Source organism: Sorex fumeus, unplaced genomic scaffold, assembly GCF_029834395.1.
Source record: "Sorex fumeus unplaced genomic scaffold, SorFum_2.1 ptg000006l, whole genome shotgun sequence".
Classification (NCBI taxonomy): domain Eukaryota; kingdom Metazoa; phylum Chordata; class Mammalia; order Eulipotyphla; family Soricidae; genus Sorex; species Sorex fumeus.
Window position 1 is genome coordinate 40,844,008 of NW_026606063.1, and position 142,076 is coordinate 40,986,083.

Genomic DNA, 142,076 nt, shown 5'->3' on the forward strand with positions numbered 1-142,076 from the left:
CCCAAGCACCACCAGGAATAATTCCAGAGTGCAGAGCCAGGAGTAAGCCCTAAGTATCATTGAGTGTGGCCCCCCCAAATTTTTTTTTTTTAAATCAGGATGCTAGATGAGAAGCCAAAGACTATGTATGGAATGACCACATAGATACAAACTCCCAGAGAGGGAAATTATCTGCAGTGATAGAAATGCAGGTCAGTGGTTGCCTGAGATGGGCTGGCGGGGAGGAGGAGGGTGGAGGACGAGGTTTGTCAAGGCTCACCAAGCTGTACAGCTAAACCTGAGCACTTGTGTATACTGTGTGTTGACTATATTCAAAACACCTGAAGACTCTGAAGGAAGTGGGCCGGGGAAATGGTTCAAGGGCTGGTGGCCCGTATGCTTTGCAGCACCTACGCTGGATCCTGGACTCTAATGGGACCTGGACCAACTTACAAGGGGTAACCCCCAGTACCAATAGGGGTATGCCTACCCTCAAAAAAAAAATTGCTAATGAAAAGAGAAATGGAAGACAGAGGGAAAGGGAGAGGGAAGGCCTTAGCCTTTGGGCGATTAGATGGGAGTCAGACAGACACTCTCCCCTGCTCTCGGGCCCCTCCAGGACCAACGGTAGGTGGCCACACGAGGCCTAAAGGGGAGCGCGACGGGGCGCGCGCGTCCGCCCAGCGTGCAGTTGCTCCTCTCGGGCGCCAGGGGGCGGCGTGGGCCGGGCCGGGCCGGGCGGGCCGCGCCGACCCGGGAAGCGGCGGGCTGGGGGCGGGCCCGCGAGCGCGTGTCCATGTGGGCGCCGGCGCAGCGGGCGTGGAGCGCGGGGTCGCCATGGCGGAGGTGCAGCAGCTGCGGGTGCAGGAGGCGGTGGACTCCATGGTGAAGAGCCTGGAGCGCGAGAACATCCGGAAGATGCAGGTAGCGGGGCGGGGGCGAGCGGGCCCGTCCAGCCGCGCGGGGCCCCGCGTCGCCCCGGGGCCGCCCCGCACCCCGAGACGGGGCGAGCGGGGTCGGGCGCACCGGCCCGCGGTGGGCCGTTTTCTGCTCCGGGGCGAGGCCGGCCCGCGGGAGGCGTTGGCGGGGGGCGGACGGCGACCTCCCGCACCCCACCCCCCGCCCGCGCGGAGCCGCCCCCTCTGCAGCCCCGCAGCCGGGGCCCGCGAAGGGCGCTGCCAAGGTGAGAGGCCAGGAGGGCGGAAGCGCGGGGCCACCGCGGCGGCCGGGTCCTGCGGACTTGCGTGGCCCCGAGCACCCCCCGCTGCACTCCGCGCGCCCTTGGTGCCAAGCCGCGTGCGTCCCCTCCTGCCGGGGCGTGGGGGACCCCCTGGAGCGCCCCCCGGAGTCATTCATTCCTGCCCCGCCGGCCCCCTAGTGGCGTGCAGCGCACCGGGTTGACCTCTGAACTCGCAGCGCTGGCTGGATGACGCCTGGGCTCGGCTCGGCTTGGAGGAGTTGGCTTTCTCGAACATACCACGCTGCCAACCGGGCAACAAGTGCCTCCTTGCTTTATATACTAAGCAAGGAAGCCGTGAAACCCTGCGGGGCACCAAGGATAAGCCCCCTGCCCCAGCCCCCGACCCCGTGATTCCAAGGGCCTGATGCATTTCTGATTGCAGCGCTCGCTTCCCTCACGCCCTCCCTCTGCCTCTCTCACCCCAGAGTGTCATGTTCCGGTGCAGTGCCAGTTGCTGTGAGGACACCCAGGCGACCATGCAGCAGGTGCACCAGTGCATTGAGCGCTGCCATGCACCACTGGCCCAAGCCCAGGCCCTGGTGACGGGGGAGCTGGAGAAATTCCAGGTACTGTGTAGCGGGAGAGCGGACACTTGTCCTTGATGGGGCTTTTATTTGCAGGCAAGAGCAAGCCTTGGTACAGACCGCTTGACTTTCGTGTCTTGGTTCCTGTAACATGTGTTATCTTATGACCCACCCATCATTTACAGGGTTTGAAATGTGGAGTGGGGAGGTGGGAATTTGAGAGCTCTATTTCTTAGAGAAGGAGGGAACCAGAGAAGTAGATCCAAAGGCTAAGCCCAGAGGCCTTTATTCTACCCCTTAGGACGTGCCTGACACAGAATGTCCCCTCACCAACCCCCAAACTTCCAAGCCCAGATCCAGCCCAAAACCAAAAAACAAAAACAGTGATGTCAGAGAGAGAGAGTTACCAAGACCTCTATGCTTGGGAGTGGGTGTAGGGGGGAGGACAAGCAGAGATAAAATACACTGTATATTGTAAAGTATTTTTGTTTGGTTTGGGGGCTATACCTGGCAGTCGCAGAGCTTTACCCCTGGTTCTGTGCTCAGGGATCAAACCTGGTGTGGCTGCCCGCAAGGCAAGCAGCTTACCCACTACACACTCTCTCCTGCAACAAATTGAGTAATTTTTCTGTCACAAAGACAAACCAACATGTTTGTCAGTCTTTCTGTGGCTGTAACCTCTAGTTACTTCTCATGTCCTGGAAGGAGCTTTGGTGCAATGTAGTATATCATTCACCAACTGTCTCTGAGCCTTCCGAGTGCACTTTTTGCTTCATTCTGGCTAATCTTGATTCATTGCACTAGAGCATCCCTTGGCTTAATCAAGGTAAATGACAGCCAGCCCAATTATATAGCACGGGGGCTGGCACACGATAAGTACTTGATAAAAGGAAACCAGCATCTGAGCCTTTGCTCTCACTTCCTGCTATAGGACCGCCTGGCCCGGTGCACCATGCATTGCAACGACAAAGCCAAAGATTCAATGGACGCAGGGAATAAAGAGCTTCAGGTGAAACGACAGCTGGAGAGTTGTGTGACCAAGTGTGTAGATGACCACATGCATCTCATCCCAACCATGACCAAGAAGATGAAAGAGTCTCTCTCATCCATTGCAAAATAGAAGTCTGTGTCCCAGGCCATGGAGACTAAGGGCAGGAGTCTCTTTGAAAGAGAGAAATGGGAATGTTGGTCTTTTTAAACCGTGTCAACAAATGAAGAAAAAAAGGAAGGCAGCAAGTTTAAGACTGGTTACTTGCCTCCGGATACTGGTTCCTTTATTTTTCTAGTCTTAGAAGTGAAAAAGAAAAAAAAAAATTGGTGCTTAAGTTTGGATCAGAGATAACACAGGAGACATTTGAGAACCTAAATATCTGTGGCAACTGCTTGTCCTGGCTGTAGGATCTCTCTACCAGACCATAGTTCTCCAATGTGCCAACTGCTTCTTACCACTCAGTTGGGTACCAGGAAGCTGGCAGGTTCCTCTCATCTGCCAGTGATCTGACAGAGAATGAAGGAAAGTGTTTGTTCCAACCTCCTGTTGACCATAAAGATCACTACATTGTTTTTTATAAACCGGTAAAGCAAAAATCCATGAGGTCCCTATTTAGGGTGGGGGGAGGTATTGGGGCAAGGGGGAGAACTGGGTCTGTACTTTGCTTGGTTTTATTTTATGTGCAAGAGCAAGAAATTGGTTTAAGGTACAGAGTTGGGAAACAAAGATAGTTTAAGAACTTTGAAGTTCTTTGTGTCTATTTGTGGCCATTACAATGTAAATGCACACTACTTGAAGTTTTCCAGCATTGCATCTTTCAGCTTGAAGACCCTGCAGAAACATGACAGGCAGTATTAACAGTGAGTTTAAGGCGGAGCTTCTCTCTTACTGGCTGCCAGAATGGACCCAAGGCTCTCTGCAACTGAGTGACAGGGTAGTATTGAGACATTCTCCCTGGGAGAGAGAGGAGAATTGGTTGGGTGTATACCAGTATACAGGAATGAACATTGATAGAGCAACTTTCCACTGTTGAGTTTTACAGGATCTAGGAAAACATGGCTTTCATGGGTAGAATGCAGTGAAAGCCTAAACTCAGTATTGTATGTTGTGCACTGGCCCCCTAAAATAACAGAGCCCTAGGGAAGCAATCCCTTGGCAACAGAGAGAAAAAGCAAGTAGCTAGAGGTTGGCAGGAGTTGTGACTCCTTTAGAGGAAAGGAAAACAACCCGTTTACCAAATACACTTTTGCCTGGGGCTTTACATCCTTCATCGTCCCAGTACCAGCACCTTATCATTTTGATGAGGGCCTTGTCTTTTTACCAATGTTTTACTTGATATTATAGCCTGTCTGTTTGCTGTTCAAGATTGTGATATATTTTCCTAGTGGTTTGGTTCTAAAAAATAAATAAGATTTAAGTTTTCCTCCACTATTGTGTTTCTTTCCTTATATAAGGACAGCAAATCTATAACTAACCAGGATATATCTTTTGGGCTTAGGGAGGATTGTTGTTTGTTTTTGTAGTGAGGGGAGATTTTACCTGGGGCCTCACACTTTCAAAATATACTATACCACTGAGCCACATCCCAGCACCAGGATTATTTGTAATATATGGAAACAAGTTTTATTTTTCCTTTTATCGTGTTTGGGCCATGCCCAGTGATGCTCAGGGGCTACTCTCACCTCTTGGTGATGCCTGGCATGGAACAACCCAGTCCTCCCATATGCAAAGCATGTGTTCCAGCCTGTGGAGGCAACATGTCAGCCCCTCCGCTGAAATACATTTCTATAGAGGTTGAGAAGAGGGAAGGAGAGACAGCTCAATAGGCTGTAGCACCTAATTTAATATGAGGGAGGCTCAGGTACAATATCCAGCACCACAGAGTTCCCGCCCCACCCCAAGTATTCTCCAAGCACTGAGAGCAACCCCCAAGCAATATCCCCAGGCCAAGAGCCATCCCTGAGCAATACAGGATGTGGCTTCAAAATAAAAAAAAAAAAATCCAAAACAGTGAAGAGAGTTGTGTGTTCCAGTTCAAATGCACAAGTGATTTAGTAAATGGGAACTCAGGGGAAGCTAAGACACCATAATTTTTGAAATACACTAAAAAAGGATAAACCGTGTGAAATGCTTTGTTTTGGGGTCACACCCATTGGTGCTCAGGGTTTATCCAAGCCAGCCATGTGCAAGGCAAACGTTCTACCCATTGTACCATTTCTAGTCCCTGTAAAATGTATTTTTCTTTATTTAAGTCACAGAAGATTTTGTCTACAGGATTTAGCTTAGATGGGAGGGAGAATTGAGAAGGTTGTTGGGATGCTGGTGGGGGGAAGCAGGCTGATGATGGGTATGGTATTGGAATAATGTGTGCAGGGAAAAGTATATTAACAGTATTGTTAAACCTGGTACTTCAATTTAAATGGTTAAATATAAAAAGTCAATGACTCTGGAAAAAAAGTATCCATGACCATTCTCTGGCTTCAACAAGATGCCAAATATAGTTAGATCCCTCTAAAGAAAATGCAGTATCTAGAATTTTGAATACCAAAAGAATTTTTGGTTGGCTCATTTATTTGGGCAACATCTGGCGGTCCTCATGGCTTATTCCAGGCTCTGTGCTCAGAGATTACTCCTGGTAATCTTATGCTTAGGGGACTATATTTGATGCCCGGGTTTGACAGCTCAGAGCAAGGCAAGCTCCTTACCCCAGTGTACATTAACATCAGTTCCAAAATGAATTTAAATCATTATTACCATTGGGATTTCAGGGTAGGTTCCATTCCTGACACCCCATATGGTCCCTGGAGCCTGCCAGGAGTTATTCCTGAGTGCAGAGCCAAGAGTAACCCCTGAGCACTACCAGGTGTGCCCCCCCCCCCCAAAAAAAATAAAGACGTCAAGATTTTTCCCCCTGCTGCAAATGGAACTCAAGACCTAACACATAAAAGACACGTATTCTACCACTTGAGCCACATCCCGGGCTCTATGAATTGAGTTTTAGAACTCAATTCTCTATCAAATTATCAGAGCTTCTCTATTTTGATTTCTTAACTCTTCTATAACCCTCATTAGCTTCATAAATGTGGATTCTCCTTCTTAAAGATTAAATTGAAAATCAGTATGTCCTATTAAGGATGACTTTCATATATTGGAGCAATGTGCAATTAAGTTTGCTTCCGGAGACAGCCGCCGGATCAGTGAACAGGGAATCATTTCTGAGCCGTATGTTGCAATTCTTGAAAACAGACATCGCACCGCACCCCCATGTAGAGGTCACTAAATTGAGTTATTATGACAAAGGCATATTCGGGGTTCACTTCCCCCAAAGCATCCTGAGATAACTGAGAGATGGGTCAGGAGTGACAGAGGAATTAAGACTCAAGGCGTGAACTCGGCTGACAGCGGTTTCATTCCGGCACCACCACACCTGGTCCCCGAGCAGAGCAGGTTGTGAACAACAACAACAAACAATCGACAGGGATAAGGCATTAGTAAATAAGTAATTAATGTATGTGTCTCAGAAACCGTTAATCACGCTACAGAGGAGGAAACGGAAGTGTCCCAACAGCACCTCCCACCCTAGCCAATCGCTGGCGCCGTAGCCGGAAGCTGGAGCCCGGCCAACTCTCGCAGGTCCCTAAATATCGCGAAGCCAAACGTGAACGCTGCGACCCCTGATTGGCTCGAGGGGTGGGTGACGTCAGACGCGAGACTCCTGGCCTACGGCGGGAGCGCGACAAGAGTCCTCGAGGTTTCGTCTTGGAGGCGTCTGTGAGCCCGCTGCGGAGACACCATGAGCAAAGCTCACCCCCCGGAGCTGAAAAAGTAAGTGGGGACGCCGCGGGCCGCGTGCTCGGACTCCTTTCGCGTCCGGGGACGCGCCACCTCCCGCGCTCGGGGGCCCGCGGCCGCCTCCGCCCCGAGTTCCCGCGCCGTCCCCCGCTCCTCTGCGCTGGGACGTCTCGCCGGGCCTCCTTTGTTAAATGTTTTGAGTACGCGTCCTGCCCCAGGTGGCATTTTTAAGCATTTTTAATGCTTAAAAACTGGGAGAGTTTGCAAGTGTTTGATAGTAGGAGGAATCGGCCAATTCTTTGAGAAATCCCATCCTTTTTTGTTTTGTTTTGTTTTATCCTTTTTAGTGTCCCGTGGAGACGATGTGATAACATTACTGTGCTATCAAAGTTGTCTGGGGATTTTTGGTTGGGGGCGGGCCGCTGGCGGCCACACTGCTGTGCTCGGGGCACAGCGCCCCAGAGTCATTCCTGGGAGGGGCTGGGGGGCCGAAGCCCGTCTGCTGCGTGCAAGGCAAGCGCCCTCCCTGCTGTACTCTCCTCTCCAGCCCGGGTTTAACATCTTAAATGTATGTGCCAGACAAAGGCTTTTGCTTTGTGCAAAATATAAGCAAACCTATGAAAAACGTAGGCAAAATTCTTTCGTCCCCCAAGGGAACTGTTCAAAAAGGGAACGGTGAAAGAGATTTTACTGTAAAAGAGTAAATCATGCTGAAGCTTGGTTGTATACAGACGCTGTAATGAGCATCACTAGTGAATGTAACTCATTCCTTATCTGCTAAACAGCCCTTAGGTTGCTTTAGTTTGAAGTTTAAAAAGCCTAGCATTGTTCCTTCATGTAGCCACTTAGTAAGGTAGATATCCTACAAAATCTTTCACTATTGTTTTGAGCAGCTCAACAAGTATTTCAAATAAATTCTCTTAAGGGGGGGTGGGACGTGCTCAGGCCTTACTCCAGGCTTTCCTGCTCCAAAATCCTGACTGCTCAGGGATATGCAGTTCCAGGGTTTAAATCTGGGCCTTAAACTATACCAGGATGGCGTGGTTTTATTTATTGTTTTAATCTCTTTTGGGCTGGAGCGATAGCACAGCAGGTAGGGCATTTGCCTTGCATGTGGCCAACCCGGGGTTCGATTTCCTCTGCTCCTCTCAGAGAGCCTAGCAGGCTACCGAGAGTATCCCACCTGCACAGCAGAGCCTGGCAAGCTCCCCCTGGCGTATTCCATATGCCAAAAACCGTAATATGTCTCACAATGGAGATGTTACTGGTGCCCACTCGAGCAAATCGATGAACAGCAGGAGGACAGTGCTACAGTGCAAATTTCTTTTAGTTTTAGGCCACACCTAACTGCTGAGAGCATTATCCTGGCACCAAGCTCAGGAATCACTCCTGGTGATGCTCAGGGGACCATATGCAGAGCTAAGGATCAGACCAGGGTCAGCTGCATGCAAGGCACTTGCCTTAATCTGCTGTACTCTCTCCAGACCATGTTTGCACTTAAACGCCCTTCTGGTTGATGTAACTCATTGGTTCCTGGTACTTAGACTTGAACCAGGACCTCACACATGCAGGGCAAGGGCTCTGCCTCTGAGCTGTATTCCTGGCTAACTCTGGTTCTTAAGTAGTGGCCAGAATTGTTTCTGGCAGATCCACAGAAAAAAGGGCAGTCCTGCTAAACTTTCTAAACTGCATTGACATTCCTCAGCCAAGAAGTAATTGTCCCAGCTGCCAGTCTTGCTGGCAGAGATACCCTGGCCTACCCTCATTCTCTCCACCCCCCTTTTTTTGGGCCACACTGTTAAAGCTCAAGGATTACTCCTGTCTCTGCAGTTGGAATCACGGGGGGGGGGGGGGCACGCACAACTGTATGGGATGCAGGTGATCAAGCCCTAGTCAAGCACCACAGTCCTATCACTTTGGCCAGCCCTTCCCTCCCTTAAAAGTCACTGTCATTGTAGTCTTACCAAAGACTGACTCTAATCACTGCTTTCTGCATAATAAAACCCAGCTTTATTCAAGACTATCCACTTCCAGACACCAAGTACTGCTAACATTTGAGTATTCTAATTTCTAACTAAAACTGAACCATTTCTTATCTGTATGACTTTGGACATATCTATACATGTATATTGGGGGTGGGGGGTGGTATTTGTTTTGAAGGGATCTTGGTGCTTCCAGAGATCTATACCAGGCCTCATTTGTGCTCATCCCATCGTGATGTCTGTCCAGCACTGATGTACATGTTGTTTGATTCTTTTTGTCAGACCCTGTGTCTTTGTAATCTTTCCATTTTCTTGACAGTTTACAAATTAAATATAAGTGAGATTTATATTTTCTGATTATTGGAAGAGGTAAAATCTAGTTTGACTAGGGATGTGACTCATTGGTAAAATACACACCGTGTTTGGGCTGGAGAGATAGTACAGTGGGTAGGGCGTTTGCCTTGCACACAGCCGACCTGGGTTTGATTCCTAGCATCCCATAGGGTCCCCGAGCACCGTCAGGAGTAATTCCTGAGTGCAGAGCCAGGAGTAATCCCTGTGCATCACCGGGTGTGACCCAAAAAGCAAAAATAGTAATAAAATAAATAAAATACACACCGTTTATGCAAGAGACCTGGGTTCAGTCCTAGTACCACCAACACGTGCACACGCACATGCATGGGTGTACACACAACTGGCTTGATGATGTGGCTTAATGAGATTATTTTGGTTTGATTCAAAGTTCTTATAGCTTCAAGATATGCGTTTATTTTTGCTAGAATACAGTGTTGAAGAATATCTTTAACACTTAAGATTGTTGCTTAAGGAGCTAGAGAGATGGCACCACACAGATGTCACATAGCACTGCTGGGTGAGACCTAGACTCTTCTTACCCCAAAAAAGGAGAGTGACACTTTTAATATTAAGCAACACTACTCTCAAATAAAATACCTACTGAAATGGATGTGGTTTGATTGCTTCCTGGCTTTGCTTGGCTTCAGAAATAACCAAAATGAAACCAAATCTCTGAGGACTTTTTAATGACTGTTAAGAATTCTGCCAGGGGCCAGAGTGATAGTATAATAGGGACTTGCCTTGTACTGCATGCGGCCAACCTAGGTTTCATCTCACAAATCCCATAAGATGGTCTCTCAACTACTTCCAGGACTGATTCTTGAGTGCATAGTCAGGAGAAACTCCTGAGCATTATCCCCACCACCACCACCTCAAAAAATATTGGGGCAAAAATATTATGTCAGATATTAAACAAGAATGTTTTAGCAATTAACTTATGTATAAAGATTTAATATACATTAGTATGTTCCAAATTCATTCCATTTTTATTCCATCAAGTACTAAGATAGCAAGGTAGACCACTGCCGTCTTATCCTTTACAGCAGTACAAAGTACTGTTTCTGTTTCATTTCTCTTTAGTAAGTCTTAGTAAATCATATTGACTATAATTTTTTATGTATTGTAAACTTATGTAAGATTTTAAAGTCACACCTTTTTTCTTTTTCAGATTTATGGACAAGAAGTTATCATGTAAGTTGTTTTAAATCTTGTTGCTTTTTTATATATGTCTGGTTAAAATAGAACATTTTAACTGATTTTATGAAAAAATTCAGAGCAGGGGCTCGAACAATAGCACAACGGGTAGGGCATTTACCTTGCACGCGACAGACCCAGGTTTGATTCCCAGCATCCACATGGTCCCCTGAGCACCGCCAAGGACAATTCCTGAGTGCATGAGCCAGGAGTAACCCCTGAGCATCACCCACTGAACCAGAAAAGAAAAAATTCAGAGCAAACAAGAATCTCTTGATTTATATATGCTAATTTTTTTATTCGGGAGACCACCCTGGCAATGCTCAGGGACTACTCCCAACTTTCTGTTTTGGAGTTCGTGTGGTATTGGGTATTGAACTTGGTTTTCTAAATGTGAAGTGTGTGTGCCAGCCCAGTTAAGTCTGTTAATTGGGCTTATGAAAATCCTTAATAGATTATCTTATCTAATTTTGGTATTTAATAATTTTCTCTTATTTTTATTTTTATTTTGGGCCACACCGAGCAATGCTCAGGGCTTTTTCTTTTTTTTGGGGAGGGGGGGGTCACACCTTGCAATGCACAGGGGTTACTCCTGGCGGTTCTCTGTGAACTATGTGGGATGCTGGGGATCAAACCCAGGTTGGCTGCATGTAAGGCAAATGCCCTACCCACTGTGCTATTGCTCCAGCCCCGCTCAGGGCTTTTTCTGGCTCTAAATTCAGGAATTACTCCTGGTGGTGGTTGGGACACCATATGGGATGCCAGGGATCAAACTCAGGCTCTCCACTGCAAGGAAGCACCCTGCCCACTATACTTTTTTAGCCCACACTTAAATTCTTTTACAAAATTCATTAGCATTTTTTATATTTACTGTGATACTTGGAAATCAGCCCCTTTTTCCCCTTTAAACAAAGGAATTAAATAAAAAACAGTTCTGACCTGTATAGTATGGTAAAACTTTGGCTTGGGGATGGAGCAATAGTACAGTGGATAGGGCATTTGACCGACCCAGGTTCAGTTCCCAGCACCCCATATGGTTCCCCAAGCACTGCCAGGGGTAATTCCTGAGTGCAGAGCCAGGAGTACTCCTGTGCATCACTGGTGTGATCCAAAAATCAAAAAAAAAAAAAGGAAAAGAAAACCAAAAAACTTTGCTTTACAGACCAACAAGATAATACAGTGGGAAGGGCACTTATCTTGCATGCAGCCAACCCAGGTTTGATCCCCAGTATGTCATGGGGTTCACAGAGCAGTACAAGGAGTAATTTCTTAAGTGCAGAGCCAGGAGTAACCCCTGAGCACAGCTGGTGTGGACCAAAACTAATTTTTTTTAAGTTCATACTCGGCCTCCTCGTAAAAAGTAAGGATCCTTGGTAAAAATCTACCGTATATTTGTAGATTGTACCATATATTTATGAAGCCCTGAATTCGGTCCCCACACCTCTGGGAATGTCATTACCTCTCCCCACCTTTACTAGGATTGCTAGAAATTTAAATATGAAAATAAACATACTGATGTCTAGTTCTGCATCTGGCATTTAAGGGTAGTAGATTATACTTCCAACACCCTAAAAAAAATTTTTCAGGTGAACAGTTGATTGCTACTGGTCAATTTCATTGAAATTTCCTTCTCCCTTTGTAAGAGAAAGGGATGGGCAAATAGGGGTCAGTGCTTCAGTTATAATATGCATGCCAAGGTAGCTGGGGTGACTCCACAATGTGGAATATGGGAACACCTGGGGGAAAGTAGATGCTAGTAGAATTGATATTGATTATTATATGACTAAAACTCAGCCATCAACAACTTTGTAAATCACAGTTCTTTATAGTTGGTTTTAAAAAAAAAAAAAACATTTTTCTAAACTTCTTTTTGTATAGTGAAATTGAATGGTGGCAGACATGTCCAAGGAATACTTCGAGGATTTGATCCCTTTATGAATCTTGTGATAGATGAATGTGTGGAGATGGCAACAAGTGGGCAACAGAATAATATTGGAATGGTGGTATGTAAAAAGAGCTAAGATTTCTCTTAGAGGGGCTGGAAAGATGGTATGGTAATTAAGGCACTTAAGACCTTGCATGTGGGCTGAGGGGTGGGGATGCTGAGGACATTGGTGGTAGAAAATGCAGTGGTGGAAGGATGGGTGTACCATCATTGTATGACTGAAACTCAAACATGAAAGCTTTGTAAGTGTTGCTCACAGTGATTCAAGAAAGAAAAAGACCTTGCATGTGGCAGACCTCAGTTTGATCCCCAATGCCAACTGCTCCCCAAAGCATCACCAGTATGGCATTTCACCCCCACCCCTAAATTTATCTTGGGACTGGATAGATAGTACACAGGTAGGACCAGGCCCTGAGCTCCTCCAGGTGTAGCCCAAAACAATCTGACTACCACCTCACCCAAAAATAAGAAGGGTATCTTAGAGATTTGAAGGGCTGGAGCGATAGCACAGTGGTAGGACATTTGCCTTGCAAGCATCCAACATGGCCAACCCGAGTTCGATTCCTCCGCCCATCTCAGAGAGCCCAGCAAGCTACCGAGAGTATCTCGCCCGCAGGGCAAAGCCTGGCAAGCTACCCGTGACGTATTCGATACACCAAACACAGTAACAAGTATCACATTGGAGACGTTACTGGGTCCGCTCAAGCAAATCGATGAACAACGGGAGGACAGTGACAGAGATTTGAAGATTGGATGTCAGCTTTACTCCTTACAGAATCTTTTATTATGTTCAAATATGATTTTTTTCCTTTCCTTAATTCTATGTACTTTTTTACATTAGCAAGAATTTCTTGTCAAAAAAAAAGAATTTCTTGTCAAAATTTTCAAGATCAGCTAAAATGGATCTTCATAAGTCTAGTTTTCATATCTGTCCAGATTTGTTTCCTACATTAACTCATACTCTTGAACTGACATAGTCTGCTGTACCTCTTTATTAATGTGGGGGGGGGGCATTTTCATTGGAGACCTGCATTTTATATATTGTGAGGGTATTGGAACTTCACAAGCAATGCTTGTTGCCCTGAGTTTGTTTTTTGTTTTTTCAATTTTATTTTCATAAAGTTTTTCACAGTAATTGATTTTTCAACACCAATCCCACCACCATTGTTTATCCCTTCCCTCCACCATTATTTCGAATTTTCTCACCAGTACTAAAGCCTGCCCCACAGGCAGATGCTAAATTATTTAGTATTGCTTGTTATGAATAGTATAGGATTTCTAAAACTTTAAATAACTGGGGTCCAGAGACATCTGTTTCGAGCTGCCTTCTTCAGGGATTCAATTGTGAGCCTCTGGATCCTGGCCATTAATGCCTTTAAATGGCACCCAGAGGCAGTTGTGGGCAGGGAGATGGGGAGGGAGAGCCCATGCCCACCTCACATGTGGCCTATAGTTTTCAGTCACTGGTCCCATGTACCTGGGTTTTTCTTCTGGAGCCTTGTGGCCATGGGGGGTTGGGGGTGGGTCGTCGGGAGTAGGCAGAGTGCCCGAGTAAACAAAGGGCCAGAGAGATACTACAGGGGAGGTGCATGTGACTGACCCCACTTTAATTTTCCTCACCATAAATGGTCCCCTGAGCACTGCCAGAACCCAGTTCCATAACAAAAAAAGGTGCAATGATCAGTGATGTCTTAAATGAATTGTTTTCAGATTTGCTTTTCTCTTTCTTTAGGTAATACGAGGAAATAGTATCATCATGTTAGAAGCCTTGGAACGAGTATGAACAGAAGTTGTTTAGAAGTCACGTGTTTCCATGTGTTCCCGTTATTGCATCTTTTTACTAATATAAAATTGGATAGTGTACATTTTCATGAATGTTTTTGTTAAATAAATTTTTGTAATATTCAAAAATTTTGTCTTTTTTATCGGTAACTGTTCTAGAGTGGAAGAGAGTTTTGTGGGCTGGAATACAAGCTTTGCATGTAAGGGATGGGATGAGCAGGATATATGTTTGGAGCCACACCTAGGGCTACTCATAACTCCTGACTCTGCACAGGGGTGAGTCCTGGCAGTGCTTGGGGAATGCTGGGGATTGAACCCAGGTTAGCTGCATATAAGGCAAGCACCCTACCCTCTATGCTATCATTCCAGCTTCCTAGGAGGCCTAAGCTTCCCATGTGATCCCTGCTACCATATGAGGCCTTTGACACTAAAACAGTATCCCCTAAGCACTGCCAGATTTGGTTAAAAAATGGAGAAGAAAAAAAAGTAAATTGGATTTCTTTTGAAAAAATAGTAATAATTCATGGTTTTTTTGTTTTTTGGAGTCAAAGATTGAACCCAAGGCCCAAAAGTGTAAGGCAAGTACTACATTGCTGAGTTATGTCCCTACCTAATCCCAAAATTCTCATGAATTTGATGTTCCTTGACTATTCCAAGTATTTTTATATTTAAAGTATAGTAACAAAATTAAGACACAGCAAGTGGTGATGTAGTTTATTTTGAACACAAATGGGAAACAATTTTTGAAGATTAGAAATACAGTTACAGAGAAACATTCCAGTGTATTGTTGCTTTTTGTGGAGAAGATACTGATAATGCTACCCACAATATATTCAGCTAGTCATAAATTATGATACAAACCCTGATGAGATAAATTACAGATGGCTGTAACATAAAGCCTATCATTAAGAAACCTAAGAAGCAAATACTTAGGCCTGTTCTTTTCCTTTTTTTATTTTTGATCTGCTAAAAAGCATATAAATCTTGAGTTAAAACTCCAGAGCATGGGGTATAAACACAAGTACATACTTTGAAAACAATGCTGGCTTGTGTGTATCTCAAATAGTACTTCCTATTTATCAAAAAAAATGTACAACAAGAGAACAGCTTAGAGGAATCGACTAATCACAGGAATTAACATGAAGTCCAATACATATTTATTCAGCAGCTCATGTTGATATTTACAGGCTTTTGCTGATTTGTTTTGCAATGCTAGAATCAAACCCAGGGCCTCAGAACTGCATCTCCTGCCACAAACTTGCTTTTTCACACATAGAGCTAAACTATAGAATTGGTACTCTCTGATTCCCAACCAACCAGCATCACTCAGGAACAAAAAAGCAGTTTTGTGTCCAGCTTGAAATCTTGAATATTTTGGACATGAGACCCAGAGAGGCTTAACAAGCCTTTCAGATGATGCCAATAAATAGAGTTTGGAGAACTACTGGAAGAGAACTGGATTTCATCCAGCTCCTGCATGTTTGTCTTCCTGTAAAATACCTTGAATGGTCTGCAGTAAGATGCTCTGACAGTATTCTTCAAATAAAAAAATAATACTGTAATTGCAATAAAACTAGTACCTTTTTTTTTTTCTTTTGGGATCATAACGGGCAATGCTCAAGGGTTACTCCTGGCTCTGCACTCAGGAATTACTCCTGATGGTGCTCGGGGGATCATATGGGATGCAGGGATGGAATCTCGGGTTGGCCACATGCAAAGCAAACACCCTACCCACTGTAATATCGCTCTGGCCCCCAAAGTAATACTATATTAAAAGCCTGGTTTGCTCTTTAAGAAAACAATTACAGATACCCTGATGGTAAATAATCAACAGATCTGACATAGAAGCAACGTTTTAAATTGGTGTTCCTTTAAATAAAAATATATTCCACTATAAAAAGTTTATAGGTGACAAATGAACTATTTCATTAGTACTTCCCAACCTGTAGCGCATAAAATAAGCCATATTCTTCACATATTTTCTTCAATCGTAAAGGAAAAACAGCAACACCTCAAGTACTTCTTAAAGCTAACTGGTAAACCATAAATTTAATCCCTTCTCTACACAGTCTTGAAAGTTTTATTGGCATATTAATATTCACAACAGAATCATTTTAAGAATTAACATTCTTAGTGTTTTGCTGAAACAGCTACTGGTGAAATAATCGAGAAAAAATTTTAACAATACATCATCTTGCCTGCAATTTTTTATTTTTGGTGGGGGCAGGGGGAAATTTTACTTTGGTAGGTGGGAAAACATTAATATTCACAACAATCATTTTAAGAATTAACATTCAGTGTTTTGCTGAAATAGTCACTGGAGAAGTAATCTGGAGAAAAAAATTTAACAATACATCATCTTGGCTGCAATTTTTTATTTTTGGTGGGGGCGGAGGGGATTTTACTTTGGTAGGTGGGAAAATGTCCTGCTGGTATCCAGGGAACACGTGGTGCCAGGATCAAACCAGGGGCAGCCATATGCAAAGCAGGCACCTTAACCCCCATACTATCTGGTCCTTGATTGTAATTTTAAAGTTCACAAGCTTTTTATCAGTCACTCATGCATGCTCTTTAAGTAGCAATTGTAACTTCAAGTTGGGCTGCATCAGAGCCATTTGGTGAAGCATTCCAGTGTGCAATGAAAGCTGAGAATGACGGACTGATGCAGCAACCAATTTGACTCAAAATGTCGCGGTAGCTTTGACACATTTAACTGCTTGAACAGTCTTGAATCACAGCAGGCTGCCATTCTGAATATACTACTCTAGCATCAACTGCTCCAGAGTAAGGTATAAATTGTCTGCTACTAGACTCATTACATCTTGATAATATCAAGTGTGCTACTGGAGTTCTCACTGAGAATTTCTTCACAAAAAAAGTCCACTTTGACAATACAGTTGTGTTTCTTGGGACTTTTAAGGCACTAAAAACCTTTGGAGACTTTTAAGCCCTGTATCATTGATCCTCAACTCAGGTTATAAACAAGGACCTTTGAAAAAAACCCACAAAGTTCCGAGGTCTTTATTCTCAATCTATTACATCAGATTCTCAGGATGAAAGGATTTTGGGGGCCATACCCAGGAGTGCTTAGGGCTTACTCCTGGCTCTGTGCTCAGATTCCTTCTGGCAGGGCTCAGGGGATAGAATGTTCAGAGGATCACACATGGGTTAGCCATGTGCAAGGCAAGCACCCAATTCATCATACTACCTCTCCAACCCCAGTTTACTTTTCTTTTTTTTTTTTTCAAACAACATAGGGCTTTATTTTTTCTTGTGGAACAATAAGGCTAGAAATAGGCAGCAAAGATTTTCATAACACTATCACAGACTTCCTGATCTATCTCTATATTCTGTCCAGCAGTCTTAAGCATGTGGTTCTTGTTCTCATGCCTGTCGCATCTGTGTTCCAGGAAGGAAAAAGGGTATGGTGAAGGGAAAAATACAAGTTCAATGAGTTGGCTCCCTTATTTATTGTGATGATTTGACAAGAGAATGCTGATTTCTTTTTTGTTTGTTTCTTGTTTTTTGTTTAGAATGCAAACGTCTTGATCAACAGACTCTATTTGCTTCTTATTTTTCTTGAAACTTTTGTATTCATATTAAAATCATATACTATTAAGACTTCTGAATTTCAACTCTAATAAATTCAAGACAGAAAGCAATCAAAAGAACATTCTGAAAGTCAAGGCTTTGGGCATCTTTACTTTGAAAAAAGGATATAAATTATCTTTCATGTAAAAGATACAGACCTCCACATTTATCTGACTTTAAAAAGATCAATCACTGTCCACTTGTGAAGTGCAAATGTAGTAGTACCCCAGCCAAGAGTACGTCTTTAAATTCTTCAAGTGCAGTTTAAAATGTTCGAAGCATTGGTTCAAACTCCAGGGTTCCACCTTCAGACCTTTTGAATCAAAAAATCCAGAGAATTGCTCTCCTGGTTTATAACCGCCAGAGAAGCCAGAGAATCCTTACATCTAACGAACTCCAGGTGATTTTTTTGGTTTGTTTTCAATTTTGTGGTCCCTTCTGGTGGTGTTCAGGGACTACTCCCAGGTTGGTGCTCAGTGATCATTGCCGGCAGTGCTCAGGGAACCATGTGGTGCTGAGAATAGAACATGAGAAGCTTGAGCTCTAGCCTGCTGACCTAGCATCTCTGGCCCCTCCAGGTGATTCTTATGATCAGACAAGTTTGGGAAATAATGCTGATGAATATTAAAAGAATTAAGTTTTTGGAGATGGCCTAAATCTACTAGTTACATCTTTATGCTCAGTTTAAAATCTTGTGTGTTCTCATGACTTGCTGGGATTACCTTTGTTACATGATGATGATGATAATGGCAAAACATCAGATTGCAAATCAACTCTGCTCAGACTGAATTATTTTCTTGCCAGTGATAATCCATTTGGAACCAACACGCATGGAAAACAGTGAGACGGAACTTCACAGTTCTACTTTAAGCCTCTCATATAACAATTCTTGGTCAATCATGTCTTCGTACCCATTCCAGCGGTTATAAACCAGGAGAGCAATGTTGTGGGCTGAGATGGCACTCATTTCCATGGCACTAGCCGCACACTCGATGCTGTTGAGGTAGTAAACGTGATCATGGAGGATGATGGAGGGACATTTCTGGGGAGGTTGATAGCGAGGATATGCAAGCCACGGCTGCTTTGAAGCATATATGTAGCTATTAAAGAGCCTTGCAATTTGATGTTTAGTCAGAGTCTCTTGGGCAAACATCTTCCAAATACCTGACCCATCTTTTGATGGTTGGATATAACTCGGTTCATATACAGAGGTCACAAGTCCAATGCTGTTGACAAGCAACTTTGATTTGTCTGTTGTTAAGATGGTACTATAGCCAAAACCATCTCTGCACTTGGCACAAAACAAATATGTGTTCAACCGCCCCTTCACGAAAGTTGTCACTATAGGCTGGTACTGTTGCTGGAATTCCTCAATTGGAGGATCAAAGTTGAGAAAAGTTATATTGGCTATTTCTGGAATCAAAGGAGTGGCCACCAAGATAACTTCATAGGTGTCTGAATAAGTCTCAGACCCAACTTGGTAAACCACTTCATACGTCCTTCTGGGATCTCCTAAAGGAAAGAAGGAAGCAAACCTTCTATTTTTACACATTCCATACCTTCAAAAATAATTCAGTAGCCTCAATAGTTTATAGGTCTAAATAATTAAAGAAATTATATCCTTTAAATTAACTCTCCCTGCATTTGATACTTTGAGATCATTTCCTATTCTGAAAGAATACATTGTCAAAAAGTACAAATAGAAAATGTTTACCCTTTTGTCTTTGTTTGTTTGTTTGTTTGTTTTGGGACCACACTCTGTAGTTCTGATCTACTCCTGGCTCTGAGCTCAGGGGTCACTCCGGGTAGGGCTCAAGGGACCATATGTGGTGCTGCAGATCAAGTTCAGGTCTCCTGTATGTAAGGCAATCACCCTATCAGCTCCACTATCTCCCTGGCCCCCAAATTTTTTCTTTGTGAGCATAAATTTTTTGGTTTTTATTTTAATCCAGAGTCATACCACTATACAAGAGCACAGCTGGGAGTAATTCAATACAGGACAATACACACAATTCAAATTCCATTATCTGAAACTGACAAGTGCTAGAAGATTCAACAGCTTTTTGCTCTGCAAGGTCTTATTCCCCCGATCTTCTCCAAATTTTAAATAAGGAATGCTAAAATAGCAGTTCAAGCTCACCTGGATTCCTTTTCTTTGTCTTATCCTCTATGAACATTACTGAGCCACGTATGAGATTGCTTTCAGAATTCTCAAGTAGCCCTGAGCAAACAAGTTTGTTGCCACCTTCCACTGACCAAAGGCCAGAATCAGTAGAAGCCATTGACACCGCTCCTGTCATTGGAATGGAAAACCAGATTATTTTCATTCTCCACTCTATTTCACTCTAGGGTATAGTTAGAGCACCACCAGGAATTCGCTCTAGTCACTCTCCCTTCCCAGGAAGGGGTTCTGCTTCAAATGTCTGCAGGCACCAACAAATGGCCCAGGGGAAAATCTTTCCCTAACAGGCATGTGTAACAGGCATGCACATTTCTCCCCCATAAACATGCAACAGCCACATATACATAGTCAACTATGACTATGTATGTATGACTATGTATGACAGATAATGGAGCATTTGTGTAGTGAGGGGGAGAAAAAGGAGGGCTGGGGGCTGGAGGAGGAGGCCCACTCCTGGTGGTGCTCAGGGGCTATTCCTGGTTCAGTGCTTGAAGGGAGCTGCTATGTGCAAAGCAAACACTCCAGCCTTTTAAACTATCTCTCCAACTTATGGCGTGAATTCAGAAGCCACTGAAGCATTTGATAAACCCCTCTGTGAACCAAGGTCAACAGCTGTTTAAACCTTGACTTACCCACAAAGCCATTGATGCTCGTGCTTTGACCATAATTGACCCTCATGATGGGAGCAACAATTTCACTGATGAATTTCTGATTGAAGCCAGCTTTCTGCAAGGTCTCATTAAGTGTCTGGTTAAGCATTTGAAGGAAGTCATCCCCTCCTAGAGAGTGTAGCAACTTTTCTACGCTACTAAAGGCATATTCGTGGGATTGGTAGCGGTAGATCCTTTTGAAAAGAGAAATGATCATTAAATACCAAACAGGATGAGGGGGCGGGGGTCGAGGGGGCTAGGATGCATAAAGGGAAGAGCACACTAACTTTCAGGTTTCCAGCTGATGGGTCCCGTGAGACATATCTGTCACCACTATTCTCAGATCTCTCCCTCCCTCCTCTGGGAGCGGATTGTCCCTCTTACTCTCTTCTGCATGAATATGCTCATTAGAAGATACAGGGGCTAAGACACTTAGCTTGCAATACAGAAGACCCTGATTCTACCCCTGATACCATATATGGTTCCCTAAGCACCACCAAGAGTCACTCCTGAGCACAGAGACAGGAGTAAAGCCCTGAGCACTGCTGGTTATGGACCATCCACCCCTCAGACATGGGTGTGTTGGTGTGTGTGTGTGTGTGTGTGTGTGATTAGAACATTAGAAAGAGCCTTTAATGAGGTTAACAAAGTTGGTGTGCTTTCTTCTCATTCACTGTTTATCTTCCAGAAATACTCTGGTACTATAAAATTAACTTTTTTTTTTAATCTTCCCACCACATTTAATTGTCTCCATCTACATACCACCCCTCCCATCCCAACAAAAAACAACAGGGCATTCCTAACATCCTACATATTACCCTCACATTTTATTTCATTTCTTTTCTGTTTGCTTGTTTTGGGGTCACACCAGGCAATATTCAAAGGTTATTCCTGGCTCTGCACTCAAGAATCATTCGTAGTCACACTCAGAGGACCATATAGGATGCCAGATATCAAGCCCAGGTCAGCTGTGGGCCAGGCAAGCAGTAAACCTGTGGGGCTCCCTCTCCAGCCCCTCATTTCATTTCAAATTTTAAAGACTTTTTTTCTGCTCTCCTTCTGTTTCTTCCGCCCATCCAAAAAGGGGAAAATGTCAGTTTTCCTAATATCTCTTATTATTCCATTATTCATTACTCTTCTTGGGTTTTTTTTTGGGGGGGGGGCGGGTCACACCCGATGATGCACAGGGGTTACTCCTGGCTGTGCACTCAGGAATCACTCCTGGCAGTGCTCAGGGACCATAAGGGATTCTGGAATCGAACCCAGGTCGGCCACATACAAGGCAAATGCCCTACCCGCTGTGCTATCACTCCAGTGCCAATCACTACTCTTTTGCTACTCACTCTCCTTAAGTCAGGATTTATATTCAAATAACAATAACAAAAAAATTAATCTACCTGCTTCTAATTTTTCTTTGAAAGATTTATGAATCCCCCAAAAGCCTAAAATTACCTTTTATTTTGTTATCTATTCACTTATTCAACAAACACCTTATTAAACACATTTTTGGGGGACTGGAGCAATAGCACAGCGGATAGGGCGTTTGCCTTGCACACAGTCAACCTGGGTCAATTCCCAGTGTTCCATATGGTCCCCCGAGCACTGCCAGAAGTAATTCTCAAGTTCATGAGCCAGGAGTAACCCCTGCATCACTGGGTGTGAGCCAAAAAGCAAAAGTAAATAAATAAATACATTTTGGGGGAGAGGGGTCTACTCCCAATGGCGCTCAGGATTTACTCCTAGCTATGCTTAGGAATCACTCCTGGCTGGTTCAGGGGACCATATGATATGTCAGTGGTTAAACCCAGGTCTGCTATGTGCAAGGCAAACACCTTACCTGCTGTACTATAACTGAGGCCCCTAAACAAGTCTTGATGATAGCTAGAATCTGGAAAAAAAATGAGTGCCCGAGAACAGATGACTGGTTAAAGAAACTTTGGTACATCTACATAATGGAGTACTATACAGCTGTTAGAAAAGATGAAGTCATGAAATTCATATACAAGTGGTACTACATGGAAAGTATCATGCTAAGCGAAATGAGTCAGAAATAGAGGGACAGACATAGAAAGATTGCATGCATTTGGGGAACATAAAGTAACAAAATAGGAGATTAACACTCAAGAATAGCCAAGGTAAGTACCAGGAGGATTACTCCATGGCTTTGAGGCCAGCCGCACACGCTAGAGGAGAAGGCAGCTCAGATAGAGAAGGGAGCACCAAATAAAGGGTGTTGGGAGGTTCCTCTCAGGATGGGAGATGCGTGCTGAGTAGACTATAGACCAAACATGATTGCCACTCAATGTCTCTTTTGCAAACCACAGCACTCAAAAGGAGAGAGATAACAAAAGGGAATGCCCTGCCACAGAGGTAGGGTGGGAAGGGGGGATGGGGAGTGGGAGGGATACTGGAATCAGTGGTGGTGGAGAATGGGCACTGGTGGAGGGATAGGTATTCAATCATTGTATAACTGAAACCCAAGCACAAAAATTTGTAAGTCTACAACTGTACCTCATGGTGTTTCACTAATAAAAATTTAAGGAAAAAAAAAAAAAACAAGTCTTGATGTTTGAATAAAAGGTAAAGGTAAAGGCCCTCCTGTTGATCGTCGATTTGCTCGAGCGGGCCCAGTAACGTCTCCATTGGAGACTTTGTTGTTACTGTGTCTGGCATATCGAATACTCTCGGTAGCTTGCCGGGCTCTCCGAGAGGGGCGGAGGAATCGAACTCGGGTCGGCCATGTTGGCCGCTTGTAAGGCGAACGCCCTAACCGCTGTGCTATCGAATAATTTAAAAAAAAAAAAAAGAGGGGCTGGATCAGTAGCACAGTGGGTAGGCATTTGCCTTGCATGTGGCCGACCCGGGTGCAAATCCCAGCATCCCATATAGTCCCCTGAGCACTCACTGCCAGGAGTAATTGCTGAGTGCAGAGCCAGGAGTAACACCTGAGTATCGCCAGGTGTGACCCAAAAAGCAAAAGAAAAAAAAAAACAGAAAGCCAAAAAAATACAGCTGTTAGGGCACTTGACTTGAACACTGCCAAACTGATTCTTGGCACCCCATATAATTCCAGAGGACCACCCTAAATGCAGAACCATAAGTAAACCCTGAACCCTACCGGGTACGTCCGCAAAACAAAACAAACAAGGGGGGGAAAAAAAGTCCTTGGAACTGGAGCAACAACACAGCAGGTAGAGTGTTCGCCTTGCTTTCAGCTGACCCGGGTTCGAGTCCCAGAATCCCATATGGTCCCCTGAGCACCGCCAGGAGTAATTCCTGAGTGCATGAGTCAGGAGAACCCCTATGCATTGGCTGTGTGTGACACACACACACACACAAGCCAGTTTTTAGAATCAAACTCACCTAAGTGTGTGCCTAAGAAAATAGGCTGGAGGCTAAGGCACTACAGGTCCCCAACCTCCAGTTCAGCCCACAGCACCGCAGGATCCTCTGAGTACCGCAGAGAGTCATCCCCAACCAGAGTGGGGAGTAGTTCCCAAAGTGGTCAAGCGTGGCCCAAAAATAAACTCATATACCCACATCAAGTCTAACTTCATTATTCTGATTGCAAACAGATAAAATAGAAGGGCTGGAGAACATGCCTGCCACGTGGGACGCCCCGGCTTGCCCAGCACTGCCTGCTCGAGAACAAACCCCAAGCACCACACCAAGAGGAGCCCCTTCCCGGCGGCTGAGCTGCTTCTCGGCCTTCATGGAGCTCTGGTTCCCTATCCCTGAAGCTCTGGGGAGAGGGTAGGAGTGCTCCTGCTGGATGGCAGCTGTGTCGGCCTGCCCTCTCCCAGGTACTGCCATGGTTTGCACCCTCACCTCGCCAGCTCTTCACCTGGTCCTTCTCAGGGGCACCTTCCTTCACTAGTCTACTTGGTTGGGGGAGTATTTTGCAACCATATCAGCTCCAAGCATTTCCAATCTTCTTTTTCTATTAGTTTTCTTTTTCTTTCTTCTGAGATACCAAACCAGGGTCAGCCATGTGTAGCAAGTCCTTATTACCTGTACTATCTCCACAACCCCTTTTTTGATTTTGCTCCTTTAAATCTAGCTTGTAATTTACCTGCCCTTATCCCTTATTTACTTTTTTAATCTATTTTTAATGTTTTAATATTCATTTGTTTTTTTGGGGGGGGGTTGTTGTTTTTTTTGTTTTTTTGTTTTTTTTTTTGCTTTTTGGGTCACACCCGGCGATGCATAGGGGTTACTCCTGGTTTTGCACTCATGTATTACTCCTGGCGGTGCTCAGGGGGACCATATGGGATGCTGGGACTCGAACCCAGGTTGGCCACGTGCAAGGCAAACGCCCTCCCCCCTGTACTATCACTCCAGTCCCTATTCATTTGTTTTAAAAGACTCTTTTTTTGGAGCCAGAGAGATAGTACAGTAGGTAAGGCCCACTGCACTATTGCTCTGGCCTCCTGACTACGTTTTTCGCAACTAGTTCTTAACTACACAAATATCTGTAATATTCACTTCAAAACGAATTTATTCAATTAATAATATAGCCCAGAAGTAGAGAGGTGTGTTTTTATGGTTAAGGCCCTGAGATCAAAACTGGGGGGATTGGGGCTGGAGTGATAGCACGGTAGATAGGGTGCTTGCCTTGCATGCGGTAAACCCGGGTTTGATTCCCAGCATCCCATATGGTCCCCCAAGCACCACCAGGAGTAATTCATGAGTGCAAAGCCAGGGGCATTTCTGGGTGTTACCCAAAAAGAAAAAAAAATTGGGGGGGGGGGGGGCGAGAGGCTGGAGGAATATTACATCAGGTAGGGCATTTGCCTTGCACGCGGCAAACCTAGGTTCAATTCCCAGCATCCCATATGGTCCCCTAAGCACTGCCAGGAGTAATTCCTGAGTGCAGAGCCAGGAGTAACCCCTGTGTATCACTGGGTGTGACCCCAAAAAGCAAAAAATAAAAAAAAAATAGGGGAGGGGCAAGAGAATAAAGCAGTACAGAGATTAAAGTGATTGCACTGAATCTGACTGCAGCCACAAACCTGATTCAAATGCCCAGCCCCACACAAGGCCTCACAGCATGGCCAGATATGGTCCCTGGGCACAGAACCAGGAGTGAACTCCGAGCATTATCAGTTTGGCCAACAACAACAAAAAAAGGGCCAGACCTTGTTCTGTGTAATCAACCCAGTTTAACTTTTGGCACCACAGACAGACTGCCCAGCATTGCCAAGAAGCCAGGAAGAGCCACTGCGCACTGCCAGAAAGAGCCCCCAAATAAAAACATAGAAAAAACAAAAAAAAAACAGAAATCAATCCCCAGCCATCATCACCCCACACCCCCCAACCTCTGTGAAAAAAAAAAAGTTTCTAAATATGTTGTTCTTCATTACCCAAGTCATTGCCAACACTTAGTGTAAGCCTATAGATTATACAGAATAACAACAAAAGACATACACACAAGCAGAACTACCCTTGATGCTATTTGAACTTGATTTTCCTGTTGAGCATGCAACATGTTTATAGGCTGGGTCTGAAAGTAAGTGGCATTCTCAGCATAAATTTGTTTTGGGGTCAGAGAGATAAGACAGCAGGTAGGGCACTTGCCTTGCACACAGCCAACCGGGGTTCAATCCCCAGCACCTCATATAGTCCCCCAGGAGTGATTCCTAAGTGTACAGCCACACCCAGCTGTGCTCAGGGACAGTACTGGGGGAACCATTATGTGGTACCAAGGGTGGAACCTGGGTCAGCAGGATACAAGGCAAGTATCCTTACCCCTGGACTATCTCTCTAGCCCCTGAAGTCTTCATTTAAATTGTTGGGGCAGGGATTCACCAGCCCTGCTCCACCAAATCCTGACTCCCAGGAAATGCACCTTATGGCAGCACTGTACTCCACAGCTAAAGACCCCAGAGCGCCCATGGGAGGCAGGCAGGCGAACACCTGCCAAACCAAGGTTCACGCAGCAGTAACCATCCCTACCACTACAGCTATGCCAAGGGCTCAACGCCACCACCCCATGAGTATTCTCTATAGAAACACTGATCTCCAAATAATTTCAGGTAATTTTTTTTTTGTCTTTTTTGGGTCACACCCGGTGATGCACAGGGGTTACTCCTGGCTCTGCACTCAGGATTTACTCCTGGTGGTGCTCAGGGGACCAGATGGGTTGCTGGGGATCGAACCCGGGTAAGCCACGTGCAAGGAAAATGTCCTACCCACTGTGCTATTGCTCCAGCCCCCATTTCAGGTACCTTTGAATTCTGGTGTTTTTATTCAGAGTCAGGGTGGGTAGCCTCTCCCCAGCCACCATCTTTCCTGAAGTCCCAGCAGTCCTGCCCACCACCCATGTCTGCGGCCTTGTTCACTCTTTGGCCAAGACCACAGATCTGGAAGTGTCTGGACTGTGCAGCCACAAAGGTGACACCTCCTGACATAACAAAAAGCTTAATAAATTCTTAGAGGGGGCTGGAGCAATAGCACAGCGGGTAGGGCATTTGCCTTGCACACATCCGACCCAGGTTTGATTCCCAGCATCCCATATGGTCGCCTTGGACTATATGCCCTCCCACTTCTCTCTCTCTCCCCAAGCTTACAGTCTTAGTTTATATAGCAATCACGTAAGGCAGTGACACAAAGGTGGGTTGAACATTGACAAATCAACAATAAGAGGTAAGACCACTCCTCCAGGAGATTAACTCAAGGACAAAGTTTCATCTAAAGAGATTACTCCATATTACTAGGAGATTTGCACAAGGGTGGGATCCTAACAAGGGTGTGTTCTTTCCTCAGCTAGTAATCTACTTAAATAGTTGTAATAAATCTACTTCTAATATTTCTAGCAATGTCATTCTGTGTGAGCACAGTAAGAGATATAAACTTGCAGTCTAGTTCTTTCTGAAAATATCTCACTATACATTCTGCAGTCCTCAGGCCAGGTTAGTCTTCCTAGCCCCAGCAGGGTCCTAGTATCGTCGTTACTTACTTTTGGATCATGACAGCATTTGTCCATGATCATGCCCTCAACTTATAGTTGAGTATCGTGGCACTTTGGCCTGGCCCATTTCGATGCCAGGGTAGCTCACAGCTTGCCCTGGGTCCATTCAGTCCCTCCTTGGGACCCTGCTTTTGGGGTGCTAGGAACTAAGGGCAACTGAGTCAAGAAAGCAGATGCCCAGGAGTAAATATTATTCGGAGTCAATCAACTCCCAAGTTACAAAGCATAATATTAACTGTTTTCCTGTGTCCATACAGAAAGGACATTGCTTTAAGGTAAACTATTCAAAAGACGTAAGGAGAGGAGAAAGGCAATATTAACTTATAATACAAGTTCAGTGCCCTGGGATGGGTATGACCTAAGCTACCTGAGGAAGGACAAAACAGTGTTATCCTACACCCTCAGCATCGCTAGGGGTAATTTCTGAGTGCAGAGCCAGGAGTAACCCCTGTGCATCGCTGGGTGTGACCCAAAAAGCAAAAAAATACAATAAAAAATCAAAATAAATAAATTCTTAGACAAGAACCTACCAACCCTGCAATCAGATATAACAATGTTCACATAAATTTATTTTCTAGATCTATTGATTTTAATATTGTAACTTTGTTATCTAATCAACTTTAATCCTAAAATTGTATCAACAGTTGCTGGTTTTCACTACATTAAAAAAAAAATACATTCTCGGGGGGCTGGAAAGATAGCTCAGCGGGTAGGGCGTTTGCCTTGCACGCGGCCGACCCAGGTTCGATTCCCAGCATCCCATATGGTCCCCTGAGCACCGCCAGGAGTAACTCCTGAGTGCAGAGCCAGGAGTAACCCCTGTGCATCGCCAGGTGTGACCCAAAAAGCAAAAAAAAAAAAAAAAAAAAAAAAAAAAACACCACATTCTCGAGGCAGGCCTGGAAAAACAGTGCAGTGGGTAAGGCACTTGCCTTGTACTTGGCAGACTGAGTTCTATCCCCAGCACCCCAGATGGTCCTCTGAGCCTCACCAGCAGCTGTGATCCCTTTGCACTGAACCAGCAGTTAAGTCTTGAGCACTGCTGGGTATAGCCCCAGAACAAAAACAAAATTGTTTAAATAATAATAAATCCTTAGGGCACAGAACTTCTGGGTAGGTACTGGCTCACTGAAATAACACGCTACAATGAATCCTCCTTCAAGTTTTCAGATCGGGGCTGGAGCAATAGTACAATGGGTAGGGCATTTGCCTTGCATACTGCCGACCTGGGTTTAATTCGCAGCACCCCATATGGTCCCCCAGCACCGCCAGGAGTAACCCCTGTGCATCGCCAGGTGTGACCCAAAAAGCAAAAAAAAAAAAAAAAAAGTTTTTCAGATCCCCTAGAATTGTGGACGAGTTACCACAGTCATATACACAACACTAGCACAGTACAGGGATTAGGAGTACAGACTCTGGATCCATCATGTGGCTTACTAGTACTGCACATGCCTCCGATATGCTCTACTTTTGTGTGATCTACTATTGGCACCAGTACAGGTGCAGATTTTACTTTGAAAGATGTAGCCTAGGGGCTGGAGCAATAGCACAGTGGGTAGGGTGTTTGCCTTGCATGTGGCCAACCCGTGTTCAATTCCCAGCATCTATATAGTCCCCTGAGCACTGCTAGGGGTAATTCCTGAATGCAGAGCCAGGAGTAACCCCTGTGCATCGCCGGGTGTGACCCAAAAAGCAAAAAAAAAAAAAAAAAGATGTAGCCTATTTCGATGGGGAAGCAGGTGGCACTATGACCATGATCTGTGGCCACCAGCCAAACCTGGCAGTGCTTTAGAGGCCATGGGTGTAGGAATTGAATAAAAAAAAAAGACCTCACACATTAGCTAAGCATGTGTTCTACCACCTGAGCCACATACCTAACTATAGGTTCTAAACCCAGCACTGCACACACCAAAAAAAATAAAAAGGGTATAGACACTGGAAGCAGCTGTCTGGGTAAGAACCCCAGTTTACAACCTTTCGAGTGTACCTTGAGTAGATAGATATGTACAAGAGTACATGTGAAATCTCTCTATGCCTCCACCTTCCACACCTATAAAGAGCTGAGAACAGGGCCAGAGAGATAGTACAGCAGGTAAGGTGCTTGCCTTGCATGTGGCTCACCCTAGTTCAATCCCCAACATCCAATATGGTCCTCTGAGCCTTACCAGGAGTGATCCCTGAGCACAGAGCCAGGAGTAAACCCTGAGCACCGCTGCATGACCCTCCCCCCCCCAAAAAAAAAACAAATAACAACAACAACAAAAAAAAAACCTGATGGGGGCTGGAGAGATAGCACAGCGGGTAGGGCGTTTGCCTTGCTTGCGGCCGACCCGGGTTCGATTCGCAGCATCCCATATGGTCCCCTGAGCACTGCCAGGAGTAACTCCTGAGTGCAGAGCCAGGAGTAACCCCTTTGCATCTCCGGATGTGACCCAAAAAAGCAAAAAAAAACAAAAAAGCAAAAAAAAAAAACCTAAGAACAGTACCTACCTGCGAGCTATCGTGTGAACTGAAGGTATTAATATGTCGATGACTAAGGGGGTCTAGCAGCACTATACACATATTTACAAAACACATTTTCAGAGGTAAAAATCAACTACCCTTTCAATTTCCAAATGGACAGTGTGTATATTTTCTATATAAAACATCTTGTTTACCATTCTTAAAAACAAGCGTTGTGGTTCCAGAGGACCCGATCCAAGAAATTCATCCCTACCAAAAGATCTAGTTAAATGGAAGGGGGCAAAGAGAAGAATTACCTCATAAACTTGTCTAATACATCTTCTACCCACATATGCATTCGAAGGGACTGAAGTCCATAATGCCAAATTAGTTTAAGAATGTTCACTATAAACCAGGAGCTCTCCTCAAACACCATTTTCTCTCCATTATACACCCCTGTGACGCCACCAGAGAGTTCAAGAGTCGGGAGGCCTGCAAAAACAGAAAAGAGGACTAAGAGAGTGGCTTCTATGATAACTGAATATTACTGGGGACACTATGAAGTTAATGAATTCTAGGCACAGGCCCACTTCTCAGAGACTACTAAAGGAGCCTTATCTTAGGGCCAGAGCCATAGCACAGCAGGTAGGGTGTTTGCCTTGCACACAACCAACCTGAGTTTAATTCCCAGCATCCCAAGCACTGGGGCACTGTAGCACTGTCCTCTTGTTGTTCATTGATTTACTCGAGTGGGCACCAGTAACGTCTTCATTGTAAGACTTGTTGTTACTGTTTTTGGCATACCGAATACGCCACGGGGAGCTTCCCAGGCTCTGCTGTGCGGGTGGGATACTCTCAGTAGGTTGCCGGGCTCTCTGAAAGGGACAGAGAAATCATACCCGGGTTGGTTGCGTAGAAGGCAAATGCCCTACCCACATGTGCTATCACTCCAGTCCCCCAAGCACTAGCAGGAATAATTCCTGAGTACAGAGCCAAGGGTAAGCCCTGAGCGTCACCAGGTCTGCCCCAAACTACCCCCCCACACACACACAAAATCAATAATAATTAAGGAGTCTCTTGTTGAGAATAGAGTATTGAGAATAGAATAGAATAGACACACTCACTATGCTGTCTAAAAGCAGATGCTGAAAGATGACTATGTGGGTGTAAACACTAGATTTGGCTTTTAGGGATTGGTTTTTGTTTTTTCAGGTTTGTTTGGGGGCCACACCAGTTTGGGGGCCAGCTACTCCTGGCTCTGTGCTTAAGAGTACTTCCTGCAGGTGGTCTGGGACAAAATTTTATTGAGGAATATCTCAGAGTTCTGAGGAGGGACTAAACCCAGGCCTCCTGCATGAAAGACAATGGGGGCAGGAAGGAAGGGGTGTGGGGGGGGGAGGAACATGATTGAACTCGACATAAAGACTGAAATGTCAGACATAAATCTTTGTGTGGCAGAAATGGTTCCTCAATGTGGCCAGAGAGATAGATAGTGCAGCAGATAGGGGGTTTGCCTTGCACGCAGCTGTCTGGAGTTCCATCCTTGGTCCCCCAGATGGTCCCCTGAGCACTGCCAGGAGTAATTCTTGAGTGCAGAGCCAGGAGTCAGCCCTGAACACCACCAGGGGTGGCCCCCAAACCAAAATGAAATAAAATAAAATAAACTGTTCCTGGCAAACAACTGTCCTCGGGGAGGCAAGGGAGCATCCACTGGGAGCGTGAAGGGCACTGGGGGAAAGTGTCCCATACAAGCGCTATTTCACATAACCAGATATTCCAGATAACTGGAAAGCCAAAATGACACATGTTCCCCAGGCAAAGGGCCTGCAGAGGCCTGCCACACTTACCTCGAACCTGCCCCACAAACCCGCTCACACAGAAGCAGTGGCTTAGTTCTCCCAGGTTTGCCTGTGGCTGTGCGAGTTGAAACCAGCCACTTCGGGCCTCCTGTGGGTCTCTAAAGGTGGAAACTGAGCCCACCAGCTACCTGTTAACTCAACCTCCGGATTCTTCAACAGAAACCCAGAGGTTTAGGAGGTGAGCACAGCAGTCACCGCTGCCACCCGCACGCCCGTGGCTGTAATTCCAGCTAACCGAAGCTACAGATACCCCATGTCCATTACAACAGAGGTGCCTACTGAACAGTGCCCAGGCTAACAGGAAGGGGTAGCAACAGCCTCACCAACTTCTCTATAAAAGGCAATTAACCAGGCAGTTTCAGTTCCCTCATTGACAGGGAGTCGGACAACTCTGATGATCCCACAGGCATTTGCGTAGCTGGAAAACCAAATTACATACCCAAGTCCTTGACAAAGCGCTTCATGTGCAGATTAAGAGGATGGATGACAGCGCCTCCCGCCTCATACTCTTGCCCTTGCACAACCGTGGTGGCCAGACGGCCTCCCACCTCTCCTCTCTCAAACACGTCAATCTTCACACTCCTGCCAAATTTCTGCCGTAGATAGGAAGCTGCTGATGTGCCACCAATACCGGCTCCAATGATTGCTATGGGAGAGGCAGGTTAAGAACGTGAGTTTTGGGGTTTTTTTAACTCTTGGTCCAGTTATGAGTGTTTTGTTTTTCTATGGAAGCTTTTCGAAGGGCCCTTACCTAATAATCAATTTAAGACTATCAGTAACAACTTAGGCATGCCTGGAGACTGGGAAGCAAAGAAGAGAAAACTCAAAATCTGGAGATGTGGCCCCAGATGACATTCAATTAAATTACAAATTGGCATTAGTTGATTTTCTGGAGTTTTTTGGGGTTTTTTTTTTTTTGTATTTGGGATTTTTTAAATTTTTTTTTTGTTTTTTGTTTTTGCCGGATGCCCAAAGATTTCCAGTTCTTTGCTGACGCTCCACTGGGCCTGCACATCCTTCTTTGTGCCCAAAGCATGCAAGAGCGGGGGTGGGCCTTCCCAGTCCGCACTGCAATGAAGGGGACGCCATGTTTGCCCAGGATGGTCGTCTTATTAATAGGGCCAGGTGAAGGACCCTCAAGCACCCAGCTCTAAGGGAGATCAAGCAGAGCGAAGCAAAACAAACTGGGGGAGGCGGGAGAGGAGAGAAGCTAGGGAAGGACCAGGTGCCTGGGGGTGGGGGGGGAGGGGTGGCTGCGACCCCGTCCGCAAGGCCAGCCCCTGTGCCAGCAGGCCTTGGTGCGCAAGGAGACCTCGGCGGGGTGGCCTGGGTGGAAGGGGGTGCCAGCCCCGGCCCGGCCAGCCAGCCCCGCCGCGCGCGCATGGTGCCCTCGTGCGCCTGACATCTGCAGAACTAGCAGCGGCCCAACAGCTCCGGATCCGGGCATGAAGGCAGATTAGAGCCGAGGTGTGGCCAGTGAATAAGGGGCTTGGGCCTCCCTGGAGCCCTGGGCCTCCGAGACTGGGGCTGCAGGGTGGCTGGGTGTGTGCGTGCGTGCGTGCGCCAGCCCGCCCGCGGCCTCCCCGCCACGGCCCATTCCACAAGTGGCATTAATCTGCACGCCCGGGGAACGCACGGTCTCCGGGGCTTGGAGAGGGACGCTGGGGAACCGGGCACGGCGAGACCGGTGCGGGGCTCGGCGTGCTCCCCAACAGCGGCCAGGCTGCGGCCAGGGCTGCGGGGCTCATGCCCACCTCCACCCCTCCCGCCCACTTCTCTCCTACCGATCTTCCGCGGCGGGGGCCGCCGCTGGGCATTCCCAGGGCACCCCCAGCTGCACAGCAGCAGCAGCCCCAGCCCCAGAAGCGACGAGAAGAGCGGCCGGGCCGTGCGCCCCATGTCTCCGCCAAGCGCCGCAGACGCACCCGAGCGCCAGACAGTGGCAGGGCCGCGGCGCATCTGCGCGCTCCGCCCGCCCCGCCCCCCGCCCCGCCCCCCGCGCGCCCGCCCACGCGGGTCTCGAGCGCCCGCGCCGCCGCCCCGCCTTCCCTGAGCTCACCACCGGGCCCCCACGGACTCCCCCACCCCAAACCCAGCCCGTCCCGCCGCGCCTCCGAAGCCCACCCCGCTTCGGGCAAACCCCAAAGACACCCAAGAGGTCTCTTCCCCAGCTCTCTGGGGGGAACACCTGAAGTCTTCGCTAGCCCCTTCCTTCACTCGCTCCCTCTTGCAGAAGGCACGCAGCTCTAAGTATTGTCAGAAAAAGAGTCCTACCATTCCAGGCACAACTGTGCAAATGGCACTGGCACTGCTGTGTAAATGATAAATGGTGCTAGATGAAAGAATAATGAGGAAGAGTGGAGAGATGGGGTGTTGCAGATTGAGGGAAATGGAAAAGCAGGGATAGGTAGGATTAAAAGCTGTGTCCTCATGTCATAAGATATGATATTACGCAAGCATCAAAGAAGAATGTAGGATCTCTAATAATTGTCCTAGTATGAATGGATTCTTTTTTTAAAAAAAGAAAATGGTTTCTGGTTGATGCGGATTATATGATTACATCTCTGTGGTTAAAATATTGCATCCATGTGCCCAGGTTGTAACTTACGTAGATTCCTAGTATTAGGTTCTGGCTTGGATGCCTCGCATTATAACAACAACAAAAATATTCCACCCCAAAGGGGAAAAAAATAAGCTTATGAACATAAACAACAATACATATAGAACAAAAGTAAATTAGGCTGAACTTGGGGAATTAATGTAAAAAATCATTAATTCATTGAGCAAGTATTTAAGTTCTTTCCAGATCAGAAAAATCAGTAGCAGAATTTTTTTTTCTCCAAAGTACTGGGGCAGAGGGTTCGATTCCTGGCATCCCATATGGTCCCTGGAGCACCGCCAGGAGAAATCTCTGTCTGTAGAGTCAACCCCTGAGCATCGTAACCCAAAAAGAAAAAGAAAAATACAGGCCAGAGAGATACTACCGGGTAAAGCTCCTGTCTTGCATGTAGCTGATTCAGTCCCCATAACTACAAATAGTCCCTAAGAACCACCAGGAATGAGTCCTGAGCGCTGTTGAGTATGGCCAACAATTTTTTAAAATTATTTTTTATTAGTGAATCACCTGAGGTCCTGTTACAAACTTACAAACGCTTGTGTTTGCCTTTCAGTCATACAGTGATCAGTTACCCATCCCTCCAGTGCTCATTCTCCACCACCAATGATCTCAGTATCCCTCCCACACCTCTACCCCCTCCCCCTTCCCTGGCCAGTTCTTTAAAAACACCAAAAAAAACATAAAAACATGAACTCTCCTTTTTAGCAACACCTAGAAATTACAAAAGAAATCGTATATATATATTAAATAAAAGATATATATATACACATATTTCTTTAAATTTTTTTTGAGGGTACTTTAAGCTACCTCAACACACTTAGCTTAGTAAGTTCTCAATAAACAATTCTTGATAGATTAAAGTTGACTGTGTTACTGACCTTGACACAGGAGTTATTTCTGCTACTAAAACCTAGAAAAGATTTTACCAAAAACCTGCTCAGTGAAGAGACAGCACAAAAGAGAAGCTGGAGTGATAGTTCATCAGGTAGGTCACTGGCCTTGTACTTGAAAACCTAGGTTTGACACCAGGTACCACATGCATTCCACCAAGCCCTGCCAGAAGTTATCCCTGAGCACAGAGCCAAGAGTAAGCCAGGAGTAACCCCTGAGCTCTGCCAGTAGAGCCCAGTGGAGCCCTAAAGCAAATTCAAAGGCCCAGTCACTTCTGTATTGTACTTGAGTTCAATTCATACAGAGCTTTCCATATTACAATATTACTGGCCACTGCAAGCAAGCACCCTGCCCACTGTACTGTCTTTTTTAGCCCTCACTTAATTTTTTTTACAAAATTCATTAGCATTTTTATATTTATTATGATATTTGTAAATCCCATGGCAGAGCCTGGCAAGCTACCTGTGGCATATTTGATATGCCAAAAACAGTAACAATAACGGGTCTCATTCCCCTGACCCTGAAAGAGTCTCTAATATGGCAACATTGGAAAAGATGAGTAAGGAGAGGCTGCTAAAATGTCAGGACTGGGACGAATGAAGACGTTACTGGCGCCCACTCGAGTAAATCGATGAATAATGGAATGACAGTGATACAGTGATAAAGGTAAAGGTAAAGGTAAAGGCCCTCCCGTTGATCGTCGATTTGCTCGAGCGGGCCCAGTAACGTCTCCATTGGAGACTTTTGTTGTTACTGTGTTTGGCATATCGAATACTCTCAGTAGTGATTAAAACTTCAACATCTATATTTATCTTGGACAACACCCAAATCTATAATTCTGCCCCAGAAGACAGAAACCATCTGCTGATGCTCAGTTCAGTTCAAGGGAAACAGCACTCACGGAGGAGCAAGTGCAAATGTGTTGATTTCAGAAGGACATGAGCCTCATGTGTTGATTCCATTGTGCAATTCTAGAGATGGGGTTGCTGTCAAGTAATCTTTCTTTGACTCACAATTTCATTGGTGGCATGTGCTAATACAAAGAGCTTTAACTTCAAACATTATTGGGCTAAGACGAATGGTTATGATACAGCAGAAAAGCAAATTGTCACCATTCCTAAGGGCAACAGCATCCCCCAATCCCGTCTGTTCTGCAGTATTCAGCAAAGAATGGATAAAGCAGGGTCGTGATAATCTGAACCCTTATTAATTTCTGTAGTTTATCTTTTAAAATGTTCTTGTCTTTCCCAAACTCAGGAAAGTAGTTGTGATTGGTACAGTACCCAACAGAAAAGTGGTGAATGCACTAGGATACTGCTGCGAGTAATGGGAGAGATTTGGGGGTCACTTTATATTAAAATGTATGCTTACTTCAACAACAACAAAACTTTTAATCTATAATCCTGCCATTATTCTACTTTTCTTTTGAAAGGACTTTATGCTGAAAAGAGGTGAAGTGACATGTGTAATGCCCTATCAATAACAATATGGTCAACTACGGTGTCTAAAAAAGATGAGGGGAAGAAAAAAAAATAGTGCCTGCCATGGAGGCAGGCCTGGGTGGAAAGAAAACTGGACACATTGGTGGAGGGAAGTAGATATTGGTAAAGGGACTGATGCTGGAATAGTGTATGCCTGAATTATACTCAATCATGAATAACTTTGTAATTCATGGTGATTCAATTAAAAAAAATTTTAAAGAAAGTACCTTAGTGAAATTTATTTTCATACCTTCTTACTTATTCGTATCTCAGTTCTTACTGTATACAGTCCAAATTCTCAATCAACTATATAGTCTCAGACCTGACTATAGAAAAGCTGAATACCACTGATCTGGCGGCTCTCACTGCCTGTTGGTGGACCAGTATGTAGGATGGGTACCGAGGCTCAGACATCAAAAAGTTAAACTCTTGCTTCAGTGATATCTTCAGTGATATCTTACACAAGTGAGAAAATTCAGAAGTAATATAAGTGAAGCTAAACATATTGCCTAAATAAATTTAAAACATCTGTAGATGGAAAATATATTTTAAAAATGCATTACAGGGCTGGAGCAATAGTACAGTGACAGCGCGTAGGGCTTGCACGCAGCCAACGTGGGTTTTATCCCCCATCCCCGGGATCCCATATGGTCCCCCAAGCACCGCCAGGAGTAATTCCTGAGTGCAGAGCCAGGAATCACCCCTGAGCATCGCTGGGTGTGACCCAAAAAGAAAAAAAAAGCATTACAGTATTTTTCACTTATATGACAGAATTGTGATTTATTATAAAAAAAAATAAAAAGAGCTCTATAGAGTGATGAGATTGAAAAACTTCATATAAATACAGATTAGATATATAAATAGGTCATTTATAAAGAGAAAGTGCCAATGGCAAAAGTAACAACGTGAAGAAATGCTCAACTCTGGTAATAGGTTAGACAAATAGAAGAAGGTATCGTTCTTCAACTATAATATTGGCAAAAATTAGTAAGATTACATTATGAATGCCAGAGGAAATGGGATGAGGATGGTGGAGATCTCAAGTACTGATTTTTCTGTTTTAGTGAAGCAAATAATTTATTTAGAAAATGTGGGGTAGAGAGAGAATCACATAAGGGGGTAAAGTGAGAGGGAGAGAGAGAGAGGGAGTGGGAGAGAGAGAGACAGGGAAACAGGGAGAGAAGGGGAGAAAGAGAGGGAGAGAGGGGGGAAGAGAGGGAGAGGAGAGACAGAGAATCCCAGAAGAAAGAAGAAAGTTAAGCACTCCATGTGGTGGTCAAGCAACCACTGAATAAGTCGCATGATTCCCCAGGGAGGCATTTTGAGGTAGTAGTTTTCCAATATTTGTTCAGGGTATCAATGACTCAGACCTTCTCTATTTGTTTGTTTACATTTTGAGATGCCTTGGCTCCAACCCAGGGTTTCCTACGTGCAAAACATGTATTTTATCAAAGCCACCTGCCCAGTCCATGAATGTTCAATACCTTTAAAAAATACTTATCTACATATAAATATACCAACATAGATATGTTCTATTTTTATCAACATAGCTATATAATTTAATACCATGTTTAGTAATCCAACAAAAATTAAAATATCAATTCATAAAGATATATCCAAGATGCATATATTATTATTTATAATTAAAAAAGAGTAATCTAAATATCCATCAATACTGTTGTGGCCATTTAATCAATTTGCCATTTAACAAATTATGGCACATTTGTTTTATGGCTTATTTTGCGTCTATTATAAAAAATTCAAAAAAAATTCACTGATCTGTTTTAGTTGAAATGGAAAACATCTTATGATGTACATTTAGGTGAGAGAAGAAAGTAGCACAGTAACTTCCATGGCATAACTAAATTAAAAAATAATAAAAGGTCATAAGTCCTCATAAACATATGTAGTCATAAACATTTAAAAATAAAATGAGGAAGCTTTTATACTAACCTGTTAATATTAGTTATGTCAAGAAGGGGAGGATGAGAGAATTCCAATTTTTTTTAATCTATGTTTAGTTTGTGAGTGATATATGACACTCAAAACAAAAATGTCAATAAAGTTTTAGTAAAATTATAAATAAATGTAATAAAGATAAATTTTAGTAACATTAAAAAAATTTAATGATACATGTGCTATATTGATAAAATAGAATTACATTTGGTGAAAAAAAGTACTTATATACTCTACTTCATAGAACATAAAAAGCATATTGTTATATGAAAGAAACCACATAATATGATTCCATTTATATGAAATGTCTAGAAAGGGACAAATCTATAGAGACAAAAAGATGATTAGTGAGATGAATGCTCAAGTGAGGTGAATCAGTTTTTCTACAGGTCATGAAATGTTCTTACATTGATTACAGTGATGTTTGTACATCTCTGCTATAAAACAAAAATGGCTCTTCATGGGTGAATTATAAGATGTGAAATACATTGCAAAAAACTCTCACATTGTTCTGGGCTGGAATGGACTAAGTGGCAAAGTACTCATCTGAGATTTGGGTTTAATCCCTGGCATCTCAAGATAAAAATACCGTCCACTGCTAACAGTTGTCTTATTCATTCTAAAAAGACGCTTTTAGATTTCTACTATCTCTGAAGAATGTGTCACAGACTTTATAAATAGAAATTCAAAGTATACCATTCAGTAGAGGAACTATTTCAAAGATTGTACATTCTCCTGTGTTTAAGAAGTATTTCTCAAAGAGCTGGCAGGAAACTGGGGGATCCAGCTCACAGAGCGGGGGTGAGAACATATTTCATATAACAAATGCACGTTGAACCACACATCAAAAGTTCTGATTTTTCCACCCTTCGTAGAGGAACGAAATTTATCGATCTGATTCATCTGGTTTTCTGACTTCTGATTAACTTCCATTTATATTTCTTAAATGCTTCTAATGTACAGGCGATATACCAACGAAATACATTTAAAAAATAAATGCGGCAAAGATCTAGAAAAAGCTTACTGGCTCTCAAAAATTTGGATAAAATAAAAAAAAATCAAAAAGGAAAATTCTCTTTGGTGAGACCTCTATTTTTAAAACATCATACAGGGAAAAAACGGAAGAACATCCTTTCAACTATATTTGGAAGAGAGAAGACAAAACTGTTTCTTATGGCAAAAAAAAACAGATTTAGTTTGTGAATAAGAATTTAATTTCAAATAAAGCGTTTCATCCAAGAGCAAACGTGTACGCTTGTTCTTAGTCCTAAGTCTTTTTGCCCAGCCCATTCCCCAACCGCGCCGCTGGTGTAGTGGTATCATGCAAGATTCCCATTCTTGCGACCCGGGTTCGATTCCCGGGCGGCGCACTTCGCTTTTTGACTCCAGAAACAGACAAAGAAGATAACCACTAGCCTATGAGTACATTTTCCTCTCCAGAAACACTGACAACTTCTAATTTCCACGCAACTTTCTTTCATTCTAAGTTTCATTATCTCCCTCCCTCCACCCCCCGCACTTGCAACAATTGTACTCCAGCGGCCAGACAAAAGTTGACCCAAGGTCCCGAAAGAGTTAACCCTCGCGCCTGCGCGCTGCGACCGCCGCCCGGCGCCGGGTGGCAAGCGCGGCTGCGCAACAAGTGAACCTATGGCTGGAGGTGCAGCCTGGCGGCCGCGAGGCTGAGCCTGCCGGACGGTTCTGCGCCTGCGCAGCCCGGGTCACTCCGCGGGCTGTTCCGAGGTTCCCGGCTCGCCGCCATCTTGCACTGGGGCTTCATTGTTCGTGCCGGGCCGGGCGCTTTAGTGTAATTGCCGCCGACGGAGGAGGCGGAGTAACCTCTGGGCGGCCGAGCCACCCCGTTATCCCGCAGCCATAGCCGTTCAAACGAGGTGGGAGGTAGCAAAGGGTAGGGAGCTGGACCCGGAGGCGCCGCCGCGACAGCCGCAGCCATGGAGGACGAGATGCCCAAGACTCTGTGAGTCTGGGGCAGCGAGGAGGGGGGCGGGATGGTGGTCGTCCCGGCGTGAGGCCTCGGCCCCGCGCCGCTCCCCCGGCCCATTGTTCTCCGTGGACGCCGCGACGGCGCGGCTCCTGCCCGGCCCGAGCGCGCTTCTGGATGGCTTTAATAAAGGAAGCGCGGGAGCCGGGCGCAGAGCGAGGACGAGGTGGAGGGAGAAGGGGGCTCAAGCCCCCCCAAACGAATCCCTGCATCTTCACTGCTCCGGCGGCATGGCCCGTGGCCTCGCCCCGGGCCCTCCGTGGTCCTGGGCCTGGAAGAGAAGAGACTTTTTCATTCAAAGCTCTCGGTCAGGAGTCGGCGAGCCTTCGGTCCTCGGAGGTCCCAGGCGCTCCCACTTCGCCCCCTTTTGCCCGCCCGCAACCCGCCTCGGCTCTTTTGGCGCGTGTCCCCCGCCGCCGCCGCCCGCCAAGGTGGTCCTGGGGGGTTTCCGCCCCCCCCCAGGCGCTGCCCAGCACGTTTTCTCCTCTTCCCTAGGCATTTTTCCCTTCCCCCTGGAGACGGCTCCTGCTCATTTTCAGGAAGCTAAACTTTAGTCCCGCCGTTGCCAGCTGGAAAAGCGCCAGATCTGTTTCTCGACTCGACGCAGGGGCTGCCTTTGGCCCGACCCAAACGCCCCAAAGCGGGCGCCCAGGGTTCTGGAGACCCCCTGCCCCCACCCCACCCTGGGCGACACCTGGCAAAGCCACCCCCTACCCCCCCACCGCGAGGGCTCCGTGCCCGGATCGAGGAGGGGCGGCCGGGCACTCGCGCCCCGTGGCCCCGCGCGGCCTGCCCCGCTGATTGACAGTCCGAGCGGCGGACCCGGGTCCGGCACGGGTCCGGGTCGCTGCAGAACCTCAGTCACCGCCGCCCCTGGCGAGTTTCTGGCCGGCCCCGCTCGGGACGTTTCCTTTGTGCCAAGTGCGCTGGCCGGTCCTCCCCCGCCCCCGCGTTCTCCTTTGTGTTCCAAAGTCTCGAAGGGGGTGGGGGGCGTCCTGTCTTTGTTCCTTTTCTCCCAAGGAAGAGGAGGAAGCGCCTTGAGTTTTTGGGTTTTTTTTTTTTTAATCTTTTCTCTTTTTTTTTTTTGACAGCTTTTCGATTTGATTCTTACTAGACTGGCCCTTTCTCTGGGAGGTCTGTGCGTTAGAAATAAGAGATTGAGGGTTTTTTGGATTTTTGTTTTCTTTTGGAAAAAAGCTAGTTATTCAGAATAGGGTAATTTGTGTTTTCCCCAGCAAAAGTTTCCATTTTGTAATCTGGATGAGAAATCGAGGCATTTTTCTTTTCATCATGGATTAGTAAACTTTTGAGTAGTAGTCTGTTTGGTACTGTATCTTTTCAATACTGAACAACAATTAGTGCATCCCCCCCACCTTCATCCCCTGGCGGAGCCAGGGATCTAACCCAGTGTTTTGGCAAGGTTTCTGTCTGTAGACAAAGGTTTTAAAGAATACTGCTTTAAAAGCTATTTGTATGGTAAGAGATTGTGGGAACCTTTTTTTTTCCTCCTTTGCTAAAAGTACCCTATCCTGCCACATAGTGGGTTAAGCACTATTTTTCGTTTTGAATGTTTTGGAATTTAGGGTTTTTAGATTATTTCAAAGATTTTTTTTTTTGTTTTTGGAGGGTGGAGGGCACATGGCACGATGCTCCGGCCTTACTCTTGGCTCTGCACTCAGGCATTACTCCTGGCAGCGTTCTGGGGACCTTAAGGGATGCTAGAGATGGAATCTTGGTCGGCCATGTGCAAGGCAAACACTCTCCTCACTGTACTAGCACTCCAGCCATTATTTCAGAGTTTTTATTTCCAGAGACTGCCAGAACTTATCTGGAGCTCATTGTTTGTAGTGCACTGATTTGGGAATCAGTGAAGTCCATTCAAATCTTTTCAGGCCTGTCTGAAGCAAGGTAGTAGCAGTTTGGGGAAGGGGACCCAATTCCCAAGGGAGAAATAAAGAAGTTTTAGTCCTCAAATACTGAGTGAGTGCTTGGGAGGTGTTTCCATGCTACGTGCTTTATGTGCTTATTTAATCCTGCTCAGAACTATGAGTCTATCCATTTTGCAGCTGAGGAAAAACTTAAGTTTTATGAGTTTAAGCAGCTCACCCATGATCATAATACCTTTTTGTTCTTCATCCTGCAACTCTGCTGTCCTCAGCTCTTCTTTTTTGGAAGAAGGGGCCACACTCCATGGCAGGCTTCCTGGCTCTTTGCTCAGGGATCACTTGACTGAGCTAGTGGGCTTGAGGGGAGATGGAACAAATGGGGTGTTTGGGGAATCAAACCCAGCTCTGCCATATGCAAGGCAAGCTCCTTACCAGCTGTACTATCTCCAGCCCTAAGTCTTCAGCTCTTAACACTTAAAACTTATTTTGCCTTTCATACTCCAGAACATCCCACACAAGAATCTTTGAACCAAAATAGACCTGCTTTAACATTTCCTTACAGTTTCCTGTCTTGCTTCAATTTGCGTCAACCAAAACTTCAGTTCGTCCAGTTAAACCAATCTAGATTAATTATAAGCAGCTACTAATCCCTGGATTTTACCAACTTTTTTTTTACTTTGGTTTATTATAGTTTTATACATTGTCTGATCCATGGCAAGTGATCAATAAATTTGTTTTTAAAAACTGGTACAATTCCAAACAGTGTATCAAGACTCATTCTTGAAGGCAAAATCTGGTGTCAGTTTGAATTTCACCTGTCTGCTTAACCTGGTTCATGGAAATGCCTTCCTTGGTCACAAAGGAGCATTCAGCATCACCTTAAGTTGCTGATTGCCAGTGTTCAGTTGGAAACATTGTGAGGAGTGTTTGGATTCTGGGTATTTTTTGAAACTAGAGCAACAGGAATTACCAGTGGATATGGCATATGAGAAGGAAATCAGTAAGTAGGTTTATTAACAAAATATCAGTCATCTAAAATGTCAGTTTGTTGCAAAATAAGTACAACATGAGAAGTCTTGTGGTCATTGATGCCTAAGGATGTTTTCCTTCATAGTTAAATACATTCCGTTAGACTGGTGTAGAAATTACAAAGTCTGATCTACCAGTGCAGGAGGTATGGTAATTAAAGTCATAATTTGAGGGTTTCAGCTATGAGCAACAGACTACCTTTCCTGAAATGCACACAGTTAATAGAATAAGACATAAAATATTCTTTCTGAACTAGTCAGGAAAAATGAAGTAAATTGCAGTTGTAATATTAAAAGAAATTATAAGAGAGAACAGTGTTTATCTCTTTAACATATACTTACAGTACTTACAGTGTTCCATAGGTCGTGGACCCTATGAGTGAGCCTTATATAAGTAAAATGAATACACAAAATCTCTTACAGAAGTTATAATTACAGAAAAGCCTTTTCATTTAAATTTTCACAAGTCCTCATCAAATTTTGCTCTATCCCCCGCCTCTGCCCAGTTGGAAGGCCATACCCAGCAGATTATTCCTTCCTCTTAACTCAGGAATCACTCCTGACTGTGTTCAGGGGACCATAGAGAGTGCTGGAGATCAAACCCAGGTTGGCCATGTGCAAGGCGAGGGCCCTGCTTGCTGTACTAAATTTCTGCCCCCCAGATTTTGTATTTTTATGCAGACAATAACTCAAATACAAACTCAGTTCAGTATAACATTGAGCACCTTTTTTTTTCCTTTTTTAGCAGGAACCCGTGACCATACTAGGCCAGTACGCTTACAGCTGATTAGCATGTTCTTTGTCAGTTAAATTTAAGGTTTTTGGATTCCAGTTTTGTCGAATAGAACTTGGTTACCAAGCTTCAAACATCCATGTTAATAGAAAATGTAGTGCCTACATAAACTGTCATTTTCACTATCAGTATTAATGACCTTCCATTGAATATTCTCATACTTTTTATTTTGAAAATATAAAACCAAAGTTTTATATTATGAAAATAGCACTTTGAAGATTACAGTACTTTTACGTGGCTTTGCCAATTGCCAACATTTGCCTTATGTGTTCTTTTTTTTGAATTTTGGGTTCACACTTGGTGATGCTCAGGGATTTCTCATGGCTATGCACTCAGGAGTTACTCTTGAAAGTGCCCAGGCGGACCATATGGGATGGTGGAGATCCAACCTGGGTTCAGAGTGTGCAAGAAAAGTACCCTACCTGCTGCTGGACTACCTCCCAGTTACCTCTTTTTTAGACGAACCATTTGACTTTTGGTGGCTCTTTGGGGGGAGGGGTCACACCCGATGGGATTCCAGGGATTGAACCTGGGTCGGCCACGTGCAAGGCAAATAAGCGCCCAACCTGCTCCTGGCCTCTAGCTTTAACCATTTGAGAAGTCATCTTGCTTTACCACATATTTATCCTAATAAGGACATTCTCAGAGAACCGCAATCCAGTTTTCATGTTAAGGAAGCTGTACTAATACAGTATTAACCGACAAGCGGTTCACAGTCATAATTGTCTAGTTGCCCAAGAAAGGCAATCTTTATTATTTTCTTTAATAGTTAATTTATTCTACTCCCTGTCTTTACTTTCCAGTTCGCACAAGATTGGCACATGATCTCAGAGGTGACATAATAAATATCAACATGGACTGCTTCAATTCAGAGGTCATTGGAACAGCTAAAAATGGGATAATTTAATATTCCAAAAGAATTTTGAAAAATAAAAACTATATGTAAATGTAAGAAAATTGTGCTTTTGTTTAGTAGTCCAGTAGACATGCCAGGGAACCATGGCTTGCAACTGCTTTGTTTGTGTATTAGAATTTCCTTGAATGCAAGCAGCAAAGAATATATAAAAAATATTAAATATATATTGTATGCCCAGAATTTGTAAAAAGTTTATAGAACCTGCTATAGAAAATGTTCAGAAAAGAGAGACAACTGTCAGGCTCATGGTTCTAATCAGTCCATAGAACATCCCAGGAAGGATACTGGTGCCAAAGCCTCTGGCATTGAATTTGGGAGTCCACTAATATTTTCCACCAAAATTAGTTCTCTTCAATCTCTCCTTTAGCCTATTGTCCTTGTCCAGGACTAGTGTCTAATTGTCCTGGCCTATTTTATGAAGGCGACACTTTAGAGACTTTTCAATCTTAAAATGTCATAGAATGAGGATTTCTTTAAGTGTAGGAAAGAAATTACTTGGTAGCCAAAAGGGAAAAAATAATTACAACACGTTTAACATACATCCACATTTTTGATAGGAAATCCTTCAGATTTGGAAACAGATGTGACAAAGTATGCGATTAAGGAATCATAAAGGACCTGGAAAGATTGTATGCACAGTGGCTAGGCCACTTGGCTTGCATGCGACCAACCTGTATTTGATCCCAATATCCCATATGGTCCCCTGAGCACTGCCAGAAGTAATTCCGGAGTGCAGAGCCAGGAGTACCTTCTGAGCATCCCCTGGTGTGACCTAAAAACAAAATAAGAATCACTGAGCATTGTCTTGTCAGATAGATAGTATTAAGCCACTCATATGTGACTAACCTTTGTCTGTCCCTGGCCGCACACATGGTGTCATTCCCAATGCCACCAGGAAGAATCTGTTAGCACAGAGAAAGAGTAAACCCTGAGCACTACCCAGTATAGCCCCAAGTCTCCCCCCAAAATAATATAAAAATGAGAATGTTAGGAACTGGAGTTCCTAATACAGTGGGTACAGTGTTTTCTTTGTAGACGGCCAACCCAAGTTTGATCCCTGGCATCCCCTGTCCCCCTGAGCACTGCCGTGAGTAATTCCTGAGTGCAAAGCCAGGGATAATCCCTCAGCATTGCTGAGTATGTTCCCCCCCCCCCCCAAAAAAAAAGAATATTTAGAATATTCTGCAAACTATAACGCACTTTTTGCTCCACTCAAAGTATTTTGTATGTAGTGGGTAGGGCATTTTCCTTGCACATGTCCAACCCTGTTTTGACCCCTGGCAGTCCATATGGTCCCCTGAACCCACCAGGAGTAAGTTCTGAGTGCTACCAGGTGTAGCCCACAACCCCTACTTCCCTGCCCCCCCCCAAAATATATATGTATGTTGGGCTTTTGTCTCAAACCAAAGTTTTTATTTACAAATAGACTTGTTTTTAAATTTTGAGGTATGGGGCAAGGAATGTAGCTCAGTGGTAAAGTGCATACGTGGCTTCGCAGTCCCTGGTTTTGCCATTCCCTACCCTTCAAGAAAACTTAAACTAGGTATTAGTCATTAACTTCTTAATAAAGAGCAAAAAACAAGTCACTTTTTACTCTGAATTTTTTTATTTGCACACGTAATTTCATTTGATTTCTTTGATATGAAATCTTATTTTTGTAATTCTTATGTTAGAAATCAAGTTGTTGTGGAAGACACTTCCTCTCAAGCATTTCTCTGTGCTCAGAGTTCATTCAACGAGGCTCCAAGCTAGTGTAGGCTACTGAAAAGAGTTTATAGACTGTAATAGACCATAACTAGTAAGCAAATAGAAAGGCAATACGGACTCCAGTGCTTTGTGGGGGCTAGAAAGATAGTACAAGGGTTAAGGCTAAGCTTGCCTTGTATACAGCTGGTTGTGGTTTGATCCCTGGCACTACATATGGTGCTCTAGCTGCCCCAGGAGTAAGCCCTGAATATTGCCACTTGTAGCCCAAACACTAATCCCCTCCCTTCCCCCCACCCCAGTCCAAAAAAACAAAAACCCAAACCGTATTTTTTTTATTTTAGGGGGGGTGGTTTTTGTTTTGTTGGTTTGAGGGCCACACCCAGTGGCACTCAGGTCTTAATCCTTGTTCTGTGCTCAGGTATCATTCTTGGTGGAGCTTGGGGGGGACTGTGTGGGGCCCCGAGGATCAACCCAAAGAGGCCAGTGCAAGGCAGGAACCTTGTTCTCCAGCCCCAGTTGTGTTTTTTTTTTCCCCCTGGCTAGTTGGTTGAGGATCTTTTTGGGCAGTGTTAGGGAGTTCACGCTCTGCCAGGGACACATCCAGGGTTCAGGCATGCAGATATGTTCTCTAGCCCTTGGAGCTATCTGGTGGTGTTCAGGGCTTACTCTTGGGTCTCTGCTCAGGGGTCACGCTCTGCAGGACCTGGACAACCTTAGACAGTGCTGGGGATCAAACCCAGGTTCACTGTGCAAGGCAAGTGCCCCGTCTGCTGTACTCTGACCCAGTAATTTTTGTTTCCTTTGGTTTTTGGGCCACACCAGAGTTTAGTCCTGGCTCTGCACTAGGGGATCACTTCTTGCAGGGCTCAGGGGACCAAATCTGGGTCACCCGTATAGAGGGCAAGTCACCTACCTACTGTATTATCATACTGCCCCTCCCCCTTTCTTTTTTAAAGAGATCAACAAGTTTTCTTATATGATATTCTACATCTGGTTTTATTTTTTGGTTTTGGGGTCACACCCAGCTAGGGGCTTATTCCTGACGGGATTTGGGGTATTGACTCAGGTTGGCCGCATTCAAGGCAGTACAGCACCTTGCCCACTGTATTATCTCTCTGACCCCTAAGTTTTATTTAAGTTTTTGGTTTTGGGGCCCACACCTGGCAGTGCTCAGGTCATACTCCTAACTCTGCTCAGGGATCACTCCTGGCAAACTCAGGGAACTTTCAGGGTGGCTGGAATTGAATCCTGGTTAGCTGCTTGGAAGGCAAATGCCCTGTATCACTCTGGCTCCTATGACCTCTATAGCACTGTCCTCTTGTTGTTCATCGATTAGCTCGAGTGGACCCAGTAATGTCTCCATTGTGAGACTTGTTACTGTGTTTGGCATATCGAATACGTCACAGGTAGTTTCCCATGACCTCTAAAACTTTTTTTTAATAGTGAGACATCATGAGGTATAGTTGCAGACTTACACATCTTTGTGCTTGGGTTTCAATTATACAATGATCAAACATCCATCCCTCCACCAGTGCACATTTCCCACCACCACAGATCCCAGTATACCTCCCAGCCCCCAGCCCCCATCCCACCCTGCCTCTGTGGCAGGGCATTTCCCTCTCTCTCCTTTTGAGTGCTGTGGTTTGCAAAAGAGGCATTGAGTGGCAATCATGTTTGGTCGATAGTCTACTTTCAGCATGCTTGTCCCATCCTGGGAGAATCCTCCCAACACCCTTTACTTGGTGCTCCCTTCTCTATCTGAGCTTCCTTTTCCCCTAGCATGTGTGGCTGGCCTCCAAGTCATGGAGCAAAATTCCTGGTACTAGTCTCAGCCACTCCTGGGTGTTAGTCTCCCATTAGGTTACTTTACATTCCCCAGATGAATGCAATCTTTCTGTGTCTATCCCCTCTCTTTCTGACTCATTTCGCTTAACATGATACTTTCCATGTAGTACCACTTGTATGTAAATTTCATGACTTGATCTTTTCTAACAGTTACATAGTACTCCATTGTGTAAATGTACCAAAGTTTCTTTAACCAGTCATCTGTTCTCGGGCACTCAGGTTTTTTCCAGATTCTGGCTATTGTAAAGAGTACTGCAATAAACAGACAATTGCAGATGTCACTTCGGCTATACTTTTGCCTCTCTGAGACCTCTAAAACTTTTATATTCCTCAACCCCTGTAAACATACCTAAATTTAAGTTTGACCAGATTCAAATTAGACCATTTTTTTGGAATATTTTATAGGTGATATAATTCATATGTAGACATGTGTATACGACATCTGTACATTTTTTTGTTTGGGGACCACACCTGGCAGCATTATTTGCACACAGAGATCACCTAGCAGTGCTTGGGGGACCAGATGGGATGTCAAGGATCAAATCAGTCGGATGCTTATAAAGCAGGTGCCCTACTGGCTGTACTCTTTATCACTCTGGCCCCACAGTCCATCTTAAAGTGGAATGGTCAGAGTGGTAAATGCTCAAGACTCACTTTTAAGGGCATAAGGGTTTCTCCTTTGCAGTTGTTGAGTAATCTATGTGAAAACTTGGGCACTCTATTAATGATCACACCAACCTTTCCCCTAATGATTTCATCCATTAATGATTCTTGCGTGAGTCAATTATTTCAACAGGGCTTATGTTTTTTTGTTAATATAATACTAATTGTATAAATCTCTTGACTACCAGGGTTTTTTTTGTTTCTTTTTGTTTGGGGGGATGGGCATACCTGGCAGTGCTCAGGACTTACACCTGCTGTGAATTTGGGGATCAGTCTTTGTGGTATGTGGGTGACACATGTGATACATGTGGTATGAGGGTCTGAGGATAAAATCCAGGCCTGGCGTGCACAGGGTTAGCACCTTCTGTACTATCTGTTCAGCCCAACTATCATTTTTTTAAATTTATTTTTGTGCCACACCTGGCAATACTTAGGACTTACTCCTGGCTCCGCACTCAGGACTTTCTCTTGTTGGTGCTCAGGGCACCTTATGGAATGCCTGGGATTAAACCCAGGTCTGTCCTATGCAAGGCAGGTACCCAACCGACTGTACTATTGCTCTGGCCCATCAACTACCATTTTTTAATGAAACAAAAGCCTTTTCCTCTAGAGTCATTAGATCATATTTTATTGGATTTTCTATTCAAAAGGCAAGATAAGGTCTTAATTTTTCCCCTTACTGATTTTCAGAATAAAACCTTGGGATAATCAAAATCTATAGGAGGCCAGATCGATTGTACAGTTGGTAGAGCATTTGCCTTGCACACATCCACCCTGGGTTTGATCCCCAGCACTCGGGTCTCCTGAGCCCGCCAGGAGTAATTCCTGAGTGCAGAGCTAGGAGTAAGCCCTGACTACTGCCAGATATGGACTCCAAAAACCAAAATCCACAACAAAAATAATAATCTTTAGTACGGGCATAAGTGCTGTTGAATAGCTTACTGTTATTTTTGAATACTGTTGTCAGTTATTTAAATGTGCATGTTCCTTAAGAATCAGCACTAGTAAGCCCTGTGCATCTCTGGGTGTGACCCAAAAAGCAAAAAAAACAAAACAAAACAAAAAAAAAACAGCACTTCTGGGGCTGGAGTACAATGGTGAGGGCATTTGCATTGCAAACAGCTGACCCAGGGTTAGATCCCCGGTATCCCATATCGTCCCTCCGTGCACAGCCAGGAGTAATTACTGAGTGCAGAGCCAGGTGTAACCACTGAGCATTGCCGAGTATGACCCCAAAAGAAAGAACAAAAAAGAATCAGCACTTCTCCCTTGACCTTTTGTTTGGTTTTGGTTTTGGTTTTTTGGGACATACCAGGCTTACTCAAGGATCACTCTTTGCACTGCTCACAGGACAGTATATGGTGCTCGGTTTGGACCCAGTTTGACGTGTGCAAGTCAATCTACCCTACCCACTATACTGTCTTTCTGACTTTCCCCTTGCCTTTTTAACCTGTTCCAGTTCCTTTGTGGTAAGTGTTGTGTATTTGTTGAACAAGTGAAAGGAAAGAAGGAAATGAATCTAAAATTTATGGCTTGTGGGGTTGGAGCAGTAGCACAGCGGGTAGGGCGTTTGCCTTGCATGTGGCCGACCCTGGTTCAATACCCAGCATCCCATGTGGTCCCCTGAGCGCCGCCAGGGGTAACTCCTGAGTGTAGAGCCAATAGTAACACCTGTGCATTGCCGGGTGTGACCCAAAAAAGCAAAAAAAAAAAAAATTGTGGCTTGTGTTGATGTTTTGAGATAAGAGTTCATGGTCTCCAGAGTACTGCTGGGTATGGCCCCCAAACAAAAAAAAAAAAACAAACCAACCCTTAAGGACCAAGGAAAGGATAGCTTGATGGCAACAAATCTGCCTTAAAAGCAAGAGGCGAAAGTTCAATCCCTGGCACTTTTCCTGTATGCCGTTGTGATCTGACAACACTGCCATTTGAACCCCCAGTGTCACAAACAAGTGTGTGCAGCAATTGTCACAAAAACAAAGGGAAAAGAAGGGAAATTTTTTTTTTTTAAAAATCAATCTTTTAAGTAAAGGGCATATTGGTAGTATGGGCTTATAAATTCACTCTTTGTATAAATCAGTCATAATTTTTAGGGCTGGGGAAGTGATTCATATGGTAGAGAAAGTTGGTGTGAATGTGCAAGACTCTGCGTGTGCTCATTGCCACCACATGTACTGCACACCCCAGCATCAGCTCTGCTGACTTGCATAGAGTTCAGCTTGCCCAAGCACTGCATAATGTGGTTTTCACAGTAATAAAAAATGTGAAAAGATGTTTATTGTGTAAACCAAAGTCTGCCTGAATGGGACAGTGTTAGTGGAATTGTGTGAGTTAAAAGTTGAAGAAAATTTTATTTGCAGTAATAAGAAGTTGCAACGCATGAACCCAGTCTGAAAACAAGATTGCAAAGCTTTCCTGGATTGGTTATATTAAAACTTCTGTATAAGTACAGCAGTTCATAAATGTGTCAATGTTTCACGCTTATCTTCCTAAGAAGGACAAGTTAATTTACAAAACCTTGACAAAAGACAAGCTTCCAGGGGAAAGGAAAATAATACAGCAGGAAGGTCACTTGCCTGGCAGGCAGCCTACCCAGGTTTGATCCCTAGCACCAAGAGTGATCCCCAAAGCACTGTCAGGAATGATCCCTGAGCATCTTTTAAATCCCGACCCCCGCCCAACCCCCAAGAAAACTAGCTTCCCCACTACTATTTTGAAGTTTTGCCAAGAAAATATATTTTATTTATATTACTATTATCATTTGTAATACCAAGGATTGATCCCAGGACCTCACACACAAGGCAATACCTCTACCACTGAGTTCCATCCCCAGCCTTTGCCAAACTTTTCAAAACTATAACCAACTTGTGTAAGACAAAGATTGTTTTCCAGTAAACAACTTTTGGGGAATTTTTTTAAAATTTTATTTTATTTGGAGATTGGGGGGTTGGGGCCATACCCGGTGTTGGCTCAAGGGTTACTCCTGGCTCTGCACTCAGAAATTCCTCCTAGCAGGCTTAGAAGACCAGACAGGATGCCAGGACTCAAACCCCAGTTGGCCAAGGCAAGCACACTGACCCACTGTACTCTCTCCGGACCTTGTTTCGTTTTGATTTTGGGCCACACCTAACTGTTTAGGGCTTCCTCCTGGCTCTGGCTTCAGGGATCACTCGTGGTGGGCTCAGGGCACCATAAGGGATGTTGGGGATCGAACCCAGGCCGGCCACATGCAAGGCAAGTGCCTTACCTCTGTACTATCGCTCCATCCCCTTCAGTTTAAAAAACCCTGATCAAAAGGGGCAAATTTTAAGTGGTAAATTGTTTTTCTTTGTGTTTCAGATATGTTGGTAACCTTTCCAGAGATGTGACAGAAGCTCTTATTCTCCAGCTCTTTAGCCAAATCGGACCTTGTAAAAACTGCAAAATGATTATGGATGTAAGGGTATTTAGTTAATTTTCTTCTTATTTATATTTTTTGAATATGTATTTATAATAACTCAAATTATAATTCTAACATTTTAGGGATTTTAGTGAGTTTGTAATGATTCCTTTTTTTGGTGACTATTAATCTGTTTCTAAATAATGAAGAGAATAGAGTTAATTATTGTTTTAAGATGCATTGAAGCATCAGCGTTGTCTGCTAATTGTATTAATCTAGAAATTCCGTTATTATAGTTTTATTAGGAAATTACTGTTTTCTTTTGCTATGTTGGGATAAAACTCAGGGTGTCGTTTGTATGCTGTCTCTGGTCCCTTTTATTCTGTAGGGATACTTGAGCCACAGGCTTACTCAGGCTTACTCAGGCAACCATCTGTGATGCTGGGGATAAAACCTGGGTCAGCTGTATGCAGGGCAAGAGCCTTATAACTGGTACAGGCTCCCCGGCTCTAAGCTTCATTTTTAAAAGACATAATTCCAGTTTCATCTTGCTTTGGGCAGTCCCCAGTATAGAAAAGTAACTTAGGGTCAGAGAGATGGCTCAATCAGCTGCTTTGCATGCAGGAGTCCTGGCTTTGATCCTCAGCAGTATCAGCAGTGATCCCCTTCATACACACACACACACGCACACACACAGAAAATAAAAATTTATTTAATTCATCGACTTGGTTTTAGCTATAAACTGTAATATGTATACAAAGAATAAAGGTTTTTGGTTTTAGTCACACTTGACAATGCTTGGTAGCTCCTCCCGGTGTATTGCTTGTGAGACCATGCGGTTCCAGGGATTGCACCCAGGCCTCCAAGCATGCGAGGCACGCACACTAGCACTCTGAGCTATATCATACCCAGCCCAAAAAAGACTTTTTTTTTTTTTAATGAAAAGACAGTGCTAAACAGAAGGATATTGGGACAGAGCTCTGTAGCACTGTCCTCTCATTGTTCATCGATTTGCTCAAGCAGGCCCAGCAACATTGTGAGACTTGTTACTGTGTTTGGCATATCGAATACGTCACAGGTAACTTGCCAGACTTTGCTCTGTGGGCAAGATACTCTTGGTAGCTTGCTGGGCTCTCCGAGAGGGTCAGAGGAATCAACTTGGGTTGGCCAGGTCAGCCTGCCCACTGTGCTATTACTCCAGAGATAGCTCAAAAATTGGAGTGCATGCCCCCCTCGTGGAAGATACGCATCATGATTTACAATGTTTTGACACCAGTCCCATCACCAGTGCTAACTTCCCTTTGGGATCCCCATGTTCCAGGCTTCCATTCGCCCCACAGTGTGTCTCCCTGACAGGCATCATTTTAAGTTTGGTTCTTGTCTGGATCTTATGCTCACAATGTCGTTGATTCTTGACACACACACATATTCCCCCTCTAAACTACAGATGTGCCCAAGGCCCCTTGTCCCTGTCTGTCTCTTTGAACGCTCTCTCTCTCTCTCTCTCCCTCCCCCCTCCCTCTCCCTCTCCCTCTCCCTCCCTCTCTCTCTCTCCCTCTCTTTCACGCTCTCTCCCTCTCTCCCCTACCTCTCTACACTACCAGTGTGCCTAGGGCTTCTGGCCCCTGTCTGTCTTTTTGAACCTCGATTTCTTTCTTTCCTTACCCTCATTCCTATTATCCGAGGTCCAAGGTAATCTTGGTATTTCCCTTTGATACCTTGTATTACCTTGTGCTTTTATCTGTTTACCACAAGATAAGTGAGATCATCCAGTATTTGCCCTTCTTCTGACGTAAACATAATATTCTCTAGCTGCATCCAAGTGGTAGCGAATTGGATGGTTTCATCCTTCCTTGCAGCTGCATAGTATTCCATTGTATTATATACCACACCTTCATTATCCACTTATCTGTTGGATTCCTGGGTTGATTCCAAGATACACTTTTTTGTTTGTTTTGTGTTTTTGCTTTTGGGTATGCCCAGAGGAGCTGGTGTTGGGGGGAGAGAGGGCAGTAGGCACAGTTACTCCTGGCTGTGCACTCAGGAATTTTCCTGGTGGTGCTTGGGGGACCCTACAGAGTTCTGGGGATTTTTTAAATGCTTAGATTTTAATTTTTTGCTTTTTGGGTCACATCTGGAGATGCTCAGGAGTTACTCCTGTTTCTTCACTCAGGAATTACTCCTGGTGGTACTCAGGGGACCATATGGGATGCTGGACATTGAACCTGGGTCGCAGCGTGCAAGGCAAATGCCCTACCCATTGTACTATTACTCCAGCCCCTGTTAAGACATCCCTCCCCCCTTTATTTGGAACTTGGTGTTTTTAAATTTTATTTTAATTGGAGGTCACACCTGGAGCAGTGGCGTAAGGACCCTCAGTTGGAACCCACAGTTCCAATATATGCAAAGCATGTATTGCAAGCCATCTCTCCAGGCCTAGAATTCAAAGTGATGTCAGTGAACCCCACGGGTGGCTCACATGAGTGGGGAGGAGAAAGATACTCATTTTCTCCCAATCTGCCTCTGCCACCTGGGATCCAGGGTTATTGGGTTCTTGTCTCGTTTGCACAAAGGAATTTCAGGAGCAGACAAGCAGTGAAGTAAAACAGATTTTATTTGGAGGGTTTTTTGAAAGTGGGAGGGGGAGGGAGAGAGAGAGAGACATAGAGAGAGAGAGCTACTCTAAGGGTGGAGAGAGCCCTTATGCACATCCCAGCATTAGATAGGAAAGCATGAAAGTACACATCTCACGAGGGGAGATGCGGGTGACACATGTGGTCAGGTACCACATGTACTCGGTTGCAAGCAGCACATGAGCTCAGGCAGCTTGTGCTGCTATTCCTTTGTTCAAGGTGTCTTTTATAGGCTCTTGATCCTGACGAGTCTTCTCAGGGCTGGATCACATTTTAATCAGATTAAGGTGGGGGGGGGTGTTGAGGAATTTTATGGGGAGGGGTCCAACCTCCTCAGAGTCTGCTGAAGGTCTTATCAGGTCTGTTTTCAGTATCCACAGGGTGGATCAGTCTTAGGATTTTCCTCGCAGAAGTTCTGTTGACCTAAGTTTCCTTGCCAAGGGCCTTTCCCTATCTACCTGCCTACATCAAAAGTAGCTGTTTAGCCTGTTCACTTTAATTTGTCTTAGATTTCATTTTTTTTTTAATGTAGGAGTACTACTATTTATTCAGCCACTGATTAGGCTGATTGAATTGGGCATGAACTCCACTGTCTTAGATTTAATTTTAAAATTAAACTTTAATTTTAAAATATCAAACCCTTTTTCTGGTATAGCAGGGTCACACACAGATTGAACACCTGTTTTTGCCCATTGTACAGTTTGGTGTTTTTAGGCCACACAGCAAAGCTGAGGAGTTACTCCAGGCTCTGTACTCAGGAATTACTCCCTATGGTGCATAGGAGACCATATGGAATGCCAGGGATGGAATCCAGGTTAGCTGTGTGCAAGGCAGGTACCCTACCCACTGTACTATCTGTCCAGTTCCTGCCCATTGTACTTTTTAAGTGTTTTATTTGCATACTTAATAATCTGTATGCTTTTTGATAAATGGTGTGTGTGTGTGTGTGTGTGTGTGTGTGTGTGTGTGTAGGGGTGGTGGGTAGGGTGTAGGAAGATGGTTCAAAGGACTGTGGTGCATGTTTTACATTCAGGAGGCCTGGGTTCAATCCCTGGTGCTGCGTAGCACTACACACTGCTATTCTCCTTTCCCTGTCTGGGTCATTCAAGATACTTGCCTGGTAAAGATAAGCAGGTAAGGACCAGGATAGGAGCTCAAAGGGCTGGAGCACATGTCTCTCATCCGGAGGGCATACGCGTGCGCTCTCTCTCTCTCTCTCTCTCTCTCTCTCTCTCTCTCTCTCTGTCTCTCGTGCATGGGTTCCCAAGCACAGCACCACTAGGTATCCAAAACAAAATCGCTTCCCAACATTTGATGGCCTGTGACCTACAAAAGACTCTTAGGGGCTGGAGCAATAGTACAGTGTGTGAAGCCAACCCAAGTTTGATCTCTGCATCTCATTATGGTCCCCTGACCACTGCCAAGACTGATTCCTTTGTGCAGAGCCAAGAGTAGCCCCTGAGCATTGCCAGGTGTGGCCCAGGAGATTCATTATGTAAACCTTTGCCACTTTGTATTAATTTTGGTGTTTACCTTTAGTCTTAGCTGATAATTTTACTGTTTATTAAAGTCTAAATCCCAGCCCTTTAAGTACACTATTGTACTTAAACCCATATCCCATATTTATGAATTTGATTCTCTGGAATATAAAGTTGGCAATGTGTATGATTAAGGTTTTTTTTTTTTCATTTAAACATAAAAAGTACTCTTTTTCAATTTTGTGGCTCCAGGCATGGAATCCAGAGTCTTACAAATTCAAAATGCAAGCAGAGAGCGCATATGGGTGTGCATTCGTGTGCATGGGTGTGTGTGTATGCGTGTGTTTGTATGTGTTGGTGATGCCAGGCATGAGCCCAAGGACTTATCCTTGAAAGGCTTTCTATTACTGAGCTGTCTTGGCAGCCTTAATTATACAGTTTCAAAACCATTATTATTTCCTGTTTTAAAAATAATTAAAGCTGTCTAGGAGCCAGGGAAATAGTACAAAAGGCAAGGCTCTAGGCCTTGCACATGGCTGATCCTGGTTTAATCCCTGGTACGCTTATGGTACCCCCAGCACACCAGAAGTGATCCCTGAACACAGAGCCCGAAGTAAGCCCTGAGCACCCCTGGGCGTAGCGCAAAATAACAGATAGATATGTCTTAAGTATCATCACTTTTTTGTTTGGGGGTCACACCTGGAAATGCTCAGGGGTTACATCTGGTTCTGTACCCAGGGGTTACTCCTGGTCGTGCTTAGGGGACCATATGGGATGCCGGGGATCGAACCCAGGTCGGCCTCATGCAAGGCAAACGCCCTACCCACTATACTATTGCTATGGCCCATAAGTATCATCACTTTTGTGATTGCTCTTTGTTCTGGTATTCTAAAAAATTATTATCAGTGACTTATTTTAACTTAGTTGTACTTAAGACAAAGTGTTTATTTTAGGATCATCTAAGTTTTCAATTAGTCTCCTGTTTGAATAATTCTGTTTTGGAGATTTTGCAGAGAATTTTAAAAAGGACAATAAAGTCATTTGCTATTTTGCATAAATAGATATAAAATGTTGCGTGTTTGGGGGCCAGGAAAATAGCTCCAAGGGCTAGAATGCTTTGTATGTGTAAGCCCAACATTTGATCCTTGGCACTTCAGGGTTCCTGAAAAACCACAGAAGAACCCTCAGCACTGAGCTGGGATTAGCCTCCAGATCCCTGCAGAATTGGCCTCAAAAACAAAAAGAATTTTCTTATTATTAAAATAAAATACTGAGTATTTTTTCTGTTTAATTACAATAAAACATCCAGGTTTGGGGCTGGAGCAATAGTACAGCAGGTTGGATGCTTGCCTTGCACACAGCCAACTGGGTTCGATTGCCAGCAGCCCATAATACCCCCTGAACCCTGCCAGGTGTGATTCCTGAGTACAGCCAGGTGTGACCCAACAAACAGAAAAATCCAGGCTTCATTTAAGAAATTTTAACTGCTTCGAGTTGGAGAAATAGTACAGTAGATAGGATGCTTGCCTTGCATGCAGCTGCCATGGACTTGATCCTTGGCAACCCAGTATAATCCTCTGCCCCTCCAGGAATTATCCCTCAACACAAAGCCAAGAGTAAGTAAACCCTGAGAATAATCAGTTGTGGCCCCAAAGCAACAAAAAAGCCCCCAAACTTCAATTACTTGGCATGTCAGCAGGAAAGGGAAAAAATCTTAAATACGTCAAAGCTGGCAAAATATTGTTTTCGTATGTTAGAAAGTGCACACTTATGGAATGGGAAGATAGCTTATAGGGCTAGTGAGATTGGGACCAGAGAGATAGTACAGCAGGTAAGATTCTGCTTTGCATGCGATAGACCCAGGTTTGATCCCTGCCATCCTATATGATCCGTGGGAAGCCTGGTTCATCTCTAGCACTTGATCCCCTAACACCAGCGGGAGTTTCATCTGAGAACCACTAGGTATGACCCACAAATTAAAAATGGTGTCTGTGAGTGGAGTTCATGCCTAATTCAATCAGCTAATCAGTGGCTGAATAAATAGAAGTACTCCTACATTTTTTAAAAAATGGTGTCTATGGGGCTGGGGTGATAGTATAGTGGGTAGGGCATTTACCTTGCATGCGGCAGACCCTGGTTCCATCCCCGGCATCCCATATGAGTGCAGAGCCAGGAGTAGCCCTTGACCATTGCAAGGTGTACCCAAAAAGCAAAAAAGAAAAAAGGGTTTACCTTGTATGCTACTGACATAGGGTAGATTTTCCCAGTGTCACTTATGGATCTCCTGAGCGCTGCCCAGTGTGGGCCCAACCTCCCTCTCCCACCCCAAAAGGGAAAGAAGTCAGAGACTGGAGAGATAGGACAAAGGTTAAGGTGCTTGCCTAGCATGCAACTGTGACCTCAACCCTGGGTTCTAATAAAGTTCATCAAGCACCACAGACCGAAGTGTGGCCTCAAACAAAAAAATCACACAGCCAAAACAATTTCACATTCTAAAACCTTTCAGTACTTTTTATTTTTCAGTGTTCTGAGCCTGTTCTCGCTGTACAGATTTAAGATGGCCTGCGAGAACAGGGATTCAGCTCAGCAGTAGAGCATGTGCCTTTGCACCTGTGAGCTCTGGGTTCTATCCCTGGCAGCAGGCACTCAAAAAAGAGGACTGGGGCTGGTGTCAGCTCAGTCGAGGACAGCGGGGACGAGATGGTGGATGGTCAGAAGCCTGCATTCAGTCCCCTCCTGTCGCCTTAGTACGACAGCACGGTTGCTGCCCTCGTGGCCCCAGCAGCACTGCTTTGTGCTTGCAGATTCCTTCATCTTCCCTAAGCATCGAATCTCCGGGCCCGGGAGGTTGAGTATCCTGGAAGCGACCCCAGGGCCCTCTGAACACTGCACCAAAAACTAAGCAACTGAGACTTTCTGCAGCTTTGAACTTCAGCAGCGTATATTTATAGTCAGGGAGACAGCAGAGTGCTCAGCGCTGCACGCAGGCCTTCAGCATGTAAAGGCAGATACCCTTGGAGCTCTCTGCTGACCAGTATACTAGTAACATCAGTAAAAAGTAACCTAAGATGCCGAGGACCTGGGTTCAACCATGAGCACCATTGGGTTTGAACCAAAAATCAGACGTAATAACTTAAAACAGGGAAGGGACAGAAAAAATCATTAAAAATTAATACCAAGCCATTGACGCCAAAGGAGTTTAGTCAAATTAAGCTCTGTGGCTTTAAGATATGGTGAGAAGAAATTATGCAGCGTTACATAGCCACGCGTAGGATACTTACTCATTGACAAGATTAAATTATAAACTGGAGCAATAGCACACTGGGTAGGACACTTGCCTTGCATGCGACCAACCTGGGTTCGTTCCCCAGCATCCCATATGGTACCCCAAAACGACAGGAAGTAACCCCTGAGCACAGAGGCAGGAGTAAGCCCCGAGCACTGCTGAGTGTGACTCCTGAACAGAGAAAACCTGGCAGTGCTCAGGGTTACTTCTAGCTCTGTATTCAGGAATTATTCCTGGTGGTGCTTGAGGAATCATAGCGGATCCTGGGGATTGAACCCAGCCAGGAGCATGAAAGACAATCTCTCCAGCCCCTGAAAATTAGTTTTTCTCTCCCTTTCCCTGCCCTTTGGGTTGTTGTGATGACAGGGTCACACACTCCAATTGCAGTTAGACACACATGATAGCAGTGCTTCTGAGATCACACTTTTGTTGTGGCAGCACGGATATTGAATGAGAGTACTAGGGCCAGAGAGATGACTCATAGACCATCAGAGTCCATGCTCTACATGCTGGAAGCCCTGGTTTGATCTTTAGTACCTCATCGTCCCTCCAGTGCTCCCATGAGTAGCTACCGAGTATCACTGGGTGTAGCAATAAATAGAGAATAAAATATATATGAGATTTTCAAATGTCAGTGCAGCCTGGATTGTACCAGATGTGTAGGCTAATGCCAGGGATTGTACTCATGTGATCATAGCTTCTTGCATGCAAGTCCAGCCCTGTCACTGAGCAATAGGCATCCCCAAGTTCCAGAAAGTTAATTTTTTAATAATTCACTTGCTTATCTGAATATCAATATGCGGAATGGATTCTTATTCTCCATGAGCATGGTAGTTGAGATACTTAAATAATTTTAAGATAATGGGAGTGTGAAACTTAAAATTGATCTGTGTTTCTCCTTTAACAGACAGCTGGAAATGATCCATATTGTTTTGTGGAGTTTTATGAACATCGTCATGCAGCTGCAGCTCTAGCTGCTATGAATGGGCGGAAGATAATGGGTAAGGTAAGCTAACGTCATTACAGAAGGTGACTTGGCACTGGGAAAGTATTACGTTGCATCCAGTTTTGTTTCTTTTCAGAAGCATTATATTTACCTACTGTCAAACATCTTACTTAATATCAAAAAGATGAGATATGACCTGGGAAAAAGCTCAAAAGCCCGGCGTGTGTGCTTTGCATGCCTGAAGCCCTGAGTTCTCCCCAGTATTTCATGGTTCCCCAGGCACAGTTGGGTAAAGTATTGGTAATTGCCTGTGGCCCTTTGACTAATCGCAGGACCCCAGCGCACTTCTTAAGAGGCCCCAAAACACAAAAGAAATACATTCATAAACTTTTTTGTGGTTTGCAGTGCTTTGGGTTAAAATACAGAGCCTCGCTTACGAGGCAAATATTCTACCAATGAGCTATACTCTTGCCTTATTGCTAACACTTCAGACAAAAAGGGTAAATAGAGGAATTGGAGACAGAGATACGACAGGTACTACACTAGTCGTGTATAATGACCATCCTGATTTACACCCCTGGCATCCCATATTGTCCCCTGAACCACACTGAGAGTGATTCCCTGAGCTCAGAGCCAGGAGTAAGCTGAGTATTGGTGAGTTTGGTCCCCAAACTCAAAATTTTTAAAAAGGAAAAGGTAAATAGAACTCTTTATTGGCCGGGGAGAAGGGGGGATGACAGGGCGGCATACCCAGCAATATTCAGAATTTACTCCTGGCTCTGTACTCGGAAATCAGTCCTGGCATTGCTCAGGGTACCATAGGAGATGCCAGGGATCAAACCCAGAATGGCCACATGCAAGACAAGCACTTTACCCACTGTACTCTCTTTCTAGCCCCAGTAAATAGAATTCTTAAAAGAGAAATATATAGGAATTATCAACATTGTTTATAGATAAGTGTAGGCTAAATGATAACCTTTAAACTGAACTGATTTCCTTGAATGTTTTATCTTGTAATTATCTGATTTTGAGCTTTATTTCATGGAGATTAAATGTTGAAATTTTTTTAGGAAGTCAAAGTGAATTGGGCAACAACCCCCAGCAGTCAAAAGAAAGATACAAGCAGTAAGTATATTTTATACCCTTTGAATATTTGTTTTTATTATACACCATAGTTTTATTATAAAGCATATAAAGATATGTGTTTGCAGTAATGTTTTGATCGTTATCCTAAGATATGATTGAATGTGTTTGTGTTAATAAATTTAAGAACAAATCTAATCTTTGTCATCAGGTAGTACCGTTGTCAGCACACAGCGTTCACAAGGTAATTGTATCTTCTTAAACATAAAATGAAATCTCTTGAAAAGGGTATTCACTAACCACCTGAAATTTTTTTGTTTGCTATTGGGGGGAGAGGGGAGGGAGAAGGTCGTGTTTCTATTTTTCTCTCTGGCAATATTTTTCCCCCTTCTTCCCAGTGTTGGCCAAGTGTGGTTTTTCCACTACTTTGGTGCTATTTCACCCCCCTTGGTAGCAGCTGATGCCTTAGAAATCCTTTCACCAACTAAAGGGCAAGATACCCTGCTTCCTTGAGGTTGCTTCATACCCAGATCTTCTGATTCTTGAGTTTGCTCCTGAAACTGTTTCCCAAATGACAACCCAGTATCTTGCTTAAGGCCTGCCAAGTAGGGGTAACTTTTCTTTACAAATACAACTTTGTCAGAATTGATATATGTGACCATTTAAAAATGTTGAAACAGCTATTGTGTAATTTTTAAGTTTTTTTTTTTTTTGAGCATTATCTTTAAAAAGAAAAAAACTTCACGTATGGGATCGTTATTTCTCTCCAGTGCATTTTTAATGGCTTTAATTTAAAGTGAAGGGATTACTGTTTTCATTCTGTTGCCTTCAGTCTTAGTTCACTTGCACATGGATTCACATAAACTGAGTGGTGTAATGTCTGGGCAACCAAAACTGTTGGCTTTTGAGAAAACTGTCAAATACTTTAACATCAAACTGTTGCAATGCAAGGTATTTCTTTGATTGTTCTTCACAAAATATGGTTAAACCAAGTATATAGCTAGCTTCAGTAAATTGTTTAACTGAGGCGATCTAGCCTACGTAATTCACAATACCGCTATTTTATTTTATATTTGTAAAACTTAATATAGTGGAAAGTTGAATAAATTAAATATTATTAAATGGTAATTCAGTCATTAATTTTTTTGCAAAACTCATATTTTCTTAGATGGCTATAATAATTGACTATAAATAGAAATGTAACTATCACTTTCCAGTTAGATATATCACAGTCATTTAGGAGAATCCTGTATTACCATCTTGATTCATAACGTTTAAAATTGATAGGATTTGTATAGATGTAGTATAGTATTATACATTATTCCATAAGTTTCTATAAGAATATTTTAGTTGAATCAATTTTAGTATTTTTTAAATTCTAAAATTTTATTTTTCTTTTCACTTCCCCTTCCTTCCCCTTATAAGATCATTTCCATGTCTTTGTTGGTGATCTCAGTCCAGAAATTACAACTGAAGATATAAAAGCTGCTTTTGCACCATTTGGAAGAATATCGTAAGTAACAAAAGATAAATTTTAAATACTTTTTAAACTCTTGAATGTTATATGGTCTAGAGACTATCCAAGCAGTTAACAATAAAAGCTTATTTCCTCATTTTTATTTAGTGCATTTAAAAATATTCCAGTAGCCTTTAAGAAACAGTTTGCTGTGTGCGTATTGTTTCTCATATAAGTGTTTTGCTAGCATGATGATACTATTTAGTAAACTTGTGCTGTGACAAGGGATTTAGGCCCGTGGGCAATTCTATGATACCATGACTTTTGTTTCAGCATAGTTTAACCCCCCCCAAAAAGAAAACCTTAACAATTTATACTCACAATTATTAAGTGTTATTTCCCAGCTATGGGCCCTTTTGTTATTACTGTTAGCAATAGTAATATCTTTTACTATTTCATGAAGTACGACCTGCTTGCATTTGTTATTATCCATTTTAGACTTTTTATAAGTAGCTCACAAGGTTGTATTCATCAATATAATGAATAAGAATTTTTAGTATTGTGAAAAGCATGCCATTTTAGAGTATGAGAACAGTAAGAGGATTATAGTACTATCATGGTCCTAATTGTGTAATTTAGAAATAATTTTTTTAAAGGTTTCTGGTTGCTTTATTGTTGTTCCTTCTAGAAGAGTGAAAAGGAAGCACTAGCTTTGGTTTGGTTCCAATAGACCAGCAATGGAGAGAAGAGTGTGGGAACCCCAGAAAGTAAATGCCAATTATTGGTGATGAATTTTGGGAGCTTTTCATATAAAGAGTTCTAGCTCCTTTGATAAGAAAATGAAAATGCATAAGTTATTTTCTCTTCACAACTTTTTCGAAGTTAGAGGTTGTGAAAAGAAAATACTAAAAGGTCTTTGTGTATTAATTTTTTGAGGGCTTTACCTTTGGATATAAAGCCTACTTTAAAAAAAGAAAATGAAAATGCATAATGATAAAGGAAGGACAAAAGTAGGAGACAAACTTCCTTTTTTTAAAAAAAAAGAAAAAAAAATTGGGCTGCTCTCAGTGGCTCCAGGGATTCAACCCTTTACACGCAAAGCATGTGTTCAACCTTTTGAGCCATTTTACATTTTGTTATTGTTAATTTTGAAGTTAGAGCTACACTGGAGGTGTTTGGGGACTCGGCCTAGTTCTGTACTCGAGAGTTGCTCCCAGTGGTGCTCAGTGCAGGGAATTAAAACCAGACTTCCCAAACCATGCAACACATACACTCAGGCCTCTGTGCTCACTCTCTGGTTCAAGCAGCCGACTTTTACATGTAGTTGAGGGGCCAGGGAAAGCTCAGTAGGCTGGAATGCATGCAGTAACATGGGGTAGGCCCAGGTTTCCGTCTTTGTCACCTCACAATTCTGGGAACGCTGCTGGGGGTGACTTCTGAGCATTGCCAAGCGTGACCCCCCAAACCAAAAGTTAAATTAAAAAAATTAAATAAATGTAGTGCAGGAAAGTGCTTAGGAGCCATGAAGATAGGTCTACAGGCCGGAGTGTATGCTTTGCATGAAGGAAACCTCAGCTTAGTCCTTGACGCTGCACAGTTCCCCACGAACTGCAAGAGCAGCTCTCAAGCACCAAGTCTTGGGCACTGTGAGATGTGACCCCAAACCATAGCACGTTAAACTCTTGTTTCTCAGGCTTAGAGTAGTCTGATAAAACTGATACAGAAGTGTATCAGCTACTAAATTAAATGCATGTGTATCATATAGTTTAGTTGAGAGATTTTAATTAAAAATGATACTTTAATTGACTTCTTAGTTTTTCGTTTTCACCTTGGTCATTTTGACCTTGTGCACTTAAGAATCACTTTCGGGGCAGGAAAGATAGTACAGAGGTTGCTTTGCCTGTGGCTGGTAACCCCTTTTTGACCCTCAGCACCACATGGTCCAATTGCTGGGAGTGATCCCCAAGCATCACAAGGTGTAGCCCCAGACCCCAACCCCTAGGGAAAAAACCACTTCTAAACTGATCAAAATATGCTTATGTATACTTCAATACAAACTTATATTGCATGGTTGACTGTTTCGATCGTGTGTCCTGAGAGAACAAGAATTGTGACATGCCTTGCTAACTAAAAAGCCGATTGCCTGTGAAGCACAATTTGAGTCCAATTTTTTGAGGTATGGAGTTTTAGCTATCATGGCTGGGTTTTTTACTCAATCTCAAATAATAGGGCTCTGGTTATTTTGCAGAGTGTCTCTGAAGAATGGACAGAATTGCCCTGGCTAACTACAAGCTACGGTTCACAGTGGATAAATGTTGGCGTGCTTTTTTACTTTCTGACTTTTTAAAATTTTACTTTTATATCTTTTAGTTTCCAATCAATCTTACATGGTTGCTATTTTAAATTTTAGTATTAAATCTTTCCTTGTATAGTTTAAAACTAAAGTGTGTGTCTAGTATTTTTCATCGTTGATTTAGCTTTCCTGAAAATGTCAAGTTCTCAAAATTTATCAAGAGTCCAAGTATAAATTGATCTCAGAAAGTGAAATAATTTAATTAATTTAGGGAATATGTAACTTTTTCTTTAGTTTTCTGTTTTAATTTTTAATTATTAGGTAATATTGTGTGGTCCCAAATTGCAAAGTATAAATTGCATGGTTAAAGAAAATTATTGGTCTAAAGTGGTTAAATTCATATGAGTAGCTGCTTTCACCATGCTTAATATTTGAAAGTTTAAAAATCTTTCTAAACAGGAGGCAATTTTTGTGCAGTTATGCATATATATATAATGAAGTTACTGATTTGCATGTTTGAAAAATAAGCCTCATTTGCTAATAGTAAATTTCATAGACTTAAAGGTAAATTTACATTAAAGGTTCATCTTAATAACAGTGAAATATAAAATGAAAATTGTATGTGAAATTCTCCCTTGATAGCTACAGGACAGTTTGCAAACCTAAACTTCTGATTGTTTCTGATTTCAGAGATGCCCGTGTGGTAAAAGACATGGCAACAGGAAAGTCTAAGGGATATGGCTTTGTCTCCTTTTTCAACAAATGGGTGAGCTCAATAAAAAAAAAAAAGTGCATGCGTAGCACTTTACAGGATAAAAACACTCTTTTTGTTCTACTATGAATCTTTTGTGTATTTGGTTTTTGGGTCACACTTTGCTGTGCTCAGGGCTTACTCCCGACTCTACTCTCAGGGATCACTCCTGACAGTGCTCACAGGGCCATAGGGTATGCCAGGGATCGGATCTGGGTTAGCCACATGAAGGCCAGCACCTCATCTGCTGCATATCTCTCTGATTCTCTAACTTTTCTATCATGTTATTTATTTCATTTTTGGTTAAATCACTAGAGCACTGATTTCCATAGTTGGAATACTGCCCTCTGGGAAACCCCACTGGAATAGGGGACTGGGGCCTGGGGAGGGGGAGAACGGGACAGACTGTAGCAGCTTCTGGTGCAAAGGGATGGGAGTGGGGGTTGTACTCTCTGTGTACACACTTAACCATGGTAGATTTCTGGGGAAGTGCTGGGTAGTTGTGGGTTTTTGTTTGTTTTGAAAGGGGGAGCCAGTAGACCAAAACATCTTGCTACCCCTCTGCACTCAAGGATACTCTCTTTCTCCTGATCGTTATTTACCCAACATTTGTTTAGTATCTGGTACACACAGAGGACTCATAGAATGTTTTCAAAATGCAGAAATATTTAAATTATCAGCGAAAAGGGGGCTGGAGCTATAGTACAGTGGATAGGGCGTAAGCCTTGCATACAGCTGGCCCAGGTTCGATCCTCAGCATCTCATATGGTCCCCCGAGCACCACTAGGAGTAATTCCTGAGTGCAGAGCCAGGAGTAACCCCTGTGCATCGCCGGGTCTGACCCAAAAGCAAAAGAAAAAGAAAAACTATCAGTGAAGAGGCCAGAGATAAAACTCAATGGTAGCCTGGAATGTCCAAAATCCTGGGTTTGATCCCTAATACCACATGGCTCCCCAGCACTGCCGAGGGTAACCTGGTGACCTTGAACACTGCTGAGAATGACTTCTACTTAAAAAATACTAATGGGACCAGAGAGATAGCACAGAAGGTAAGGCATGCATCCTTAGATGCACTCAACCTTGGTTTGATATTTGTACTACTTATGATTCCCCCAAGCGTCACCAGGGGTCACTGTTGAGCACACAGCCAGGAACAGTCCCTGAACTCTAGAGTGGTTGCCCAAAACCCCAAAATAAAAGTAACAGTTGGACCTGGCACATAGCTTAAAGGGCTGGATGGAGTGCGTGCCTTTATGTGGGAAGCCTGAGTTTACTCTTGGCGCTGCGTGATAACAAAGTGGATATGGAAAGTCTCATCTACTCCTTAACTCCCTATTTCATGGTCCTATCATGATTTAAAAGTAGCTGTTGAGGGGCCAGGGAGATAACTCAGAGGTTAACGTGCATGGTTTTCATGAAGGAGTTACATGTTTGATTCTCCACACCCTGAGCACTGCAGGGGTAACAAACCCACCTTCTCCCAAAAAATAATTAATAAAATTTAACAATCATTTATTAAACACCAATATTTTGTTTCATTTTGGGGCCACATGCAGTGGTGCTGTGGGGCACCTAAGCTCTGCTTCGGGATTCCTCCGTGTGGTGCCGGGGTATTAGGCAGTCCCAGAAGCGGAACCTGCATGCAAAGCTTGTGAACTTTGAACCATCTCCCTGACCCCAAACGTGTGTGTATGTTTGGGCCATACCCGGTGGTTCTCAGGGCTTGCTTCTGGTTCTCTGCTCAGGGATCACTCCTGGCATTGCTCAGGGGACCATACGTAGTGCCAGGCATTGAACAGGGGTCAGCTATGTGCAAGGTATGCACCTTATTATAGGTTCTCTCTCTCTTTGGCACCTGGAACTTCTTTTATTTTGGTTTTGAGCCATACCCATAGGTGCTCAAGGGTTATCCCTGGCTCTGCACTCAGGAATTACTCCTGGCAGTGCTTGGCGTACCATATGAGGTGCTGGAGATTGAACAGGGTCATTCGCGCCCAAGAAAAGCACCCTACCTGCTGTACTGTCTTATCACTCCAGACGTGGGAACATCAATTTCTGTGCATGTTATAGGGTGTTGGATTTTGCTTTTAAAGAAGATAGTGCAGATATTCAAACAAGAGGTAAGAGTCGGCCAAAAAAAAGGAAAATGCTAATAATTTAGTGTAACAGCTAAATAAAATCTTTGGCATGTCCTCTGTTAACACCTCTAATTTTGGCTTTAATTTTTATTATTCCATGTCCCTGGTCTTTCTTCCCATATTGTTAGCTGAGCAAACTCCCTCGACTGATTAGACAGTTTTTTCTGACATTGGATGTTGCTAGAGAAAACTGTCTTTGCTTCTAATTCAGTGGTTGCAAACATGCAATAAGTATAATATAGTATTGCTTTTGCAGGTGTGCTTTTCTTGTAAGTTGGATTTCTTACTCTTAGTTAATCTCATGTCCTCTCCTGTGTCCTCAGATAGTCCTCATTTTTCTCGCATCTTAGCCTGACCTGACAACTTTATGATAAACTGAAATAATAGGGATTATCATACAGAAATTCCTTCAGCTTTCAACCACCAGATCTATATAAAATTCTTTCCCTTTCCCCGATGAGCAGTCCCTGTTCTTTTTGTTGTACACCCTCTCCCCTAATCCTAAGCACCCACTGATCTTTTTATAGATTTGCCTATTTCACAATAGAAAATGCAGTAGAATTATATGTGTTATACTTGTCTGATTTTTGTATCATTTTGTCGTCTTTCTCTACTGGATTGCGCCCTTCAACCTAAAAATATGTTTCTAGTATCTTTTTTTCCCCTTTCCTTTGGCTGCTGCAGCAGTCTGCCAGGGCCCTCACACTTGGTTTTTGGTACGGGGCATTAAACTCAAAACGTCACATTTACAAGGTGGGCACTCTATCATTGAGCCTTATCCTGGGCCTCTAGCATATCTTAAATTGGACCCTTGGCTCCAGGCGCCCTCTGTCTAGTTCTTCATTTGTTTTCATTTGAAATTGAACTTCTCAAAAGAATTGTTTGCATGACCATAAAATGGGTTTTCTCTTTTTGTATGTGTAGTTAGTTATACTTGCTTTGTAGGGCTGCTATATCAGAATGTGCCAATCATAAGTAAAATTACTTAAAACAAGTTTTCTCTGCATTCTGAAAGATGAAAATGCAGAATTAACTAGCCATTGTGGTGACCGTTCCCTTTGAAAAATCTATCCACAGAGCCTTCCTCCCTACCCTTACCAAGTTTTTTGTTGCTTATTTTCAGTACTTGTTAATTTGGGTTACATTCTATCATGCCAAAACTCTGCCTCTAATCTTCAGTTGACTCTGTGTGTGTGTGTGTGTGTGTGTGTGTGTGTGTGTGTGTGTGTTCCTCTAACAATGGATAATAGGGTCCACCTTAATCTGTTTGCACTACTTAGATACAATCAATCCAGGCGAAGTAGGGGATGGTTAGGACTATCAATTTAAAGTATAGAGTTCTGTGGCTGACCTGGATTTGATCTCCAGAACCACATGAATCCCCAAGCATACCATGAGTGATCCCTGAGCAAAGTCAAAAGGAGTCCATGAGCACTGCCTGATATGGCCCCAAAACAAAATTAAGAGTTAAAGTTCACAGTTTAACCCATAACAGTAAACATCCCATAGAGTTCAAGCCATTTGGTATGTTAAAACAGTGTTTCTTTTTAACTATGCATTTCCTTTTTATGTCTCAAAAATAGTGCTTTATTATTCTTGTGGGGTCCCACTTGGTGATGCTGGGGCCAGAGTGATAGTACAGTGGACTGGCACTTGCCTTGCATGCAGCCAACCTGCCTTCAATCAGGCATCCCATATGGTCCCCCAGCACTTCCAGGGTTAACTCCTGAGTACAGAGCCAGTAGTAAACTCTGAGTATCACTGAGTAACCCAAAAACAAACAAAAATCAGGAATTACTCCTGGCTGGGATGCTCAGAGGACCATATGGGAATGCCATGGATCAAACCTGTGTTGACTGTATGCAAGGCCAGGTGCCCAGCCTGCTGTATCATCTCTCCAGATTTTTTTTTTTTAATGAATCACCGTGAGATGCAGTTGGAGACTTACAAACTTTCATTGCGTTCCAGTCAGACAGTGTTCAAGTACCCATCCCTCGACCAGTACCCATTCTCCACCACCAGTGTTCCCAGTATCCCTCCCACCCCCACCCCATCTCACTCCCTACCTCTGTGGCAGGCATATTCTTTCTTATTTCTCTGTCCTTTTGGGTGTTAATGGTTTGAAGTACAGGTATCAAGCGGCCATCATGTTTCTCCAGCTTTTAAGTGCCTGAGTGCAGAGCCAGGAGCACTGCTGGGATAGCCCAAAAGCGGGGAAAAAAAAGTCTTTTAAACTTGAACTTGCCTTTTTCTTTTTGTCCTCAGGACTGGAGTTGATAGCACAGCGAGTAGGACATTTGCCTTGCATGTGGCCGACCCCAGTTCAATTTCTCCGTCCCTCTCGGAGAGCCTGGCATGCTACCAAGAGTATCCCATCCGTACGGCAAAGCCTGGCAAGCTACTATGGCGTGTTCGATATGCCAAAAACAGTAACAAGAAGTCTCAAAATGGAGACGTTACTGGTGCCCACTCGACCAAATCGATGAACAGTGTGAGGACAGTGCTACAGTGCTACTCAGGGATCAGTGGCATTGTTTGGGGGAACCATATGCGGTGCCTGGGAGCAAACCAGGGTGCCCTGCCTGTTATACTATCTCTGGCTCCTATCGGTTTGTTTCACTTCAAGGATTAAGGGATTATTCTTTTTTTCTCCAATTCCACTGAAATCATTTGTCTTTCACATTTTTTTCTCTCATGAGCGTCTCAAACTCTTACTTTAACATGCATTACAGTGTTTTTCTTCCTACCATTGCTTTCTTCCCTAGTGTTTTCACGTGACTGGCTTTATTCATCTCCACAGTGGAGACCTCTCCTAATTATCCTTTTTGTTTTTTTCAAGTGGGGGACACACTTGGCAGTGCTCAGGGCTCACTCCTAGCTCTGTGCTCGGGAGTCACTCTTGGCAGGTCTCGGGACCATATGGGATGCCAGGGATAGAAGCCATGTTGGCCGCATGTAAGGCAAGCGCCCTACCCACTGTACTGTTACTCCTGCCCCCTTCCCTAATCATTTTATTCAAAGTACACACCCATGTTTGTGTTTCCTATCATTACCTTTTGTTTCTGTAGCATTTCCCACAGTTTAGTGCCTTGCTAGTGAAGACCATGTCTGCCTCATGCACCAGTGTGTATCCCTAACACCAAGCTTGCAGCTTTAGTGATTCAGTATTTACTTACTGGATGAATAAGAAATCACATACTTGAATTTGACAAGCTTGTTGGTTATATTAAAATTTTTATTCATAGTAATTGTTAAGTTCTATGAATTTTATACTAGTTAACTCAAAAGGATTCTTGGACTCCATACATTTTCAAGTGAATAACATTACCATTGTCTTATATTAAAGAAAGAATTTGAAAACATCATTGCATTTTAGAAAAGCTGTCACCTGGGGCCAAAGCAATAGTACAGAGGGTAGGGCATTTACCTTGGACTCAGGTGTGATACCCGGCATCCAGTATGGTCCCTGAGCATCGCCAGCAGTAATTCTTGAGTGTAGAGCCAGGGTAACCCTGAGCATTACCGGGTGTGACCCCCCCAAAAAAAAATTTTTTTTAAAGAGAAGCCGTGATACAGGATTCAGATTGTACAGTGGGTAAGGCCTTCTACTTGCCTTCAAAACAGCATACCATATCCAGAAGTGATCATTGAGTGCAGACCCAGGACTAACGACCCCTGAGCACCACAGGTGTGTCCCCAAAACAAAACAAAAACCAAAAAAGCTGTCATATGTTTATAAAGTGTTGTTAATTAAAAACTTCTTTGAAAAAGTTTTCTGTTGCCAACAATTATTTAACATTAATTAATAGTATCTTCTTTTGTTGTTTTGTGCGGAACAGGATGCTGAAAACGCCATTCAACAGATGGGTGGCCAGTGGCTTGGTGGAAGACAAATCAGAACTAATTGGGCAACCCGAAAGCCTCCAGCTCCAAAGAGTACATATGAGTGTAGGTGTAATGGCGAAGAAAAGGAAATGTGGAATTTTGGAGAAAAATACTCTAGCTTTTAAGTGTTAGAGCTGTTCCCGGAGACTTGTTGCAGAAATAGATGAGAAGCAAATCAAGACTACTGTTCAAAAATGTACTTAGTTTTCATTTTTGTGATTATAAATATTTCCTCTAAATGTCAAGTCTCCTATTACATGGAAAATTCTGAATAATTTTTTAGATATTCTTGGGGGAAGTTTAACCCTCAATCAGATGTAATATGTATTCTATAAGCATATTGGTTAAGGTAACCATTACTATTATGTAATATAGTTAATGCTGCTTTTTTTCTTTGAGAATATTTTATTGAATGAATTAAATGTATAAAACTTTACCTCCCCAGCAAACACCAAACAGTTATCCTATGATGAGGTGGTTAATCAGTCTAGTCCAAGCAATTGCACGGTGTACTGTGGAGGTGTTACTTCTGGGCTAACAGGTATGGAAACTTGACCTGTGTGACATCTTGAAACTAATATTTAAGTTGGAAAGCTTTAATTTATATTTGTAGGGACTTGTATAACTGAGTATGAGAATTTTTTTGGTTTGATTTTTTTGTTTTTGTTTTTATCCAACAGAACAACTAATGCGGCAGACTTTTTCACCATTTGGACAAATAATGGAAATTCGAGTCTTCCCAGATAAAGGATATTCATTTGTTCGGTAGGGTGTTCTTTCTTTTTAATGTTTTGTTTTAATTGATTTGCCATTGGCATACATATGTGTTCACAGTACAGCATCATATCTCTAGGTGAGTGTTTTGTTGGTTTTTTTTAAATTTTTTAAACAAATTTTCTCCCTCTCAAGTCACTTTTGAATGTGGGTTAACCTAGCGATTTTTTTTACAATTTACCTCAGTTGGGGCTAGAAAGATAGCAGCCTGAGCGCGTGCATTGCATACTGGAGGCCCTGACACCTGGCACAGCTGATCCTCAGACACTTCTGGGAGTGACTTCTAGCACAAAGGAGAGAGCAGTCCTCAGGCACTGATAGGTGTGGCCCATAAAACCTAGTACTGACTTTGGCAGCCAGAAGTAGAAATCATTTGGCACATAACATGTTTACCATTGTCTAATAGCACTCTCACAAATGAAAGCTAATAAAGCATTCTGTTTTTAAAAAGTTTCTCTCAGGGCCGCAGCTATAGTATAGCGGGTAGGGTGCTTTCCTTGCATGCAGCCGACTGTGGTTCAATTTCCCATACCTTATATGGTCCCCTGAGCCCACCAGGAATGATACCTGAGCATAGAGCCAGGAGTAATTCCCGAGTCCCGCCGGGTGTGACCCTCAAACAACAGAAGTTTCTAACTACATAGTCTTTGGGGGGGACAGCAAAAAAAGTATGCCATTTTATTTTACATGTTCTGCCTGCTTTATCTCCTCAGTTTGAAGAGTTTATATTGATGATTCTTAATATCATTTCAACAGGTTTAATTCCCATGAAAGCGCAGCACATGCAATTGTTTCAGTTAATGGGACTACCATTGAAGGTCATGTTGTGAAGTGCTATTGGGGCAAAGAAACTCTTGATATGATCAACCCTGTACAACAGGTAAGAATGTTCTTAATTTTGTAGAATAATTGCTGGGGTCATAGTAAAGTTATTTTAAAATGAAATTGTTGATAATCCTTGTTAATAAGTTCCTAGCTAAAAGTATAGTGTATAAGGGCTTTTCCTACATGTATTATAGTTCCAGAGTGGTGGTTCATGGATTGCAGTGGTGACATGATGACTGTGACTGCTTCAGTTGACTCATGCTCCCACAGTGGATATTAAAATGCTCCGACAAACCTAACAGGGTATTAAATTTTCTTAAATATTCGGTAGATTTATTCACATACTATTTGGAGAACTCACAAGCATGCTTAGTTCAATTAAAATATAGACTCTAAATATATAAGGCCTTAACGTTTTCTTCCAGAGTTTGCTGTTTTTGTTTTCCAAAGCAGTTCTAATGGTTTAAACTTGATTCCTTAAAGATTTCTATGAGGAAATTGTAAATGAGAGTAAGAAAATCCTAAAAGAAGATTCTTGAGTAAACTAAATGTAGGTATAAGTAATCCCTTTTATATTTTGTGTCTGAAGGAAATAATCATACTGATAGTTTCTTATAAAATACTTAAACAGTACATTGATTTTAGTATTTATTACAGGGCATTCCTACACTGCCTTATGAAGAGTGTACTATTAAGAATGAACATCCCATAGAGTTACGGAACATAACCACACTTTTTTTTTTAGCAGTCACTTTCTAATCTCTTGAGTATTCATTCATACTATAATTATGACCCTATGTGGCTTGGCTTTATATTGTATATGGGATTTTATATATACACACAGAGAATACATAATACTAAATTACATGCTAAAATTTTACTTAATAGCAAAATCAAATTGGATATCCACAAGCATATGGCCAATGGGGCCAGTGGTATGGAAATGCACAACAGATTGGCCAGTATATGCCTAATGGATGGCAGGTACCTGCTTATGGAATGTACGGACAGGCCTGGAACCAGCAAGGCTTTAAGTACGTATATTTTCTCTTTTCCTTTTAAAAGTATCAAGATTTAGAAGAGGGAAGGCTGACTGAATGTGATGGGGGTGAGCCATGCATGTACTCATTACGTGTAGGTATTTTGTCAGGAATCAGACTCAAGCCAGCACCAAAAATCTCTCAGAAGAGATTTTCTAAAAATTTGCCTCATGGGCTGGGGAGATAGCACAGCGGGTAGGGCGTTTGCCTTGCATGCGGCCGACCCAGGTTCGATTCCCAGTATCCCATATGGTCCCCTGAGCACCGCCAGGAGTAACTCCTGAGTGCAGAGCCAGGAGTAACCCCTGTGCATTGCCAGGTATGACCCAAAAAGCAAAAAAATTAAAAATAAAAATAAAATTAAAAATTTGCCTCAAGCTTGGCAAAAAGATTTTTGATGAGAAATCAATATTTAGAAAGTATTGGTTTGTAATTAGTTTTTTTGAGCCATACCTGGTTTATTTCTTCCTGGCTCCATGTTTCTGGAATCACTCCTGGTAGTGCTTGAATATATGGGGTGCCGGGGTCAAATTGGGGTCAATGTTGTGCAAGGCAAGTGCCTTAAGACTTGTTCGTAGAAATAGTTAATGAATGAGAGAAAAGTTGGGGCTGTGGTGGTAATATGGTGGGTAGGGCACTTGCCTTGCATCCAGCCAACCCAGATTTAATCCCTGACACCCTGTATAGTCCCCTGAGCTCGGCCAGGAATGATCTCCCAAGTGCAGAACTAGGAGTTAAGCCCTGAGCACAACCGGTGTGACCCAAACCCCTAAACCTCCCCCAAAAAGAAAAAAAGAGAGAGCTTAATAGTTAAATTTTTAAAACATGATTCATGGTTATAGCCATTCTTAGATTTATTTTAATGCTAGTTGTTTTACTTTTTTTTCTTGTTCAAGAGGGTTTTATTCTTTTGTGATTATGTGGAAAGTTTCGCATATAACCTGAATTAGACAAATTATAAAGTTAGACATAGTACATGGATTAAGGTGCCTGCCTTGCTTGCAGCAGTTCCCAGTTTAGTTCCCTGAGTATCACCAAGTATTCTTCCCCTTCCACAAAAGTTAGGAAGTTAAAAATGCTGATAATTATTTTAATTTCTTTGAGTAATATAAATGCTAACCCATTTGCCAAATAATTGAGTATCTTGCAGTGACTTATTCAATATATATCTCATTAGGGCTGGAGCAATAGCACAGCGGGTAGGGCGTCTGCCTTGCACTCGGCCAACCCGGGTTCGAATCTCAGCATCCCATATGGTCGGTCCCCTGAGCACCACCAGGAGTAATTCCTGAGTGCAGAGCCAGGAGTAACCCCTGTGCATTGCCCGGTGTGACCCAATAAAGCAATATATATATATATATATGTATGTATATATGTATATCATTCATATGGGGCAGTTTTCTAAGACAAGAGTTTTGGTTTTTTTTCTGAGTTCAAAGAGGATAGAAATTGGGGCTGGGGTGGGGGCTGAGCGATAGTGCAGTGGGTAGGGCACTTAGGCACTTGCATATGGTCCCCTGAGCACTGCCAGGAGTAATTCTTTTTTTTTTTTTCCTTTTTGGATCACACCCAGCGATGCTCGGGGTTACTCCTGGCTCCTGCACTCAGGAACCACTCCTGGCGGTGCTCGGGGTACCATATGGGATGCTGGGAATCGAACCTGTATGGGCCATGTTGGCTACGTGCAAGGCAAGCACCCTACCCGCTGTGCTGTCGCTCCAGCCCCAGTTCTGCCAGGAGTAATTCTTAAGCAGAGAGTAGTAACCTCTGAGCATTGGTGGGTACAGCCCAAAACCAAAAAAAAAAAAAAAAGAAAAAGTAGTTGGGAGCTTGAGATACAGTACAGTGGGAAGGACACTTACTTTACACACAGCTGGCCCAAGTTCAATCCATGTTATTCCTTATGGTTTCCCAGAGTGATCCCTGAATGCAGAGCCAGGATTTATCCCTAAGCATTGCCAGGTGTGGCCCAAGAACAACAACAAAAAAAGGGTAGGGTGATACATAGTACATGTGAAGGATATGCTCTTAGAAGTCATAAAACTAAAAAAATAGGCTAAAAATTAATGAGATAGCTAGTTCTTTAAGAGAAAATTCCTGTGTTTTTTTTTTCTTCCCTCGGACTAAACATTTTATTTTAATTTAGGAAAAAATACATTTATTGTGTATTACGTTAACTACTTGGCATTACATTTCATTGTAATCAATGTGTTTCCCCTCCCTTTGCTTCTTTAATCATCTCAGTCAGACACAATCTTCCGCACCATGGATGGGACCAAATTACGGAGTACAGCCTCCTCCAGGACAGAATGGCAGCATGTTGCCTAATCAGCCTGCAGGGTATCGAGTGGCAGGATATGAAACCCAGTGAACAAGGACTACAGAATCTTAGAGCCAGTGGCTTGAGGCTACAGAGTGTAAAGCCGTTGTTTACTTAAAGATTCATCAAATCAGTCAGTGCAAATGTCAGATACAATGTATTTATTTAAAAGATTTCATTTTTTAATCATGAAATTACTTATCATCCACATTGTTTTTCAAAGAAACAAGATGCTGGATGTCTGCCAATTTTTGCCTTCATTACCTTTTTTGATAAAGTTTCTCAGATCCTTGTTTGAAATACAAATGCAGGGATTGCTGCCACTTTTTTAAATTAAGAGGCAGAAAATTGCACAATGTTGAACTTTTTTCCACTAAAGTAGCGTGCAGTTCTAGTTTGCATTCCTGATGATTTAAAATATGTAATATAAATATGTAAAAAAAAAAAGGAGAGAGAAAAAGAAAAGAAAAACCAAAACTGTGCAGAGTCTAGAAGTTCTTTGTAATCTTCAGCTTGTGCACAATTCTGTTTTAGGTTTTGTGTTTTGTTTTTTTTCTTAAGGCATTGTTCAAACGGTCCCATTTCCACTGTTTTCCTTTTGGAATTTTTAAACATAAATTATTAGTTTACATCATTTTTGTATCTTCATTTTTCCATGAATTTGTCTTGCCTTATTAGAGTTCTGTAAAATATGCTTAAAAATGGGCAAAAATGATGTTCACTTAGATTGAAAACTTACTCAGATGGATTGATAGTTGTATTCATCTTGTGTTTTATATGAGAAGGTGCCTCAAGAATTCCCTGTTGGATTTGTTTTAATGGATTTTTATCTTCTGTGATAAACTTTGCTGTGTACCAGGAAACATAAGAACAAAAACTTGTGACTAAAGAAAATCTCTGAAATGTGATAAGTTTTTATGAACCCATGTCAATTTCATGTGTCAACTTATACATTTACATGTCTTGTTTCATTATGTAAAATGTTTTAGCAGTTTATGATTTTGCACAGTTAACATACTGCCATTTTCTTCTTAAAGGCATCATGCAGAGTTGACAGGAGATTTATAAGGTTTTGTTTGCATGTGAATATCAAACACATACTTTGATAGTCTTCGAATACAAAGTCATCTGCTCTTGTTTTTCCAAGAATTTTGAGACACAAAGTTATATGTAACGGAATATATTAAGTTGCCATTTTCTAGTTATATTTACTCAGAAAAGAGTAAATCATCTTAATTGTAATATGTACAAATGATAGCTGTGAAACTATAGAATATTCAGATATCAGGCTTGGGGTTTGTTGTGAACTCCAAAGTTAGCCTGAAGGACCAGCCGGGCAAAGCATTTTTTAAATGTTCAGAGGCCAAAATATAAACAAACAAACAAAAAAAAAAAACCTTAAAATCCTACCTCCGTAAACAGCCTTCAAAGAGGAGAATCCTCAGTGCAATCATTATTTGATTCTTTTTGGTACCTGTTTTCCTGGAGTTCCCAATTTTATTATTTTGGGGTCCTCCGAGCATTAAGAGGTTTAATCTTTGATGGCATTGTTCTAGTTTTGAAATTTCTAGTACATTTCAGAGTCTCTTAGAAGAATTGTGGGAGATTTTTGTTTTGTTGTGTTTTTTTTTTTTCTCCAGTGAGGTCACAAACTTAATTCTTCCTTGACTTACAAAGGGGAAGGGTCCCCAGTATATATATATTTGGATGGCTGGTTATTTTTTAAGACCTCAGAGAGCTCCTAGAATTTTATTTAGCAACTACAAAAGGCCTGGAAATCTTAGAATTTCCTGGCCTTTGTCTTCCAGGTAGGAGCAGTGAACTCTAAGCTGGTCTCTAAGCCAATACTCTTGTAAACCAGAGCCCAGGAAAGACAGCTCATACATGTTTAATTCTCTGGAGCTCAATTCTATGCAGTTGTACTGATGTTTCATTAAGTCACTGTGTATTTTCAAGTGTTGATAAAAGTTGCTTTATGGAAGATGAGAAAATTTTTAAATACTTGGAAATGTTAATTTCCTGTTCTATAGATCAGGGCATGCAACCCAAAGCAGCTTGAATTAAATACTCAAAAAAATAAAATAGCAGGAAGCTATTTTTAGTTTCTTCTGACTTGATTCTATTTTACTTCCCTCATTTTTGTCTTATTCAAAAAATATGTCCTGTATACCTGTGGACTGCAGGGTAAATTATTTGCGCATAAATAATTTCAGCAAAAATACAGTTTATCTTTCATTTTGACTATTTCAAGTAATGACACTTTTTATTAGCCAGTATATTTTCTTATTACACAAATGTACGCTGACTACTTTTTTAGAAGTGGTATTATGCATGATGAAAAGGCTACTACTGAACAGTCACATTTCAGGAACATTGCTAACTTTGGTTTAAATTTTACTCTTAGTATTAAAACATCATTTAAAGATTTTTCAGTCTAATAGTACTTAGTAATCAATTGAGGGAATTAAGAGTTTTAAACAATTTCATTTTTTGCAATATGCATTCAGATCTTATTTTTAAGTACATCTGGTACTGTAATGAACCTCAAATTATTCACACTTAATGGGTCATTAATCTAGTATTCTTTGCCCTGACTTCAGATATTAAAGTTGTTTTATGTTTTCTATAACCTGTGGGATCTCCTTGCAATGATTATTGTGTGTGAGAGATCTTTTTTTGACCTAGCCATATTGTTACATTAGATTTTTAAAAAATCTTTTTTCAGAAACCATGGTTTGCATTGAATTGCTGTTCTAACACCACAAAAAAATTGGCATTCTGCAGATTTAATTCATCATGAACCAGATCTCATTTTCATTGTTGATGTATCTGTTGAAGATGAGATTCGCAGTCTGATTTTATTCTTTTCCTGTTTTGTCCCTGTGTTTGCTTGTCTTCCTTTTGTATGTTTGTTAGAGCTCTGTTATATTTGATAAGACCGTTTATAAAAACCTCATTGCATATAAAGCAAGCTAAATTTACTAAATGCTATAGGGTGCTCTCGAGGTTACAGTTGAGTTGTAAAAATAAATATGTTTTTAAGAAATAAACTTCCCAGGAAAGAGTGATGATTTCTGAAAACAATTTCATTTCTTGGTAGGGATGATCTTTTCCTTAGTAACTGCACTTCCTTTTCGTAGGGAGGGGGGAGAAGGCAGGGAGGGGGCAGTGGCCTCCCACAGATGCTTGTCTGGTTGGCAAGTCTGCCAGTGATTTGATATTTGGCCAATATCAAATGCTTGAGGGTCATCCTGCAGTTTTCAGGAAAGGCCATGCAGTTCAGGCGGGGGTGGGGGCTGTTATCATGCATGCAAGGCTTATGTTCTACACTTTTGATGATCTTCCCAGCCTCACTGCTTTTTGACTGTTGTGTTCAGACAAAAAAAAAATTCCTCCAGAACAACAAATTTAAGAGCCTATAATAAAATGCGTGTGAATGTGCCTTGGTTAAATAGAAATTTACACTCTGGCCTCTAAAATTGGAGGCTGAAGTTATTCTGATAATAACTCAAAAAATGGGTCAGGGGGACTTTGGCTTCTGAGTCAGGATTAGTAGATTAGGTGAGATACTGTATAGAAAACGAGGATCAGGCAGTTTTACTTGGTAGGTAAATCCTGTGTTCTTTATTCTTTGTCCATATCTAGAATTTGACCAGCCATGTTTAACTACATTAGGCAGGATTTGGAGGAACGTCCTTTGAGAATACTCAACTCTAACATGGCAAATGCTGACATTTGGGGGACCCCCACCAAAAAGCCAAATGGCTACCAATTTCCCCTTGACTGTGAGTGTGAGTCTGCCTTGCATACAAATCTCCCAACAGATTTCTGATGCTTCACATTTGTTTGCATTTTGGGCCAGCCACTGCTGGCAGTGCTCCCAGCTCAGTGTTTGGGGGTCTCTCCAGGTTGTGCTTAGGACCATGTGCAGCTGGGATCAGACCCTATTTTTCTGCATTATAAAGCATGCACTCAAGGATTGTACATTCATGGTCATTGTAATTATCAAAGACAGGGATTCTTTTTTTTTTTCCTTTTTGCGTCACACCCAAAGTGATGCACAGGGGTTACTCCTGACGGTGCTTGGGGGACCATATGGGATGCCAGGGATCGAACCCGGGTCAGCCGTGTGCAAGGCAAACACCCTATCTGCTGTACTATCACTCCAACCCAAGACAAGGATCTTTAAAATCAACAGTAAGAAAATGAAAGACTTCGGGGCCAGAGCAATTTGCCTTGCATGAGGCTGACCTGGGTTCAATCCCCGGCATCCCTAAGCACGACCAGGAACATCTCCAGGTGTGACCCAAAAAGTGAAGGGAAAAAAAATACTTTTAAAATTAAAAGACTAGGAATACAGTGACTTAGACTGCCTAGCCTACAAGTTTGAGGTCACAAGTCCAATCCCTGTGCCACTCATCCATCCCAGGCGTGGTTTTAGCAGCTCTGCTACTTGTAACTCAGATGCAGCTGTGATCCAGGTTGTGTATGTGTGTGACAGATCCCAGGGCCAGTGTTCCAACCATAATGTGTGAAAGTGCCAAGTGAAATCCGAAGCAAGCATGTGTGTGTGAGCATCACAACTTAAAAGGAGTTGAAACCACAGGGAGGACTGCCACTGAGGAGCACCACGACTGAGTGTGAGCAGCACGGTCATCACAACAACAGTAGTGACAATGACAGTGGGGATGAAGGGAATAAAAACAACACTGCTACAGGGGCTGGAGCGAGAGTATAGCAGGTAGGGTATTTGCCTTACATGCAGGCAACCCAAGGTTCTATCTCCACATCCCATGTGGTGCTAGTGCACCACCAGGAGAAATTCCTGAGTGCAGAGCCAGGAGTAATCCCTGAACATGTCCCCAAAACAAAAACAAAACGCTGCTACAATGATAATCATTTGACAACAAATGTGTCAATAGTAGTACTATCAACCAGAATTCAGAGGGATATATTCAGTATACTGCAAGAAACAATGTAAAACAGTCATACATACTAGAATGAAAGTGAAATGGAGATAAAATTCAAGAGCGCTTACCAACAACTAATTCTGTATTAAATTAACTTCTAAAGTATATAATTCAGGAAAAGTGAAATCCTAGAATAAAAATATAAGCTGCAAAAGAAGAAACGATAAATCAACATTGTGTAAATGAATACTTATGTATAAATCAACAAGTATAATGCTTTTTTTTCTGAACAAAAGTAATAGCTGTGTTTGGGGGCTATGCCCACAGCATTAACCTGTAATTATAAGTAACATCTGAAACGAAAGTACACGGGAAAATATATACCAGGCAGTTTAAACGAAGTGTTTGTAGCCATATTAATAGTTAAAAAAAAAAAAACCCACAAATGTCTCTTCCCAAACACACGAAACATAATATTCAACACTAATTTTAAAGGATCAAAGGGGAAAAATAAAGATAGGGAGAAGACCTGGGGGGTCTGGAGAGATGGTACGATGGGTAGATGCTTGTCTTGTACACCTCATATGGTTTTGCCCAGCCTACCAGCCAGGAATGATTCCCAAGCATGGAGGCAGGAGGAGTGAGTCCTGAGCAGGGCCGGGTATGGCCCAAAAAACCATACAAACAGAAAGATCTTAGGGTCTGAAGAGTGATGGAAAGATAATTATTCCCAGTATTGAAGATCAAAGGATGGCTACTTGCTGTATTTCATTTGTAAACAACGAACCCGGAAGTTTTCGGCACCGGGAAACTACAACTCCCATCGTCCACCGCGAGCTGAAGTGGGCGGGCCCTGGCCGCGCGTGGGCGCTCTGGCCAATAACGACAGTTGTTACAGCGAACAGCTCGGCCCTGTTTGTAAAAGGCCGCGGCAGGCGAAGAGAGAGGAGGTGAGGGCGGTCGTCAAACCTGGGGCCCCTGGGACCACGTTGCGGGCGGAGGCGGGAGGCACCGGGCAGGTGAGGGGACCGTGTTGACGGAAAGCGGGGGCGGCGGTGGACAGGGGCTTAGAGACGGGAATTCCGCAGGAAAGGGCGTCCCGGGAGCGGGGTCCGGGCCAGTGATGCTCCCGCGGCGGCCTGCGTGGGACCGGAAGTGAGTGGCGGCGCGGGGAGGATGCCGGGAAGCGGCCCCGGGGGCTGCGTCCGGGCCGGGCGGGGGCCCGGGGATTCCCGCGGCCCTGGGGAGTGGGGGGCCCGAGGTGACGGACTTGCCAGGTTATTTGAGACCGCTCCGAGTTGCAGGACACTGGCAGGGCCTGCCTGGTAAGGCCTGCCCCTTGTCGTCTGGGATCCAGACAAGTCCAAACTCCCCATCAACCATCTGGTGGATGTGAGACTTGGAGCGCACGCAGCTCTCTCGGAACCGGTGTCTTTTTTTCCCCCTGATCGGGCACCAAAGTGAATAAAAATAGAGGCTCTTTTTCACAGGATCGCGGTGAGCACGCAGTGCATAGCAGATACGGCTTGGGAACTGCTAGCTACATGCTTCCTTCCTGGTGATCGATTGTTCTCTACACTTGCAGTGCTTCACAGGCACTAAATAGCATCTCCCCCAACCACCCCAATAAGCCCCCGCCCCCACCCCCCCCGCCCACACACACACACATACACACACTGTAAAGTGTAAAGGTTTTTGTCGTCAAAGAGCACCTGAAGGAAAAGCCCAAAGCCCATATTTTCAGGGAGTGATTATGGTTAACCCTAACAGGACCAGGCCCTCTTGGGGTTGGGGGAGACATAGGAGAGGAGGGGTTTGGGCCACACCCTGCTGTGCTCAGCAGTTTTACTTGCCTGGTGGTCATGGATCATTCCTGGTGGGGCTTCGGAACCATATGTGGTGCCAGGACCGAGTGAGGATCATACATGCAAGACAATCCCAGTACTATCCCTCCCGCCTCCAAGGCCGGTTTGTTTTCCTGTGCAAGTTCAGTTAGGAAGAGTATAGTTCAAAGGCAGGATTCAAATGCTGGTGTTATTCCCTGAGCACAGAGCCAGGCTTAAGCCCTGAGCACTAATGGGTGTGGCCCCCAAACCAAAACAAACACAGGTTCTTTACAAGTTGTGTTGACTTGTTTGTATGTGCTTTCAGTATAGCATTTGTAGTACATGGCATTTGTACATGCCTCAAGTTCAAATAGTACAAACAGTGAGATATAGGTCTCCTGCCCCTATTTCCCGGGTTCATTCCTCTGAAATAATAGAGATATTCTGTGTTTGTTCCGTCTGTTTTTCTGCATTGCCAAGGATGTAACAGATCTCATGCATATCCAGCTTGTGCTTTGTCCCTGAGCCACATCTTGGCTGCTTAAAAAAAAGAAAGAAATATTTTGGCAAGGGCTGTGGGGGATGGAGTTCTTGACTCTGTGGTCAGAGATTACTCCTTGTGGTGTGATCATATGTAGTCTAATGGAGGTAGGTAGCATGCAAGACAAGGAACTGCTGTCTGTCTCACTATCCTTTCTTTTTAACTAGCATATCATACATGAATATTCATATTTTTCAGTGCAAGTATAAATCTTTGTGTTGTTTTGTGGCCACACCCAACTATACTCAGGGCTTAACTCCTGTCTGTTGGGGCGGGGCTGAGGTGCCATAGGTCATGCTAGGAATTTAATTTGGGTCACCCCCAAACTCCCAGGCAAGGCAAGCACCATACATATTCTCCTCCACAATATATCTTTTTTTGTTTGTTTTTGTTTTGTTTTATTATTGCATTTTGAGTCACACCGGGTGATTCACAGGGGTTACTTACCTGGCTTATGTACTCGGGAATTACTCCTGGCGGTGCTCGGGGACCATATGGGATGCAGGGAATCACACTGGTGTCGGCCGCATGCAAGGCAAACTCCCTATGCCCTGTGCTATCGCTTCAGCCCTCCACAATATATCTTGATGCTCTTTCTATCAGTGCAGAGAAATCAAACTGATTGCTCTTGCTGCAATGACCAGGGGAGCTCAGAAATGCCTGGCTTTGGAGCTGGTCCATTTTTTGTTGTGCTGGACAGGGGTGGGGGGGATCAGAGGCTGGGTGGGTTTGCAGGTTGTGGTGCTTCTACACTTGGATGTGGTGCTCACAAAGGTTTCTATTCCTTGAGTTGTGGGACTTACACACTTACTGAGGTCTGTACTCTTTATTTAGTTTTGGGGCCACACCTGATGATGCTCAGAGGTTGCTCCTGGCTATGCACTTACGAATTACCCTGGGGTAATTCATCATCTTCCCACAATTTTTACACGTCTGACATCCATTTTGAGTGTGTGAGCATCTTTTTTCCCCCACACTGGGTGGCAAACCCGATAGTGTTCTGGTCTGTTCTGGACTCTGCCTGTGCTCTGGAGTTACCACTAGTGCTGCTCACAGGGACCATAGATGATGCTGGAGATTCAAACCAGAATTATTGATTGAGTCTGTGGTTTACATTATTGTTCACAATGGTTTCTTAGATGCATACATTCAATGGGACGCCCATCATCTTCCCCCAAGGACTCCAGTACCCCTCTCTTTCAGCACTGCCCCCCACCCAAGTTCAATTGTGTGGAAGAGTGTTCCTGTTATATTGACTTAGGCCCTTTGTTGCTTCCTTGCTTAGGGACCATGTGTGATGCTGGGGATCACACCTGGGTCATTGGCATGCAGCACAAGCCCTTACTCACTGTTACTACTGCTTTGCCCTCCAGGAAATTTCTGTACTATCCCAGTATCTTTAGGTTTTAATGGAGCCAGAATGGTAGTTCAAGGATTATGGCACATGTTTTTTTTTTGGGGGGGGGGGGTCATACCTAGCGATGAACAGGGGTTACTCCTGCCTCTGCGTTCAGGAATTACCTCTGGCGGTACTCAGGGGACCTTATGGGATGCTGGGAATTGAACCCGGGTCGGCCACGTGCAAGGCAAATGCCCTACCCACTGAGCTATTGCTCCAGCCCCTATGGCACATGTTTTGATTGTGGCCAACCCTAAGTCAATACTTGGCATCACACAGTTCCCCTGAATATCACGCAGGTTTGGCTCTGGTAGTTCCCAACACCAGTGGGTATGGCCTTCGATGCACTCAAGCAGTGCCAGGCTGACTTAGGCAAGACCTATCACTGCAGGTCTTGAGCAGCACTGCGTCCTTAGGCCTTTGCATTGAACCTCCTGCCCCCTGGCCATGTGGCAACTCACTAGGAGGCCTCCTGAGCACGACCTGGGTGTTACCTCCCCTTCCCTCCCCTATCCCCTTCCCATACACATTGTAATTTTGTTCGTAATTTGGGTTTTAGGCCACATCTGATTATGCTCAGGGCTTACTCCTAGCTCTACACTCAGGGATCACTCCAGGAGGGGCTCAGGGTTATATGGACTGCCAGTTATCAAACCTGGATCAGCAGCATGTTGCAAGGCAAGCATCCTACCTTCTGTAATAACTCTCCAGTCCCATTTTTTGTAATTTTGAAAAGTACTAACAAATTGCCCTCTACAGAGTGTAGTAAAGAATGTTAAGATATAAATAATAGGATGGGCTAAGGGGATAGTTTTATGACCAGAGTGTTTGTATATGGGAGACCTAAGTCTACCCCTGGTACTTCGTGATCTCCAGAGCAGCCCCTGAGTCCCAGAAAGAAATAAAATGCGGACAGACTAGAATTCTCAAGATGATACTAAAGTTATGGCATCTTAAGACTTCACCATAAACAATTTGAAGAACAGTGCTTCTCGTAATGAGAAGTTTTGTTTTGTTTTTCTTCTCTCCACTCATGAAAAATAACTTTGTGACATGGTCACAGACATAATTGATGGTAAAAGATGGTCTCAGTTCCTTATCTGTGGACCAGAGCAATAGCACAGTTCATAAGGTGCTTGCCTTGCATGCAGCCAACCTGGGTTCCATCCCAGATGGTCTCCAAGCCTGCTAGGAGTGATCCCTGAGTACAGCGCCAGGATTAAGCACTCCCAGTATGACCCCAAACTCAAAATAAATAGAAGGAATTCTAAATACGATGAATTCTTGTAGCTTAGGAAGAACATTCTCTCCTAAGAACCCATGCATAGCTTTGATATTTTTTTCTTGTTACAGTTTCCAAGATCTCAGCAGAGCACAGGGGAATCTTCTTCAACTGGGGACACTGGGCACAAGCTTTGTTATTGCTTGACCAAGGAGGAAGCAGAATGTCCATATTGTTACACCGTAGAGTTCAAATTTCAGAAGACATTCAGTTAAGCAATAGCATTTACTCTGCAGATGAATATGTTTTCACCTCCTCTCTATGATCATCATAAATGAATGAAGCACCTTTTAGGTCTTATGAATTCAAGGGACACAGTTTTCCAAATGCCCTGGCAGCTGATACAGGTAGGATTTGTGCGGGGTTTTGTGTGATATGGTGACATGGTGAAAAGGAAAAGAATCCACCTTTCTCATTCTCCAGCCCTTGCTTAAATTAAATTTCTGGGCATGTGAGGTTTTGATTCTTTTAAAGAATAGGATTGAATCTAAATCTCTTATACAAGGACTTAATGGTTCCAGGGTGAACTGCAATAATCTTCACACACTTTCCTCTAGGGAAACATTATTGGATCATTTTTAGTGGATTGTTCATCACAAGCAATACAAAATAAAGTATTTAAGTCCTACTTTGGGGGTCGGGGTGGAAACATTTAAAATATGGTGGTGGGAAGGTATAATGGTGGTGGGATTGGTGTTAGAATATTAAATAAAATAAATTAAAAATTAAAAAAAGAGTGGTTGGAGCATGGAGCAATAGCACAGCAGGGAGGGTGTCTGCCTTTGCACGCGGCCGACCCGGGTTTGATTCCCAGAATCCCATATGGTCCCCTGAGCACCGGCAGTAGTAATTCCTGAGTGCAGTTCCAGGAGTAACCCCTGAGCATCGCTGAGTGTGACCCCCCAAAAAAAAAATTAAAAAAGAATAGGACTGAATCTAGAGGAACATCTTGGTTATTGCATTAGGATTTTGTTTTGTTTAAATCCTTTTTCTGTGGGCTGGAGCGATAGCACAGTGGATAGGGCGTTTGCCTTGCATGCGACCGACACTGGTTCAATTCTCAACATCCCATATGGTTTCCCTGAGCACCTCCAGGAGTGATTCCTGAGTGCAAAGCCAGGAATAACCCCTGAGCATCACAGGGTGTGACCCAAAAAGGGGAAAAAAAATCCTGTTTGGGGATTTAGGGACCACACCTAGCAGTGCTGGAGGGCTACTCCTTGCTTGGTACTTAGGTGTCACTCTCATTGGTGTTCAGGGACCCAGCAGTGCAAGGCCCTCATGCAAAGCCTCTGCTTATCACTTTGAGTTAGGATTTTATTTATTTTTTTTTTTTCTTTTTGGGTCACACCCGGCGATGCACAAGGGTTACTCCTGTCTCTGCACTCAGGAATTACCCCTGGCGGTGCTCAGGGGACCATATGGGATGCTGGGAATCAACCCAGGTCGCCACGTGCAAGGCAAGCGCCCTACACGCTGTACTATTGCTCCAGCCCCATGAGTTAGGATTTTAAAATAGAATGAGAGATAGGACTGGGCATGTGACCTCTGTGATAGAGCACTTGCCTGACATGGGTGAGACTTTGAGTTTGATTTCTGGCACCATTTAAAAAAAAAATGAGCTACACATGCTAGGGGAAAAGGCAGCTCAGTTAGAGAAGGGAGCACCAAATAAAGGGTGTTGGGAGGATCCTCCCAGGATGGGAGAAGCATGCTGAAAGTAGACTATAGACCAAACATGATTGCCACTCAATGCCTCTTTTGCAAACCACAATACCCACAAGGAGAGAGACAACAAAGGGGAATGCCCTGCCACAGACGCAGGGGAGGATGGGGGATGAGAGGGATACTGGGATCCGTGGTGGTGGGAAATGGGCACTGGTGGAGGGATGGGTATTTGATAATTGTATAATTGAAACCGAAGCACAAAATTTGTAAGTCTACAACTGTATCTCATGGTGTCTGACTAATAAAAATTAAAAAAATAAATAAAATTTGGAAACCAAAAAAAAAAAATGATGGGCTGGAGAGATTGTACACCAGGTAGGGTGCTTGCCTTACACATAGCTGATCCAGGTTCTATCCCCAGCGTCCCATATGGTCCCCCAAGCACCACCAAGAGTGATCCCTGAGCTTAGAGCCAGGTGTAAACCTTGAGCACCGTCAAGTATGCCATAAAAAGCAAAAAATTAATAAAATTTGGAAGGCAGGAGATTAAGGGGGCACATACTGTAGCTTTGGAACATTGTCTTATAAATCATGGTGAGCATAAAATGAAATAAAAGGAACAGCCAAGTTTCTCCCACTTTCTTTTTTTTTTTTGAGGATTTAAATCGATGTTCTTTTTGAGGGTGCAATTTGAAAATTATAGTTTTAGATTTCCATTTCTGTCCTAAATATCATGTCATAATATATGTGTGTTTGTGTGTGTGTGTGTGTGTGTGTGTGTGTGTGTGTTATACTAACGTGCCTATTGCCTTTTCTAGGGCCTCTGAAAATGGAGCCAAACTCTCTGAGGACTAAAGTTCCAGCTTTCTTATCTGATCTGGGGAAGGCTACCTTAAGGGGAATCAGAAAGTGTCCCCGATGTGGCACCTACAACGGCACCCGGGGACTGAGCTGTAAGAACAAGACATGTGGGACCATATTCCGCTACGGAGCCCGCAAACAGCCTAGCGTGGAAGCTGTGAAGATCATCACGGGCTCCAATCTGCAGGTCTACTCAGTGCGACAAAGGGACCGGGGCCCTGACTACAGGTGCTTTGTGGAGTTAGGGGTTTCAGAGACAACAATCCAGATGGTGGATGGGACGATCATCACTCAGCTGAGCTCTGGACGATGTTACGTCCCCTCGTGCCTGAAAGCGGCTGCCCAGGGCGTTGTGGAAAACCAGTGCCAGCACATCAAGCTGGCGGTGAACTGCCAGGCAGAGGCCACCCCTCTGACCCTGAAGAGCTCAGTCCTGAACGCAATGCAGGCCTCCCCCGAAACCAAGCAGACCATCTGGCAGTTGGCCACGGAGCCCACAGGTCCTCTGGTCCAGAGGATCACTAAAAACATTTTGGTGGTGAAATGCAAGGCCAGCCAGAAGCATAGTCTGGGGTATTTGCATACATCCTTTGTGCAGAAAATGAGCGCAAAAAGTGTGCCTGAGCGCCGTTTCTTCTGCTCCTGCCAGACTCTGAAATCGCACAAGTCAAATGCCCCCAGTGAGGAGGCAGCCCAGAGATGCATTCATTTCTTTGCTTGCATCTGTGCTTTTGCCAGTGACGAGACATTGGCTCAGGAATTCTCAGACTTCCTAAATTTTGATTCCAGCGGTAGGTGGTATGGTTGACCCAGTTACTCTGTCTTTCTAAAATGGCAATGAAAGAGTTCCACTGATGGCCTTTGGAGATTTCCTAGCAACCTTCAGAAGCAGTTGGTAGATAATTCAAATGAAAAGCATTCCTTCTTTAAAACCCAGTCAGCACACTTGCAGAAAGGTTGGTTGGTTAGTTGGTTGATCGGTTGGTTGGTTGGATGAAATTAATAATGGTCAAACTATTTGGGAATTTTTATTGAGTCAATAAATCTTGTAAAGTTAGTTCCCTTTTATAGTTTTGCCTTTCCATGGATGCCCCGTACTTATGAAAACAAACAAACAAAAAAACTTATCCAAACATTTCTTTTCCTTTAACTTACTTATTTTCTTTGAAATGAGGAAAACTCAAGATTTTTAAGAGTTTCTGCATCAAGTAACTCAGCTGTAGGACGTATGGATCCAATTCCTGGCACACCATACATACACACCCCAACAGAAATAAGTGGAAACTTATTTTTCTACTTATTTGTGTTGGCATATGTAGATTTCCTAACAACGTTCAGAAGAAGTTGTTAGATAATTCAGATGAAGAGTGTGGGGTGGAGGGATCTAATGACAGTGTTCAGAGGCCACTTTTGGCTTGGTGTTTGTTGCCTGGATTGAACCTCGGCCTCTGGGCATGCAAAGCCCTTTGAGCTATCTCCCCAGCACCTTATAGATGCTTTTGGTCTGTATTTTGTAATGATTGTTAGCTGGTAGCCGCTCCCAGATACTTACTTTTCACATTTCTGTCTAGAGCCGTCCGTGGTAATTGACAAAGACATATTTGGGGAAGTACCTTAAAGAACTTTTGCAGGGGCACAGAGATTGAAGTGACACATATATTTGAATTACAGTAGCAAAGTCACCCCCACAAATGCAGGGAGTGGAGGGTCTAATACCTAAAGGAGCTTATTTAATTTATGTGGGTTTTGGGATCACAGCAGGCAGATCTCAGGGACTACTCCCAGCTCTGTGCTTGGGGGTCTCTCCCAGCAGTGTTGGGGTTAGGGGTTAGGGGAACCATGCAGTATGCTGGGGAGCAAACTAGAGTCAGCCGCATATAAGGCAAGCACCTTAACCCCTGCACCATCTCTCTGGTTCGAAGGAGCTTCTTTTACGATCTCCCACTTCATAATTTGGGGGATTTGGATTTTTTGTTGTTGTTGTTGATGGTGGGGACATTGGAGCATACCCAGTGGTCCTTAGGGCTTACTTCTGGCTCTGTGCTCAGGGTTTACCTCTGGAAGTGCTCAGGGGACTATTCTGTGGTACTGAGGCATGTGCGAGGCAAGTACTTAATATAATCCTTAGCTCTCTCTTAACCATACTTGTTGTCTGGCCTGATTTGGATTTTTTAAATTAATTTTTCTTAAGTATGGGCCCAAAGTAATTCTTGGATCATGTTAAAATTTTTAAAAATCTGTTCTACCTTAGGTCTTAAAGAGGTTATTATACCCCAGTCAGGTTGCCATTCAGAATCAACGGTTTCAGCCTGTGAGCCCACTGCTTCTAAGCCAAAGAAGAGGAAAAAGGATGAAGTGTCTGGTGAGTGGGGTGCTGTCTGCTTGTCTGTGGCTTTGGTAGTGTTAACTTTGTTTTGTTGGGCCATAGCCAGGGGTGCTCAGGGGTTACTTCTGGCTCGCTGTCAGAAAACCGTATAGTACCAGGGATTGCACCAAGGCCCTACACTCTAGCATGGAGCCACATCTCTGGCCCTAGTTTGACACTTTAATGTGCCTAAAGAAAGTGTTAGGAAGTTTCATTCCTAGAGGTTTAAAACACCTCAAAGGTGGTTAATTACATTTCCCACGTGAATTTAGGGATATAGGTTGTTACTAGCATATTTCAGCATATATACTACCATACACACACACATACACACACACACATATATGCAAATATAAATTATATATATACAGACACTCATTAAACATAAATTACTTTTTAAATTCAAATACCAGTGATTCCTCTCTCTCTCTCTCTCTCTCTTTCTATATATATACATATTTTTTTTTTTTTGCTTTTTTTGGTCACACCTGGCTACTCTGGGCTTTGCACAGGGGCTACTCCGGGCTTTGCACTCAGGAATTACTCCTCGTGGTACTTGGGGGACCACATGGGATGCTGGGAATCGAACCTGAGTCCGCTTCATGCAAGGCAAACGTCCTATTCACTGTACTATTGCTCCAGCCCCCCTATAATAAATATTAAAATACTGAAGTACCTTAGTATAGTATATAATTCTGACCTACACTCTAAATGAAAGGAAAATATTCCCTGTTCCACCAGTGTGGCTCAAACTCCAAACTTACTCTCCTCCCATTGTTCATCAGTTTGTTCGAGCAGGCCCAATAACATCTCCATCATGAGACTTGTTTTTACTGTGTTTGGCATATTGAATACGTCACAGGAAGCTTGCCAGGCTTTGCCGTGCGGGCGAGATACTCTCGGTAGCGTGCCGGGCTCTCGAGAGGGGCGGAGGAATCGACCCCAGCTCGGGCCGAGATGGCTGTGCGCATGGCAAACGCCCTACCACTATGCTATCACTCCAGCCCATAAACTTACTGATAGCTAGGTAAATGCAAATTTTGTTTGTTTTTCTTTTGGGGGCTGTACCTGGCAATGTTAGACAGGGATTATTCCTGGCTCTGCACTTAGGAATTACCCCTGAAGTGCCCAGGGCCTTTATGGGATTCCATATGCAAGGCAAGTGCCCTACCCACTATACTATCTCTTCAGCCCAGAAATGCAAAATTAAAGTAAAATGCTTTTGCTTTCAAATTAGCAAATACTTTTTTGAGGGAGTGATTTAGGTTATATCTGGCAGGGTGCAGGGGAACAATCCTGGTGTTTGTTCACAAGGTACAGGGAATTGAACTCAAATCCCCAGCATGCAGAGAATGCACTGGACCCATTGAGACATGTTTTGGCCCAACAAAGATACTTTTACTTTTTTTCTTTCCTTCTTCATTTGTTGTTTGTTTATTTGGGGGCCACACCTATGAGAGTTGGAGGCTGTTCCTGTCTCTGTCCACAAAGATTACTCCCAGTGAGTGATGCCCTAAGCATCGTGGTGCCAGGCATTGAGCCTGGAGCTCCCTCTCACAAAGCGCATGTGCTAGTCTTTGCATGCAGCCGACCCCAGTTCAATCCCGGTGACTGACCAGGTATAGTCCTCTGAGCAATAGCAGGAGTAATCCCTGAGCACAAAAGTAAGCCCTGGTGTGGTTCCAAAGGAAAACAAACAAACAAAAATAGTGACCCTGTTCAATACCCAGTTCCCCACAGAAAGGTTGGTAGCAACAGACAAAAAAATAAGTAAATAATTTTTAGTGTAAATATCTCCTGGAAATAGGGGAATATGATTATACTAAAAAATTATTCATCACAATGATTCAGTAAAATTGAAAAAAAAAACAAATTGAAAAAAACATATTCATTTGGAGGTGAGAGATATAGTACAGTGGTAGGGCATTTGCCTTGCACATGGCCGACCCTGGTTCAATCCCCAGCATCCCATATGGTCCCCTTTGCACCATCAGGTACTCAGGAGTGATTCCTGAGTATAGAGCCAGAAGTATAGAGCCTAATCACTGAAAGGTATGCCACTTCCCACCCCCCAAAAAAAACCCAAAAACACATACCTGATTTATTGGAAGTTCAAAAAAATTATTTTGTTGTTAAATATGTTAGACTTGGTATAATAACAGCTACTTAAAAATTACAGTGTCATCACTGGAGAGATAGTACGGGGGTAAGGTTCTTGCCTTGCAAAGTGATCCTGGTTTGATACCCAGATACCCAGCACCACTTGTGGTTTTCTGAAGATGTCTATAAAGAATATAAAAATCTTAAAATATCAACTTAAATTTAAAAAGCTTAAAATGTTATCTATAAAAGCTTTTGCATTAGCCTTTACAATATCAGCTGAGAAGTTAGCAAAGACTTTTTGTACATTTAAGACTCTTCAGAAATTAAGATCGAATTGGGGACTGGAGTGATAGCACAACAGTTAGGGCATTTGCCTTGCATGCGGCAGGTAGGGCATTTGTCTTGCATGCGGCCAACCCGGGTTCGATTCCCAGCATCCCATATGGTCCTCTGGGCATCACCAGGAGTAATTCCTGAGTATAGAGCCAGGAGTAGTAACCCCTGTGCATCACCGGGTGTGACCCAAAATAGAAAAAAAAAAAAGATTGAATTGGAGCTGGAGAGATAGTACAGTGAGTAGGGCTCTTATCTTGTGCGTGGCCAACCCAGGCTCTATCCCCAGCATCCCATATGATTCTCCTGAGCACTGCCAGGTATTGCTCACTGTCACTGTCCTCCCGTTATTCAGTGATTTGCTCGAGCAGGCGCTGGTAATGTCTCCATTTGTTCCTGACACGTACTAGTGTAGCCCAATGGTATTGCCCAAAAAAACAAAACCAAAAAAAGAAGACAATGAAAAAAAAAACAACTAAGATTTAATCAGTGTTGTTCTGCAGATCTGTTACTAAACACAGTCATTTGTGGTTTAGGTGCACAGATGAACAGTACTTTGGTGCCTCAAGATGCAGTGAGCAGTAATCTGAGGAAAAGTGGCCTAAAAAAGCCTGTGGTTGCTTCTTCATTAAAAAGGCAGGGTAAGTTTCCTTCCTGGGAATAGGCTAAAGAGGCAGAAAACCAGACCAGTGCATAGGGAGGTAATAATCTAAGACCAAATCTTAGTTAATTAAGGATGTACATTTTGGAAATAAATATTTTTTTAGAAAGTCAGGAAGTAGGGACCAGAGAGATAGTACAGCACATTGCCAACCCGGTTCGATCCCTGGTATCCCATATGTTCCCCCGAGCACTTCCAGGAGTGATATCTGAGCACAGATCCAGGAATAAGCCCTGAGCACTGCCAAGTGTTGCCCAGAAGCCAAAAAGCAGAAAAAAAGAAAGTAAACAAATCAACAATATCAAATAATACTATATCTTTAACTTTTCCTTTAGTGCAAGGAAAGAAGAAAATAGTTTTTGTGTCATCAAAATGATCTGAAGTGTATTGCAAAACCACAGTGCCTTAGCAGGCTGGGGGAGAGTGGAGAGAAAGAGAAATGGAGGAAACTTGGGTCTTGGGTGTAAGGAAATATACACTGGGGATGGGATGGATTTTGTAACATTGTATGAGGGAAACCCAAGTATTAACAACTTTGTAACTGTGTATCTCATGGTGATCCAGTTTTTTAAAAAATGGGGGGGGGGGGGAAATGATCTGAATCTCATTATACATATGTAATTATAGCGTTGTATCTCTGAAAGGAGATAGACTTCAGACATCTGAAGACATTCTGGAGAATAGAAAGAATGGTTGGTCTGTGAGCATAGAACGATTCATATTCATCAGGATTCGACTAAGGAGTAAACCTCTTTTTTAACAGTCATTGTAGGCCAATCTGTTTGCACTTTGGTATTGAAAGGCTTCATGCTTTTTGTGATTAGTACTCTTAAACTTATAGTCTCTCATTGTCTTTTATTTCTTTTTTTTTTAATGCTATATTCTTTCTCCCAAATCTAGAATCTTCCATTTCACGTAATGTTTCTAACTTCTTTGAGTTTTAGCTTGTTTTTCTTTCCTCCGCCCCCCTGTATAAATACCTGAGCTTTTTAAAACTCAAATTAGCTGTCTATTCTGTAAGCAAAGATAAGTTACTGACGAGTTTCTTGGGTTTCTCCCAGCTTGTGGTCAGCTATTAGATGAGGCACAAGTGACCTTATCCTTCCAAGACTGGCTGGCCAGTGTCACAGAGCGCATCCACCAAACCATGCACTACCAGTTTGATGGTAAGTATCTCTCACTGAGTTGGGTTGTTGTGAAAGTAGGAAAAGGCCCTCCCGTTGATCGTCGATTTGCTCGAGCGGGCCCAGTAACGTCTCCATTGGAGACTTTGTTGTTACTGTGTCTGGCATATCGAATACTCTCGGTAGCTTGCCGGGCTCTCCGAGAGGGGCGGAGGAATCGAACTCGGGTCGGACATGTTGGCCGCTTGTAAGGCAAACGCCCTACCCGCTGTGCTAGGAAAACATCAAAGTAATTGTGCTGTGGTTCTGTTTGGTTCTTTTTGGTAGTCCTGCCTTAGTCAAGCATGCATTGGCCCACAAGGAAGTAAAAATCCTTTTTTTCACTTTATTTTTATTTGTTTTGGGGACCACACCTGCCAATGCTCAGGAGTCACTCTTGGTTCTGCACAGAGGAATTACTCCTTGTGGTGCTTGGGGCACCATGTTGGATGCCGGGGATGGCACCTGGGTAAACCCCATGCAAGGCAAGCACCCTACACACGGTACTATTGCTCTATCCCCTAAGGTAAAAAACCTTAAGTGAAAGAAAAGTCACTCAGAAGCAGTGACTATTTTTCCAACTGAGTTAGCATTCAGGGTGGAGAGGTGACATAGGGGTTACTATGTTTACCTTACATGAACCCGGGCCTGGTTAGATCCCTGGAATTGCATGTAATTTCCTGACCACCACCTAGGGTCACTTCTGAGCACAGAACCAGAACTAAGCCCTAGCCCCAAATGTGGCCACCCCTCAAAAAAGGCACAAAAAAAGAAAAAAAAAAAAACCTCAAGTAGACAAAAAGGCATCCAGCAGCCAAGGGTCTGGGACACTAGCTCAAAGGACCACACCTTGCGGGGGAGAAGCCCAAGTTCAGTCCCTGAGGCCCTCAGAAGCACCAGGCCTGTGCACCCTGGGCCCACACCACAAGGCCATTCATGACTTGGAGGAGCCAGGGCCTGAGTACCGGCCGGGCAGGCCCCAGGATCAATGCTTCTGAGTGACTTTTCTTTCACTTAAGGTTTTTTACCTTAGGGGATAGAGCAATAGTACCGTGTGTAGGGTGCTTGCCTTGCATGGGGTTTACCCAGGTGCCATCCCCGGCATCCAACATGGTGCCCCAAGTCGAGTAAAGTAGGCACGGTCAGTTTGAGATAATGTCATAATGTCAAGTCTTTCTGTGGAATGCTAGAAAGCCTTTTTTGTTGTTGTTGTTGTTAATAGATGTTTTGGCCTGACCTTTGTTGCCAAAAAATAAGCTGGCTCTCTGCGGGGGTGGGGAGTGTGGGGGCCACACCTGGCATTAATGCAGAACTGGGATTCAAATGAGGATTGCAGCTGGTGACAGTAGCTGCATGCTAGGCAAGTGCCTTAATCATTGCACTGTCTCTCTCCCCCTCTAAGATATGCTGTTGTATTTAATTTATTTATTTTTGGTTTTGGGCTGGAGCGATAGCACAATAGGTAAGGCATTTACCTTGCACACAATCGACATGGCCGACCCGGCTTCGAGTCCTCCACCCCTCTCAGAGAGCCTGGCAAACTACCAAGAGTATCTTGCCTGCACAGCAAAAGCCTGGCAAGCTACCCGTGATGTATTCAATATGCCAAAAACAGCAACAAGTCTCACAATTTGTTGTGAGATGTTACTGGTGCCTGCTCAAGCAAATCGATGAACAACGGGAGGACAGTGCTACAGCGCTATTTTTGGTTTTGGGGGTCACACTGGCAGTGATCAGGGCTACCTCCTGACTCTGCATTCAGGGATCACTCCTCAAAAGACTGGGGGGACCATATAGGGGCCCAGTGCAGCTCCCCCATCTGCTGTACTATCTCTCCGGCCTAATAAACTGTCTTAACGTCTTTTCCTAAGAGTCACTCTCTTGGTTTTACCCAGGCAGACAGAAACTGCATTTTCCTACATTTCCCTGTGCTAATAAGATTAGACTCTAGGGTTGGATCCCTGGCACCCCCATATTGTCCCCTGAGCCCACCAGGAATGATCCCTGAGTACAGAGCCAGGAGTGAGCCCTGACCTGCTGGGTGTAACCCGGAAAACAATTTATTTTACTCCTCTCCTCCTTCCCCTCCCTTAATTTTTGTTGCCGTTGCTGTTGTATGATGATGGGGGGTTCGTATCAGGTGGGGTGCTCGCACACTCGCCACTGTCCTCTGAGGTGTGCACCCCTCTGATTGCAGGGCTTGGAGTATTAGGAAACGTGTCCCGGCTGCTGCTCTGGTGCTGGCCAGGCGCTGAGGCAGCTCTCAGCCATGTGCTCACCAGAGCTTAGGCTTCATGTCGGTAGTGCTCGTCTTGTCTCTTAGTTGTGATGCTTGCAGTGGGTTAGACCCCTTTTTGGGTTCCTCACATACACCAGGCTGTGGTTTATCCAGAAGTGAAAGATCACACGGGTGCCTGCGGGCGCAGGCAGCAGGACTGCCAGGATCCTATTGGTACACGTGCACCCCCGAGATTTCAACTCAAGACCACAGGCTTGCTAGGCAGGAGCCCTAAGCCCAGCGCTATTCCCTGCTCTCCTAAATTGAGTTTTTCTTGTCTCCTCCAGGGAAGCCAGAGCCTCTGGTGTTCCACATTCCTCAGTCCTTTTTTGATGCCCTGCAACAGAGAATATCAATGGGAAGTGCAAAAAAACGGCTCCCCAACTCCACCACAGGTATGGCATGTACCCTCAGGAGTGGCAGTCGATGTCTTGACTGTAGGAAATTGTGTTTGGAAAAAGCATGGAATCTTCAGGATTAAGAATTAATCAGATGGTCACTGTGAAGCCTTCGCCAATGTGCTCTTGGAATAATTATCACCTTTGAAGGCCCACATATACCCCAGGACAGAACTCATGGAAAGATTAAGAAAACACAAACTTGGTAAACAAATGGCAAAGCAGGTGCTCAGCAAGGGCCAGAGTGATAATACAGTGATAGTACAAGGTGCTTGCCTTGCACTTAGCCGACCCAGGTTTGATCCCTGACAACCCTATGGTCTGCCAACCCCCAGCAGGAGCGATCTCTGCAGACAGAAGTAAGCCCTGAGCACTGATGAGTGCGGCCAAAAAACAGATCCAAAAACAAAAAAAGAGAGAAAGTTCTCACCAAAAAGTTTGATATTTTTAGACGTGTAACAGTTCCAGTAAAAGCATTGCAAGCTCCAGTTGTTATTTGGGCTGGTTTCCTGGAAACACGGTGTATATAAAAATAGTTTTTTAGTTGGGGGGGGGTACCAGTGTCAAGGATACGAGGGGCCACCCTGGTGGTTTTGGACCCAATGTTATACACCTCTAGATTCAATGCTGGGGCTAGAGGTATTGGCTACACTTGGTGCTGGAGGGAGCCAAAAGGTGCCAGGGACTAAACTGGGCTTAAACTAAACAGGGACTAAACTCTTTTAGCTTCTGCTCTTTCAGAACCTGGCCCCAGGTTCTCAATTTTTGATGAGGGGAAAAATTTATTTTTAAAGAAAATCTTAGGATTATGATACCTATTTTGGTTGTTAACACTTCTCCAGTGGTATTTGCAGTGCCAGAAAGACCTTGTGGAGCTGAAGATGGAACCTCAGGCTCTGCATGGGCTCAGGGGACCAAGTAGGGTGCTGGGGATTGAACCCCAGTCGGCTGGATGTAAGGCAAGCACCCTGCCCACTGTGTATCTTTCTGGCCCTATTTTGTTTGTGTTGGGGCCACGATGATGCTCAGGGGCTACACCAAGTTTGGTGTTTGGTGGGGGGCAGTTGGGGAGGGGGTATATCACTCCTGGCCGTGCTTGGAGTACTGTGCAGTGCCAGGGATTGAACATGCAAAGCATGTTAATCCCTAATACATTTTTAAAAGTTTTTATTTTAGACTCTGTGATTTACAGTATTGATAATGACAGGGTTTCAGGCATTGAAGCATTTCTGCACCACACCCTCCACCAGAGTGTCAGCTTCCCTCCACCATTATTTACATTATTCTAATATTTATTTCTTGATTTAATTTTTATTATTTGGGGGTGGGGTTTGGATCACACCCAGCGGTGCTCAGGGGCTATTCCTGATTCTGTGTTCAGGGAACTCTATGCCCTCTGAACCAGTTGGCTGCGAGCAAGGCAAGCCCCTTACCTCTTGTATGATCTCTCTGGCTTGTCCGTTTGTTTAAAAGAAATAAAAATTTTTTTGTGGTGCCAGAAATTAAACTCAGGGGCTCACCAAGTGTTCTACAGCTAAGCTACATCTGCAACCCTTTGTCTTGGTTTTATATAGCATATAGTTTTATATGGGCTTTAGTGATAGCACAGTGGCAGGGCATTTGCCTTGCGCACAGCCAGTCTGACCGAGCCGGGTTCAATTCCTTTCTTGGAAAGCCTGGCAAGCTACCGAGAGTATCTCGCCTGCACGGCAAAGCCTGGCAAGCTCCCCGTGACGTATTTGATATGCCAAACACAGTAACAAGTGTCACAATGGAGACGTTACTTGGCCCGCTCGAGCAAATCGATGAACAACGGGAGGACAGTGACAGTGATAGTTTTATATAGTTTATATAGTTTTATAGAGATCTCTAAGAGTAGAAATCTCTAGATACTTGTTGAATTATAAAAGAAAATATAGTGCCAGATTAATAGTATGACAAAAAAGGTGCGTGCCTCACATGCAGTTGATCCAGGTTCGATCCCTGGCACCACATAGGGTCCCGAGTCCCTCCAGGAGTGCTCCTGAGTGCTCCTGAGCACAGAGCCAGATATTGCCCTAAAAGAAAAAACCGTAAAATAAAAATAAGGAGATAAAAGGGAAAAGATAAAGTAATACTTTGTGACAAATAGTCCAAGAGTAACTACAGTTAGAAATCTGTGCTGTCTTTACAGTGAATTCTTATTCGATGGCTGTTGATTCAGTTCTATTTTTGAGTACTGCAAGCTGTGCATCATTATGTTCAGGGATACAGTCTTTGATTTTACAGATTGTCTCTCTGATTTTTGAGGCAGTGTTCTTTGTTCTATTTTAACATTTAAGCCTACTACATTAATTTTAACCTACCCCAGAGCTATTTTTTTAGACCCATTAGTGGAACTCCTTTATAATCTTGCAGGCAGGGCTGTGGATTGAAAATCACTTCGTCAAGCTTAAATTCTATGTAGTTATTTTAAGTGTGTGTGTGTGTGTGTGTGTGTGTGTTGGCTCACACCTAGCAGTGCTCAGGGCTTACTCCTCACTCTGTTCAGGAATCACTCCTTGTAGTTTTCAAGGGATCTGTGTGGTACCAGGAATCGAACCAGGGTTGGCCCCATGCAAAGCAATCACTTTACTCCTTTTACTATCTCTCTGGTCCCATGTCTTTTGGGGAACTATTCCCAGCAATGTGGGGGAACCATTTAGTGCCAAGATTTGAAACCTGGTCTCCTCATACAAAGCTTGGGCTATGTTTTTTTTATTTTTTGCTTTTGGGGTCACCTGGTGATGCACAGGGGTTACCCCTGGCTCTGCACTCAGGAGTTACTCCTGGCGGTGCTCAGGAAACCATATGGGATGCTGAGAATCGAACCCGGGTTGGCTGCGTGCAAGGCAAATGCCCGACCTGCTGTGCTATCTCTCCAACCCCGCCTGGGCTATGTTTTAACCTCTAATACATCTAAAGTTGTAAGAGGGGCAAGAGAGATAGTACAGTGGGTAAGGTGCTTACCTTGCACATGGCCAACCCAGTTTCTATCTCTGGCATCCCATATGGTCCTCCAAGCTCTGTAGGAGTGAACCCTGGGTACAGAGCCAGGAAAACCTTTGAGCACTGCTGGGTGTTGCAAAAGATAATAATAATAATTTACAAAAAACAAAAAACCTTTAAATTGCAATAGGATGTAAGATACTGTTTTATAATAGAGTAATATATGTGCTAGCTTTGCAAAGCAGGCAGAAAAATAAGTAACATCTCAAAGAACCAAAGATTTTTATAGCAGAAATATCCTTATTGTTTGCGTTGTCACATTTCTGTCAAACCTTATTGTATATCTACCTCTAGAATTTATTTGTGTATTTTGGGGCCACATCCAGTTGAGCCATGTGTGATGCAAAAATAAACCAAAAAACCCTCTAGACCTCCTATGTCCAAGCCTGTGCTCTAGCCCTTGGAGCTTTTTCCCTTGTTTTTAGCATTTGGTTCTTTGGGGGGGTAGGTAAGGCCCACACCCAGCTACCCTTCAAGAGTTACCCACTGTACCATCTCTTTGGTCCCTTTTTTTGGGGGGGGGTGCGGGGTGGCCATACATGGTGGTACTCGGTACTTATTCCTTGCTCTGTGCTCAGGAATCATTCCTGTTGGGCTTGGGGGACCATATGGAGAGCTGGAGTTGAAACTCAAACCCCAATTGACTACATAAAATGCAATCCCTACCTACTCCAGCTCCTCATTTAATTCTTTTTTTTTTTTTCCTTTGTGGGCCACATCTAGCAATGCCCAGGGTGTTCCTCCTGACTCTGCATTCAAGAATTACGGTTGGTGGACCGGAGCGATATTACAGTGGGTAGGGTGTTTGCCTTGGATGCGGCCGACCCGGGTTCGATCCCTGGCATCCCATATGGTCCCCCAAACACCGCCAGGAGTAATTTCTGAGTGCTTGAGCCAGGAGTAATCCCTGGGCATCATTGTGTGTGACCCAAAAAGAAAAAAACTTTATGGTTGGTGGTGTTCAAGGGACCCCTATGAGATGCCAGGGGTCAAACACAGGTCCTCGGTAGTATCCTTCCAACCCAACACATTTGATTTTTTTTTTAATGTAGGAGTATTGCTATTTATTCAGCCATTGATTAGGCTGATTGAATTGGGCATGAACTCCACCACATTTGATTTTTAATAAATTTTTCTTTTATTTTACTTTTTTTTTTTTTGAACCGCACCTGGTGTGTATAGGGGCTACTCCATTGGTACAGGGGGAAGCAGAGTGCCAGGCATCAAAGCCAGACCTCCTACATGCAGAGCACATACTCAGTCCTTTGAGTTATCTCTCTGGCCCCTAGGGTTTCTTTTGTAAGTGCTTAGGTTCGGTCAGGAACGATCTCTTCAGGGCTAGCAGTGTGATTCAGATGGCAGCACCATGTATTGCTGTGCTGATCCCAGCACCATGGGATCCCCCCAACACCCAGCAACCCCACAGCAGGGCTTACCAGAGGCCTGGTGCCCCCTGAGCGTCACGAGCACTCCTAGGTTTGCCCCCACAGTACTACAAGTCCCCCCCCCCCCCATTTCCCAAGGAACCACTGCACTGAACTCTAGAAATTGGGTAACATTGGGGAAAAGGAGATGATTTCCTTCTTAGCCTAATTTTGTCCTCTTTTCACTTTGAAGCTTTCATTCGGAAAGATGCCTTGCCTCTGGGAACATTTTCAAAGTATACCTGGCACATCACTAATATCCTGCAAGTGAAACAAATCCTAGATACTCCAGAGGTAAGAGCCTGTCTCTGCAGTCGTGAGAGGGCCTCAAGGGAAAGAGGGAACAAGTATGGGACACATGTGTGAAGGTCCTTGAGTTAGCCACACCAGAGAGAATTCCTGTTTTCACACTAAGGGATTATTCAGAAATAGTCTTGACTTCCTGATTCTAACTCTGATTTTAATAGGTTTTCCTTGTAGCCTAAAAAAATACCACAAATTTCACTCTCTTTTTTCTTTCTCTGTGGGATCAGAAAACATGAATGAGCGTTCCTAGAAAATGGGGATCACTGCTAGCTGCAGTGAAGCTAAGTTAATTGGCAGGCAGCTAGAATGTGTTTTGTAAATGCTTTATGATTTTATTTATTTGTTAATCAGGGAATCAAGCACAATTACCCCTCCCCAAGTTTGCAATTTAGTTCTTAGAGAAATGACCCTTAATCCTTATAATCTTTATATTCTTACATGCTTCTATTCTTTCTCACAAGGGAAATATTAGGCTCTTTTGTTTGTGGTGGAGATGGGGGGGGGGCATTGGGTTTTTTGGCCACACTTGGTGGTGCTCAGGGCTTACTCCTGAGTATGTACTCAGGAATCACTGGTGTAGTGCTGGGAGCCGAACCTGGGTCAGCTGCATGCAAGGCAAGTGCCTTACCCACTGTACTATTACTCTGGCCCAATACTAGGCATTTTATTTATTTGTTTGTTTATTTATTTGCTTTTTGGGTCACACCTGGAGATGCACAGGATTTACTCCTGGCTCTGCACTCAGGAGTTAACTCCTGGCGGTGCTCAGGGGATCATATGGGATGCTGGGAATCAAACCCGGGTCGGCTGCATGCAAGGCAAACGCCCTACCCGCTGTGCTATCTCTCCAGCCCCAATACTAGGCATTTTAAAACATATTTTTCAAGCTAATTTGAAAATTTGTGTAGTTTCTTTTCCTATAATAATGGAATATTATACATTTAGAATAACATACCTTGATCTGTTAGCTTAATTGCAAGATATTGTTATATCCAAAAAACAGATCGTTGTTTGGTAGCTACAGAATTTATATGTGAACCCTAGCGCATATATCTGTCACTGTCACTGTCCTCCCGTTGTTCATCGATTTGCTCGAGCAGGCCCAGTAACGTCTCCATTGGAGACTTTTGTTGTTAACTGTGTTTGGCATATTGAATACATCACGGGTAGCTTGCCAGGCTCTGCCGTGCGGTTGAGATACTCTCGGTAGCTTGCTGGGCTCTCCGAGAGGGGCGGAGGAATCGAACTTGGGTCGGCCATGTTGGCTGCGTGCAAGGACGCCCTACCGCTGTGCTATCGCTCCAGCCCTGTGTATATATATACATACACACACACATAGCACAGAGCCAGGAGTAAGCCCTGAGCACCACCAGGTGTGCCCCCAAACCAAAACTAAAACAAAACAAAAACCCACTTGAATGAACTTCTTTCAGCAGAGGATGTCGGATATCACAAAGGTGCAAGTGGTATTGAGAGGGGCACCAGAGCAACCCAGGGCAAGGACAGTGAGGGGAGAGAGCCCAGCAGCCGGCTTCTGTCTGAACTGGGTTCCCTCCCTCCCCTGCTGCGTGCCATCTCCCCCAGCATGGTATGAACTGTATTTTGTGGATGAGGAGCAGGCTACACTTTCAGAGCCTCACTCACCCTCCCGTTCAGTAGCAAAGACAGAATGTAGTGCAAGTTCTGTACAGCAGGGAGGGCATTTGCCTTGTATGCGGTTTGCCTGAGTTCGATTCCCAGCATCCCATATGGTCCCCCGAGCACCTCCAGGAGTGCCTCCTGAGCGCAGAGCTGGGAGTAATCCATCGCTGGGTGTGACCCAGAAAGCAAATATAAAATAAATCTCCCAGGGGGCTGAGAGCCACTTGTTAATTAAAAAAAAAAAAAAAGATTTGGGGGCTGGAGTGATAGCATAGCAAGTAGGGCATTTGCCTTGCACAGGGCTGACCCAGGTTCGATTCCCAGCATCCCATATGGTCCCCTGAGCACCGCCAGGGATAATTCCTGAGTGCAGAGCCAGAAGTGACTCCTGTGCATTGCCGGGTGTGACCCAAAAAGAAAAAAAAAAAAGGTTCTGTCAAGATGAGTGTAAGGGATGGCATGCGGGTGCAAGGTGAGCTGTTGGTACTCTCTGGAGCTTTAGAAGGTAGCACAGTAACAGGGAGAAGCAGAGGCGAGTAGAGAGCATGTCTGAGCCAGCACACGGAGATGTGAGAGGCGCAATTTGGACATCTGACTGGTGTTCCAGTTAGCGAGAGAGGAGGAGGGACAGTTGTGAATGATAAAAGGGAGACAAGCAGATTTGATAACAGAATTCACTTAAAAACAAGATTTACTTCATTCTGAGTGTATTTAATAAGAATGAGTGAAAGAAAGAAATCTGTTGTCATCTAAATGTTTGTCAATGTTGAAAAAAAATTTTTTTTTTCCACCATCCTTGATTTTTCCAGATGCCCTTGGAAATCACCCGGAGCTTTATCCAGAACCGGGATGGGACTTATGAGCTATTTAAATGCCCGAAAGTTGAAGTTGAGAGCATAGCAGAAACCTACGGTCGGATAGAAAAGCAGCCTGTGCTGCGGCCCTTGGAACTGAAAACTTTTCTCAAAGTTGGTAAGTGAATGAATGGCCACTTCCTTTGCGGGTCAGCTGTGATATATCAATGTGCCACTTCTGACTTGCTATCTTGACCTTAAACAAAGAAGTCACATTCCAGGGCTGGAATGCTACTACAGCAGGAAAGGCATTTTTTGGCACACGGTCTATCCAAGTTCATCCCCAGAACTGTAAGTGGAGCACCACATCCCTGGTTCTGACCCAAAACCAAAAAAAAGAAGAGGTCAGAGCGATAGTACGATGGGTAGGGCTCTTGACTTGCACATGGCTCATCTGTGTTCGATCCCCAGCACCTTATATGGTCCCCAAGGCCACCAGGAGTGATCCCTAAACACAGAGCCAGGAATAAGTCCTGAACACTGCCAGATGTGGCCCCCAAACAAGTAAACAACAACATCAACCAAAAAAAAACAAGGCCTCCTGGGAGCTACATAGATAGTACAGCAGGTAGGACACTTGCCTTGCATGCAGCTGACCCAAGTTCAATCCCCAGCAAGAATAAACCCTGAACACACTGCCGGGTCTGCTTGTCTCCCTTTTATCATTCACAACTGTCCCTCCTCCTCTCTCGCTAACTGGAACACCAGTCAGATGTCCAAATTGCGCCTCTCACATCTCCGTGTGCTGGCTCAGACATGCTCTCTGAAAAAAAAAAAAAAAAAGCAGAAGGAGAAATGAAGCCATTGCATTCCTTCATCTTGTAAAGATAATCATAGAATGAGGTGTTTTGTTTCATTTGAGCAAGTGATTTTCATTTATAAAAAAGTTGGGGTTACAACAATAGCACAGCAGGTAGGTCTTTTGCCTTGCACGCAGCCGACCTCGGTTCTAGTCCCAGCATCCCATATGGTCCCCCGAGCACCGCCAGGAGTGATTCCTGAGTGCATGAGCCAGGAGTAACCCCTGAGCAATGCTGGATATGACCCAAAAAGCAAAAAAAAAAAAAAAAAAAAGATTAAAAATGTTAAGGTGGGACATGGTGGTTTGGCCACAACCTATGATACTCAAGGACCACTTCTGGCTCTGTGTTTAGGCATAACTCCTAGAGGAGCCGGGGTCCCATAATAGGGATCGAACCAGAGTTAGCTGCATTCCAAACCAGCTGCCTTAACCCCTGTATTATCAGTCCCCTAGCCAAAGCTTTAAAAACAAAATTACTGAGGCCAATGAGATAATACAGCAGGTGGGGCACTTGCCTTGCTTGCTGCTGACACAGGTCTGATTCCTGGCACCCCCACATGGCCCCCCCAAGCACTTCTAGGAGTGATCCCTGAGCACAGAACCAGGAGTAAGCCCTGAGTACTGTTGGGTGTGGCCGAGAATGTAAAAGTAAATAAAAATAAGAGTCTAAGCGAGAGGTAGGGCCATTTGTCTTGGCCACAACCAACTCGGATTTGGTCCCTGACATACCATATGGTCCTCCCCAGGGCCCATCAAGAATGATCCCTGAGCACAGAGCCAGGTATGATAAGCCTGAGCACTTAAAAACCAATATCAATAAAGTAAAATTAAAAACAAAACCACACAAGTAATACATGTTCATCTTAGAGAAATAATGGGTTTTGTTAGAAAATAAAGGGAAAAAAATTAAAACCATCTGTAATCCCACTCATTATAAAGACCTCACCTTTAAAACTAAGTATTTCAGATACATTTGTTTTCTTTGAAAGAGTTTCCAAAACACAGAGTCCTGCCTCAGCTGCTTTTTTCAGTTGAAAATACATCAGGGGACTGGAACAGTAGTACAACGAGGAGAGTGCTTGCCTTGTACACGGCCGACCTAGGTTCGATCTCTGGTACCACATACAGTTCCCCCAGCCGACCGGGAGTGATCCCTGAGTGCAGAGCCAGGAGTAAGCCCTGGGCACTGATGGGTGTGGCCTAATCCTCCTCAGCCCAAGTTTTCACCATTTAAAAAATGTATCATTCTCTGGCATTAAATGTATTGTTTGAAACTATCATTGCCATCCATCTCGAAAACTTTATCTTCCTCAGTTGAAACTCTACCCATTGAACATTAGCCTCCCACTCCTGCTTGGGGTGTCATGTGAGGTGGCAGATCAACGCCCGAGTGCCCATATGCAAAAGCATGCCCACCCTTGGGGCTAGCTCCCTGGCTCCCTTCTAGTGTATCTGTAAATCTGACTACTTCTGGTACCTTGTAAAAATAGAATAATGTAAGACTTCCTTTGTTACTGGCTGATTTCATTGAACATGTCTTTAATGTTCATCTGTATTATAGCATATACCAGAATTCCATTTGATGGGCAGAAAGAGAGTATGGCAAGTAATGCAACTGTACGGCATGTGTCTGACCCAAGTTCAGTACTTAGCATGCCATATGGTCCCCTGAGCCCCTCCCAGGTGGTTCCTGAGAACAGAGACAGAAGTTGACCCTGAGTACTGCCAGATGTGGCCCCCCAAAACAAAAACAAATTATCTTGAGAGCCTGTAGGAATAGCAGTGACATGGAACATCTGGCTTGCAAGCTTATGGCCACAAGATCAAATTCTAAGTGTCACAAGGTCAGTTTCCATATGTGCCAAGTGGTGTTGCCAAGTACCTTAGCAACAGTCATTTTATTATTATTATTATTATTATTATTATTGGGCTGGAGCGATAGCACAGCAGTAGGGCGTTTGCCTTGCACGCAGCCAACATGGCCGACCCGAGTTTGATTCCTCCGCCCCTCTCGGAGAGCCCGGCAAGCTACCGAGAGTATCTCGCCCGCACGGCAGAGCCTGGCAAGCTCCCCGGGACGTATTCGATATGCCAGACACAGTAACAACAAAGTCTCCAATGGAGACGTTACTGGGCCCGCTCGAGCAAATCGATGATCAATGGGAGGGTCTTTACTTTACTTTACTTATTATTATTATTTTCATAAAGTTTTTCACACTAATTTATTTCATTCATTATTTCAACACCAATCCCACCACCATTATACCTTCCTACCACCATTATTTCGAATTTTCCCACAACCACCCAAGCCAGCCCCAAAGGGTGACTGAGCAAAAGTCTTGGCAATGCTGCTGTTTTGAGTTCAGCAGCTGTCTTTTCTGTGATCCCAGTGCCACAAGCAATTTCCAGCCAGACCACAGCAGGTGCATGTACGCACCACAAAGGGATGTTATCCCTGAGAGGCACCACAACTGAGACGTGTGAACATCATGACCAGGGAGCACGACCTGGTGAGCATGTCAGGCGCAGTGTGGTACCTCCCAGAGAGCATTCCTGCTCACAGCATGACCGTTCCTCAAGAGCTGCCACTCAGGAATGCTGAGTTCCACCACCTCTGTCGTGGTGGGAAAGTGTTCTGTAGGAAACCCTTCCAGCTGCAGCTGTAAACCATAGTGCAGTGACACATCAAAGAGAAAGGAAAAGAAAGAGAAAGAAAGAAAGAAAGAAAGAAAGAAAGAAAGAAAGAAAGAAAGAAAGAAAGAGTGAGTGCCTCTCTTAGAAGCAGACTGTGGGAAGCGGGAAGCAAATGGAGATAAGCAATTGGAGATGGGGCCATAGTAGAGGGCAGTGGACACTATTGAAGGGATTGGTGTTGAAACATTGTATGCCTGACACCCAGTCATAAATAACTTTGTAATTTCAGGGTGACTAAATAAGAAAAAAGAGGGGAAAAAAATATCCCACGCCTAAGGACAGGATTAAGGTGTCTGCCTTGCAGGCAATGGACTCTGGTTTGATCACTGGCACCCCTGAGCACTGCCAAGAGGGATCCCTGAGCTCAGAGCCAGGAATACAGCCTGAACACCACTAGGAATGGCATCCCCACCAAAAAATAGAAATTAGTTTACCTCTTTGCCTTCAATTAATTTAGTTGGTCTTCTGTCATCCTGTTTGGCTTATTTTATGCGTATTAAATGAACTATATTTTCTGTGCTTTAGTGCTTTCAGCTTTGAAGATGATACCTTATTTTTTAATTTTGCTAGTGGGATATATTTTTCAAAAGCAGCTTTGTTTTGTTTTTTTGAGCCACACCTTGTAGTGCTGAGGGGCTACACCTGAATCGTGCTAGGAGGTCTCTCTTGGCTGTGCTTGGGGGACCATGTGGTGGTGGGGATCAAACCCAGGTCTCCTTCATGCAGAGTATGTGCTCCAGCCCATTGAGCGATCTCTGTGGCCCCACAAAATCATTTTATTAAACCTGAGTTTGCATGTTTAAATCTTTGATCCTCTGGAATAAATTTTATGTAAAATATGAGGTAGTATTATGCTTTTGATGTCTTCTAGATAGTTATCTGGTTGATGTATCTTGTTTATTTTTACCTATTTATTTAATTGCATCACTGTGAGAAACTCAGTTACAAAGTTGCTCATGATTGGGTTTTAGTCATACAATGTTCTAACACCTGTCCCTTCACCAGTCAGTTACCTTCCGGCCACCCCTCACTGCCCCCAGTCTGCCTTTACCAGGCACTTTTTTTCTTTCTTCCTCTTGCTCTTTCTCTCTCTTTCTTTTTGGGCAATATGGTTTGCAATACAAGTACTGAACGGGTATCATGTTTGTCCCTTTACCTACTTTCAGCACTCAGTTCTTGTCCAGAGGTTTCACTTACTTCTTGAGCCATCGCCTAAATTTTTGGCAGGCTAATTTCTCCTTGAACTTAGTCCCGGAGTCTGGCTGGAGGAATGGAATGGCGGCAACTTTGGAGTGTGAAAGCAAGCGGCTGCCAGAGCTCTGTTTGGGTGGGCACTGGGCCGATCCCCCCCCTCTGGGGTGCCCTGGATGTCCTGGATGTCTCAGCCATAAGCAGGTGTCTGGAAACTTTTTGCAACTTATTGATCTCTTTTGAGATTTATTTATGAGTGTCTGTATCTTGTTTATTATAAGGAAAAGTTCACTTGTATTTCCTTTATTATCAAGAAGGTGACCTTTACATTAGGCTAAATTCCTATTCTATCTGTGTTCATTTTGGATTTTGTTTCTCTTAATCTTTCTAGTCATGTCTAGGCATATTATGGATTTGAAATATGTTTTAGAATCATGCGGATTTTGTTTGTTTTTTGGGCCACATTTGGTGGTGTGCAGGGGTTACACCTGGCTCTGCACTCAAGAACACTCCTGGCAGTGCTTGGTGGGGACCATATGGAATGCTGGGGATTGAACCCAGGTCAGCTGCGTGTAAGGCAAATGCCCTACCACCTGTTTTATCATTCGAATGTGACTCTTGATTTTTGTTTGGGGGCCACACCCACTGATACTTGGACCCTACTCCAGGCTCTGTGTTTGGGGGACCACAAGGTGCCAGGGACTCAACCTGGGTCTCCCACAGGTGTTTTGAGCTTCCTCCTGGTTCTACTCTCTTTTTAACCATATGGGATGTGGGGGATTGAACCCAGATAGGCAGACACCCTACCTGCTATACTATCACTCCGGCCCCTCCCCTTTTGTTTTTCCCTTTCCTGTTCTTCTACTGTTATATTTTAACTTTTTTAAGTAAAAAAATATATATATGAACAGAGTAAAATCTGTTGAGACATGAAATCTGGAATTACACTAATTCAGCATTTCCTTGTTACCTCCTCAGGTAACACTTCTCCAGATCAAAAGGAACCGACACCTTTCATCATTGAGTGGATCCCAGATATCCTTCCCCAATCCAAGATTGGCGAGCTGCGGATCAAGTTTGAGTATGGTCACCACCGGAATGGCCATGTGGCCGAATACCAAGACCAGCGGCCTCCTCTAGGCCAGCCCTTGGAACTGGCTCCTCTGACCACCATCACTTTCCCTTGAGGCAAAACAAAAGTTTTGCTGCTCAATTTGCACATACCCACCCCTTGACAATTTTAAGTACTAGTTGGGACACTTTGATGTTCCTGTTCATTAGTGAGCTGCTCTTAGCTAAGATGCAGTTTCTCACACTTAAGTGGATTCTTCTGAAGAAACACTCCTTGCAAATAGCCTTTCCAGTGCTATTGTACATAGTCATTATGGATTGGGTGATATTTCTGGCCCGAGTTTTTAAAGGAGCAGAACAAAAATTGGTTGATTTTCCTTGGTTAAGGAGTCACCCATAGAGTTAAATATTTTTCTTACTCATTAAGAAGTTAGCAGCACTACACCATACACCATTAGTGTTGGAAAGTGAATACTGCTCTGTCCGGGCAGAAAGATAATCTGGGAAGAGTCACAGCCATGCCCTTTTATTCTATTCTCAAATAAAGCACAGTGTCCTGAGTTTTTCCAAATTATGTCTCATGTGTTTTGATTATTACATTTTAAACTTTTGGGAAGATTTAGGTGATGGTGAAATAGGAAAGCGGCCAAAGGAATACTGACATTTCAATCTAGTGCATGCAACTGTTTATTCACTTGACATTTGTTTCCTTACTCTCTCATGATGTTTAACAGCTGGTGAGATCTCCTGTTTCTGAGTTAATGACCATATAATGGAAATACTGAAAGAAACAGAATCAGGAGCCTGTATGAAGGACTTGAGAAGAAGGCAGTAAGACTGGGTAAGTAGCTCAAGTGATAGAGCATGTGAGAGGCTTTGAGTTCAGTGCCAGTTCCACATGGTCTCTGAGCACTGTGCCATTGAGCAAGTATTCCTCGGTGTGACCCTCTGCTGGAAAAAAGGGAGAAGGGCGTGGAAAGACAGTAAAGGTAAAGGTAAAGGCTCTCCCGTTGATCGTCGATTTTGCTCGAGCGGGCCCAGTAACGTCTCCATTAGAGACTTTGTTGTTACTGTGTCTGGCGTATCGAATACTCTCGGTAGCTTGCCGGGCTCTCCGAGAGGGGCGGAGGAATCAAACTCGGGTCGGCCATGTTGGCCGCTTGTAAGGCGAATGCCCTACCGCTGTGCTAAGCCTTGCACACGGTCAATCCTGCTTAACTGTGCTAAGCCTTGCACGTGGCCAATCCTGCTTAACGCCCCAGTACCACATGTTCTCCTGAGCACCACCAGGGGTCACTCCTGAGCTCACAGCCAGGAATAACCCCTGAGCACTGCCAAGTGTGGCCCCAACCCCAATCTTTCCACCCCCTCCCAAAAAAAAAAAAAAGGCAGTGACATGCCTAGTAAATATTCTACTTAACATTCTTACATAACCATTTTATACTGTTTAAGCCTCATTAATCTTTTGGTGTGGATGTTACCCTTTTCATAAGAAATACCCGAAGGTTATTTCTTGCTAGAAACAGCTCTCACTGTCACTGTCCTCCCGTTGTTCATCGATTTGCTTGAGTGGGCCCAGTAATGTCTCCATTGTGATAATTGTCACTGTGTTTGGCATATCGAATATGTCACGGGTAGCTTGCCAGGCTTTGCCGTGTGGGCGAGATACTCTAGGTAGCTTGCAGGGCTCTCTGAGAGGGGCAGAGGAATCGAACTCGGGTGGACGATGTTGGCCGCTTGCAAGGCAAACGCCCTACTGCTGTGCTATCGCTCCAGTCCACTAGAAACAGCATTAAAAATAATGTTTTGGGCCAGAGCGATAGTACGTGGGGTAGGATGTTGGCTTTGCACATGGTCAACCAGGGTTCAATCCCTGGCATCCCATGTGGTTCCCCAAGCACTACCAGGAGTACAGAGCCTGGAGTACCCCTTGAGCATTGCTGAATCTGACCAAATAATAATAATGTTTTGGAGACATAATAATGCAGGTAAGGTGCTTGCCTTGCATGTGCCTGACCCAGCTGCAGTCTTTGGAATCACATATGGCTCTCCAAGCACTGCCAGGAGTGATCCCTGAGTGCAAAGCAGGAGTAGTCTTGTGCACTGCCAGGCATAACCCAAAAGCCAACAATAATAATAATAATGTAATGTTTCAGAGAGATGGTACAGCAGGGAGGGGACTTGCCTTGCACATGGCCCACCTGACTGGTTTTGATTCCCAGCTTCCCATATTGTCCCCACGCCTGCGAGAAATGATCCCAAGCATGGAACCAGGAGTAAGCCCTGAGCACCGCTGAGTATGGTACAAAAACAAAAAAACAAAACTAATGTTTCATTTTAGTCCAAACCACATTATTTTTACTTTATCCTGTTTCTTTAACATATGTTCCTTATAAGTCTTTGTCCTGGGGAGGCCAAGAAGAATCCCTTTGAAGTAGGTAGTTGGTTTTCTTTTGGTTGCTAGTAACCAGATTCTACCTCTAACCAGCTCAGGCATAGATGGGAGTGACTGACTGACTCAGACGGGGTGCGAGTGAGTTGTAAGGAGCTTCGGGCATCTTGCCTGGCATGTGGCAGACCCTGTTTCAGTTCCCAGCACCACCTGGTTGCCCGTGTGTTGAATGACAGGTTCATGATCATTAAAACAAGGCTGAATAATCACACTGGGATAGTGCTAGAGTGTGGCGAGACCTCAGCAAACCAGGTATCAGAATGCTATGTGACCCGTCTCTGCCTCTCCTGGGGTTTCATTTGTGCTAAGCATAAAGAAGGGCCTTCAATTGGGAATCCTGGCTTCCAAAGCCCCCGAAGACAGTGCTACTATACCAGAGCAAGCAAGGTCATCAATATTGCAAATTTGCTGTTAACATGTATAATTCCGATAATGATCAAACTAGGAAGAGAAAAATTTAAACTCAGAGCTTTGTAGAACATTTCTACTGGGCCCCCTTGAGATAACAGGGCACTCCTGTTCCCTCCTGGGGACTCGCCTGGGGGTTGTTCTGGCTTGCATTACTCTCTCCCTAACCCAGTGTTCAAAACTACCAAGAGACTGATTGGCCTAACTTGGAGAAAGGAACAATCATTTCTGACAAAGGGGAAACTGCCCTAAAAGAGAGGGATGAGAGTGGGGCAGATTCACTTGTCCATGCGGTACAATGGCAGGACTAGCTTGTTTGCTTGGTTCCCAAGTGCTTCGAACCGTGGGATATCTTTGAGAAGCGTTCCAGAAAGTCCTACAGAGAACTTAGACCTTGAACTTTAAAAGAGAGGAAAGGTGGAGTGATAGAACAGAAGGTAGAGTGTTTGCATGCATGCAGCCAACTCAGTTCCATACCCAGCACCACACATGGTCTGCTGAGCACCACCAGGAGAGATTTCTGAACACAAGTCCTGAACACTGTTATATCACTTAATCACTTAACTTCCCGTTAGTTGTCGATTTGCTTGAGTGGGCACCAGTAACGTCCCCATTTGTCCCTGTCACGTGCTAGTGTAGCCCAATGGCATCTGTTCGCTCCGGGAACATGAAGGGCCTCAAACCGATCGTTCATGATCTTGATGAAGAAGTCTGACCATCTGGTAGGTGGGCGGCCACGTGGTCTTTTGACATCCCGTGGAATCCAGTCGGTAACAGCTCTAGTCCAGCGGTTGTCTTTAAATCTCATTACGTGACCAGCCCATCTGATTTTCGACACCTTGGCAAATGAGACAGCGTCCCTGATTCTTGATTATCCACGGATGTCAGAACTCCGGATTCTTTCTCTCATTTGAGTGAAACGTGATATTCCAAGCATAGCTCTTTCTATTCTTCTTTGGGAGACCTGAATAGCGTTCTCATCTTGTTTGCGTAGGGCCCAGGTCTCTGAGGCATATGTTAATGCAGGAAGAACAGTGGAATCAAAGAGATGTGCCCGGAGCCAGAGGTTCTTCGTCCTCTTAGCTATTTCTTCAACGTTCCTGAAGGCGTTCCAAGCTGCTCTCTTCCTCCTGCGCAGCTCGGGTGCCAGGTCATTTGTCATGTTGACCTCTCGACCTAGGTACACATAGCTGTTGCATTCGGAGATGGTCGTTCTGTTGAGAGCGAATGGGGCGTCAGGAACAAGGCTGTTTCTCATAAACATTGTCTTCGTAAGATTCAGCTGTAGTTCTACCTTTCCACACTCACGGTCAAAGTCCGCCAGCATTTGTGCCGCTTGGCTGATGTTTGGTGTTATTAAAACAATGTCATCAGCAAAGTGGAGGTGGTGTAGTTGCCGACCATCTATCTTCACTCCCATTCCTTCCCATTCCAGTCGTCGCATGATGTTCTCGAGGGTGGCACTGAAGAGTTTCGGTGAAATGGTATCACCCTGCCGCACCCCTCTCTTGACATTAACGATCACTTCTTTGTAGAATGGTGAGATCCTGGTAGTGAATCCGCAATACAGCTCACGGAGGATCCTGATGTATTGGGCTTGAATGCCCTGATTGGCTAGGGCTTCAATGACCGCTTCCGTCTCAACAGAATCAAAGTAACTACAACTGGTCTCATCAACACTGTTATATGGGGCTAAAAAACAAAATAAATATATAAAAGAAAAGGTTTAGCTGGGTATAGGCAAGAGAAGAAATTAAAACTCAAGGCAGAGAGCCCACCAGAAAAGCAGGAATTCTCAAAGGGCACACCAAAGGTTCACCTAGTATGAGAAATTCTTTATTCTGAGAATGTTAAGGACATATTATTTTTGACCAAGACAGAACTGTGGGTGACAGGGAAATGCTTGACCCAGAAGAACCACAATGATCATAAAAGATAACTACGGCAAATGATTTACCAAGAGGCCCCCACTAAAGTACTCAGGCTTCATGCAGAACCATCATAGCCCATTAAAATCTAGAATTAGATGACCTCTTGGTACCTGTATTGCAAACCATAATGCACAAAAGGAAAAGGAGAGAGAGAGTAAGAAGAAAAGTGCCTCCCATAGAAGGAAGCTGGGGGTAGGGGGTGGGGTATTGGGGGATGGTGGGAGGAAAGTGGGACACTGGTGGTGGGAAATGCACACCAGTGGAGGGATGAGTGCTAGATCATTGTATGACTGAAATTATGAACAGCTTCGTAATGGCCAATAAATAAATCCTAGAATCAGGTGTCAGAGCAATAGCACCGCAGGTAGTATGTTGCTTTGCATGTGGCTAACCTGGGTTTGATCTCTGACATCCCATATGGATCCCTGGGCACCACCAAGTGTGATCCTTGAGTGCAGAGTCAGGAGTAAACCCTGAGCATATTTGGGACTGCCAAAAAAAAAAATCTAGAATGTGGCCAGAGAGCTCAGTGAATGGGCTGAGCACATGCTAAGCATACAGGAACCTGGATTTAATTCCTGGTACTGATGGTCTCCTAAGCACCACCAGGAGCAACCGCCAAGCACAGAGCTGGGAGTAGCCCCTGCCAGTTCGGTGCTAGAATACTCACAGGTGTGAGGTCCTGAGTTTGAACCCTGGCACCACAAAACAAAAAAATCCAAACTGGGCTCAGAATTACACTCACCGGGGCTGGAGAGATAGCACAGCGGGTAGGGCGTTTGCCTTGCACACGGCCGACCCGGGTTCGATTCCCAGAATCCCATATGGTCCCCTGAGCACCGCCAGGAGTAACTCCTGAGTGCAGAGCCAGGAGTAACCCCTGTGCATCGCCAGGTGTGACCCAAAAAGCAAAAAAAAAAAAAAGACGCTCACCCTTCTTGTTCTACCTGCACCAGGTCCAGGAAAAGCATGAACGGAGAAATGAGACTGCCTCACCCACACGCTACCATCCTGATCCTGGATACTTACACTAGGACAGTGCTTTACAGACCCTGCACCAGGCACATGCCCAAATGTACTAGCTATTGCACATCACCTTTTTTTGGGGGGGGATGATGGGCATACCCAGCTATGCTCAGAGGTTACTCCTGGTTCTACATCCAGGAATTGCTCAGGGTATCATATGGGATGCCAGAAATCAAATCCGGTTGGCCATTTGCAAGGCAAGTGCCCTACACACTCTACTACCTCTCCAACCCCATGCATACCACTTTTCTCATCGGACACTCCCATCTCACAGGGTGGTCCAGCTGCTACTGTCCTACACTGCAGTCTCCATCTGTATTGTTTTGTTTAGTGGCCAAACCTATCTGTGTTCAGGGCTTGCTTCTGGCATTGCTCAGGGAATCACATGTAGTGCCCAGGATGAAACCTGGGTTGGTCACATGGAAGTGCCCAGGATGAAACCTGGGTTGGTCACACCTTATCCTCTGTACTATTTCTCTAGCCCTCCATCTGTATTCTGGAGTGAACAGCTCAAATCTCACTAAATAAGGCACTTACCGTGCATGTGGCCAACTCCGGTTCCATCCCTGGCAACCTGAGCACCTCCAGGAGTGATTCCTGAGTGCAGACTCAGGAGTAACCACTGAGCATCACCAGGTGTCACCCCAAAATAAATACAAATCAAAATCTACTAAGTCGGTACAGCAACCTTCCACTGCAGAGACTATTTTTTTCCTCAGGGTATTGACAGGTCTCAGGGAAACTATCCCCCTCCACACACCACAGCCGAGTCCCGAGATTTGTGGGCACCTGGGAACAATTTGCAATTCCCCCCATCAGGGATGCATTGGTTCTAACCTGCTTGTCCCTGCTGTACTAGAACTGCTGTCACCCCAACATTTCATTAATAGAGGAGTGATAGGTCACTTGGAAACCTCCAGAAAATCTGACTGCAAGAATCACCCACTGAATCAAAGGTCTGTAGGCCTGCCTCCTGTCTCACAAAATACAAAATGCCACCACACCTGTGGCCTTCTGGGCCCAGCACTTCCTAGTCACTTTATACCACACTATCTCTCACTGATTCCTGTTAGGTTTGGTTTGCCAATAACCTGCTCCTTCCCCTCCAGCCCCCATGTGTGTGTCCTGGTACACACACACACACACACACACACACACACACACACACACACACACACACTCTCTCCCGCCTCCAGATCTCACTTCTACTGAATGCAGTCTGTATATGTTCTCCAAAAGGCACCATTCTGTCAGCACATGTCAGAAAGAGCACAGAGACAGGAACGTAGCTGTGCAGCTGAGCTTTTAGTTGCCTTGCATGTGTGAGGCCCTGGGTTTGTGCCCTGGCATGAAACACAAAAACAGCCCAGAACTTTACCCTGCACTAAGAGCACCCAGGAAAAACCCCACTGTGATAGCTGTAGGTGAAGAGATGAAGGGGGCTACCCCCAGTTCCCTGGAATAGCAATATTCTCTTGAGCATAGGTCACAACACAGAAAAAGCAGTAAAGGGGCTAAAATGATAGTACAGCAGGTAGAGCGTTTGCCTTGCACACGGCTGACCCGGGTTTGATTCCCAGCATTCCATATGATCCCCCGGAGCACCTGATTGCAAAGCCAGGAGTAACCCCTGTGCATCACCGGGTGTGACCCAAAAAGCAAAAAAAAGTTAAGGCAGTAAAAGTCTATTTGAAAACTTTGCTAGGATGGATCTGCTCAGCACCCAACCTGTTTCTTTTTAACCTCCCAGATCCTGATTTCCTGGTTTTCTCTCTTCTCGTGACATTTTTCTGACACTCCTTTCCCCCCTTCCCCACGACATTCCTTTTTTTATTATATTATTTTTTCGGTCTCCCCCCACCCCCAATCACCACCCGTATGGTCCTCTTTGCCAGCCTGTCTCCCATCATATCTGTGACCTCCTCCCCACACTCTTTCTTTTTTCTTACCATCCCACCTGGGCTGGAGCGATAGCACAGCAGGCGTTTGCCTTGCACACAGACAGCCCAGGTTCAATTCCTCCCCCCTTTCAGAGAGCCTGGCAAGCTACCCATGACATATCCGATATGCCAAAAACAGTAACAACAAGTCTCACAATTTGTTGTGAGACGTTACTGGTGCCCGCTCAAGCAAAATAGATGAACAACGGGAGGATTGTGCTACAGTGCTACCATCCCACCTGCCTCATCCATGGAACAAGATGAACTGTTTTACAACAGAGATTAACGTGCATAGGAATTGCCCAGGGATCTGCTTAGAATGCATATACATTTTTATTTAGGACAGTTTAGGTAACAGTGATGACGTTTATGGTTTTGGTTTATGTTTGGGGGCTATATCCCGCAGTGCTCAGGGATCACTCCTGGCGGGACTCAGGGGACCATATGAGATACCTCAAATTGAACCAAGGCGGGCCACGAGCGAGGCAAACGCCCTACCCTCTGTACTATTGCTCCAGTCCCACGCTTATGGTTAGATGTACCAAGTTACTGCTTCCACCACCAAAGTGTCCAATACACCTACCACTGTCCTTACACTTCTTAGACTGTTCTTACACTGTCCTATCACTTCTATAGAATGCATACCCTGCTCAGAATTTATTTATTTTTTTGGTTGGACTCCAGTCCCTGCATTTATGCCTTCAAGCTGGGTGCAAGACAGTGTTGCACTGCAGAAATGCTCGATTGCAGATGCACTTTGAAAAATAAGACCTAACGCCTGACCTGGTTCGGAGATGCCTGCCTTTCACTCCACTGCCAGGGGCTGGCAGTTATGGAAAGCAGCCCCGTGTTTTGCTACGATTTGCGCCAGCCACGAATCCAAGCATCTGTTGGTGTGAGCTGCGCTGGGAGACGCTCCCACAAAGTGGCCTCAAACAACCAAGGCGACTAGTTGGAGAAGTGAAAAGCGTCTGCAGCTAAGAGCTGCGGGGTTTCTCTCCCGCCCCATCGTCGCTTCTTGAGGTCGCTCCACCCTCCATCTTAAGTGCAGCTTCGAAGTCCTGGGTTGCTCTCAGATTCTGCTGCCCACTTTTTAAAGCGCGACCCCTGGAGCTCCAATTCCCTCGTTCAGAGGACGCGACGCGCACCAAAAGCTCCTGGATACGAAACGCTCCGTTAAACCCCAGCGTTTGCAGCTCTCGCGCCCTCCTGCCGTGTTCCTGCCCTCCCCCTCCCCGCTGCAAGGCTCCAATGGGTCTTTTTGTCCCTTCTCGAGACTTTCGCGGCCCGGAGCAGTAGCACAGCGCGTTGCGCGTCTGTCTGCCTTGCACGCGTCCAACCTGGGTTCGGTCCCCCGCGTGCCTGAGCCCAGCCAGGAGTAACCCCTGAGCATTGCCGGGTGCAGTCCAAAACGCTAAAAGAGGCCTAGAATTTCTGTCCTTAATATCAGTTATGTATCAGTATCAGCTATGATATTACGCACTTAATATCAATTATGGATCAGGGGGTCACAGCACAATCTCTGTGGAACGCAAACTACAGGCAGTAGGTCAACACAAACACAGAGAGGCATGAGATAAGGGACGCCGGCTTGCCTCCCGCCTCGATCCAGCGAGGCGAGCGCAGCCCCCAAACAAAGGGACATAAAGCGCAGCGTGCAGGCGCCCGGCGCGAGGCGGAGGAGGCGGCGGGAAGCGGCGCGGGAGGGAGGGGGGGCGGGGGGGAGGGGGAGGACGGTCACGCGGCCGCCGCCCCCTCCCTGCCGCGGGGTGACGTCAGTCACGTCCGCGCGCGCCCGCGCCCGCGCGTCGCCGCCGCTTCCGGCCGGGCTGGCGGCTCTCGCTCCCGCCACCAGGCGGCGCCGCAGGACGCTCAGTGGCCGACGCCTCCTGCGCAGGCGCCCTGGACGCGCGGACACGTCACCACCTTCGCGTCTTTTCTGGAGAGCGCGGGAAGGCGAGCGCCGAGGGCGGTGACGTCACCGGGGTTCCCCGCGTGGCTCGCGGGGGCGGGGCCGCGGACGTGGCGCGCGCGCGCGCCGGGGCGAGGGCCGCGGGGGAGGGGCGCCCCAGACCACCCCACCCCCCTCCCCGCGCACGTGGTTTTGGGCCGGACCCCGGCGGGCGGCGGGACCCGTTTGGACTCTGGCCCGCGGCTCCCCGGGGCAGCGGAGGGTGGGGGTGGGGTTGTGGCCACGTGGGGCCGCCGCACCCAGGGGTCCAAGGCGCGCGCCCCCGCCTCCTCCGTACCCTCCAGCCTGCACCCCTCCTGGGGAGGTGGGCACCCTGCGAGACCCCAGGGCCAGCCGCCGCTACCCCGTCCCCCGGACGTGCTCGGCTGTGCCCGCACGTGGTCGGCAGCCGGGCCAACTCAGAAATCCCCTTTTGACTTCCGCGGAGCGGTGGAGCCCGCTGGCAGGGGGCCGGGAGCTGGGAAGTCCTTTAAAACAAAGGCCCTGGGTGGTTCCTGGTGACTGGCTTCTTTAACAGGAGTTTCCCATTTTTGCCGGGTGAGCCAGCAACCTGCCTAGCGACTTAGGAAAGGAAACGGGGCAGGGCCCTCAAGACAGCCCCGGGACTGTGCTCAGCCAGCAGGCCACATGGTCAGGAGCCGGCAGTGCACCACTCCGGCAGGCAGCCCAGCCAGGGGAGGCCCAGAGCAGCCCAAGGCGTGATTCAACGCTGCTCACTGAAAGAGGCAATGGGCTGGCTGATGGTGAATTGAAGAGTTGCTTGACCCTAGGGCCTGCTCGGAATTGAACAAGGGAGGATGGATATCTAAACTCAGTGGGAGAACACTTTCCTTGCAAGTGTGAGGCTCTGGGGTTGGATCCCTGGCACACGCAAAAAATAATAATAGAGGGCTGGAGTGGTAGTACAGCCCAGCAGGTAGGGTGCTTGCCTTGCACACGGCCAACCTGGGTTTGGTCCCCGGGCACCCCATGTGGTTTCCCTTCCCCCAAGCCTGCCGGGATTGATCAGTTAAGGCAGAGCCAGGAGTAAGCCTTGAGCACCACTGGGGATGGCCCCCAAACCAAAATAATAATATGAGGAGGCGTGGTTACTGGAATTTTCCCTGGTTCCAGGGTATGTGAAAGTAGGAGAGCCCGCAGGGCTTCTTGTTTGGGAGCATCCTTTAGTTGACTTTCACCTCCAGCTGCTTTCCAGAATCATTCACCTCACCTCGCGGTTGTTGTGGTCATGTAGTTTTTCCTGGGACAGGACTAGCCAGGCTCTATTAACTTTACAGATGGGTCCCCCTTTATGCAGGATTCCAAAGGCGAGAATGTTTGCCGGAAGGAAGACCCGAAGTGCATATGGCCTGTGCGGGTGGCTGAAGTAGGTTGTCACACAGTTTGTCTTTGAGATTGCCACAGCAGGGCCTGTGAGCTAAGTGGAATGATCATCTTTTCCTCTAGAGGAGACTGGTTCAGCTGACAAAATAACACATCTTTTATTTTTTTCTTTTATTTATTTATTTATTATTATTAGTGAAACACCATGAGGTTCAGTTGTAGATTTATAAATTTTTGTGCTTGGATCTCGGTCATACCACGATCAAATACCCATCCCTCCACCAGTGCCCATTTTCCACCACCAGGATAACATCCCTCCCCCCATCCCCCCATCCCCGCCACTGTGGCAGGGCATTCCCTTTTGTTCTCTCTCTCCTTTTGGGTGTTGTGATCAGCAAAAGAGGCATTGAGTGGCGAACATGTTCAGTCCAGTCTACTTTCAACCTGCATCTCCCCTCCTGGGAGGATCCTCCAAACACCCTCCACTTGGTGTTCCCCTTTCTATCTGAATTGTCCTTTCCCCTAGAATACCCGGCTGGCCTCTAAGTTATGGAGTAATTCTCCTGGTGTTGCTCTCAGCTATTCTTGGGTATTAATCTCATATTTTCAAAATAACACATCTTAAAGCAGGAATATAGAGGAGTCAGGGCTCCTCAGGGCCAACGAAGTTTCCATTGCTCTAGCAAGGTTTCAGGGCTCGAGCAGGAAAGAGGTAGAGCCTGCTCAACCCCTTTCTTTTATTTTTTAGACTTTTTGGGTCACACCCAGCAATGCTCAAGGGTTACTCCTGCCTCTGCACTCAGGAATCACTCCTGGTGGTGCTCAGGGGACCATATGGGATGCCGGGGATTGAACCCAGGTTGGCTGCGTGCAAGGCAAAAGCTCTACCCACTGTGCTATGGTTCCAGGCCCTCAACTCTTTTTTTTTTTTTATAAGTAAAACAGATTTTATTTGGAGGTTTTTGAAGGGGAGGAGAGAGAGAAAAGTGGGAGAGAGAGTAACGTGCTCAAGAGAGAACCTGGGCTTTTCCTAGGGTGAAGAAAGCCCTTACACACATCCCAGCACTGTATATGAAAGTACACATCTCAAAAGGGGAGATGCAGGCGACACATGTGCTCAGCCATGTGGGCACAAGCAGCACATGGGCTCGGACAGCATATGCACCTCAACTCTTCTTCAGGGAATGAAATACTCAGGACCCAAATAATGAGTAGAAGCATTTTGTTCTGGGCATATCCCCAAATCTCTTGGCCACCCCTCTTCTTGTATCAAGAAACGACCAAGTTCGGGGCTGGAGTGATAGCAGAGCCGGGTTCGATTCTCAGTATCCCATATGGTGCCCTGAGCACCGCCAGGAGTAATTCCTGAGTGCAGAGCCAGGAGTAACCCCTGAGCATTGCCGGATGTGACTCATACAAACAAAAAAAGACCAAGTTCAGAGGCTGGAAGGTACAGCGGGTAGGGAAATTGCTTTGCACATGGCTGACCCTGGTTTGATCCCTGGCATCCCAGATGGTCCCCCTACCTCCACCAGGACTAATTTTTGAGTGCAGAGCCAGGAGTAACCCCTGAGCATTGCCAGGTGTGGGCCAAGGGTAGGAGGAGGGGGCTGGGGGAGAACAGGATTAAAAGATGGATCAAATGAAAGGGCTGGAGAATTCCCAAGAGACAAATGGACAAGGGCAGCCTTTCTTTATCCCTCTGCTTAGGTACGTGATGGGTTAATGGCAGCCTCCCCTGTAACAGACTTGGGCCTTTTTTTAGCACTCTCTGGCAGGAGCCATCTCTCCTAGCACCTGCTGCTTCTACAAACCATTGCTCATCTGCCAGTCAGCAGTGCGAAAAGCAGAATCGTGGTGCCTGCGTAATTTGGATTCAGTGTGCCTTAGGGATGGCTGTGTTCTGTGTTACTCGGCGAGGATGGCTGCCCATACCCACTACAGAGTCTGATGTGGGATTTATAGCATTGAAGGCAGGAGCCTTCTCCATTTTGTTTTCTTAAAATTTTTATAATCCTGAGCTTGGCCAGACAAGATAAATCTCGAAATATTTGGAGTAGTTCTTTAAAATCCACGCTTACTTGTAGGTCTATAATTCCTGGTTGCTTCTGTATTTCAGAGAGCTGGTGAGCGGCAGTAGTCCAGGGCTCCTTTTAAATGGAGAATAATCTTTTCTCTTCCTGTTTGCTGCCAGAGCAGTATTTGGAACTCATATCCTCTGTCGGACTGATACTAACATACTGTATAAGGCAGGGATATTCGGGTGCTTATATTCTAATTGCAGAAGGTCTCCTGCTTTGTGTGACTTAAAAGCTACATGTAACGGTTGATTGGTAACCTTTCAACATAGCAATTAAAACCGGTCCCTGCAATGAGATTCAAGAACATACAAACACTGATCTTTTATCTTTTTTTTTTTTTTTCATTTGATTGGTTTGGTTTTTGCTTTTGGGCCACACTCAGCAGTGCTCAGGGCTTCCTCCTGGCTCTACACTCTGCACTGGCTGGGATCTGGGAACCCAGTCTATTGTTTGGAGAACTAAACAGAAGAGGCTTTGCCCTCCTTGGAAGTGTGGAAACTCTGGCACTGCTTAAGAAAAGGCAGATCTTGACCAAGGAGACTTGAATGCCATGGTTTCTTGGCATACTGCCCTGGCAATAGGGAAGCATGGTCAGCCCTAAAGGGGAGAGATTACTTAGTCTGCTTTTGTTTTAAGTCAGTATTTACCAAGTAGTCATTAGTTCAGGGGAAAAGTGAGGTCAATTCAGTTCTAGTCCACCTAAAAGTTGACTTTTTTTTTTTGAGTCACGCCCAGCAATGCTCAGGGGTTACTCCTGACTGTGCTTGGAGGACCGTATAGGATGCTGGGGATGGAACCCATGCAAGGCAAATGCCCTACCCACTGTACTCTCCCTCCTGCCCCAAAGTTGACTTTTCTTTAGTGTGAATCAGTAAATTGCGCTGTGTTTTGTATGTACCTTGACCTTTGTGAGGTCTTGGTTAGTAGGTATTTGAGAGAGATAGGTTCCTGCACAGTGTACAACAATAAGATCTAGTTGTTAGAGAGATAGTATAGTGGGTAGGGCACTTGCCTTACATGCAACCACCCAGTTTGATCCCCCCCAACCCTGCATCCCTTATGGTCCAGCAGTAATTCCTGAGTGCAGAGCCAGGAGTATTGCTGGGTGTGGCCAAAACAACAACAACAAAATAAGGCCCAGGTCCTAGTTTATTTTTAAATTTTTTATTTTGGCACCACTCAGGGGCTCTTCTCAGAGCATTGCTGGGGGAGGGGGGTTGGTTGGCCCTGTGGAGAGGGAGTGGAATGCAGAGCTCCCAGGCAGACTCTGAACTCTGGCCTGCTGGACTCTCCAGCCCTCTGGGATTTTTATTTGTGCGCCTGTGTTGGAGTCACACCTGCAGGACTGGGAGGTGGGAGATTCTGTTTCTGTCTTGATCTTGAAGTCACTCCAGTGCCACTGTTGGGGGGTCAGAAGGAGGGTGGTCTTATGCATATAAGGCATAGGCCTTGCAGCTGATTCATATTCCTGGAGACAGAGAGAGAACAGAGGGCAGGCACTAGCCCTGCACACAGCCAACCTGGGTTGGATCCCCAGCATCACTTACAGTCTCTTGAGCTCTGCAAGGGGTGATCCCTAAGCACAAGTCAGGAGTTAAGCCCTAGACACAAGTAGTGTGACTTCCCCCAACCAAAAACAAACCAAACAAAAAACCTAAAAATCCTCCATCTCCAGCCTGGGGGGGTCCCAGTTAAAGTGAGCAGCATAGAGCAATGATCTCTGCCTCATGGGAAAGCTAGCAGAAGAGGCAATGTATGTGTCTGGGGCTGGGGAGGGTGGTTTATTAGCTTTGCTAAAAATAAACCCTATTCATCTTTATTGCTGGCCTTTCTCTTATAACCACTTTTAGAAACATTATCAGCACAAGACAGAAAGAGCTAAATTCTAGATGAGTGGGCCAAAGATTAATAATTTTGGACCTATGCTTTGCATGCAGAAGGCCCACATTCAGTTCCCAGCACAGCAAGCTCCCCAGGCACTCCTGGGTGTGACCCCCCAAACAGACAAACTCTAAATGAGTGATAGAGGTCCTGAGTTCTGTACGTAAGAGAACTTTGAGAAGTTATAGAACCACAGAGGTTGGTAGGACATGCCAAATACAATTTCAGTAGGCGGAAATGTCAGAGGTTTAGAGAAAATACCCACAGTGGAGATGGGATATTGGCACTGTGGTTGTGGGTGTGATGCAGTTAACACCCACTGTGTGCCTAAAACAATATTAATATGAGTGTGTGTCGTGATACCCCAGTGCAGTTTTGAATGAGAGTACAGGAGATGGCTCAAAGGACTGGAGTGTATGCTTTGTACACAGGAACTCCAGGTTCAGTCCCTGGCAATACGTGGTCCCTGACCCCCTCTGAGTGTGCCTCTTCGAACCAATTAATAAAATATACACTGCTGGCTTGCTCTCCAAGTGTTCTGTTCTCCCTTGATTGCGTATCTCGCTTTCTCATCTCTACCTCTCTTTGCGTTTTCCACTGTGGAAAAGCCTGTGTTTTCTCTCCTTGCTCTCTTTCTTGCCCCTCATATCTAAGCAGTTTCAATAAAAACCATCTTGCTTTCCACTGGATCATAGTACAGCAGGTAGGGGGGCCTGTCTTGTATGTGTATGCAGCTGACCCGAGTTTAGCCCCCAGCACTCCATATGATCCCCTGAACCTTCCAAGAGTGATCCCTGTGCAGAGCCAGGAGTATGGCTGGTGTGACCCAAAAACAAACAAGCCAAAACAAAACAACCAGCTTGCTTATTTAAATGAATAATAATAAAGTATTCACTGTCACTTTAGTGAATTAAGAATTTAGAATCATTGTCAATCAGTGTGAAACATTTGATCATCAGAACTCCCAGCAGTTAAGCCAAAGGGTAAAATGTGGTATTTCCCAAACACAAGGAAGAAAAAAAATCAACTAATCACTAATTGTTTTAACTATTTATTAAATATTTGTGTGCTGGGTGCTCAGCTCTGACCTGTAAGTACAGAAAGGAAGAAAACAGGAACTGGAGAGATAGTGCAGGGGTTAGGGTGTATGATTTGTATGCATTTGACCCCTATTGTTTGGGGTTTGTTTGTTTTTTGTTTTTGTTTGTTTTTTGTTTTGTTTTGTTTTGTTTTTTTGGTCACATCTGGAACGTTCAGGGGTTACTCCTGGCTCTGCACTCAAGAATCACTCCTGCTCTCTTGGGTAACATTGGCTTATCCTTGATCCTCCCTCAGAAAGTTTAGGTTTATTGAGTTACTCCCACAACAGTGCCCCTGAGGCACACCCAATTCCATCAGACACTCCTAATTCCTAATCCTATATTGCTTTTTTTTTACCTTCATGTCATTTGCATGGTTTATTTAGCAATGTCTATTTTGTATAGACAGAGGAAGCAGTTCATGCTATGCTTTTGTAACATGGGACTTAATTTTTTTTTCTTTTTGGGTCACACCCAGTGATGTTCAGGAGTTACTCCTGGCTCTGCACTCAGGAATTACTCCTGGTGGTGCTGGGGGGACCGTATTGGATGCCGGGGATTGAACCCTGGTCAGCTGTGTGCAAGACAAATTCCCTACTGCTGTACTATCACTCCAGCCTCACATGGGAGTTCATTGACTCGAAATAATAGTTACTCCGGGAATCTGTCTTATTTACCTGACTTAAACCTCAATTGCCTTTACTTCCTAACACCCCCAAAAGGAGGGTCCCACTGAGGGACAAGGATGGACCCAAGGCAAGCTGTAGGTTAGCCTGGTATCGAAAAGGGACAATCTAAGTGCCATAAGAAGTGTAAGAAATTAAGAGCATGGTCATGGAATAAACTCTGTCTTGACCCAAAATGAAGTAACTGAATAAGGACCCTGCTGGGGTTAGGAAAGACTAACCTGGCCTGAGGGCTGTTCAGATTTATAGCAAGATTATATAGCAAGATAATTATTATATTATATATTATTATATATAGCAAGATTTCCCCAAGAATAGCCAACCTTTAAGCTTAATATATATCTTACTGTATTCAAACAAAATGAGTAGAATTATTAGTAAGAAGTAAATTTAGTATGATTATTTAAATGTATTACTGTCTGAGAAAGCAATATACCCTGGATGGAATCCCACCCTTGAGCAGATCTCCTAGTATTTTGGACTGCTGAACCTTCAGATGAGATTTTGTCCTTGAGTGAATCTCCTAGATCTTGCCCTGAAGGAGGCACAAATTACATCTGTTTGTTATTATGACAATGTTCAACCCCACCTATGTAAACCCACCTTTCATAATTTTTATATAACTGCTGTAAGGAGGGAGAAAGGAGAAATTACTATGATGTAAGGGGAGAGATTGAACTAGGCTGGGGAAAAGGGAAAAACAATGACCTTGTAAATAGGGAAGGAAATATTGACACTGTAAGTGGGGAAGAGACCTAACTACACTGTAGGGGAGAAGCTGGAGAGGGAGAAGGAGAAGAGAGAAGAGAGAGAAATAAACTGACTACCAACCAGCCTGGGGCCCTGTTCCTTGGTTCCTTATCCCCCCACCCCCCAGTCATCCTTCGTCCATTGCCCTAGGGTAGCCAGGGGAATGGTTCTCGGCCACTGAATGCACTTGTTCCATGCTCCCATGTTTCTTTGAAATTCACACTGCTGGCGCTCGGCAGACCATACGGAATGCCAGGGATCAAACCTGGATCAACCATGTGCAAGGCAGATGCCCTACCTATATACTATTGCTCCAGTCCCCCCACCCCCAGATCAATCCTTGGTATATCACATGATTCTTCAAGCATTACCAGGTGCAGTTCCAGGGGTCCCTGAACCACGCCAGAATGACCCTAGTACCCCCCAGCACCGCAGGGCTGAGCACCTCCAAATTTTCAGGCTCTCACATTGAACAGCTGACCAGGTTGGCTGAGAATTTCAGAAAGGGGTCCCTGGGTTCCCTGAGTATCACTTGTGAGGACCCCCCACTCCCAAAACAAACCCCCAAACAACAGTATTGAAGAGAACAAGCAGAAGCCCTACCTTCCAAAAGCTCTGAGCAGGAGAGATCTTGAACAGGCCGGGGGCCCAGTTCCACCCCCAGTACCACATGGTTCCCAGAGCTCTGCCAGGAGCAATTCCCAAACACTGAACCAGATGCAGCCCCTGAGCACCACTGGGCTCCCCTCTCTCCACCCAAAAAAAAGCTTATGCTGAAGTGAAGAGAAAAAATAATAGAAGGGATGAAGTATGTCTGTGAAGAAAATTTAAACAGATGTGTGGTGGTGATGAGGTGGGTTTTCACAAAATTTGGGAGAGAGGGGTTGATTCCCTCTTCTTCAAAGGGTTTTGGTTATTTTGGGAGGTCACTTATCCAACAGTGCTCAGAGCTTACTCCTGGCTCTATGCTCAGGAATCACTCCTGACAGGGCTTGGAGGACCATATGGGGTGTCAGGGGTCAAACCTGGGTCACCTGGTGCAAGGCAAGTGCTCTGCCCACTGTTCTATCGCTTTGGCCACTCTTCCAAAGCTTAATGAATTATGTACCAATTAATAATATATTTTTTAATTTTATTTATTTATTTTGCTTTTTGGGGTCATACCAAGCGATGCACAGGGGTTACTCCTGGCTCTGCACTCAGGTATTACCCCTGCCGGTGCTCAGGGGACCATATGGGATGCTGGGAATTGAACCCGGGTCGGCTGCATGCAAGGCAAACACCCTACCTGCTGTGCTATCGCTCCAGCCCCCCAAGTAATAATATTAAGGTGCATCAAAGAGATAAACAGACCATAGTGCATGCTGCGCTTTTTGGAGGCTCAGCGTGGATCCCTAGTTCCTGGAATGACCCCTAGCACAGAGCTGGGAATTGTCCCTGTTCAGTGCAGGGTGTGACCAACAAATAAAAAAAGATAAAAGTAAGCCCTATCTTTGACTGTTTTCTGTGGGTTGGGGTCACTGACCAGATGATAATCCTGAAGATAAAAGTTTGTGAATATGACACTCCTTATGAGAAAATAAGCTAAGATCATTGAATAAAGAATTTTATGTAAAAGTAGAAAAAATAGCTATTGTGACCAAGAATAAAATAACAAAAATGAAATTGCAGCCTAGACCTCTAGAGATAAACACTGTGGTTCCAACTGTAGACCTGGTAATAGAGCAAAGTAGGAAGAAGAAAGTTTTCCAAGTACCTTCTCAATTCCTTTTCCTGCCTGAGGGTAGAGTGGGGAGGGAAAGAAGTCCCAGTCAGCCTGTAATCTTAGAATCATGATTTTCTCTGGAGGCTGACCAAGTAGGATCTTCCTCTCTTCTACCACTTTTACTTTTTACTTCTATTTTGTCCCTTGGTGTTCATAAGCCATGAAAATGCCTTCTGAATGCCAACGTTTTTGTGTCCTAATTTTATCTCTGATACCAAGGAGTGTGATAAAGTTTATAGCTTGGAAACTTGTGGTTCAGAAAATATTCTGTGAGGCAAAAGATGGGGTGAACAAATCTGACAAAGGGACAATTGCCCAGGTCACAGAGATAGCACTGTGGGTTGAGTACCTGTTTTTTTTTGCATGCAGGAGGCCCAGGTGAGATCCCTGGCATTGTTATATAATGAGTAAAGTTATTTGTTATAATCTGCTATAATATCTATTTTAAGAAGGCACCATCCATGTACTTTTTGACCAAGGAAAGGCTAAAAGTTTTTAAGAGTCAGACCCTAAAAGTTTAAGAGTAATCATCTGTGGTGGCTGTGTAAATCCCTGAGACCTGAGGTGAATCCCTAACAGACTCCAGGATTTACAACCTCCTATGCTGATAAGGAATGACAAAGCGCATGCCCTGACCCTGAGCTATGCAAAGAAACAATTGCTCTTGTGTGAAGTACAGCTGTAATTGAAGGTAAGCTTTATTGATGTATGTCTATAAACCATACCTTGTTTTAAACATAAGTAAACACTGTGGTTAGGGGTCTGAGCGATAATACAGTGGGTAGGGTGCTTGCCTTGCACATTGCCAACCCGGGTTCGATCCCTGAGAACCCATATCATCCCCTGAGCACCACCAGGAGTGATAGAGTCAGGAATAAGTGCAGAGCCAGGAATAAGCCCTGAGTACTGCCAGGGATCACCCCCAAACAAACAAAGGTGTAATCTTTGCATGCTGTACAAACATGGACCATAGGACTTCACTTAAACTATGAAGTCTTCTTGGCTTTAAACCATTAGACTGAACTTTTTAGAGGCAGAGATCACAATCACGATCATCCTGTTTTTCGTAGATTGCCTCGAGCAGGCACCAGTAACGTCTCCTTTGTCCTAGCCCTGAGATTTTAAAAAGTGCCATATTCAAGGCTCTTTCAGGGTTAGGAGAATGAGACCCATCATTGTTACTGGTATTTGGAATATTGGGTATGCCATGGGGAGTTTGCCAGACTCTGCCGTGTGGGCAGGTTACATTCGGTAGCCTGCCAGGTTGTCCAAAGAATGAGATAATAAGATTCATGGCTGCACGGTTCTGGGAGCTGGGTTTTATAGTCTCTGGGTCTTGGCCGTTGATAGGATTACCTGGCACCCCGGGGGCTGTTGGTGGGTGTGACCCCTGCCTACTGGAAGATGAAGCATAAGTAAACTGACAGTACTCTTAAATGAAAATGACAGAGTTTTTTCATTTGAAAATTTTTTATTAAAAAAATTATTTTTTAGGGAGTCACATGTGGCCTAAGTGTTGTCAAGGATCAAACTTAGAGAGCCTTGAACAAACAAGGGATATATGCTCATAGGCAATATAAGAAAGAAGCAAAATAGGATCTTCCATTTTATGGAGTAATGCCGGTACCCCAGCTTTAGCAGATACTTAGAACCAATTTGACCGAAGACTCGTTCTTTAGGATGTTCAGAATGTAGGGAGCCATCACCAGCCAAATTCCTTAACCCAGTTTCACCGTATCACCATCAACCAGTTGTTCATCGATTTCCTCGAGCAGGAACCAATAACATCTCCATTCGTCCTAGCCCTGAGATTTTAGCAAGGGCCACATTGGAGGCTCTTTCAGGGTCAGGAGAATGAGACCCATCATTGTTACTGGGTTTTGGCATTTCGAATACGCCACGGGGAGCTTGCCAGACTCTGCCGTGCACATTCTCTGAGAGCGAGAACTAGACAATAAGAGGCCGCGTGGCCACAAGAAGGCCTAGTCCCGATCCCAGCAGGCTTGGCGATCTCAGCCCAGGGTCCCGCACACCTGGGTTCCTCTGCCGGTTCCTTCATGCCTGAGGCTCATCCAAGTGTGTGGAGAGTGGTCTTAAGCATGGCTGTGGCTGGGTTTCAGAGGTCTTCAGCTGCTGGGGTTCCACGCGGGGAGGAGAGGGAAACTCAACCCACTCCCTCCAAGGGGCCCCGGTGAGGACAGCCAGGCGTGGAAGAAACCCAGTTTAAGACCCCACAATTCCATGTTCCTTATTTACTTATTTTTTTTAATTTATTTATTTATGGCTTTGGGGGGTCACACCCAGAAATGCTCAGGGGTTACTCCTGGCTCTGTACTCAGGAATCACTCCTGGCAGTGCTGGGGGGCCATATAGGATGCTGGGGATTGAATCCGGGTCGTCAGTATGCAAGGCAAACTCCCTACCCACTGTCCTATCTCTCCAGCCCCGTGGTCCTTAGTTTTGGGGTTTTTTTTTTTTTTTTTTTTTTGCTTTTTGGGTCACACCTGGCAATGCACAGGGGTTACTCCTGACTCTGTGCTCAGGAATTACCCCTGGTGGTGCTCAGGGGACCATATGGGATGCTGGGAATCGAACCCGGATTGGCCACATGCAAGGCAAACGCCCCACCCGCTGTGCTATTGCTCCAGCCCCGTCCTTAGTTTTAAGTAAAGTAAAGGCCCTCCCGTTGATCATCGATTTGCTTGAGCGGGCCCAGTAACGTCTCCATTGGAGACTTTGTTGTTACTGTGTTTGGCATATCGAATACATCACGGGGAGCTTGCCAGGCCCTGCCGTGCGGGCGAGATACTCTCGGTAGCTTGCCGGGCTCTCCGAGAGGGGCGGAGGAATCGAACTCGGGTCGGCCATGTTGGCTGCGTGCAAGGCAAACGCCCTACCGCTGTGCTATCGCTCCAGCCCTTAGTTTTAAATTTAATTTAATTTAATGTTTTTGGTGAAGCAAGAAAGTTTTTACTGAAACTTATTTAGAAAGATGTGAGGATGGTTGCAAGACTGCTTCAGGTGCTGGGGGGAAAAAGCAGTTGGGATAGAAAAGGGACTACTATAACAAAGATAGTTGGAAATGGTCACTCTGGTTAAGAACTGTGTAACTGTGTGCTAAACGTAGGTAAAGGAACAAACATGATAACCTCTCAGTCCCTGTATTGCAAATTATAATGCCCAAAAGGATGGGGGGTGGAGTCGGGAGCGAGAGAGAGAGAGAGAGAGAGAGAGAGAGAGAGAGAAAGACAGAGAGAGAGAAGGAAGTGCCTGCCATAGAGGTAGGCTGAGGGAGAGGGGGTGGTGGGAGGGAAACTGGGGTCATTGGTGGTGGGAAATTGACACTGGTAGAGAGATGGGTGTTGGATCATTGTATGACTGAAACCCGATCATGAACAGCTTTGTAACTGTGTATCTCATGATTACTCGATTTTAAAAAATGATAATTTTTTTTTAAGAAAGATGTGGGGAGAAAGTGAGAAGTAGCTGTTTGAGTGAGAACCCAGGCTTCTCCAGAGTGAAAATAAGCCGGCAAAGAGAAACTTGGAGACAAGAAAGTGAGATACATGTTCAAGGGAGAACTCAGGCTAGAAAAGCAAGCCAATTTTATTTTATATTTTGTTTGTTTATTTTGGTTTGGGGGCCACATCCAGTGATACTCAGGGGTTACTTCTGGTAGTGCTCTGCACTCAGGAACTACTTCTGGCAGTGCTTGAGAGAAACACGGGATGTCAGGGATCAAACCAGGCTGAGTAACAAGGCAAACGTCCTACTGACTGTACTCTCTCTCTGGGCCCAGCATGCCAATTTAAATTTTTTATTTGAAAAATTACTTTTGTAGGGGGTCACACATGTCAGTGCTGGAGGCCTAAGTGTTGTCAAGGACCAAATTCAGAGCCTTGCACAAACAAGGGATATGCTCTACCATTTGAGTTACCTCCCTCATCTTCATGTTCTTTTTCCTTTTTTAATTCTTGTAGTACTCCAGAAGGTTCTCAGGGATCGCTTCTGGTGGTGTTCAGGGAGCTCTTCAGTTCCAGAGATCAAACCAGGGTCCCCCACATACAAATCATTTACATGTGCTCAACCCATAGAGAGGAGAGGGCTGAATTCAGTTGAAACTTTGATGAAAGGAAGGGAAGGGCAAGGAAGCTGGGGCATGGCGTTTCCTCAAGTAGGATGCCTGGAAAGCGGAACCCCCCCCCCCCATATATATATATGCGCGTGTGTGCATGCGCACGTGTGTTTGTGTATGTGTGTGTATGTATTTAACTAGGGGCATGGGTGAACATTTTGCATTGGGTTTAAGGCATGCAAGTGGTAAGAGAAAGGGTTTAGTGAAGAACAAGATGTTTGAGAAGATTTTCTTCTATATATCCTGGGTGCATATCCTGGGCCTATTCTCCTAACATTCTATGCAGGGACTGATTTATTTCTGTTACTTTTTTTTTTTCTTTTTGGGTCATACCCGGCTATGCACAGGGGTTACTCCTGGCTCATGCACTCAGGAATTACTCCTGGTGGTGCTCAGGGGACCAGATGGGATGCTGGGAATCGAACCTGGGTCGGCCATGTCCAAGGCAAAGGCCCTGCCCTACCCACTGTGCTATCACTCCAGCCCCTCTGTTAACTTTTTTTTATTTTGGTATAGCCATGCCCATTGGTGCTCTGGACCTACTCCTTGCTCTGAACTCAAGAATTACTCCTGAGAAGTAACATCTTAGTGCTGGCTATCATTTGTGGGTTGGACAGTGAATCAGTTGTGTGCAAAGCAAGTCCCTCCCAGCTGTACTAGTTCTTTGACCCCCTATTCTCTCTCTCTCTCTCTCTCTCTCTCTCTCTCTCTCTCTCTCTCTCTCTCTCTCTCAATCTTTTTGGGTCCATCTGGTGATGCTCAGGGATTGCTCCTGGCTCTGCACTCAGGAATTACCTCTGACAGTTTTCAGGGGACCATATGGGATGCCCAGGACAAACCTGGGTCAGCTGAGGCAAACGCCCTACCCAGCTCCAGCCCTCTATTCCCTTTCTAATCCCCCTTTCCCCTCCTGTCCGTTTATCACACTACCTGCTTTTAGGCTCTCCTTTGTAAGCTGAAGGATTTCTAAGATTCTCCACGAGGCGATCTGGCAGTTTCCACCTGTCTTTATAGAGAGTTCCTCAGTAGTAGAGCTGTGTTCCAAGGCTGGGTGTCTTGACAGGAAACCTGAGTTACATAAACCCCTTCTTCCTGCTGGTATATTTTGCGTGGATTTGAGGAAACTGCTGCCGCCATAGCTTCTCGCTGCTTCTGCCAGTCTGCGGTGCTCATTACCCTCTGCCTGATTGGGTTTTTCCTCTGAGAGTAAGCTGGCACAGAATGAACCTCATGGTGCACTCCGGGTGATGCTCTTGGGTCTAGCAGGGAGTGGGTCTGCGTCTCCATGGAGCCTTCTCATCATGGTCCCGCACATTAATGGTATCCAGTAACCAGCATTACAGCCCAGCACCCTTCAGGGCAGGCATATGGTCTGGTTGATTTTATGTATTTGAATCTGTGCCATATTCAACAGCATTAAGAAAAAGTATGACTTGCTTTTAGACTCATGTTTGATTTTTTTAAGTTAGTTTTTGGGGGTCCACACTCAGCTGTGCTCAGGGTTCACTCCTGGCAGGGGTCAGGGGTCCATTTGAGGTGCCAGGAATTGAACCTAGGTCTGTTGATTGCAAGGTCAGTGCCTTGCTCACTGTACTATCCCTCTAGCTCCTAGATTCCCCTTTGATTTAAGTAAAACCTTTCACTGAACATACCTGGCATACATCTTAAATTCCCTGCATATTAGCCAAGGAATTTGAGCTAATGAAAGCTGAGAAGTATGACACCGTTGTGATTAAATTCACACCATAAAAGGCTACATTACCTAGAATTTGAACTCTGGCTATGATCTTTGCAATATAAAAAACTGTCTTTCCAAAACCTTAAAAAAGGGCAAGAAAGGAAGAAAACCACCCTATAAATTATATTCCCGAGACACATCATAAAAATGTCTACAGCTCAGGGATATAGCTGATATGTTGTTATTGGAATTAAAGACCAAAACGAATGAGTCCAGACACATTAAAATTTTTTTTATTATACTTTAGGTAAAATGGTTATAAATAGTAGTGCTGCAGTACCATATGGGGTGCCAGAGTTAGTACCCAGGTTGGTCATGTACAAGGCCCTAGAGTCCAGACACATTTATGAGCTAACCTGATAGGATTCTTAGGGTCTGAGGGCAGAAGCCAGGTCTTTGTTCCTTTGCCCAAAACAGGGCCTCAGTCATGAATGCATAGGAGATGATGACTTAACGGTCCCTGAATTGCTAAGGTGAAACTTGGAGTTGTCTGTGCTGGAGCCTCCACACACTCCCAGAGGTACGAGAGCCGGTACTTTATGAAGGCTGTCTATCACTCTGAACTGATTGGATGGACAGAGTGAAACTAGGGATGGTGTTTGTGCTTGTTTTTGGGCCACACCCAGCTATGCTCAGGTTTAATCCTGGCTCTGTGCTCAGAAACCACTCCTGGTGGGCTTGAGGGACCATAGGGCCAGAGGGATCGAACCCTGAGTGGCTATGCAAGGCAAATGCCCCACCCGTTGTGCTACGCTCTGGTCCCTGTGATTTTTGTTTCTCTGGACCACACTCAGCATTGCTCAGGGCTCACTCCAGGCTTTCTAATAAGGGACCACATGAAGGGTTGAATCTAATATTTCAGGTGGTCTCCTTCAAGGCAAAGTGCATAACCCCTTTACTCTCTCTCTAGCCTGGGGATTGTTTTTTTATTTTTTATTTTTCGGTTTTGAGCCCATCCTGGCAGTCTGGCTTTGCACTCAGAAATTACTCCTGGTAGTTTTCGGGGACCTTATGGGATGCCAGGGATCGAACCTGGGTCAACCGTGTGCAAGGCAAGTCCTTCTACCCGCTGGCTATCACTTCATCCTCTGGGGGTTGTTTTTTAAAACCAAATTTACTCTGCCAAATTTTATAACTGGAATGTTCTGCTTTGGGTCAGACAAAATAACCTCTCTAATCTGAGGTTTGTAGGCGTAAGAGAATACAGATTAAAAAAAAAAAATTTAAAGACACTGAGATGTGGGACTGGGGAGCTAGAACATCAGGTACAGAGCTGAGCCAGGTATGTTTCCAGGCACCACGTATAGTTCCTGAACATCGCCAGTAGTGATTCCTGAGTGAGAACCTTGAGTACAGCTGAGTGTCACCCCAACACCCAGAAGGCAAGGTAAGGCAGTCATTCTCTCGGGCAAGGAAGTCAGACTGCAGTCCTTGCCTGAGAGGATGACACACACTTAAGGAGAGAAGGGAAACCGGAACCACGCAGCACATTTTGCAAAGTTTTGCAGAGCTTTACAGGTTCTGCAGGAAAAAGAAGGAGAGTAAAGGGCAGAACAAGGGTTGGTTAACAGCTGGCTTCAGAAACGCTGACGGGTGGTTTCGTCTACTGCTTTTGTTTTTCTAAGTCAGGAAAAAAGAAAGAGGGTGTGCATGGCGGGGCAGAAGTCCTGTCTGTGCTCCCCAGCCAGGCCCCCCGGAAGAGTCCAGGGGCCGTTCACTAGAAACTGACTCAGATTGGCCTCCAAGGATGTCTAAAGGGTGTGGAAGGGGGAAGGACAAGAGGGTTTTATTTGTTCGGTTTGTTTTGTTTTTTATTTGTATTGTGCCTCCCTCTGCTGCTGAGTGCTCTCACCTACTACTACTCTTTTTTTCTTCTTTGACTTTTAGGCCACACCTAGCGGTGCTCAGGGATCACTCCTGGTGGAGCTGGGTAACCATATGTGATGTGGTGGATTGAACCCAGCTTGGCCATGTGTAAGGCAAGCACCCTATCGGCTGTACTCTCACTCTCTTTTATTTGTTTATTTTTTATATTTTTAATATTTTCCCAAGTAAGATCATGTTCCTAGGTTTCAGAGAGTAGGACTGGATATCTTGGGGGGGGGGGGCAGGGGGCTCATTTTTCAGCCAAGTTTTGTTTTATAGCCACATTCAGAGTTGTGGCATCCAGGGAACAATGTAATCCCTGGGGTCAAACCTGGGATTCCTGGGTGCAAAACATGTACTCAGCCCTTTGAACTCTTTCTGCCCCCACCATCTCAGAGTTTTGCATTATTGAGAGAAATCTCTGTCTGCTTTTTATCATGTTTCTTCTAATTTAATTTTATTTTTTAACGCCCAAACATCTTTCTCTTCCAAATCCTGCTTCTTTTTAGAAATAGACATTTCCTGGGACTAGAGAGATAGTACAGTGGATAGTGCCCTTGTCTTACTTGTGGCTGACTTGAATTTAATCCCTGGCACCACATATAGTCCCCTGAAGCCCACCAGGAGTGGTCCCTGAGCATGGAGCCAGGAGTAAGCCCTGAGCATTGTCGTGTGCTCCCCACCAAAAGGAAATAAAAAAAAAATTCTTAGAACTTCCTAAGTAATTAGAGTTATAAAGGTGTCTTGGTATATAATAAGCCCATTTCAAGCACTCCTAAATTATGATCACGAGGTGACTTTTAAAAACTTAATTTGAGGGGCCGGAGTGATAGCACAGCGGGTAGGGCGTTTGCCTTGCACGCGGCCAACCTAGGTTCAATCCCCAGCATCCCATATGATCCCCCAAGCACCGCCAGGAATAATTCCTGAGTGCAGAGCCAGGAATAACCCCTGAGCATCGCTGGGTGTGACCCCCCCCAAAAAAAAACCACCTTAATTTGAATCTCTGATTCCCCCTTCCCTGCATTGCTGTCGCTATGAGCGGGTACGCACACGGCTCCCATGTGTTCATACATTTAGTTACATTTAGTTATCCGCACATCAGGTTTCCATGCTTACACGCTCAGCCCAGGTGGCTCTCTTCAGCTGTGCTTGTACGAGTGCCCATCAGGAGTCACACTCCTTCCTTTGTGGTACTCTACACATTTAGTTGCAGTGCTCACTAGCGGTTACACTCCTGGGTTGTGGTACTTAAACAGCTTTCAGTTGAGGTCCTCACTGGGGGTCCCAGCCCTTTAGTGTCAGTGTTCACATGTGTCTGTCTGGGGTGCGGTTGGACATAGCTCAGGTGCCAGGATGACAGACAGCAGGGCTTCTAGGATCCAGCACAACACAGAGAGGCACCAGGGATCGAACTTGGGATCTTACACTGGCAATCAGGATGTCTACATCACTGAGCTGGTCCCTGGACCCCACTCTGCCTCTTTTATGACTTAGATTCCAGCAAAGGAGACTCCGACTCAGAAATATATACTTTAAAGGGCCCCCTTTAGCACTGAGTACCACCAGGTATGGCCCCCCTCTCCGAAAAAAAAAATTGTGCTTGTCTTTACCTCATTATTTACTACATTGCTAGTCTGTCAACAGAATATCCAACGTGTATAAATGTGATAAAAGTCAGCCAATTTGGTATTTTGAAAACTCTCAGCTATAGAAAATAATTTCACTCATATTTAAGGAAACCATACTTTGAGGACTAGAGAGAGAGTACAAGAGGAAAGACACTTCAGTTGGATGTGACTGCTTCGTGCACCCAGGTTAAAATCCCTGCTGCAATATGGTTTCCTGAGCACCACCAGGGGTCACTCCTGAGCACAGAGCCAGAAATAGCCCTTGAGCACTGTAGAATGTGACCACCACCACTCCCAGTAAAATCTCCCCAAACAAAACAAAACAACAACAAAAGTTTGCTAATATTCTGTACTATCTCTCAGGTCCCCCTCCCTCCTTTTTTCTTTCTTCCTTCCTCTCTTCCTTCCTTCTTTCCTTCCTTCCTTCCTTCCTTCCTTCCTTATTTTTCTTTTCTCTCTCTCTTCCTTTCTTTTATTCTTTCTTGTTTTTGCTTAGGGGTCACATCTTGCAATGTTCAGGGGTTACTACTGGCTCTACACTCAGGAATTATTCCTGACAGTGCTTGGGGGGTCACATGGGATGTTGGGGATTTTGCTTGGTTGTCATGAGCAAGACAAGTACTCTACCTGCTGTACTATCTCTCCATCCCCAAAGGTCCCTAATTTCTTGTCATTTGTCTAAAAAATGAGATTTTTTGTTTTATTACTTTTATTATTTTGAGGAGACACCTAGTAGTGCTCAAGACTTACTCCTAGCTCTGCACTCAGGAATCACTCTTGGCAGGGCTCACCATATGAGGTGCTGGGTATTAAACCCAGGTAGACTGCAAGTAATGCAAACACCCTACCCATTGCACTATCACTCTGACCCATTTTATTTTATTATTACTATCAAATGTTGGTTTGGGGGCCATACCTGGCCATGCTCTGGAGGCTACTCCTGCCTCTCCACTTAGGGATTGTTCAGAATATGGTGCAGGATTGGGGACCAAACTTAAGGCCCCCACATGCAATGTGTCAACTCCTGCTCCTTTGAACTATCTGCCTGGCCCCAGTGTGTTGGTTT

General features: G+C 44.6%; 5 protein-coding genes and 1 non-coding gene across 16 annotated transcripts; 5 read left to right on the forward strand and 1 right to left on the reverse strand.

Moving 5' to 3' along the window:
• The first annotated feature begins 733 nt into the window (after positions 1-733).
• On the forward strand, positions 734-3,351 carry FAM136A (family with sequence similarity 136 member A). Its single transcript, XM_056123363.1, has 3 exons — positions 734-903; positions 1,645-1,785; positions 2,675-3,351. The coding sequence occupies exons 1-3, from the start codon at positions 817-819 to the stop codon at positions 2,861-2,863; spliced, it is 417 nt and encodes a 138-aa protein (XP_055979338.1). The 5' UTR covers positions 734-816; the 3' UTR covers positions 2,864-3,351.
• A 3,089-nt stretch (positions 3,352-6,440) lies between these two features.
• SNRPG (small nuclear ribonucleoprotein polypeptide G) lies at positions 6,441-13,927 on the forward strand. Its single transcript, XM_056123376.1, has 4 exons — positions 6,441-6,559; positions 10,031-10,053; positions 11,935-12,059; positions 13,734-13,927. The coding sequence occupies exons 1-4, from the start codon at positions 6,528-6,530 to the stop codon at positions 13,782-13,784; spliced, it is 231 nt and encodes a 76-aa protein (XP_055979351.1). The 5' UTR covers positions 6,441-6,527; the 3' UTR covers positions 13,785-13,927.
• Positions 13,928-14,482: 555 nt separating this feature from the next.
• Positions 14,483-33,443, reverse strand: PCYOX1 (prenylcysteine oxidase 1). The gene is made up of 6 exons (XM_056123352.1): positions 33,262-33,443; positions 31,917-32,123; positions 29,936-30,110; positions 20,189-20,400; positions 19,515-19,667; positions 14,483-18,886 (listed from the first exon to the last, which is right to left on the reverse strand). The coding sequence occupies exons 1-6, from the start codon at positions 33,434-33,436 to the stop codon at positions 18,228-18,230; spliced, it is 1,581 nt and encodes a 526-aa protein (XP_055979327.1). The 5' UTR covers positions 33,437-33,443; the 3' UTR covers positions 14,483-18,227.
• Positions 33,444-39,721: 6,278 nt separating this feature from the next.
• TRNAG-CCC (transfer RNA glycine (anticodon CCC)) lies at positions 39,722-39,792 on the forward strand. Its single transcript has one exon. It is a non-coding gene; the product is annotated as a tRNA-Gly (tRNA).
• A 261-nt stretch (positions 39,793-40,053) lies between these two features.
• Positions 40,054-80,614, forward strand: TIA1 (TIA1 cytotoxic granule associated RNA binding protein). Of its 7 annotated transcripts, none has more exons than XM_056127591.1 (13): positions 40,091-40,400; positions 52,602-52,704; positions 60,946-61,044; positions 62,055-62,109; positions 62,279-62,311; positions 63,493-63,580; positions 66,507-66,582; positions 72,544-72,652; positions 73,035-73,130; positions 73,270-73,354; positions 74,120-74,243; positions 75,077-75,222; positions 77,473-80,614. In XM_056127591.1, the coding sequence occupies exons 1-13, from the start codon at positions 40,375-40,377 to the stop codon at positions 77,597-77,599; spliced, it is 1,167 nt and encodes a 388-aa protein (XP_055983566.1). In that variant the 5' UTR covers positions 40,091-40,374; the 3' UTR covers positions 77,600-80,614. The 7 variants fall into 7 exon arrangements, 6 of the variants coding, with proteins under 6 accessions (XP_055983611.1, XP_055983601.1, XP_055983566.1 ...); XM_056127600.1 differs by having other exon boundaries at positions 40,096-40,400; positions 52,602-52,698; XM_056127626.1 differs by lacking the exons at positions 75,077-75,222; positions 77,473-80,614 and adding an exon at positions 74,383-74,852 and having other exon boundaries at positions 40,066-40,400.
• A 2,742-nt stretch (positions 80,615-83,356) lies between these two features.
• On the forward strand, positions 83,357-112,907 carry CUNH2orf42 (chromosome unknown C2orf42 homolog). 5 transcript variants are annotated; one of them, XM_056127562.1, is made up of 10 exons: positions 83,357-83,408; positions 87,578-87,853; positions 89,993-90,826; positions 92,287-92,397; positions 95,373-95,477; positions 96,559-96,663; positions 99,226-99,333; positions 103,981-104,081; positions 106,544-106,706; positions 112,254-112,907. In XM_056127562.1, the coding sequence occupies exons 2-10, from the start codon at positions 87,781-87,783 to the stop codon at positions 112,460-112,462; spliced, it is 1,809 nt and encodes a 602-aa protein (XP_055983537.1). In that variant the 5' UTR covers positions 83,357-83,408; positions 87,578-87,780; the 3' UTR covers positions 112,463-112,907. The 5 variants fall into 5 exon arrangements, with proteins under 5 accessions (XP_055983537.1, XP_055983528.1, XP_055983548.1 ...); XM_056127553.1 differs by having other exon boundaries at positions 83,385-83,477; XM_056127545.1 differs by lacking the exon at positions 83,357-83,408 and adding an exon at positions 83,593-83,613.
• Positions 112,908-142,076: the final 29,169 nt, after the last annotated feature.

What these genes read in the sequence shown, in the direction of transcription:
- CUNH2orf42 (XM_056127562.1), top strand. Translation starts at nt 87,781, where the DNA reads ATGAATGAAGCACCTTTTAGGTCTTATGAATTCAAGGGACACAGTTTT. An exon ending in TTCTTCATTAAAAAGGCAGG is followed by an intron (nt 95,478 to 96,558) that starts GTAAGTTTCCTT and finishes GGTTTCTCCCAG; the next exon opens with CTTGTGGTCAGCTATTAGAT. An exon ending in GCTCCCCAACTCCACCACAG is followed by an intron (nt 99,334 to 103,980) that starts GTATGGCATGTA and finishes TTCACTTTGAAG; the next exon opens with CTTTCATTCGGAAAGATGCC.
- SNRPG (XM_056123376.1), top strand. Translation starts at nt 6,528, where the DNA reads ATGAGCAAAGCTCACCCCCCGGAGCTGAAAAA. An exon ending in CACCCCCCGGAGCTGAAAAA is followed by an intron (nt 6,560 to 10,030) that starts GTAAGTGGGGAC and finishes TTTCTTTTTCAG; the next exon opens with ATTTATGGACAAGAAGTTAT. An exon ending in TATGGACAAGAAGTTATCAT is followed by an intron (nt 10,054 to 11,934) that starts GTAAGTTGTTTT and finishes CTTTTTGTATAG; the next exon opens with TGAAATTGAATGGTGGCAGA.
- PCYOX1 (XM_056123352.1), bottom strand. Translation starts at nt 33,436, where the DNA reads ATGCGCCGCGGCCCTGCCACTGTCTGGCGCTCGGGTGCGTCTGCGGCG. An exon ending in GTATTAGACAAGTTTATGAG is followed by an intron (nt 20,401 to 29,935) that starts GTAATTCTTCTC and finishes TCTTTTCAAAAG; the next exon opens with GATCTACCGCTACCAATCCC. An exon ending in GACAAAGAAAAGGAATCCAG is followed by an intron (nt 18,887 to 19,514) that starts GTGAGCTTGAAC and finishes TCTTTCCTTTAG; the next exon opens with GAGATCCCAGAAGGACGTAT.
- TIA1 (XM_056127591.1), top strand. Translation starts at nt 40,375, where the DNA reads ATGGAGGACGAGATGCCCAAGACTCT. An exon ending in CAGCACACAGCGTTCACAAG is followed by an intron (nt 62,312 to 63,492) that starts GTAATTGTATCT and finishes TCCCCTTATAAG; the next exon opens with ATCATTTCCATGTCTTTGTT. An exon ending in AAAGGATATTCATTTGTTCG is followed by an intron (nt 73,355 to 74,119) that starts GTAGGGTGTTCT and finishes TCATTTCAACAG; the next exon opens with GTTTAATTCCCATGAAAGCG.
- FAM136A (XM_056123363.1), top strand. Translation starts at nt 817, where the DNA reads ATGGCGGAGGTGCAGCAGCTGCGGGTGCAGGAGGCGGTGGACTCCATG. An exon ending in AGAACATCCGGAAGATGCAG is followed by an intron (nt 904 to 1,644) that starts GTAGCGGGGCGG and finishes CTCTCACCCCAG; the next exon opens with AGTGTCATGTTCCGGTGCAG. An exon ending in GGGAGCTGGAGAAATTCCAG is followed by an intron (nt 1,786 to 2,674) that starts GTACTGTGTAGC and finishes TTCCTGCTATAG; the next exon opens with GACCGCCTGGCCCGGTGCAC.